This window comes from Aricia agestis, chromosome 2, assembly GCF_905147365.1.
Source record: "Aricia agestis chromosome 2, ilAriAges1.1, whole genome shotgun sequence".
Lineage (NCBI taxonomy): Eukaryota > Metazoa > Arthropoda > Insecta > Lepidoptera > Lycaenidae > Aricia > Aricia agestis.
In genome coordinates this window covers 2,492,871-2,614,766 of record NC_056407.1, presented here as the reverse complement: position 1 = coordinate 2,614,766, position 121,896 = coordinate 2,492,871, and the positions used below count along the sequence as shown (strand labels likewise).

Genomic DNA, 121,896 nt, shown 5'->3' with positions numbered 1-121,896 from the left:
AAACACAGCACAAGCGCTGTTTCACGCCAGTTTTTTCTGAGAACATGGTATTTCTCCGGTCGAGCCGGCCTATTCGTGCTGAAGCATGGCTCTCCCACGTATATATTGCGCCCAGTACGCCTTAGTGACAGCGCTAGTGGATGCAACCTCACTCCAGATTGGTTTTACGTCACCCTGTTTCTTCCATGTGATGATGTGCCGAAGATCGTCATCTCTTTCTTGAGCCTCTCTCATAGCATTATTCTCCCAGAGACCTAAAGGACTTGTTCTCGTTAACTTTAATGTTACTTCGTTAGATTCCTGCTTAACACAATGTTTGCAGTCTTCCGAACACGGCCTTCGTGAAAGTGCGTCGGCATTCCCAGGCGTCTTTCCGCTGCGGTGTTCTGTCTTGACTCTTGAAGTCAAACTCCTGGAGCTGTTCAATCCATCGAGCTACTTGACCTTCTGGGTTCTTGAATTGCAGTAGTCACTTCAAGGCTGCGTGATCAGTTCGCAGTAAAAACTGTCTGCCGATGAGATATTTGTTGAAATGTTGTGCGTCTTTACGATAGCCAAGAGTTCCCTTCTTGTCACGCAGTAGTTTCTCTCTGGCTTAGATAAAGATTTGCTGAAATATGCAATGACAACTTCTCTTTCACCCTGTTTCTGAGATAACACCCCTCCGATGGCCGTGTTGCTTGCATCCGTGTCGACTATAAACTGACCTTCAGTTTGTGGATACCCCAGGATTGGTGTTTCACACAGATGTTTCTTCAGTTTCTAAAAAAACCTTCAGAAGTCTCATCCCAACTAAATTGTCGTTTATCTTCTGTCAGCCGATGTAATGGCTTGGCTATCTCTGAAAATCCCTTAAGAAAACGCCTGTAGTAGGAGCATAGGCCGAGAAATGCCCGCACTTCGGTTTTGTTCTTAGGGGTTGGCCAATTTTGAACTGCTTCCAGTTTCTCCGGGTCTGTCTGGATTCCATCACTGGAAACTTATATGAAAATGATAGTCGCTTTTTTAATGTTTAAATTGTTGGTTATTTTAAGTATACTTACTTAAGGAAGATTTTTTTAGTTATTTGTTTAGTGTAAGGAACAAAACACTTTGTAACTGTTAAACTTTAGTAAACAAGTTAATTTTAATGTTTTTTTTTGTTTGTTCGATTAAATTATAAAGGATTTAGCGCTTTTTTGATGAATAAAGAAAATAAAGAAATACCGCAAAAATACCAAAAAACCGGAAAACCGGTTTTTGAAAAATCAATACCGGTATTATACCGGTATTGCAAAAATTGCCAATACCGCGATGCCCTATTTTAACCATCACAATAATCGCAAAAGATTTAAAAAATGGGGTTTGATTAGGTACCATTATAGCTAAATACAGTGAACTAAGGAAAATACATGAATAAAAATAAATAAATAAAATATCTTTTTTATTCAAAATGGGTATCATGATACACTTTTTGAAAGTCGAACGAAGAAACTACGTTGCCTACCACCGGTTCGGGAACTACCCCGCCGAGAAGAACCGGCGTAAGAAACTCGCACGGGGCCATCTTTTGCAAAAAAAATGGAAAATTACAATGTTATGGCTTACAGCTATGTAACAAAATTAAAAGAAAAGTAACCTGCATGGAGCCACCCTATTCCCAAGGTGTGCTGTCCTCGAAGAAATCATTGACTTTATAATACGCTTTAGCACACAAACGTTCTTTAACTGCTTTTTTAAATTTGTTTAAAGGTAGATTTTGAACATTTTCTGGGATTTTATTGTATAGGCGTATACATTGGCCTTTAAAGGATTTGCTTATTTTGGCTAGTCTGAACATTGGTATTGCTAACTTGTTCTTATTTCTAGTATTTACATTATGATTATCACTTTTCTTTTTGAAAATATTTATGTTCTTTCTAACATATAAGAGATTTTCCAAAATGTATTGAGATGTGACGGTCAGAATTCTTATTTCTTTAAATTTTTCTCTTAGAGATTCCATGGTTGTGCACTTAATTTTGTTATAATTTAATATATTATATTTCCTTAATTTCCTTAATAATTAAATAATAAGTTCTCAAATTACACTCTGGATTTGTGTTGTGTTTGATTTCCACTGTTGGGATGTAGCTCAGTTTGGGAGTTTCTGTTCATCAACCGTTGGATGAACCTTTAACATAATAATATGGCAATTCACCACTGTCGGAAGAAGACGAAGAATACATATCTTTGACACTTGACAGATGACAAGTGTTTTGCTGGCCCCTTTTTGCCGCGGACCGGGCTTGATGGCATACGAGAAAATTTTGTTCTGATAATTTTTCCTTGAAAAGGCTTAATCCAGCTGGAATTTCAAATTTCTTTCCCTTTTGGTTTTTTTCAATATAATCGCTGTGAACTTTTTGTGTGGTCGGCCGACCAAAGTGCATCAAAATTCAAGAGTACTTCAGCTACGCTCCGGAGCGGACCACGTGCTTGAGAAGACAAGTATCCTGCCCCTACAAGATCCAACGGGCTTGCTGCTACTGCAATTGCCTGAGGAGCACCCCTGCTGACTATGGAACGGGTGAGTCGGGCATGATACGGGTTCGGAGTGTTTTCTTTTTTGAGAACCTATACTATCCCGCAGGCAATCTAGCTATTACACGCATTTTGCCTGTCCAATAAATATACAAATAAAATTGTTGCTTATTTAGTCCCCTGTACGAATAGCTAAATATTTTATATAAAAATAAATAACATTTCCATAAGAAAAATAAGAAACGCTCTCAAATTTCTTCATACATTTTCGCCCTATCAAGAACGCGGCGAGCGTCGTAACCATAAACCTATAATGCTAATATTATGTCTATGGTCGTAACATGGTCGTAACCGCCACTGTACAAGGCGCGCTGATATTGAATGTTATTTTAATGCCTTTAACGTCGATATTCGTACTGAACTGCTAATTTATGTAATAATTTTTGTGATAGCGTCCTTAAAATCTCAGAAGTAATGTGTGCGTTACGCTCTGGAGTTAAGGTTGAATTTGTTATGTTCAATTTTGGTGAGTCGCTTCGATGCGCTTCGACTCCGCGCTACTATAAATTCACCCTGAGTTTGAATCATTTATCTTAAAACAACATTTTATTTTCAAAATCGCTATGAAATATGAATATATTTCAAAATCGCTAATAGGAGCATAACGTGATGATGTATGGTGTTGTGGGGATCACATAATATTGTATCCATATACTACCATGTGACATTAGTGACCTTGACGTGGTAGTGATGATGATGATAGTGAATGTTATTTGCATAGTAGCATATGCTTTAAGTTTCTAAAACATCGCCCCAACCACCTTTGTATTTATGAGGAATCCGGAGTTCTCTAATAGTATCTTCGGAACCATACCATACCATGGTGCAAAATCTTACTTTTTGGCCTACCAAAAAGTAAGATTTTGCACCATGGTAAGGTACCTATACCTAGCATATGCTTAGGATAATTCTTATAAAACCAAAATCACCATGTGTTTCCATATAAATTTTGAGAAGTTCTCTCGATAACTCATGGATCCCGTCATCAGGTCACCACTTTTGTGAACATGGTACCAAATTGGAGTGATACCTAATACCTACAACAAAACAAAAAATTGAAAATCTGTTCTTGTGAACCGATTTTCAAAATTTTTACCGCGGCGGAGTAAACGTTGAACATAAAAAAAATATCCACAGCCTAACCTCCTCCTTTTCGGAGGTCGGTTAAAAAAATAGTTATCCAGAGGATACGTTATGTAATGTTTTGTTTTATTCATCAAGCATCTTTACCGACGACTTTGTCGTGTGTCCGTCTGTCTGTCTGTCTCCAGGCTATATCTCAAGAACGGTAATAGATACAGAGTTGAAATTTTCACAGATTATGCATTTCTGTTGCCGCTATAATATAACAACAATGATGATGAAGGAGGCGTGTTCTGTCGCGGGTCACCAATGTGGGAATATGTGTGTGGTGGACAAAGGAAGATCTTCCGACCGAGCGAGGTGGTATGCTCGGTCAGGCCGAAGCCCACGTGATACATCTCAGCTGTCGTATATATACCGACGCGCTCAGAAAACTTCGATAGCGCGATGCAGGAATGTTAGGCGAATTGTGGGTACAGCCACATCATTAAAAACAGACTAAATTAAATATTTTAGGGGGCTCCTATAAAAGAAACGTATTTTTTTTGCTATATAGCAATAATGGCTATACGTGGATAACGTGGACACTTAAAATTTTTTACAATATTATAAATTGTATTTGTACTTTAATAATAAAATTAATATTTAAGAGTCTCACATATAAAAAACAAAATGTTTGCCTATCTTTGCTTTATAATAGTACGGAACCCTTCGTGCACGAGTCCGACTTGCACTTGGCTGTTTTTTTTCTTTGTTTGCTTTAAATTGTTCTGACATATTGACCGACTTACTCGTAACTTGTATATCAGGTCACGTTCACAGTGAAATTATTTCTGTTACGCTCGTATGACATAAAATTTCACCACCATTTGATAAGGAATATATTTAATTGCTATAAAAGACTTTTCGTTGGCTGCCCCGAGCATTGTTCAGTTAAAACACACTCACAATCATGTTCAAGTCCGTCCTCCTCATCTGCTCCCAAGCTCTCTTCATCCAGGTATATTAAAACTACCTGTATTATACCTATTATTTAGTCCATCGGGACACTGAAATATAACTAAAAAGAGTAAAATTATTGGCGCAACTGTTGGGTTTTATCGACGAATATCAAAGCCTCGTCATTGAATGCAGTTGTGAATACTGAATAGTAATTTAACAGTTTCTTTTTTTTATTTATGAAATAAGGGGGCAAACGAGCATACGGTTCACCTGATGGAAAGCAACTTCCGTCGCCCATGGACACTCGCAGCATCAGAAGAGCTGCAAGTGCGTTGCCGGCCTTTTAAGAGGGAATAGGGTAATAGGGGAGGGTAGGGAAGGGAAGGGAAGGAAATAGGGGAGGGTAGGGAAGAGAATAGGGGATTGGGCCTCCGGTAAACTCACTCACTCGGCTGAACACAGCGCAAGCGCTGTTTCACGCCGGTTTTCTGTGAGAACGTGGTATTTCTCCGGTCGAGCCGGCCCATTCGTGCCGAAGCATGGCTCTCCCACGTATAATTATATTTCTAATCATACTTCATTTTCCAGAGCATCTCCGCCCAGTGCCTCGGAGCTTACCCAGCTCTGGCCGCCGCCCCCTGCGCCGCCGCCGCCCCACTAGCCGCCGCTCCCTGCGGTGCTGGCTACGCTGGATTTGGATACGCCGCCCCCGCTCAAGCCCTCGCCGCCTCCAACGGCCCCGGCCTCGCCATCTCCAGCGCCTCCCCCATCTCCCCGGTCGGCGTGTCCGTAGCCTCCGAGAACGCCATCGAGGGCGCCCTCGCCGTCGCCGGAGCTCTGCCGTTCCTGGGCACCGTCGGTCTCGAGGGAGTGCTGCCCACCGCCGGCGCCGGTGACGTGGCCTACAACTGCGGTAGCGGCGCCGTGGCCATCACCGCAGAGGATGTGGCTGCTGCTCCACTAGGCTTTGCCGCTGCCGGTCCTCTGGGTTTGGCAGGTGGTCCGCTCGGTCTGGCCGCCGCCCCCTACACCGGCGCGTATGGCTACGGACCCATCGGCGGTTGTGGATGCGGCGGTGTCTTATAAGGAGATACATCGATACCAATTAATATAACATACTGTTTTCCCTAACATGAGTTTGTAATTATTTGTTTAAATTAATCTTTTTGCCTTGGTAGTTTCGAGACCACGCGTTACCATAAAATGTTTGAGGCTAAAAAACCAAATAATCAAATCTGACCCAAAATTGCATACAAATCCTACAACGGACAAACAAAAAGATTTTTGCACAAACGATACAGAGATAGAGATAGTAGATATAAAATTATAAAATATATTTAGTATCATGTGCTGACGATAGCGGTCTCGTAGTTCAAGGTTCCACACAATGTGGGTCAAACAATAGCGCCTACGTGACGATTACAGATACATTTGTATCAGCAGACGCACTCTAAGCGATAATAGAAATCTATGATACACATATTATTATAATTTACATAAAAACACGTATATTATTATCGAGATCGATTTACGTAATTTTGATTATTATTAATTGTAGAAACATGTACAATATGCACACTTTTTAGGTCGTTTGTCCGAAATTTTGAATGATTTGTTCCCCCCTTATCATGGGCGTACCGAGGGGGGGGGGCAGGGGGGGGCAGCTGCCCCCCCTGGATCATGTTGACATCCATACTAAATATATTATCTAGTACTTTTATCTATAAAAATTAAAAATTAAGAACGAATTTTTGCCATTTGTTTGCAATACAATATTTGCTTATGAAAAATCTAATTTGCCCCCCCCCCTGGCCCAGAACCTGGGTGATTTGCCCCCCCCCTGGCACCAGAACCTGGGTAATTTGCCCCCCCCCCCCCCCTGGCCCAGAACCTGGGTACGCCCATGCCCATTATTCTTATTCATAGGTAGATATTTCAATATGAATCAAACGTAATAAATTAGGAAATAATTTCTCTTATTTCCGTATCCTGCATTCTGCGAGCTGATGATGTGCAGTGTTTTTATTTAAATTACGTCGTATTCACTTACGACATCGACATCTAAAACTTCAACTTAATAGGTGAAGTGAAAATAAACGAGAATTCACGTCAATATTCCATCGGCATGGCGTATATTTTCAGTTCCTGTTAGGAATTTAGTAGATGTAGGGGCCGTTGCAGCCGCAGGCGCAGCTGCCGGTGATGGTGACGGTGCCGGCGGCGGGGACGAGGCCGCCGAACTCCACGGAGCCGAGGATGGGTACTTGGCCGGCCACGGCGGTGATGCCGGACACTCCCAGCTCACCGGCCACGGCCACCTCGCCGACGCCGACGCCACCGTACGCGGGGCCGGCGCCGTAGCCGATACCGTAGCCGGGTGCCGCGAGGCCGAGGGGAGCGGCGATCTCGGCGCCGTAGCCGCAGGGGGCGGCGATCTCGGCACCGTAGCCGTAGGGGCCGGCTAGGCCGTAGCCGATGCCAGCGGGGCCGGCCAGACCGTAGCCGATGCCAGCGGCGCCGGCGCGACCGCAGCCGCAGGCGTAGACGTTCTATAATAAAATAAATTAAGGAATTAAAAAAAAACCCGAAATTCTCTTCAATGAGCGAGCTGATGATGATGAGTTGTGGTTAAGAACGCTTTCGATCATGTCAGCTTGCAAAAACCAAAACTAGATCAAAAGTGGTTACTCGACGTCTAACCTGCGATGCCACAGATGTTTGTTACAATCACACACAGACCTTATTACAGCCCTCTTTCTGTCAAGGGTTGCAAAAATTAAGGTTTTAGCAGAAAATGAGACGTTACTGTTGAGACAAGGTTCGTACCAATTATGTCACTTCATCAAAGTTGCGATGTTCTTACCTGGAGCAGGCAAGCCTGCAGGGCGAGGACGAGGAGGGCGAAGCGAGACATGTCTGTGTCGACTGAGTTCGGTACACAATAAGGATACGAGCCAACCATTAATATTTATATTAGAACTTCACCCGATTAGGAACGGCCTAACAAGTAGCACGTGTAGTGTTATCGCGTGTTTTACGATAGTATTCCCTTCGCCATTCACAAAACGCGTCACGTAAAATTTCAACACCCCTGATAGGGAGTTTGAGAACTTAATCTGTGTTAATTCTTAGGTTTTTCTGTTTCTTTACTTTCTTTTTTTATATTCTTTATTTATACTTAGTTTGTTTGATTTTGTGTTCTAGTTTATCATCCTTTATCTGAAAATTAATTGATAATTTTGTAGTGGTAGTATTTCTTTGCAGATGTTAAAAATCTGATTTAGGTATATTATTAGGTATGATGTAAGTATTAGTTACTTTAATGATAATTTAAAATGTTCAAATATATTCAAAAATTAAGCCTTACCTATTATTTAATAAGAGTATAATTTATGTAAGCGTTGTTATGAAAAAAATTGACATCAGACGATTCACAAAGCAAACCCTCTTACGTGGATGTCACGTACCAGCTGGCAGCTCTTACAACATCGATGATGATAAAGAATTCTCTTCAATTCAATAAAATATAAAGCTTTATGCATTTTGAAGTACATAGAAGTCGAGGTGCAAAAGTGTCAGACATGGTTTCCAAAATAGTCTTGGTTGTCGCTCAAGCGCTTTTCCTCAAGGTATACACAATTAATTTTATTTTATTTGTACAGTAAGATACATTTTACACAGCGATATGCCAATTACAAGTTTCCACTAGTGTATTTTACGTTTAAAAAAATATGAAAAGTATAAATTGTTTAAACTTACAGTAAGATCGAATATTAAAAATTGCATGAATTTCAGAGTATCGCTGCCCAGGCTATCGGATGTGGTGCTGGTCCGTTCGGCTACGCTAGCCCCGCGCTCGGCTACGCTAGCCCCGCGCTCGGCTACGCTAACCCCGCGCTCGGCTACGCTAGCCCCGCGCTCGGCTACGCTAGCCCCGCGCTCGGCTACGCGACACCAGCATGCGGCTGCGAGTCCCCAGCATTCGGCTACGCCGCCCCCGCCGCGGCTCTCGCTGCATCCAATGGCCCCGGACTCGTCGTCACAAGCTCATCTCCTTCGGCGCCGATCGGCATATCTGTGGCCTCCGAGAACATAATCGAGGGAGCCCTCGCCGTCGCCGGAGCTCTGCCGTTCCTGGGCACCGTCGGTCTCGAGGGAGTGCTGCCCACCGCCGGCGCCGGTAACGTGGCCTACAACTGCGGCAACGGAGCCGTCGCCATCACCGCGGAGGACATCGCCGACGCTCCCCTCGAGTACGCCGCCGCGGGCCCTATTGGCTACCCAGCTATCGGCGAGATCGTGACATCTCCGTTGGCTTACGGTCCTGCCGTTACTGAAATTGTCTCCCCGTTGGGTTACACCTCTCCCCTGAGCTGTGCCGCTTCCCCTCTGAGCTACGCTTCTCCAGCTAGCTACATCACGAAGCCCATATTTGCCGCCAGTCCGATCAGCTACACCGCCGGAACTCTAGGCTACGGCCCGGGACCCATCAGCTACAGCGCCGGCGTGCGCGGTTTAGGCGCCGGTCCTTTCGGGGGCTACGGATACATATAAGAAATCGACCCCAGCAAGCTGTTATTGGAAATAAACTGCATTACGAACACCTAGCTGTTCTTCAAACCAATTTTTACAAAGTTTATACCACATTCTTAATGGCCTGCCTACTCGATCGTCATTGTTTTTCTACGGAAGTGACATATGTAAAACGATGGTTGCAAAACATGAGTTACAAAATATTTGTAAACTAAAAATATTTGTTAAGTATAAGTTAGTTACTAATTTCGCATGCCATTCACTAAAATAAGTAGGTACACCTATAATTTTATTTATAACTCTGTAAGTATGATATAAGGAAACTAAATTTAATTCCAAAAGTCGGAGAAACGGCTGTTCTCCAAAGAACCTGAATGCAGCATATCTACACAACACGCACACATAATATGGTATTGACCGAGGCCCAATAATCTAGTAATTCACATGCCAAATATACTACAGCTATAAAGTTTTAACATTAATATCAAAGCGTTATGCTTACTCAGAAATAGATTGCAATGTTTAAGAGTTTAACACATTACACGTCTTATAAAATTGACGACCTCTGTGGCTCAGTGGGTGGGCTGTCGGTAGCTCAAGCCGGGGGTCCGGGTTCGAATCCCGTCAAACTGACGTGGTGTGAAGCGTCCATAGATATTATATTATTATTATTATAAAGTTATGAATTTGTGCAATGTTTTAGAGTTCAACGCGTTACACTTATACAGTAATAATTGATTTGAGCAATGTTGTAGAGTTTAACGCGTTACACTTATGTACAGTAATTGATTATTAATAATTGATTTGAGCAATGGTTAATTAAGAGATCAACGCGTAACACTTATAGTCTTATATAGTTATTTGTGCAATGTTTTAGAGCTCAACGCGTTACACTTATACAGTAATAATTGATTTGAGCAATGTTGTAGAGTTTAACGCGTTACACTTATGTACAGTAATTGATTATTAATAATTGATTTGAGCAATGGTTAATTAAGAGATCAACGCGTTTCACTTATAGTCTTATACAGTGTGTAACAAAAATAAGTGATAATACTTTAGGGTGTGTACGTGTTCCTTGTCGAGAGTTCACTGTGAAAGTAGCAGCGCTAAAAGACGAAATTTTTTTTTCACTTTTGTATGGGCAAGGGTCCGAGCGTCACGAGTTTCCCCATACAAAAGTGAAAAAATTTTTTGGTCTTTCAGCGCTGCTACTTTCACAGTGAACTCTCTACAAGGAACACGTACACACCCTAAAGTATTATCACTTATTTTTGTTACACCCTGTATAGTTATTTGAGCAATGTTGTAGAGTTTAACGCGTTACACTTATGTACAGTAATTGATTATTAATAATTGATTTGAGCAATGGTTAATTAAGAGATCAACGCGTAACACTTATAGTCTTATATAGTTATTTGTGCAATGTTTTAGAGCTCAACGCGTTACACTTATACAGTAATAATTGATTTGAGCAATGTTGTAGAGTTTAACGCGTTACACTTATGTACAGTAATTGATTATTAATAATTGATTTGAGCAATGGTTAATTAAGAGATCAACGCGTAACACTTATAGTCTTATATAGTTATTTGTGCAATGTTTTAGAGCTCAACGCGTTACACTTATACAGTAATAATTGATTTGAGCAATGTTGTAGAGTTTAACGCGTTACACTTATGTACAGTAATTGATTATTAATAATTGATTTGAGCAATGATTAATTAAGAGATCAACGCGTTACACTTATAGTCCTATATAGTTATTTGTGCAATGTTGTAGAGTTTAACGCGTTACACTTATGTACAGTAATTGATTATTAATAATTGATTTGAGCAATGGTTAATTAAGAGATCAACGCGTTACACTTATAGTCTTATATAGTTATTTGTGCAATGTTTTAGAGCTCAACGAGTTACACTTATAGTCTTATATAGTTATTTGTGCAATGTTTTAGAGCTCAACGCGTTACACTTATACAGTAATAATTGATTTGAGCAATGTTGTAGAGTTTAACGCGTTACACTTATGTACAGTAATTGATTATTAATAATTGATTTGAGCAATGGTTAATTAAGAGATCAACGCGTAACACTTATAGTCTTATATAGTTATTTGTGCAATGTTTTAGAGCTCAACGCGTTACACTTATACAGTAATAATTGATTTGAGCAATGTTGTAGAGTTTAACGCGTTACACTTATGTACAGTAATTGATTATTAATAATTGATTTGAGCAATGGTTAATTAAGAGATCAACGCGTTTCACCTATAGTCTTATACAGTGTGTAACAAAAATAAGTGATAATACTTTAGGGTGTGTACGTGTTCCTTGTCGAGAGTTCACTGTGAAAGTAGCAGCGCTAAAAGACGAAATTTTTTTTTCACTTTTGTATGGGCAAGGGTCCGAGCGTCACGAGTTTCCCCATACAAAAGTGAAAAAATTTTTTGGTCTTTCAGCGCTGCTACTTTCACAGTGAACTCTCTACAAGGAACACGTACACACCCTAAAGTATTATCACTTATTTTTGTTACACCCTGTATAGTTATTTGTGCAATGTTGTAGAGTTTAACGCTTTACACTTATGTACTGTAATTGATTTGTGCAATGATTTAGAGTTCAACGCGTTTCACTTATAGACAGTGCAGGACCTATGTTTTTGTATGGGATGAACCCTAAAAAACCCTAATAAAAATAAATCAAAATATCTGCAGTTACCTCAGGTTGCCTCTCGCCTCTGATTAATCTGCTGTTAAAAATTGACAAATCATAGAAAAGTTCGTATAACCAGCGAACTACTCTATTGTGCTGGACAAATTATAGATAATAAATAAAATAATACAGTCTTCCCGTAAGCGGGCGTAGGTTATATACAGTAATTGATTTGTGCAATGTTTTAGAGTCTAACGCGTTATACTTATACAGTAATTTATTTGTGCAATGTTTTAGAGTCTAACGCGTTACACTTACGCTGTAATTGATTTGTGCAATGTTTTAGAGTCTAACGCGTTACAATTATACAGTAATTTATTTGTGCAATGTTTTAGAGTCTAACGCGTTACAATTATACAGTAATTTATTTGTGCAATGTTTTAGAGTCTAACGCGTTACAATTATACAGTAATTTATTTGTGCAATGTTTTAGAGTCTAACGCGTTACACTTACGCTGTAATTGATTTGTGCAATGTTTTAGAGTCTAACGCGTTACAATTATACAGTAATTTATTTGTGCAATGTTTTAGAGTCTAACGCGTTACAATTATACAGTAATTTATTTGTGCAATGTTTTAGAGTCTAACGCGTTACACTTACGCTGTAATTGATTTGTGCAATATTTTAGAGTCTAATGCGTTACAATTATACAGTAATTGATTTGTGCAATATTTTAGAGTTCAACGCGTTACACTTATACATTAATTGATCTGTGCAATGATTTCAGTAGTTTTTGAGTAAAAGAGTAACAAACATCCATACAAACTTTCGCCTCATCATATTAATATAGCTTCATTCATTAATGGATGCGATTTCGCCCCCGAAACGTGCGTAAAAGAGACAAGTAGGTAGTGACGTTCTAGACGTGTTACATTGCTATGATTTATTTCCAGACTGCCAAAAAGAGGTAATATCACTGACCTCCATTATACAAGTACACTAATGGAGGTAGGTCAGTGGGTAATATTTACTGCATGTGTGTACTACATGTTGTATTATATATCATACTAGCGGCCCGCCTCGGCTTCGCACGGGTGGACATTGATTTTTAAATAATTTTTTTTCAATCTTTATTTCTTAGTCAATCTTTATGTTAAGCAGAACATAAAAATGGTTTACACTAAACGAAATGAATTAATGAAGCACTATAATATTATCCCATCAATGAAGCGGCACCCGGCTGTCACATAACTATTATATTATAAATCTATTGTGTCTGCGATTCCCATGATCGAGGTAATAATAATTAATATTTACGTGGACTCTCCGGGCGAGCACACCCGCGCGGCGCGCCTTGACGACGCGACGCCCAATTCGCAACGTGCAGCAGAAATCGTAATATTTTATTTTCGCCATAACATTAAAACCAAACGTCCAATTTTAATCATTCAAAGACCAAATATTATCTACATTAACTGTACTTAGTAATGAAATAATTTATTTTGATAAAAATTAATGCCATGAGTAAAATAAAGGCATTTAAATGTAGGCCAAAAACATTTCAAGATTTTTTAATAAAAAAATGGTTATTGTGCCTCACTCAACATAGATAGGTATAGTGTTTCGCGGATTTTTTTGTAGATATTTAAAAGATCTACAATTACTTAGAACATTTTATGGTTCTATCTTTTATAGTTTAGGCAGCGTACGCGAAAAAAGTAACATTTCTGGTTGATTTTTTACACCTTGCGTCCGAAAATCCCAAATATCTTACGGAACCCTATTTTTTTCCAAAATAAAATTTAGCCTATGTTCAGCAGAATCAATGTAGGATTCCAATGGTAAAAGAATCTTTCAAATCGGTCCAGTAGTTTCGGAGCCTATTCAAGACAAACAAACAATCAAATCTTTCCTCTTTATAATAGTAGTGTAGATTAACCCAGTTTAAAACAGTTTTTTTTTTCTATTTTTTAATAACGTTGCCGCTCATCAGCACCACGTCCATTTGGCCTCGTGCCCAGTAATTTGAAGACTCGTATACTAGCAACTTTGTGAGGGCTCGCGTCGTCACACCTTGACTGACTGATGATAACACATCTACATATAAATAAAAATTAAAGTACAAATCAATAGGCGTGATAGTTTTTATTTATTAATTATTCATGCACAAGGTTACAAAGACACATTTAAAAGTTAGAAATAATGCATCGGCGTACTTCTTAAAAGAGATCTCTTCCAGCAGACCTTATAATTTTGTGGATGTGTTGTAATTTGTAATAGATGGGAGCATGTACACAAAGACACAAAAAATGAAATCAAACAATCATAAACCTATACTAACTTAATACTAACTAGTTCTAAAGTAAAAAAAATAATTTAGATTTAGATTAGTATAATTATATCTATATTTTAATTTAAAATATAGATTTAATTATACTAATAACAATAATTACTTTCATAAACACGCAAAATACATAATATTATACTCATAATATACACATACAAACAATAATTATTAACAACGTATATAATAAATGGATACATAAGATATAAATAAATATAACAAAAACGGCAGATAGTGTGAAGACAGATGCACATTGGTTAATTTTTAATAAAGGAGAGGAAAAAAAAGAAGGATTACACGGTACATATTCATTTAAAGTACCCAATCGTGTGGGATAAGCGTGGCGGTCGAAAAGGGAGATCTTCCGAGCGAGCGAGGTGGTATGCTCGGTCAGGCCGAAGCCCACGTGATACATTTCGGCTGTCGTATATATACCGACGCGCTCAGAAAACTTCTATAGCGCGATGCAGGAATTTTAGGCGAATTGTGGGTACCGCCACAAAGGTAATGCCAAAAAGTAATGCTTTAATCTAGACTTGAAAGTGTTCACAGTTGAGGCTTCATGAACGTGGTCCGGCAGACCATTCCAGAGACGCGCTGCGACAGCCGAAAATGACCTCTCATAGAATATTGTGTTGCAGTTTGGTATTTCTAGAGGCCTCTTCACTGTGCACGTTTTTTCCGTAAAGTGTACAACAAAAGTGCTCAGGTTGTGGGATATAGTAGGGCTCGCTTCGCTCACGGGGACAGATTGCTTATACAGGAAAGACTGCGATAGAAGGAGGGTTATGTTTTTAAAATCTTCTTTTAGAGACCCTGCCTGCTCTACCCTGTACTGTTTATGATACACTCATTCAATTGCCGCCATTTACAATGTAGTTTAAATATTTCAGCTTTTTGCACCAATATCAGTATCCGTACGATGTAATGTAACATCTGTAACACAATATTGATATTATTATTATTAATATTGACAACCTCTGTGGCTCAATTGGTTGAGTGTGTGGCAGCTCAAGCCGAGGGTCGCGACGGAACAAAAAAGTTTTCAATGTTCCCGGGTCTGGATGTATATAAAGCTGTCTACACACCAATGCCGCCGCGGCCTCATTTTGAAACAAGCTTACCGGCGGTACACCAAAGCTTCGGCCCGGCGGCATAACCCGCCGGTCAAGGTCGGGGCAACAATCCAGCGGTGGCGGCCTGCGCCCGTTGCGAATTGCACAATGCACATTCAGAAGCCAGAAGCAGAAGGTTTGCCCGCCGGCTTTGGTGTGTAGACAGCTTAAAATATGTGTATAATATAATAAAAATCTTAAAATATTTGTATAGTATAATAGTATTAAAAAAATATTACGTATTTGTACTAACGACCGCACTCAGAGAAGTATAATGATTGCCTAAAATTATTTTAATGAACAGTTTAACATGAAATGTTCTTTTTTTTTAAAATATTAATTAAGGGGGCAAACGAGCAAACGGGTCACCTGATGGTAAGCAACTACCGTCGCCCATGGACACTCGCAACATCAGAAGAGCTGCCACCTGCAGCTCTTCTGATGTTGCCGGCCTTTTAAGAGGGAATACGCTCTTTTCTTGAAGGTTTGCAGGTCGTATAGGTCCGGAAATACTGCTGGTGACAGTTCGTTCCAGAGTTTTACAGCGCGCGGCAGAAAGTTACGCGAAAAACGCACTGTGGAAGACTGCCACTCATCAAGGTGATGAGGATGGTATGTTTTTCGCGTGGGACGATGGCGAAAAGTTGCAGGTGGTATGATTCCGAACAATTCCTCAGAGCACTCCCCGTGATACAACCGATAGAGGATGCAGAGTGAAGCTACATCTCGGCGTAATTCCAAGGGGTCCAAGCTGTTTGAAACACTATGGCAGTCAACAATTCGAGCGGCCCTTCGTTGGATACGATCCAGAGGGAGCAGTTGGTATTTTGGCGCCCCTGCCCAGAGGTGAGAACAATATTCCATATGAGGCCGAACCTGCGCCTTGTAGAGTTGTAGGCGTTGGTCCGGACTGAAGTACTGTCTCGCTCTGTTAAGAACACCGAGCTTCTTCGAGGCTAATTTGGCCTTACCCTCTAGATGATATCGGAACTGGACTTCGCTCGATATGTTGACGCCAAGTATCTCAATGCTAGGGGAGATGGTTAAAGATGTGCCCTCGAAACGAGGATATACGACCATTGGTGATTTTTTAGTGGTGAACGCGCAGACTTGTGTCTTGGCGGGGTTGAATTGGACCAAGTTACGTCTACCCCATTCAGAGACCTTCTCCAATGAATTCTCCACCTTAGACACAAGTTCGTTTCGACTCTCAGTGACATTTTGCCGAGAAATATTGGGGGAGCCTGTATATACAGCATCACCTGTACTATATTCCGCATAGCAATGAATGCCGTTGGTCTGTAACAAGTCATTAATATGCAGTATGAATAGAGTAGGCGATAGCACACAGCCCTGAGGGACACCAGCATCAACAGACTGAGTTTCCGAGCATTCGCCGTCAACTACGACCTTTATGCTTCTGTCTGCTAAGAAACTAGTGACCCACTTACATAATTTCTCGGGCAGCCCGTATGATGGAAGCTTTGATAGCAGCGCTTTATGCCAAACCCGATCGAAGGCCTTTGCAATGTCCAAACTAACAGCCAATGCCTCTCCCTTCGACTCAATTGCCTGAGCCCAACGATGAGTCAGGTATGCCAAGAGATCACCAGCCGAGCGACCCTTACGGAACCCGTATTGTTTGTCGCTTAGCAATCCCTGGCCGTCCAAGTATCGAAGAAGCTGGCTATTGATAATGGATTCCATTATCTTCGAGAAGAGAGAGGTTATAGCGATTGGTCTGTAGTTGGAAGGATTTGAGCGATCACCTTTTTTGGGGATCGGGTGCACCAAGGCTGTCTTCCAGGAAGCCGGGACGATGCCAGTGGAATAGGAGAGCCGAAAAAGACGCGTCAAGACCGGAGCCAACTCTGGAGCACACTTTTTCAACACAATAGGCGGGATTCCGTCAGGCCCACTCGACTTTTGGATATCAAGGGAACAGAGGGCTTTTCGCACTGAGCGCTGATGAAACCGTATATCCGACATGATGCTCGTGCATCGCGGTATGGTCGGCGGTTTCTGCCCCCCGTCATCCAGGGTCGAGTTTGACGCAAAGAGCTTGCCCAGAAGATCGGCTTTGTCTTTTGCGTCCTGGGCCAACGATCCATTTCCTACGTGTAGGGATGGTAGGGTTGGCTTGCAGAAATTTCCTTCAATAGCTTTGGCCAGAGACCAGAATGCACGGGTTCCCGAGGGGAGGCGCTCAAGTCTCTTGCCAATTCTATTGACGTGCTGTTGCTTTGCCCGAGTAATCTCTTTCTTGAGGGACCTAGAGGCAAGGTTGTACTCCTTTTTATATGTGCTGGTATTTAAATCCCGAGCAGACACTGCGTTGGCCCAGGATTGGTAAGCCTCCTGCTTCCGGCGAGAAGCTTTTTTGGGGGATGAACCAAACCAGGGACGAAATCTGCCGCCAGTTGGCACTACAGAGGTCGGAATGAAAAGTTCCATCCCCTGCATTACCACATCGGCAACAGAGTTGGCAGTGTTGTCGAGATCACCCGGCGAGAAGCACACGTGCCCCCAAGGATAGGATGCAAAAAACGACCGCATCCCATCCCAGTCTGCTGACTTGTAGTGCCACACACGACGGTATATAACAGCGCGCTGTCTTAACACCGTCGTAAGTGGCACAGAACTCCTAACAAGGCAATGATCCGATGAACCAAGTGGTGCGGTTACGGATATTTGGTAGCCGTCAGGATTTGAAGTAAGTAGGAGGTCCAACAAGGAAGGATTCTGACCATCCACATCTGGGATTCGCGTAGGCGTAGTAACCAGTTGTGTCAAGTCGTTCGCAAGGGCAAAGTTGCAGACAGATCTCCCCGCATGATCAGTTTTAATGGAATTGAGCCAGTCGGCGTGGTGGGCATTAAAGTCGCCAAGTATTATGATCTCTGCGGAAGGAATCCGCTGCTGCACAAAATCTGAAGCAGCTTGCAGGTGCTCCAAGAGTCGGTCCGTCTCGGGGTCACCACTATGGGACTTATATAGGCACGCATAGACGCGAGGGTGGTCGTCGCAATCTATGCGGAGCCATAAGGTTGACAGGTCCATGACCTCAAGATTGCTGAGGCGGCGAGAGCTGATATCATCTCTGATATACACACACACTCCAGCTTTGGGTAGAAAGGAGTGCTCGAAATAATACCCTGGGTGGGAAAGGTATAATGTGTCACTCGGAGATGATATCTGCGTCTCGGTTAAAAAGAGCAAAGCCGGCTTTGCCGTCTCAAGGTGGTAATGGACGGCATTAAGGTTGGAGTGTAATCCCCTGATATTACAAAAGTCCACGTTTAATTAGTATTAGTATATCAGTTTTATATTTGTATAGATTTAATTCAGGCATCTTGGCCCATATTATAAATACCTTATAGATTAACATACATACAATTATACTAAAAACTAACGCTAACACTAAAACACTAAACACGTATTGTCTGCGACGTGGGGCGCGACGTGTTCGGAAGTCGTCCTCGGAACCTCCTGTAGACGACTCCAATCGGCCAGAACTCCTCCTTCTCGAAGGTCGGTAGATGGTGCGTCGGGACTCTCACCACAAAGGAGCTAAAATTCACTTTGTGGCGGGACTCCAAGTGCTCGACCCTCAAGACGAAGTTGGTCATGCTCCTGATGTAGTCCACGACCTGCTCGACCTGCTTAATATCAAGGGGGGTGCCTTTGTGTGTTTGCTCTTGCCCCGAGCAGATTGGAGCGCAGTTTTTCCCTCCCCAGAATACGAGGGGCAGCCTGGACGTCCACGCTCAGTTCCAGGGGTTCCTGAGCATGGACGTCCAGAGAGGAATTCTCCAACGCAGTTGGTACCCTCCTGGCGTAACAAATTGTTTTTCAACTGCGGCATTTCTAGGGGGGTAGGGGATTGGGCCTCCGGTAAACTCACTCACACGGCGAAACACAGCGCAAGCGCTGTTTCACGCCGGTTTTCTGTGAGGCCGTGGTATTTCTCCGGTCGAGCCGGCCCATTCGTGCCGAAGCATGGATCTCCCACGGACAAAGAAGTTTATCTTCATTAAATTAAAATTAATCAATAAATCTCTGTGGGTGCAGCCGCGTGACAAGTAATAGCACAGTAATTTGGCAGGGACGCGGCACCCAGAATGTTCGTAGAGCCTCTACGAGACCGTAGCAAGGTGCTACGGCCTACGGGTATTCCTATTCTAACGATTCCTTTGTAATTTATGTTTTAATTACTTATTGTATTTTATAGTTGCCACATTTAAAACATTCATAATAGGTTTATGGCAGTATAGATATTAACAATGTATGCTCCAATAAGAACGAATCATAATTTTAGGGTATTAATAAATATAAATAAAATGTCAGACCAAATTTGTGAACATATTTTATTTGTTACAAATCGTATGTTTCGTGACACCATAGAGGTGACACATATAATATTACCATCCGGTAAGAGTTGAGATATTATTATAAGATTTTTTTATCAGAAAACTGTTGTTTTTAAAGCTTGTTACGTATTGTTGCATACAAAATTAAGAATCTATGGCAAGGCATATAGTTTCTAATTGTATACCTGCTCTTATCCTTATACATTTCGACATCACATAATATTATTATATACATCGTGGGTATCAAACTAGAAGGACGTAGCGATGCCTCTAGTTTTCAGGAAGCAACAAAAACTTAAGAAGTTTTTGTTTAATTCATCTCTACAACTGAAAATTTGCATATGTCTATTAAAGTACTTCCTTAAGTACACACGATGATCTTTTGTATTTTAACTATTCTAAAACTCCCGATATTGCAGTTGCATATCTATTTTCTTCTTAAAAAAACTTTTTTTTTGTAGCATAAGTTATAATTATTATTTCTGTATAATGGTATGCGTTGTGTGATGAGACTGGTGACAAAAAAAACTTTGAATGCATAATATTTGACTAACAACATAAGTAAGACGTGGTAAAGCCATGTTTCGTCACTCGACTCGACTTTCGGGGCTCACAGAAAACCGACGTGAAACAGCGCTTGCGCTGTGTTTCGTCGAGTGAGTGAGTTTACCGGAGGCCCAATCCCCTATCCTATTCCCTTCCCTACCCTTCCCTATTCCCTTCCCTATCCTCCCCTATTCCCTCTTAAAAGGCCGGCAACGCACCTGCAGCTCTTCTGATGTTGCGAGTGTCCATTGGCGACGGACGTTGCTTTCCATCAGGTGACCCGTTTGCTCGTTTGCCCCCTTATTTCATAAAAAAAAATAAGATGGAAATAGGCTATGCATTTTTCGATTCGACAAAGATTTGTCGTCAGATTGCAAAGGTGTTGTCTAATTCATAGTATTAGCATGAAGTTTAAATTAATTTAATGATAAAATGTAAGTTGGAGTCGTTGTAATATACAAAAACACACAAGAATAATAATCTTGCTTATGGCACGATTTTATTATGTCTGTGATTGCACTCGTGTCATGAGTTCTCATTATGTCACGCATTCACTGAGCCAGCAGTAAATTTTGTCGAGTGTGCGATAATAAATTACTTCGGAATAAATAACCTTAATTACTATAATGACTTGACTGAGAAAATAGCCTGCACTTGAATCACCAAATTTTTGGGTGCATTTGAAATCGTTTTTTTTAACATAAATGATTTAAAAAGCTTGGAATTAAATTTAACTATTTAGAGCACTTTAAATAAAATGGCTGTACAGTATTGGCTGATACAATGTTCATAAACTTGCAATACTATGAGCTACGAATAAAAGCAAGGATGTCGCCAAGGGGAGGCAGAGAGAGGGGGCGGTTGCCCCCCCTAGAGATCAATTGATAATATTGATATCAGAATTCAGAACCGTTCTTATTACAACTCTCTCGACTGTACCAGGCGTTCAGATTTTTTATCCTCCCTTATTACCCCTTGGTCGTATGCTGGCGACGCCCTTGAATAAAAAGTACTAGTTATTGAAGAAAAACTGAACCAAAAAAATGGTTTCACGAAATTCACACTTACATTATGTAAGCATGTTTTCGTGGAACATTCGTACTTTTAGTTGGTTGTGAGCTGGATCATGAATTTTAAATTTTTATGTCCAACTGCAGCCATGTTGTCCAGTATATGAGAGTTACCGTTCTATTCTGTATCCTATTTCGACGTTAGTGAGGCTATGTTCCAAGTAAGACAATATAAACTTATTTACACAATACAATCAATATCGTATCGGTCGTCTGAGCACTCGTATGTTGAGGCCGCTGTTCCGCGCGGCGAGGGCCACCGAGCTGGTGTTCTCCACCACCAGAGCCGGCGCCAGCGGTGAAGCGAACACCCCGAATATACACTGAAATTTAATTTAATTTATGCGATTTATTTGAAAGGTACTGTAAATAAATATAAATAAATAATAAATAATTTTAAATTGAAACTGAAGGAGATGTGCAAAATCAAGAAAATAAGCGCTGATAACATTATCCCCTTACATAATATGGGGATACGGAAAAAATTTGGCCAAGATTTAGGAACTTTACAAAATTAACTACTCTGCCATAGTCTAGCTCTATGTCAATGATATAGTAGGATTATTGACTCCCCGGGGCGGACGTAATATCCGCACCCGGGACTACCCACTAAAACCCTAACGGTGCTCCTGCTCCTGAAGGTGGGACTACGGGAAACGCGTGATACACGACCGCAGGATTATTAACCTTACTTAACCGTAACGTAAAGTAACCGAATATGTTTAAGGTTACATTAGGTGACGGCTATAGGATAAAAATTAAAATTGCAAACTTGATGCAAGTAGTCCTCGACTTGTAAGTTTCGAATATTCACTATCGTTATCGGGCGTTGTTACGCGACATCGATAATATAATCGATCGCCTCCGTGGTCCAGTGGTTTAGGCTCTTGACTCGGAGGTCGTGGGTTCGATTCCGGTGTTATAAACGTGTTAGTTCAAGTTTGGTTAGGATAGTCCAGGCTGATCACCTGATTGTCTGATAAGTGATAAGTAAGATGATCCATGCGTCGGATGGGCATGTAAAAAGGCGGTCCTGCGCTTGATCTCTCGCCAGTTGTGTCGGTCGACCGTCCCACTGGGTTATGAGAGTAAAAGGAATAGAGAGTGCTCTTGTGTACTGCGCACACACTTGAGCACTATAGAATTACTTGTGTGTAACTGGTTATTTTTCAACGAAGCTGGCTACCGTCACCGAAGCCGGTGTGGGAGTATTATTTTGAATAATCAATCGATAGCAAGGGAAAATATCAGTTTAGGACGAGATATCACATCGGGTACTAAAAATTGTATTTAGGTTCTTACAGCTTATAATTTCTTTCTTTATATAATCTATATCGCAAATAAACATTTACTAGCTATTTGACCGAGCTTTGCTCGGTATTCGATGAAAATGACATTTTCTAAAAATAATTCCTAGCTAGATCGATTTATCGCCCCCGAAACCCCCTATATACTAAATTTCATGAAAATCGTTGGAGCCGATTCCGAGATTGTAATTATATATATACAAGAATTGCTCGTTTAAAGATAATTAATATTATAAAATAAATTAATATTATCTAATCAGACATGAAGCGATCAGTTTGCTCGTTTTCTAGACAACTTTATAAAAATAGGGTGTTTTATAAGTATACAATACAAATGATGTTAAATTACCTGGATTATAAGCGCAATGAACAGGAATAGCTTGAGTGCCATGGCTCTGGATGTCTTGAGGCTCTGACGTGAGACTAGTGTTATAGGTAATGCTTACAGAACAGAATACAAGTTTTTTTTATACAAACATAAACAAAGAAACGTAATTATCATAAGTTTCGTAAAGTTACAGAATACGGCGATAATACCGTATAATATACTGTAACTCTAATTTGCTACATTCGATAATGTTATTTTGGTACAGGTGTGATGTTATCTTTTCGTTGTGTTAAATTTGGCTGACGAAATTAATAAAAAAATATGTTAGGGTGCGGCTCCATCTCTAAAGAATCGGGGCGAAGAAGGAGCAGAAGCGTGTGGGCCAAGTTATTGCAAAATATACCAAGACTTTATTGAAATGTTATTTTATTTAATTTTAATTTATTGATCTCAACTTATTTATAACTAGATGATGCCCGCAACTCCGTTGCACAAAAAATCGTCAATGGCGCGGGAACCGTACATTTTCCGGGGTAAAAACTATCCTACCCATGTCCTTTCCCGTGACTCAAAGTATTTCCATGCCAACTTTCAGCAAAATCGATTCATCGATTGAGTGCGAAGAAGTAACAGACAGACAGACAGATAGACAGACAGACATACTTTCGCATTTATAATAATTTATATAGGAATAATTATATACTTAGTATATGGATTCACATGCAAAAATGTGTTCATTTATGATACAAGTAGGATGTGAAGTAGGTACGATTTATGAGCAAAGGAATAGCTCCTTGAATCTTGGAAAATTATAAGGTATCAACCGCACTATATAATATTATTTATAACTAGCTGTCCCGGCAAACGTTGTTTTGCCATATTATAAAATATTTTGCCCATAGGTATTAATTTACTGAAGTGACTAAATAAGTACGGCACCATGACAACGTCCATCGCTATCCCGTCGCACAAACAATGGTCGCCGTCAGTTTCGAGTTGTAATTATTTACTATTATTTATTCAACAAATGCATTTATCAATATAAAAAGTACCCAGTAGCCGATTCTCAGACCCACTGAATATGCATATAAAATTTGGTTAAAATCGCTAAAGCCGTTTCGGAGGAGTGCGCTATCTAACATTGTGGTTTGTGACACGAGAACTTTATATTTAAGATTATTATAGTCCACACTTGTATTTTATGGTCCCATTCTCGTGCCATCTTCTATTAACTTAAATTATACTTATTTACGTAAATAACTATACAGTTTGACAAGGCTTTAAATGAACTAGAGCTGTAGCAAGCTGTATGTATTCGGTACTGAGTAACGGGTACGCCATCAGCTAGTACCGACTACCGAGTAACAAAACGTTACTCACAAATGCGTTTTGTTACTCGCATTTTTCGTAGGTAGTTGACTTTTTTTTTATTTAATATGTTTTTTTTTACTAAAATGTCGCGACGAGCATATCGCATACCAGCTGATGATAAGCGTTAAGGTAACGCTTGCAGTATTCTAGGTTTAATTTAATTTTTTAGAAAAAAAGATTTTATAGTCCGAACAATTTAGAACAATTTTTTAAATTATTATCAAGCAAATTTTTCGTGATAAATTTGCTTGAAAAAAACATGAAAAATAGAGAAGATCCGCCAGAGTAACTACAGTCTTATGCTAAGCTAAAATGAATCTTATTGCGATGTGTATACGCTTGGTCTTTGGTTGTGTGCAAGGTTATCGTTATGGATTGAGATTAATCCCCGCCTTAAGAAACAGAAATATTTGGCTTTTGTGTTCAAACATCGGATACACCAAACTGTTCTCCTATGGAATTTAAAAGGTACTTAAATATAAAATTATACATTTAATAAATATTTTTAGTACGTTTGTTTAAATATTAGCAATACTTAATTGTAATTTGGCCCCCTCAAATTGGTCGTAATGTGGTTCCAATGACAGAACTGGAGAGCCATGAGTACAGTATCAAATTTTTGACTAATTGGCTATGTAGCCTGTGGAGGCTCCGAAGGTGACTATTACATATTTTGTGATTTTTGTCGTAAAGTGTCACTTGTGCAATATATTTAATGTGACATCCCCGGGGGTCACATAATAATTATCACTTGATATCGAAATACCAAATGTGATTGATTAAGAATAATTAAAACTTTCGATTATCCTGCACGAGTTTTATTTATTCCCTAATAAGACATGTTTAAACAAATGAATAAGAAGACCGTTAATGTATTTCTTAGGTTTCTAACTACTATATTTTTAAATACCTAATGCTTGATAAACAAAGTGAGGGGCCACATTACCACCTTCTCCTATAATATATAACTCACTACTCAGGATTTTGTGAAAATTTCAAGTGTCTACGATCTACATGTTGCCATTATGGATTACGGGCGAAAAGGCAAAAAAAAACACGTTTGTTGTATGGGGGCCCACACTTTTAATATTAACTTTATTTTGTTTTTAGTATTTGTATAGCGGCACCAGAAACACACAATCTGTGAAAATTTTAGAAATCTAGCTATAGCGGTTCTTGAGATACAGCTTGGAGATAGACAGAAGGACAGACATTTAGACCTTTGGGTACTTACTTTGGGTACCTAAGGGTACGCTTTTTCTCGTTACTTTTACAGCTCTAAAATGAACGTGGCGAGAAAAGGAACTACAGTGCGACAAGGCGTTAAATGAACGTGGCGCTGTCAATAAAAATCGGCCAAGTGCGAGTCGGACTCGCGCACGAAGGGTTCCGTACCATTATAGAGCAAAATTAGGCCAAAATTGTGTTTTTTGTATGGGAGCCCCCCTTAATTTTTTATTTAATATTATTATCAAATAGTAAAGTACACATATAACTAAGGACTTTGAGAAAAATTCAAGTACATACCTGTTGCCATTATTAATATAGTATAGAGCAAAAAAGCCAAAAAAAATCACGTTTGTTGTATGGGAGCCCCTCTTAAATAATAATTTTATTTTGTTTTTAGTATTTGTTGTTATAGCGGCAATAGAAATACATGATCTGTGAAAATGTCAACTCTCTAGCTATTACCGTTCTTGAGTTACAGCCTGGAAACAGACAGACAAACAGACGGACATACAGACGGACAGACATCGAAGTCTCAGTAATAGGGTCCCATTTTTACCCTTTGGGTTATTGGGTACGGAACCCTAAAAATGACGTTTTTGTATGATAGCAGCGTTAGTTCCTTTTTTCGCCACGTTCATTTAAAGCCTTGTCGAGCTGTAACGCTTCTATCATACAAATAACATTTTTGACATGTGTTTGACAGTTCTTCTTTACCAGCAGCGCCCCCGGTGCTTATTCTTCGCAGCGCCCGGTCCACATTCATTTAAAGCCTTGGAGCATGCTTGGAGCACTATACACACACATAATAATTTTTTTTTAGGATTATGGATGTATATGTCACTGTAAGATTGTAAATACCGTTAGATTATAATCTATCTCGCGAGATTATGAACGGTCGAAAGATTGTTAAACGCAACATACTGCTTACAATAATTTAACGTATTATTATTCGGTAGATTGTAATCTATCGAAGTGAAACCGTCAAATTGTGAAACGGATCGCAACTTGGGCGCTGATTGGTTGAACGGCAAAGAGAATGTCATATACTATGTTGAACGGTATAATTTGCCCCGTGTCGCCTTATTCGTACTCTGTTGTTAAATGTAAACAAACAGTGTTTTGATGATTATAAATTGATGTCGAATGTAAACAAACGGGGTTTGGGTGATTGTTAATTGATTTAATGTTGAAAATAACTCACAGATTTAGAATAAGTCATATTCAAAAATTGTTGTGGAAGTAAAATGAATCTGTTATTATTTATTAACCAATGAAGTGCAGTTTGAATGATAACCAATAAACTAGAATGACTCTTTCACATTCCCAGCAAAACTCCAATAGTTTTGCTGGGAATGTGAAAGAGTGATGTTGTGTTTTTGTATTATTTTTCTAAAATTGTGTTATCTGGGTTTTTAATGTGTAATATTGGTAGGATATTAACCATTAGATATTCGTTATTGTGCACAAGTGTAGGAAAGTGATGCAATATCCAGAAACGTTCTATTTTGTGTTCCCTCCAAAACTCCATTGAAAGTTTCAGTAAAGCGGTTACCTCTTTACTGAATCGACCGACTTGACTTCTTGACTAAATTCACTTTTACTTAGACTTTGACTAGACTTTAAACCTAACAATATAGAAAAACGGTGCTGAAAATTATTGTATTTTAGAATATTGTTTTCCCGCCATAATATACTTAACACGTCTAGCCATGGTTAAGTAGCCGAAGTGCCATAATAGGAAGAATGAAGATAGAGTGACATTGACAGATGTCAGATTAACTGCTGTCAGTTTGACAGCGATATGTATCTACTATCTAAAAATAATTTCATACGTGTTCTTTTTCTTAACGTTTTACGTGTGTTGTCGTGTTTAATTTGAATATAAAAGATTTTATTCCCCTGTTTAAAAAACACGTAGCATATCTTTTTATATATATATAAAGAAGAAGTGAGAATCGCAGCCTGAAGATGCGGTTAATAGAAGTTTACCGGCACCAAACATCACGAGCTTAGCGATGTTTTCAAATCGCTCTGCTTCAAAGAATTCATGTGCAACAATTGTTTTGATTGGGCTCAATAAACGGTGTACATAATGCGAATCAACTTACGTAAATTCATCATAATAGGTTGTTGTTTAGGATTATTATGGCTTATTGCATCCTACTCATCGTTTATACAAATGCCAGTGTCCGGCTCCAAACACAGCTTAAAGGATTTAGAAAATAAAATAGATGAACTGCAAGAGAAATTGCAATACCAAATTAGTGATAGTAATAATTTATTAGCTAAGTTAAGACAGCAATTGAAAAAGACTGAAAAACAAAAGTTAGACTACCAAAATTCCAATGAAGATGATGTTGATATTCAGCGACGTAAGTATCTCAATATTTAATTAGGTTACATATTAAGTACATATTTGAGGTTTATATATTTTTTTATATTAAAATATTTTTATGAATTGTCATTTGTCCAGTATATTCATTTTAAAATGAGACTGCCCTACTTAAATGTTATGTTATAAATAGCTTGTGTTCAAAAGAGGTAGGTGCTGCAAACCCCTTGCTCCCCTTTTGTTTGCCTTCAGCGCCCCTTTTAATCCGGCGCCCTGGGCGGTTTGATCTGATATTTTAAAACAGGCTTATTGGGTTTTTACATTACATGCTATGATATCAGATATCACAGTCATAAAATACATAATATTATATTGTGTAGGAAGTGTGTTTTAATATGAAATCTTTAAAATTTTCTGTGTGACAAAATTCAGATACTGAAATAGTTCAAATCACAAAGCCATTTCTGGCTTATTGCATCACATAATGTGTAAATGCTCTCAGCCATGACAAAATTTAATTCACACAAAATAGGCTGACCTATTATTATCGGTAGTAGATAAAATTGTGGGTATATGAAATTGATGTTTATCATATAATCAATTTGAAACACATGGTTTAGTGCTTCAACTCCCTAGCGGCCACATGTGACATGTGGCCGTGATAACAGTAGATAAGTTATTGTGTCTGGTTTTTCCACAATCAAAGGATTAACATAGATTGGGGCTGTGACATATTAGGAAATAAGATTATTCATGACTCATGTTATATTACAACAGCTGTAATTTAATACCTACATTGGGTCAACCAATACATAGAAAATCATTATCACATTATTGATAAAAAAATCTTTATTGGCTTGTAAAAAAATGTTTACATTTTTTTATTGTTTCAGGTATCACCAACCCTATTCTACCAATATTGGTTATAGCCTGTGACAGAGTGACGGTGAAAAGATGTTTGGAAAAGCTGGTAGATTACAGACCAAACAAAGATACCTTTCCAATTATTATAAGCCAAGTGAGTAAATTAATTAAAATTAAATATGTTTGTAATTCTTAATCTTAAAAGTTACAGCTGTTGGAAGATCATAAATATCCAAGCCTGCCTCTATAGATCTATTTAGATAGATGTAAAGACCTAAATATAGATTTATTTATTTTATTGGTAACAGAATCAAGTCATCATAAAAATTGCTTTTTTAAATTTTATATTCAAACAGCTTATTACATAAGTTTTTTAAGAACTGCATGTTTAAAAAACCACCAGGTAGTGATTTTGGCAGTCAATTAAAATGTTTGTTCCATCAAGTAACATGGTGCCTAAACCACTGGTATGCTGTTAATTAAGGATCAATAAATTCATATTAATGTTGCATTACATGGCAATTTAATAATAGACGTATGGACTACAGTTTTAAATTGCATTTTTTTCAGGACTGTGGTCACAATGCAACATACCAAGTCATCAAATCCTTTACTGAGAATGACCCATCAGTGACGGTTGTGCAGCAACCAGACCTATCAGAGATTGCTCTGCCCAAAGAAGCTATTAAGTTCAAGGGTTACTACAAAATCTCCAGGCACTATCGTTTTGCCTTAAACCATGTTTTTAAAACATTAAAGCATGATGCTGTTATAATTGTTGAAGGTATGTGTATCTCTGTATGTTAATGTACGGATAGTTAATAAAATTTTATTACATTTCAATTATCAACTATCAGTTAAACTAAGTGTTAATGTATGTAACCAATGTAAGTACTATAAAGAATAAAATACATTAGTAACTTTGAATGAACTTAGAGGTGACAAAATCAACTTGTTACAGATGATCTGGACATCGCTCCTGACTTCTATGATTACTTCCTCGGAACTTACCCTCTTTTGTACAAAGATCGGAGCATTTGGTAATTAATCTATACTAATATTATAAATGCGAAAGTATCTCTGTCTGTCTGTCTGTCTGTCTGTCTGTCTGTCTCGCTTTCACGCCAAAACTACTGAACCGATTGTAATGAAATTTTGTACACAGATAGTCTAAAGCCTGAGAAAGGACATAGGCTACTTTTTAACTGGAAAAGGGGGTTGTAAGGGAGTGAAAATGCGTAAATTTGGTCAAATTAACTTAGTTCCAAAAACTCAAAATAGATGGCGCCAAGAGTCCCCTAGATCGCGCTATTGCTTGCTCATGCGTATTTCTATAAGATGTGGTACCATGTTAAGCCAGTTTTTTTCGATTCTTTCGATTGTTATACACGTTCTATACTAATATTATAAATGCGAAAGTATCTCTGTCTGTCTGTCTGTCTCGCTTTCACGCCAAAACTACTGAAACGATTGTAATAAAATTTTGTACACAGATAGTCTAAAGCCTGAGAAAGGACATAGGCTACTTTTTAACTGGAAAAGGGTAAGGGGGTGAAAATGCGTAAATTTGGTCAAATTAAGTTAGTTCCAAAAACTCAAAATAGATGGCACCAAGAGTCCCCTAGATCGCGCTATTGCTTGCTCATGCGTATTTCTATAAGAGGTGGTACCATGTTAAGCTAAGTTTTCGATTCTTTTGATTGTTATACACGCTATTAACTAAGAACTCACCTACCAACTTAGATTAGATATCAAATTCAAAAATAACAGCGCCAAAACTGCTGAACCGATTGTAATGAAATTTTGTACACAGATAGTCTAAAGCCTGAGAAAGGACATAGGCTACTTCTTACTGGAAAAAGGGGTTGTAAGGGGGTGTTTATGCGTAAATTTATTTCAAATTAAGTTAGTTCCAAAAACTGGAACAGATGGCGCCAAGAGTCGCCTAGATCGCGCTATCGCTTGCTCATATGTATTTCTATAAAAGGTGGTACCATGTTGAGTTAATAATTCGATTCTTTCGATTGTTATACATGTTATTAAATAACTCACGTACCAACATAGAAATCAGAAACAACAGTCTACCAATAATAAATACTAAATAGTTTATGGCCTATGGGTATTGGCTATTGGGCAAAGCTAAAGTTGTGTAATGCATTATGCAGCTAAGTTGTGTACCGCTAAATAAGCTTTAAAAGGTATAAAAAAGTTTAATTTAAAAAAAATCATATTATGTGCACACTACACGGCTGTTTTGGGTATTTTGATTTAAGGGGTACCAGGGTTTTAAAAAGCTTTTGACACCAATTTTATTGACACCGCGCGCTATAAACTGAAGTCCACGCGGACGAAGTCGCGGGCAACAGCTAGTGTTTAATTTATTAATTTTTATACTCAAAGTTTAGGTGTTAGGCATGATAAGAAATGGAGGTACTCAAAACTAGACCCAAGAAAAGATGATCTTATAATATCTAAAAAATATGTACATACTTTTTTAGGGTTCCGTACCCAAAGGGTAAAAACGGGACCCTATTACTGAGACTTCGATGTCTGTCCATCTGTCCATCTGTCCATCCGTCCATCCGTCCGTCTGTCTGTCTGTCTCCAGGCTGTATCTCAGGAACCGCTATAGCTAGACTTCTGAAATTTTCACAGATTGTGTATATCTGTTGCCGCTATAACAACAAATACTAAATACAAAATAAAATTAATATTTAAGGGAGCTCCCATACAACAAACATGACTTTTTTGCCCTTTTTGCTCGACATTAATAATAGCAACAGGTAGGCACTTGATATTTTCAGAAAGGCCTTAATTATATGTCTACTTCAATAATAATTAATAATAATTTTTTAAATAAAATAAAAAAGGGAATATCCCACACAAAATCACAATTTTGGTCTATTTTTGCTCTATAATGGTACGAAACCCTTCATGCGCTCGCACTTGGCCGATTTTTATCGAGACGACTCCCGCGGCCGCATGATAAACTAATATTACAATATGAAATATGTTGCAGGCAACATAATCCCTACTTAGTATACTTCTTGACTTAACTTCTTCTAGGTGCATATCAGCGTGGAACGACAACGGCAAGAGGCAGCTGATAGACTCAAGCCGGCCGGAACTTCTGCACCGCACAGACTTCTTCCCCGGCCTGGGCTGGGTGCTGCGGAGAGAGACCTGGCTGCAGCTAGAGCCTAAATGGCCTCAAGCGTAAATATAGTTTTATCCAAATAACTTATATTATAATAGAAATAATGCTATCTAGTCAAACTTTACACAAACACAATTATTAAACTAATTAGTATAGAGCATTATTATTTACGTCAACTCAAAGTTTGTGTTATGTAATAGGGATGATGACAAGGTCAAAGATTAGCGAATTTTGTTAATAAAATAAAGAAATCACGGTGAAAAATAAGTGTTCCCAAAATTTCAGCTTGATAGCATTTGTATTTTTTTTGTTATGCGCCTTTAAAGTTGGATATTCAAGTCGAATTTTTTTTCAATTAAATTTCTTAATATTTGTATACAATTCGATAACTTATGCAATTAAAAGCAACTTTTGTTATGAAACCACTTTCATAAACGCAATATTTAATATACCTGTCGAACAAAGTTGTCTCCCGATGCGTACAAACTACGAAAAACTGACGTCAGTCTTTCGTAGCACTTTGTATGGAGCGTTTCGGGCAGGTCTTTTTTATGGGATATTTGAATTGTCATATCTTGGTGAATTTTTAAGCTATCAGAGTCATTCTTTCAACGATGTTTCTATTTTTTAAGTGTCCTTCAATTACCGATAAGAAAAAAAAATAGTCATCATGCCTAATTATAGTAAGCCGTTTCTTCAATTAGTACCTAGACGCGTCAATAGGTCAGTAGGTTAACATTAATGATATTATTGTAATTTGAATTATACCTAATCTTATTATTTCTCCATTAAGTGTTACTATTGTATGAAATAGGTATAAATTATAATTAATTAATGAGTTCACTAAAAATGAAGAGGTCAATAGGTTTACTGCTGCCCCACCCTGAGTCCAAAGCTGGCTACGCCCATGTATGGGTCCATAGGCGACCAGATTCCTAAAGAGTAGTCTCCGCTGGGAAACTTACTCTCCATGCCATAAGCCACACAACATATCTGCTCATAGTTTGAGGACTGATTGCAAGATCAAGCAAATAACAAAAAAAATTAATAATTTAAAATTTTATTAGGTTCTTTGAATTTGTAGATATTTCGACGACTGGCTGCGCGACCCGGAAAACACTCAAGGTCGCTCCTGCATCCGACCTGAAATATCCCGGACATACAACTTTGGGAAGGTAAAATATTTTTTGTTAACGCCGGCTTTCCGTGAGGCTTTCTGTGAGGTCGCACAAACAATGGTCGCCGTCAGTCTCGAGTTGTAATAATTTACTATTATTTATTCAACAAATGCACTTATCAATATAAAAAGTTTTAGACGTGGGAGAGCCATGCTTCGGCACGAATGGGCCGGCTCGACCGGAGAAATACCACGTCCTCACAGAAAACCGGCGCGAAACAGCGCTTGCGCTGTGTTTCGCCGAGTGAGTGAGTTTACCGGAGGCCCAATCCCCTACCCTCCCTTATTCCGTTCCCTTTCCATCTCTACCTTCCCCTATTACCCTATTCCCTCTTAAAAGGCCGGCAACGCACCTGCAGCTCTTCTGATGCTGCGAGTGTCCATGGGCGACGGGAGTTGCTTTCCATCAGGTGACCCGTTTGCTCGTTTGCCCCCTTATTTCATAAAAAAAAAAGTACCCAGTAGCCGATTCTCGGACCTACTGAGTATGCATATAAAATTTGGTAAAAATCAGTAAATAAAAGCCGTTTCGGAGCTGTACGGTAACTAACATTGTGACACGAGAATTTATATACAGTGTGTAACAAAAATAAGTGATAATACTTTAGGGTGTGTACGTGTTCCTTGTAGAGAGTTCACTGTGAAAGTAGCAGCGCTGAAAGACCAAAAATTTTTTTCACTTTTGTATGGGGAAACAACACGTGACGCTCGGGCCCTTGCCCATACAAAAGTGAAAAAAATTTTTGGTCTTTCAGCGCTGCTACTTTCACAGTGAACTCTCTACAAGGAACACGTACACACCCTAAAGCATTATCACTTATTTTTGTTACACCCTGTATAAGATTATTATTCTCAGGTTGGCGTCAGCAAGGGCCTGTTCTTTGACCGGCACCTAAAGTCCATGAAACTGAACATGGATCCTGTGGATTTCACCAAACTGAACCTTACCTACTTGATTAAAGTAAGTACCTACTTCAGACTTCTCATATTCACATTTGAGTTATGATACTGTTAAAAATTCCATATTTTTGGTAAAAGATGGGATCGGACTTGGTGACCCTTGTGGGCTTAATTCCCGAGCTAATGGTTGTCTAAACATTAAATAATTTTATACTCGAAGTTAATGCCTGAGGTGCCTCAAATAAATGGTATTTATTAAAACGAAAACAAGTAACCTAAACTTTATTGAAATTGCCTATAAAAATTAACTGACTTTTAACTTGATATCATGATCAAAACAATAATATAATTCAGGACATATACGACGATCAGCTGACGTCGCTGGTATACTCGCTGCCGGAGGCCCTGCCAGAGGACGTGATCACCGGCTCGCTGACACACAACACGGTCCGCGTGACCTACACCTCCGCCAAGACGTACCAGCGGGCTGCCAAGAAGATGGGGCTCATGGATGATTTTAGAGTGAGTTAAGAACAAGGAGTTGTATCAGAGAAGTTGATTGATAGGCAGTTGGCAGACCAACGTAATTTGTTTACGTTATGACAAACCCTATGAATCAATTTCTTCAATGGTACTATCATGCCTGTTTTCACCAACGGCCTCCTAACGCTAAGTGGTCCCCTACCGGCCATTAAAAGTATATATTATCCTTCAAGATTTCACGAATTTTTGTGTCACGTTCGTCCTTAGGGCGTAAGAACTTTTGCAAAACTTTTTTTTTAAATGTGTTTGTTTTAAGAGATATTTAACCCGCAAAGATCGCTACGGAACACTTAGCGTTAGGAGACTGTTGCGTTGGTGAAAACAGGCATCAGAGAAGTTTGTTCATAGGCTGATGGCAGACCTAAAAATTTTGGTCGCATTTTGTCAAACCCAGAAGCACTGACCTCCATTAAACAAGTGCACTGGACTTATGATACCCTTTGAAATAACAGCTATTTTTGCCTATTTGTGCCTATTTGAAGCGGAATCAGCGCCCCCAATGCGGGGGAAGAGAACTAAATCTGACGTAAAAATGACGTTTGAAAGTCGCCATATGCATAGGCGCTGATTCCGCTGCAAATAGGCAACAAAAGCAGGTGGGTATCATAAGTCCAGCGTACTTGTATAATGGAGGTCAGTGCCCAAAAGACAGGTGACGACTTACATTAAAGGTGAACGCACACTTATAGAAGCCAAAAGAACGGAACGAGCCGAAAGAAACGAATTTTAGAATTCTTTATATGAAATCCTATGAAACCTCGCACATTTGCCCGCGTCGAATCGGTCGATCTAATCGGACCCCAGTAAGGCCTTCTGGGAATTCGATTCGTTCGGTTCGGCTAAGTGCCTATGAATCAATTTCTTCGGTGGTATTTTATAGCATAGAAAGTATTAAAAGAATACTGGAAATATGGACTTGAACTCGAATTTAGCAACATCGGATTCATCACGAATTTCTTATTTGAAATAGGGTGAACATTGAACAGTACTAGTCATTGGACAGAGCACAAAAACACTATATTTAGGATGCTTTAAAAACTACCTGTTTTTCTTTAAAATCAGGCGTTCTTTTACTTTAAAAACAGGCAGTTTTTAAAGCAACATTAATAAATATGGTGTTTTTGTGCTTTGTCCAATGACTGGTACTGGTCATTTACCCTAGAGCAAAAGTGGTTTTGGACTCCAAAACTGAGACAAAGAATAAACAATTAGTTTATTCTTTGTATGTTACTTCCATTTCCTATATTTTTCTGTGTATTCTATCTATACAGGGTGTAACAAAATACTTCACGGTGTATACAGCCTGACTGGTGAGACACGATCAATACTTAAGGAGAGTACTCGGTACTCGATTCTCATTATAATTATGTAATAAAATTAGACCTAAATATTTTTTGACCAAAGTCCAAACCCATTAAAATTTAAATAAACGAATCATAGACACTAAGTAAATTACGCGGCTAGGCAAGAAGGCATACTATGCGCCCGGCGCGGTGGCGGCGCGGAAACAATGTAAAATGTAGGTAAGTAAGGGAGCGTACGCGCGGTGTCCATGCGTTGGGTAAATAATTATGCTACATTTACTCAGTGATCAATTGATATTATTTTTTTATATATAATATATATTTTTTCATCTAATATAATAGCCAAATATCACGTCCTCGAGTATTGTTCGTGAATCGTGTCTCACCAGTCACCCGGTGTAATGACTGCGAAATTAGCAGCGTTGAAATAGTGTCATAACGATAAGTGTTTAATTTTATTGAAACATTAATAAATATTGTTTTTTTTTTCAGAGTGGCATCCCCAGGACTGCGTATCGTGGCATTGTGACGTGCTTCATCCGCGGCCGGCGCGTGTACCTCGCGCCCAGCGAGCCCTGGACGCACTATGACCCGCACTGGGGCAGATAAGACCATAGACTATAATGCCTAGTATCTATATTGTCTATACTTCTATGTATATATTTATACTTCTGTAATATTATAAAAGAGGAATTCTTTGTTTGTATTGAATAGACTCCGAATTTTTTAAGATATTTGCTTGAGAAAGTTCTGGGCAACATCTAGTAATGTACCACAGTTTATTATTCAAATATTTACTTCACGCTCATGATATAATGTTGCTCTATGTTGGTGTCTTTGTCTGTTACAAAGCAGAAGTTTTTGACTTAAAGTGACAGCCACAATGATCAGCGTAGGCTATAATAAAAACTAAGGAAGAGTTAATGTGTCAAAAAAATTGTTTCACGAGTCTATAAAATGAGTACCGAATACATGCATACTTTATGCATGTTGCGTCAGCGTTGCGTCGTAGATGCATTTCTAAATTTGTAAGGATTTGACAGAAGACGTCTCACGCAATTGAAATCTGTCAATTCAGTACTTTAACGACGCAACGCGCCGTATAAACAGGCCCTTAGTGTTTCGTTGCTATTGCCATATTTTAGTGTGCGAAAAGGAACCAAATTCAAAACGGTTGGAGTATGGGAGTTAGGTTTTCTTGGTTTTTATTATTCGTAGGCCTGAAGTAAATATTTTGAATGAGGGATAAATTATAGACTAATGCCTATGATTATATTTTTATAGTCCGTTCAGTTATTTTACCGACTCTATACGAGTAATTATTATATCGTCCTTTAATGCTGAACGAACTGTAACTCTTCTGGAGAAGATAAGACCATAGACTTATGAGTTATAACTATGGACTTTAGCCATAGATAACTGTGACTATAGAGTAACCACCCACCATAGATTATTATTATTATTGAAGTAAAACTTCTTTACGCACTTACTTAAATGTGATGAGCCAGAACAGTGTACGGAGGACTGAGGACCCTAAAAAATGAAATTTACTGTTTTAGAATGGGCATTAATATTATGAATGTAGAACTCCCTTTTGGCACTTTGCTATTGTTATTTGTTTATAACACAGTTTGTGATATTATTGTGGCTTTATACATTGAGCATCTCACTTATAAAGATATGTACGCAGCGAATAACCATTGAAGTCCTGCTTTATTTGTCTGTCATGTGACTTATCCAATGTGCCAGGGCAACACAAACATACCTTGTAAAGTTATGCGTTGTGTGAATATTACGTATTTTTATTGGTAAGAGGGATAGCAGGACCTTACCAAATTCTGTTATTTTCGATGATGGGCTACATGTGACGCAGGAAAGGGTCCACCCTCGTCAGGAATGTTCTGAAACCCTGCGTCCATACATGCAGCTCGGAGAAACGGGGGTGAGGCATCATGGAGCCGCTCCAGACCCATGATGCTGCCTGCGAAGCCGTGGATAGCGCCACGGCCGGTACTCCTCGCTCTCCGGGAGTGTCCGCAAATGTGTCAGGAGAGTTTGAAGCCGTGGATAGCGCCACGGCCGGTACTCCTCTCTCTCCGGGAGTGACCGCAAGTGTGTCAGGAGAGTTTAAAGCCGTGGATAGCGCCACGGCCGGTGCTCCTCTCTCTCCGGGAGTGACCGCAAGTGTGTCAGGAGAGTTTGTAGCCGTGTATAGCGCCACGGCCGGTGCTCCTCTCTCTCCGGGAGTGACCGCAAGTGTGTCAGGAGAGTTTGAAGCCGTGGATAGCGCCACGGCCGGTGCTCCTCTCTCTTCGGGAGTGTCCGCAAATGTGTCAAAAGAATGCAAAGCCGTGATTACAACGAACCCAGAAGAAATTACTCGTCTTGATTTTTACCACGCCCTAGTGTCAGCAGCGCGATCGTATTACAATAAAGGCAGACCCAGAGACTTAAATACTGAAGAAAGGTTGGATATGTTAAAGAAAATATTTGGCAACCGCTTTAATTTTGAAGAATCGTATTCTCATAGAGTAAGAATTGAAAGGGCAGTAAATAATTTTATAATCAGGACCGAAAAAATGTATGTGGGTTGTAGAAGGTTCTATAAATTATTCGTTCAAAAGCATAAGAATTGGCTTGACAAACCCTTCCTGGACGATTTACCCGAAAATACGGAAAATGGTGGTGATATCAAGAGCAGCCCTACATCTGCCTCTCACTCGAAACCTAGCACACGCCAGCAAGCTAATAAAAGAAAATGTTTACGACCACTTTTAAACAAAGAGCCACCAAAAAATACAAAAAAACTAAATTCAAAAACTGTACTAGCAGATTCTGTAGAGGCAGGAAGTTGTCACTCCGCTACTAGTACCCAGACATTGGAAAATGTCATAAGCGTTTGGATTCCTACACCGAAGAAAATAAATGAGATAAAGAGTGAAGTAGACGATCCGAGTATCAGATCTTACAGTCCTGAAGAGGCTTTGTCTTTTAAGATTGACGTTAAATTGTCGATCACCGCGTATCAAATTATTCGGGAACATGCCATTCTACTGTGGCCACCTTGCGACCAAGTTAGAATGGCCAAAAAACTGTGCCATCCGGCTGGTGACGTACAAGTTAGCGATGACTGTCTTGAAGCTTCGATTCCTCTCTTTAATTTATTAGAGCACACTTTTCAAAGAATCGTGCAGACAGCAGACGGTGCTATAAATGAATTTTGTCATCAAAACAGATTATCCCAACTTGATTGCGTATTCGAAGGCTCTTGGGGGTTCGATAGCACTAGCCATCAATGTCGTCAAAGACGGCATCGGACTGAAATTAATAAAAGTAACATACTCGCAACGACGTTTGTCCCCCTGCAGATTTCGAGTGGTAACCACGGTATATGGTTGAATCCGCGTCCCCAATCGTACCGCTACTGTCGACCAATTCGTTTGCAGTATCGAAAGGAAACGCTCAAGAGGATACTGAACGAGAAGTCGTATGTGGAGAAAGAAATCGACCGTCTAGTACCAGTAAAGGCGACCACGTCACGAGGTATCGAGCTTTCGGCGTCGGTGTCCCTCACACTTTGTTTGGTTGATGAAAAAGTTGTTAATATATTGACCGGTACCAATTCACAATCGAAATGCTCAATATGTAGAATAACTAGGAGAGATTTTAATAATTTAGGCATCGATTACTCAAAATTAGCCGATCCGGACGCTCTCAGACACGGGATAATACCCATCCACGCCTGGGTGAGGGTGTTAGAGTTTTTGCTTGACCTCGGTTACAAAAAAGATCCTGCGGGCAGCGAGCAAACTAGTGGAAAGTATGTCGACGCGACTACCGTTGAAGCCCGAAAGAAACATATTCAAGAAGAGATAACAAGTGTGCTGCAACTATACGTCGACGAAGTAAAAGCTAATGGCGTCCTGACCAACAACTGGTACACCGCACGGACGGCATTATCTGACAAATGTCGCCACAAATTTGCTGATATCCTAGGCATAGAGCATTGGTTGGTGGACGGGCTGCACTTCATTTTAGTAGCGATCAGTAGTGGGCTGCCTATCGATGCGGACAAGTTTGGGGACGTTTGCCGAGACCTCGCTCACAGATATGTGAGCCAATACGCTTGGCATCCCATGACAGTAACCATACACAAGATTCTCGTGCACGGAAAGGATATTATAAAGTCAACTAAATTGGGAATGCTATCGCAGCAGTCAGCGCAACCCCGCAACAGATTTTGGCGGAGCGGCTGCGATAGAAACCACAAGACAATAACGACGCAAAGTCAACATATCACAGACTTGTTTTACAGAGCATTGGAATCATCGGATCCTGTAATTACCGACATGGGACGTTCTCGTATAGGAAAATATCAGAAGCTAAACATAACTGATGAAATGAAATCAATCTTGTTGCCCATCCAGAATAGAAATAATATCAACCTAGATTGTGGAGATGACGTTCACGTCAGTGACAAAGAAAGTGATGATGATGGTGATGAGGATGATGATGATGACGATGATGATGACTTGAACGGATTTTGCCTTGACCGAGAAGACTTAGATTAAGCAAAAGAGGAATCTAGTGACCCCAGTTGCCTCTACATCGTTATAAACCTAAAATTCATAATCATTTATTCTGATTAAGAAAACAAGTCAGTCCTACCAAACCTGTTTAACCCCTGTCGAAGTCCATGTACTTTAACAGGGGTTAAACAGGTTTTTTAAAAGCTGATGGTCGATTTTATAAAAAAAAATCTTTGATCTTCCGTACACTGTTTCGAGCGATAGTAACCTCCTCCTTTTTGGAAGTCGGTTAAAAGGTTGAGCGAGTCTAAACAATTGGAGATGTTGAAAGGGAGTATATTTTATTATGTTAGTGAAATGAGAGTAATGATTCTTGTTAATAGCCGCGTACTGATTGAGCGGGCAGCCTTGCGAGTCTATCTCGTGAGGCAAATCCTCGGTCGGTTAAGACGTGCCTCGCCAGAGGAAGACGTACACGCTGCCTCGCCTGAGCGTGCCGCGGCCCGAGCCTCGCGAGGCTGACAAAAAACAACATATTGCGTAGATGACTTTTCTTTAAAAAAATATAATTATTAGGAAAGGTTAATAATCATAAGGCCGTTTGTTCAAAGCTGCCGTCACTAGGACGTCACCGACAAACCTACCTTGACCTAGGTCATAGTAAAAGGAGGGGAAGTAAGTTATCTTCATACAAAGGCACCGCGCGCGGCTTGTATGTGTGCGCCATAGTATCAATGCGTCGCCACGTACGGCACACAACAAAATCTCGGCGGTACCAGCCTAGTAAAACTGGCCGATATTTTGTTGTGTGCCGTACGTGGCGACGCATTGAATACTATGGCGCACACATACAAGCCGCGCGCGGTGCCTTTGTATAAAGATAACGTACTTCCCCTCCTTTTACTATGCCTAGGTTGTAGGTTTCATTTTGCTCTACGCCAATACAAACCGGCGCCGGCATGGGTCGCTAGACAAAATATGCCGATAGAAAATGAAAGCTATAGCCTAGGCCCTAGGTCATAAAGTGGCTTTTTTTTTAAGTTTTGTCGTCGCGGTGACGCCGGCAGTGGACCAACGGCTTTAGTTAATTTTTGTTGAATAGTATAATTTTAAGTTATTTTCAAATATGAAAAATGTTTTTTGTTGAATAGTTAAAATAAAATTGTACAAATTGACAAAATGCATATCTATGCAATAATTGTAAGTTTTGTTACTTTCATTAGTAGGGCAGATGACCCGGTTTTGGCCATTTTAAGAGATTCGTCGACTTTGATCCCTTCATAATCTATAGTTTTAGTTGTAAAGAGCATGATTGTTTAAAAAAAGTATTTAAAAATATGTTGTTCTTGCTTTGCAAAACATGTTTTTTAAGAAATTCAAATACGTAAAGAAAAATTTGAAAAAGAAAAAAAAATGTCACTTTGTGCCACTTGTGGCCAGATTTACTCCATTTATGGCCACATTCCGTGCCAGTTTTGGCCACCAAAAAATAAAACACAAATATATGCATATTAATCTAGATTTATTTATTATTCATCTTAAAAATTAAAGAGATCAACATTGAGGTAAGTGCCTATCAATCTTTGATATTGGTTTTATATAATTGCAAACTTATTATATATTTCAGTTGGTATATATTTTTAATTAAGAGGAACTTTGGTTGTAGTAATTATAGTACCTACTCAGTCTTGATTAAAATTCTAAATAAAAAGATTTTAAGTGTAAATGTTTGGCAAAAACCATTCCATTTCAATAACTTTGAAGAAACCTCTGTTATTATGCTTGATAGGTGGATTTATAGTTTCAACAATATCGTTAATTGTATACCAAATTTTATCTGGTTTCTCGGGCCAACGGAATGTATTATTTGTAGATAAAACCATTGTGCTAATTTCATAAAAACCTCCATCTTTGTTTTCAATTCTGCCAGGAAAGTATTCACCTTCATATTTAATGATAACAAAGGATCCTGTTTTCATGTTCTGTTTACACTCTTTATTGGACGAGTTTGTCAATTGATTTAAAGGTAATTCTGACTCAGAACTTGAGTCATCAATCTGAGATCTTTTTCTTTTATTGTGCATTTTATTTTCTTTTTCTTTCATGTTTTCATCATTTGAATCACTAAACTCATTCCATTCGCTTTCACCGCTTTCAATATAATTGACCTCACCATCTTCTTCAGAAGACGAAATTACTCTAGCTCTAGATACTTTTTTATTTTGTTGTTTGAGTTGTTTACCTTTCTTCTTCTTGTCAGTTTCTTTCTCTTTCTTCTTTTTGACAGTTTTTTTCTCTAACTTTTCTTTTTCAGCTGCCTTCATGATATCTCGCCATTGATTGGATGTAATGACGGACGGGACATATGTTGCCTTTCTTGTATTTTTAGGAACTACTTTCCCTGGATATAGTAAACAATCTTTTACTAAATATCTCACTGTTCGCGTGACAACAGGCAAATTTGAACATTTGTTCTCGTCGGTGTGAACGTCTTCATTACTGATGTTTGAAGAGCTATTTTCATGCAGTATATCCTTTTGATGATCATGTGGAGTAACTTCAGCACTGGTACGATAGGTGGACGGTACACTTTCTTGTTCTTCTTCGTGTAATGTACTACTTTAAAAAAAAGTGGCTTTGCGGGAGTCGTTTTCAATTTGAGCGTTAGATACACTATCGATAGCAGATTGGTCAAGAAGCGATGGTGAATGAGTTTCTCTGACAGCGTTGTTAGTATCACGAGATGTAATGTGAGCCCGCGATATGGTAGCAGTATTATCATTTTTAAAAGCAAGCCAAGTGTCATATAACATTGACGCCTCCTTATTGCCGTCCCAGTCTTTGCCTGATTCAAACGTAGTGTAAAAGTCTTTGAGTAAGTGTGGATCTATTTTACTCTCCAAATATGAAATGTAGCTGGATTCAGAAATAGTTAGTCTTGAGTAGTTATCGTTGCTTGCTTTTATGTTGGTATTTTTCACTATTCTTTTAAAATTAACAAAATCAGCTCCAAATGGATATAAACCACATGTCTGAAACCCTGCCCTCACATTTCTTTCAAAACTCTCTTTATTGCCAAGCAGTAAACTTTCCAAAGCTGATGGTAAATTAAACTTTGTAATTTCTTGGCCGTCGTTTTCAATACGCCACTTTTTAACGAGCTGACGCCAGTTCTGTTTTAAGGGATAAAATACAGCAACGTCCAAAGGTTGTAACATATGAGTTGTGTTTGGGACAAGAGCGACTACGATAATACCGTTTTCCCGACACAATTCGCTGAGCTGCATAGTCAAATGCGACTTGTGGCCATCAAGGAATAATATGATTGGTAATTGAATTCCTTTTTCTTTTAGGTATGGAATGAATACATTTGCTATATACTCATAAAATGATTCCCCAGTCATCCAACCTTTGTCGGTTTTTCCGACTCCCCATCCATCTGGTGCATTATCAATAACATCAGAACTCATTCTCTTGTATTTGTACACAGTTAACGGAGGGGCATATTGACCAGCAGCATTAACTGTGAAAAGGGTCGTTATATTATCTTTGTCGCTATTTTTTGACGTGTCATAAACATGTTGTCCTTTTTCAGCTAAGACAAGACTTCCTTTTGGTGCCAGAAAGAAAGCAGTTTCGTCACAGTTCCATACTCGCAAAGGATCTTCTAGAATTTTGAGGTTTTCTTCACCCAATAACGATGAAACTTCTTTAAACCAGTTCCGAATTTTTTCCTCAGTTATCAAGGCACGAGCTTTATTGATATATTCAGCATGTTTTTGGCTAAGGTCAGGATGCCTTGTCATAAACCCGTCGAACCAAGATCTGGAAGGTCTATTATTAATAAAAGGTGTCTTAAGTTGTCCTTTTATGACTACTTTTTTGACCGAATCTAATAGACCTTCCTTATTGATTGGAAATCCAGCACGAGCACAATCTTTAATCCATAAGACAATTTCTCTTTCTATGTCACTTCCAAGAACGGCCTGGGGTCCCACATGTCCAGATGTTTCTGGGGCTTTTCCAGAAAGTTTATGCCGCAAAGTAGTTCGAGGTACATTAAAGTCTCTACTAGCAGTGGCAACCGGCATCCCCTTTCTGATTGCATTCAATGCTTGTGTCACTTTGTGCGGAAAATATAGAAATAATTTTCTTTTCACATCATCTACTTTATTTTTCTTCGGAAGCCTCGACATTTTGTTTTTCTGAAAATAGCGAAAACTATCAGAACACATATTAAAAAGTCAATAACAAAAACATGTGGCCAGAATTGGGGTTCCTATGGGCACCATCTTTGGCCAGCTGTGTGGCCAAAGATGGTGAATCTTATAATTTAGGTACCATTAGTGGCCACCTACGAATAACCTCACTTCTTAAAAGTGTGGCGGTAAAATAACTTTATTTCTACTGAGATAGTATGTTTCTTATGTAATATTAACATATACGTCCAAAAAATAAACAAAGATTCCGAAAATTACAACTGATTACTCACCCGCTCGCCTTATTGTTTTTGCTAAGAATAACCACATTTCACGACCGTCTACAAAAAATGGTGTATTACGTCAAAGTGAAATTTGACATATCACCACTGTCATCGGTAAAAGTGTTGCCATATTTCAATATTTTAAAAACCGTACATCATAAAGTAACGTTATTGTCTATGCCTTAATAACACCGCTCGGAAGTCCAAAATGGCCAAAAAGGGGTCAGTAGCCAAAACCGGAGCATCTGCCCTACGCGGCTATTGATTTGTTTTTTTTTTATTTTAGTTTGGGACATGTTTGTATGAACATTGTGAAGAACTTTTTCTTTAAATATATGTTTATTTTTCTATCATCTAAATTTTTAAGATTGTTTGAGTACTTACTTTAAACTTTCAATATATAATTTTATTTAAACGATAATAGTATATTGTTCATACTGTATATCTTATATTTTTTGAGGCTTTGTCAAAACATATACTTACTTAATATATTGCTCATATATTTTTATGGGTAAGTACATTTATATATTTCTATACTCTTCATGGCATGTTGTGTTCGGTGTGAAATACACCTTTTTTCATAGTGATGTAAAGAAATGTATGCAAAAACATGCAGCTATTCCAATGTAATGTGATTTGAAGCATTTTTTATACAAATTTACTAATCTTATTAATTTACTAAGAGATTATTAGCGATTTATAAATATTATATTTTTCAAACTGCTAAAGAAGCAAATACTTTCTTTTCAAAATAGAAATTAATATTTTTTGCATACCTATATAATTTGACAATACAGTGTGTAACAAAAATTAGTGATAATACTTTAGGGTGTGTACGTGTTCCTTGTAGAGAGTTCACTGTGAAAGTAACAGCGCTGAAAGACCAACATTTTTTTTCACTTTTGTATGGGCAAGAGCCCCAGCGCCACGAGTTTCCCCATACAAAAGTGAAAAAAAAAATTCAGCGCTGCTACTTTCACAGTGAACTCTCTACAAGGAACACGTACACACCCTAAAGTATTATAACTCATTTTTGTTACAGCCTGTATATATAATTCCTTTCTTATTACGTTCATTCACAAAAACTGTGTCACAATGTAAATATACATCTAGTAATAATATTAGTGAGTAATTGTATGATTAGTAGTTATATTGTTATGATAAACAATTGTATCTATAAAATGTGGCTGTAATAATGTAAGTTAGTGTCAGGATTTGCTCTTTTGACTGTTTATTTTAATAAACGTATTTTCATTCTACTATGTTATCTTTTATTACTTTTTATTATTATTTTAAGCTAAAGGAAACCTTTATAGTTGGGGAGAGGAAGAGGAGATTTCGGGACAAGCTCGAGCGTGTCAGATTAAGCTTGTATAGGCTTCCGACATGTGTCTAGTTATCATGGTATAGAAATCAGATTTCTCACGTGGTAGATGTAAAAAACCTACTAGGTCATCATGACGCTCGAGTGACTACACAAATAGCACCCTCCCCTCCACTACTATTAATAGGTGCAGTGTGACTATGATAAACGATGTGATTGCACCACTAGTAAATTTTAATGACACTTTGTATGAACTATGACGTCGAATTGCAACCATCCATAAAGTACGTCACACGATTTTTATGATTTTAGACCCCCTCCCTTCCCCCGCCTACTTGTCACATAATATGGTCACATTGGTGAGACCTCCCCTCGCTTGACATCACAAATTTACAATTTTACATCTAAAAATTAAAACCACCTCAATATTCGTCGACCCCCTACCCCCTTTAGGTGTGAAATATTTTATGGATGGCATTACATGTCAATTCTAGTGAACATCAGGGGAAGTCCCCCAACGATGTTGTCTATGAGCACGGAGTTGCGGTCGACGCGGGGTTCCCGCACCGAGCGGGCGGAGGGCGCCACGGTGCAGTGACGCAGCACTGTCGCGACACCCGCCAGCGTCTGCATCAGACCCATGCGCTCACCTGAAATGTTGACAGTTTAGCTAAAGTTAAACCATAAAGTTAATATATTTAGCGGAATAGAGCAACAATCTCGAGCTGTCAAACGAAACTGAAATTGGTTTCATCTGTGTGTAAAAATATGTATACAGTATACACTTACACAAGCATGATTGAACATGATTTCTATGAGATTAAATTGTCAACGTGCGGCACGTGCCGACTGGATGTCAAAAAAAGAGTGCTGTTGTCGTGTATCACATGTCTCTTTTTACCACGCAGTGTTACTGATAGTGACATCTCTCTTGCTTAGGCCTTTGTTTCTCTATTCCGTTAGGTAATATTAACTTTATGAGTTAAACCCAATAATGATTTGATTTTTAGTGTCCAGTTTTTAAGCTTTTACTACGGAAGTTTATCGTTTTAACAGCGTTGTTGATTAATGTTGTGTCGTTAGCCAATTTGAAAATTGATAAACCCCTGTCAAAACATTTTTAATTACCCGTACAAACGCATATCTTAGCAGCCAGGCCGCATTATCCGGCAGCGACGCTGTTCGATACGTCTCATAGTAGGTATCTGTCAGTTGGCACAATAAATAATACGCTGGTTGCGTGCTTACGTCTCAAACAAATAATATTTGAACCTCACGTACCTCATCGCTCCACTGCTGCGTAGTTAGGTCGAAATATAGCACTTATCTTCATTGTGTGTTTGATCTATCTGATTGTTTACGAGACCACTCAATAATCGAAAATTTAAATATTTTCCACTCACCAATGCAAGCTCTGGGGCCGTCTCCGAAAGGTAAATAGGTGCACTTGTTGATAGTCCCCACATTGTCGGGATGGAATCGCTCCGGTCTGAACTCCGTGGCGTTCGGGAAGTGCTCCTCGTCGCGATGCAGGCCCAAGTTGGAAATTATCAGATCCGTGCCCTTGTCTATAGTTATATCGGTCCCGGGGAACCGGTAGCTCCTCACACACTTTCGTAAAAGAAAAGCCGGCGACGGATGTAGGCGTAGAGTTTCCCTGTGTTAAAAGATGAGGTGAAAAACTTTTTGAGAAAAGAACAAACACTGATGTTTTCAAATATAACAACAAGTTAGCGCTCTGTAAGACGTTAATATTTTTACTTTAAATATGAATTTTGTTTCTCGAGAATTTCTGAATAATATCAAGCGTACCGAATTCACTCACTTCAACGTCATTTCCAAGTACTTCATCTCCCTGACGGCGTCGTAGCACAATTCACCGTCGTACTTGTCGAGCACGTCGCACACCTCGCGCCGACAGCGGTCCTGCGCGCGGCGGTCGTACGCCAGCTCGTGCAGCATGAAGCTGGCCGCGGACGACGAGGTCTCGAACCCCGCCGTGAAGAATATGAACACCTGCGCGGCCATCAGCTCATCGTCCAGCCCGATTTCAACTCTAGCCGGCGCTCCGTTCGGATCGCACGTCTCGATGGACTCGCCGACCAGCGCGCCCCGCCGCCGCAGCTCGAGCAGCAGGTCCACGAAGTCGTGCCGGCCCGAGGGGGCGTGGCCCCGCTGCGCCGCCACCTGCCGCGTTAGCGACACTATCTTCCCGGTCACTTCCGCCGAGAGGAAGTGCAGGTTCATGAACAACTCGGGCGCCAGCTCCTTCGCCACGCCGATGACGGCGTCGCGCGGCTTTATCTTGAATATACGAGCTCCGAGCGCGGCGAAGTCCGGCGACTCGTCCGCCAGCGTGTTCGTGTCGAGGCCGAAGCCGCACATGCCGACGATGTCCGTCACGTACTTGGTCATGAGGGCGCGCGCGTCCAACTCCGCGCTACCGGCGACGCGGCGGCCGATCACGTCGGCCAGGCGCCCGGACACCTTCTGTACCAGCGGGAACATCGCCCGCAGCTTGGCGTTCGAGAACGCCGGCGTCAGGTTCTGCCTCACCAGCTTCCACACGTCCCCGTCGGCGGTGAACAGGTTCCTCAGCAGCGGCTCGCGGGTCACCGCGCACAGGCCCTTGTCGTGGAAGTGCCGGAAGTCCGCTATTAGGACGCGCTTTATCAGCTCGGGGTCCCGCAGCAGCAGCCCCGGCCGGTTCCCTTTGAAGAATCCGACGCATCTCTCGTTCGGGTAGCGCCTGTGGAGACTCTCGTAGCGGCCGGCCAGGCTGACCCCCTCCGCGTACTGGGCGAGGCTGTTCCCGGCGAAGGGGAGCGGCCGGTCGCCCGCGACGTGCTTCCTCGACCAGTGGTCGTGGTTCCTGGTGCCGTAGTAGTACAGAGCGACCAGGAGCAGAAGAACGCAAAGAAGGAAAATCATTTTAACTTTTTCTTTTATTATACTTACATTGTTTTATAGGAAATACTTATCAGCTCGCGCATTTTCTGCATGTAATTACTGTCGTAAACCATAAAAACTGCATAAACTATAAATTAAGTATAGTCGGGGAGCCGGTTTTGGCCGGGACTACAAGTTATTATTAATATAACTATGTGAAAACCTAACTCCACTCAAATCTAAGAGAGAGACTATGCAAGATTTTATTTTCACTCTACTCTTATTTTGTCTGGCAGAAACTGCTGCTAGCAGTAAGACCGCCTATTTGTACATAGTTTTCCTTTATTGTGTTTTTTAAGTTTAAGTTTAGTTTCAAGTTGTACAAATAAAGTATTTTCTATGCTATTTTCTAGCAGGTTTTAATTTCCCAACACGGAAAACGGGTCCTGTTAGCCATAGCTATGGGCCATAGCTTTAAGTCTTAAGATATTATATCGGCTCCACTCCGTTGCAGTCACGACATGAATCGTGTTAATCGCTCTAGTTAATCTTCTAGTTTAATCGGGTTGGGGATAACTGGTCCTAATCTTAAATAATTATATAAAATTCTCGTGTCACAGTGTTTGTTCACGAATTCCTCCAAAACGGCTCAACGCATTTGAACGTACTTCGTCATATAGTACCTACACTCTACAGGTTCCCGAGAACATTTTTTTATAACTATCAAGCTAATACAATAGTAATAAAAAATATTCTAGGGAACCCGGACTAAAAGGTCTACTTTTTATATTGTCAATACTAGAAATAATGTATACTTACTTGTTATGGCAAAACAACGTTTGCCGGGTCAGCTAGTATAGACATAATATATTATCATATTATGACAACTTTCATAATATTTTTACTGTTGGCTTTTGGCCTATCATTATCACTTTTACAAGTCTTAATCGTGGTAACGTTATCATTCGAAAAGAAAAGGTACATGTCATCGAGTTTTTTAAGAATGGAATAAAAAAATTAAAGTTATATTTATTTACTGCTTATAAATAAAAATTAACAGTCTAATTTTGTTCGGCGTCGGCAGTCTTGGGCAGTAGTCCTCTTATACTGAGATCGTACACTACTTCTTCTATCTTCTTCACGTCGTACTTTAGCGCGTCGAACCGTTTACGAAGATGGTCGTTCTTGAGATTTAGTAGTCTGAAACAGAAAGTGTCTAATTAACAAAAAATTTAAACCGACTTCCAAGGTAAAAACAATATTAACATCCTTATTATATGAACTAAAAAGTATTAAATAATTTTTCCGAATTCGGCTAAACCTCAACTATCTCTGTACTCAATCTCAATCTCATCATTTTGAAGTCGGTACCAGACAGCTGAATCTTCAGTTCTCTGACAGAATAGGTATTTGAAACTTTTGTAACTGGCACCGACTTCAAAATTATGAATTATGAGTACAGAAATAGTTGAGGTTTAGCCGAATTCGGAAAAAGTCAATAGTAGATAGGAAAAATTATTTAATACTTTTTAGTTCATATTATAAGGATGTTGTGGCGGTACCCACAATTCGCCTAACATTCCTGCATCGCGCTATCGAAGTTTCGGAGAACGGCAAGATATATACAACGTTAAAATGTTATTATTGATTTTACTTTGGAAGTCGGTTTTATTTTTTGTGAAAAATAATAATTTCAGTTACTCTTTTTAGTTCCTTAGTAAACCATCGCGTATATTTAATATTCTACGGATCTTAATTCTTATTACAATTTGTTAAGAGTCACACGTGCTCACAAATATCAGGTAGATAATTTTAAACAATACATTTAAAAAAAAATCGAAGCACAGTAAACCTGTGCTAGGTAATTTAACAATTTTAATCTATCAAATAATTAAATATAATTCAATCTGTATATTATGTATGGTAATAAGGAGCAAAATCGTGTAAATAAATAAAAATACATTAAAGAACGAAGTATTTTACTCATAAATGCGATTGTGTTTCATATTCCTATTACGATATAGATTAGCTATGTCCACACTGTGCACTTTCATCTTCAATTTTCATCATCTTCTTTCATTCAACTTTCGTATTGGCGCATTTAATAATTGAATGCGTCAACGAATGCAACGCCAACATTGTAATTTTTGTTCAGTTGCAGTGTCTGTCAGCTTATTAACATGTGCGACGAGAACATTTTACTGGGTGGAATATGTGCGCCTTATTTGGTCATAAGAAATTCCAGAAAAAAAAGGAAAAAAGCGAAAGTTTTGGATACGGTAAGTCGCGGGCATGCCTCACGTGCACTGTTGACTGCGCTATGAATTATGATGCATGCCTTAATGAACAAAAAAGGCACAGTGTGGTCCGGAGTTTTATTAGTATCTTCGGAACCATAGTATACAGGGTGTCAAAAGACCGCTTCCGATAACTTCGTGGGGTTATTATAGGGCATGAGATATATCCATTGGTGCAAGAAATTTTCATGTAATCGCCAGTTTTTAAAATAGTCAAAATTTTCAACACGCAATGTATAATGCGTGCAGTTAATGCGCGATAATATCGCCCGCCGCCGATGAATGAAACCCCGGGCCGAGCCGGCCCCCCCGCGCCGCCCGCGCCGAATACCGCGCGCGCGGCTCTGCGCTAGTCATGAGTTAAGACAAAACAGCTGATCGTGGTGTGCCCTATACCCTAGCCCGTAGGTACCTAGTGAATAAACCACCAATATTGTAATGATAAATTACAATAGTTTACACGATTTAACAAAATGTTACAATTTATTAATTACCGTTTCTCAGGTTTTTACTCAAAAATACTCAGTTTTTACTTCCGGCCAAAAAGGAAAAGAAATCATAATTCACATCCGATCATCATCCGATTTACACATCTGTAAAAATACATACACAGTTACCTACTGCACCTATCAATACCTATCAATGGAAAACATACGTGATAACATGTTCACTGACCTGTGATCAGCTGTCTGCTTTTATGAAATGCAGTTCGAACTGTGCTCCATGATCCATCTAACTCGATGTAGATTGCAGAGTTATTCAACACTTAACAAAAGTAATTACAGGAGACATTCCAATTCTTTAAACACTTTTTATTCCACTGTTTAAACCGCACTATCGTCTATCGACGACGATGTTCACCTGTTCCTTAAAGCATCGCACATTCATCGGACGTATCTTGTCACGGCCCGTTATTAATTACAAACATAAAAAAAAATAGTTAACAATACACAAAACAAGCAATAATATGACAACATCTAAACGTAAAATTACAAAACTTAAACAAAAACGTCACAGTACCTACACCAGCACGGCGCGTGTTAGACAGCCGACTGAACAAAATTGAAGAAAAAACTTTGTAAAATAATAGGGATGTATCCCTGTGCAATGTGAATATTTTGAGTAATCGATAATTTTTTTATCGATAAATCGTATTAATTGTTTTACATACGAGTACGTATTGATTACTGTCAAACTAAAAATAAACAAATACCTACTCAATATTAAGAAAAGCGACAATAATTAAAAGTTATTTAATTAATTAGGTATTAAAGTATTTTAGACGCGCATAACGCGTACCACGGTATAACAATCACTTTATCACGGTAATGTAGGTATCGAATTTAAAAAAATGAGATGAGATCTACTAAATAATAGTTATAATTTTTATTATTTAATGGTAATTTAAATATCGACTAAATAGTATTGAATTTATAGGGTACAACACTTAGATTGTCCTTGAAATGGATTAGCGACACGTGCGTCAGGCACCTTCACAGCGGCGCGCTTTGTCGGCGCCGCGATCAAAGCAAGCCGCCGGTCGGTGTCCTTTGACTACTTCCGAAAGTCGATACACGACGAACATTATTTCAAAAATTAAAATAGATTTTTTAATTTAGTAGCCATTTGAGCATTGAGGTAATAGGTTGTTAGAGTTGTTAGGAGATAAGTTTGATTTTTTAACAATTACTTCAAGTATCAAAACGTGGTAGTATTGTGTAAAGTGTTAATAATTGATTATTATTTCAGTTGTAATAAAATACTTTGTGGTGTGATACATTTCGTTAACGAGAAGTTTTTTTGACGTTCTTGGTAGTGACTGGTCTTATTGCTTGGTGTTAAGGACTATTTTCAAAATGCATAAAGAAGTAAGAACACTTGAACTCAACATTTTTCACGTAAGTTAATTGCCAGTTTTATGTATGAGGTTTTTTCGTGTATCATCTGTTATTTCGATTGATAAGTAACGATTGCGGATAAACAGTTCATCCGCATAGGTTTCGTTACTTACGATGAACTTTTTAACTAGTCTAATAATCTTAGAAGTTTGCCATACTGTCGTAAGTTGTTACACATGCACAGACAGTTACTTACAGTTTTCTACATGAGCTACCATTAAACTCTTAACACTGCAAGTAGCTTAGATGAGAGGTCAGAGGTCAGAGTTCTAAGTTCCACGTCATGGTGACCTTCATGGGTTTGAAATTGAAAAGACATACATTAGGGTTTCTGTGTGTTCTGTCGTAAGTCGTAACTCGTAGTGTATCGTCATTCGTCGCATACGACCTTTCGACTTAGCGTGCGTAGGGCGGAGCTAACAGCTGATTAACGCGGTCAACGTTCTCGGGTATGTACTCGGAACACGAGAACGTTGACCGCGCGCTTGCAAATGCTTATTGGGGTAAAAATAATAAAATTTAAAAAAATATTTTAAAATATTTTTCTATGTGGTTTATTATCATGTTTAAAGGGTTTTAATTATAAAAAAATAAAGAATAAAAAATTAAAAAAATAAAAAAAAAAATTAAAAAAAAATACATATTCGTAATCAGAAAATGTAGTATAATCATACCCCAAAGTTATCGGAAGTGGTCTTATTACACCCTGTATATTATACCTTGGTGCAAAATCTTGCGTTTTGGTAGCATATGCTTAGGATGCTTCTCATAAAACCAAAATCACCATATGTTTCCATATAAATTTTGAGGAGTTCCCTCGATTACTCATGGATCCCAACATCAGATCATACTTTTGTGAACATGGTACCAAATTGGAGTGAAACTTAATATTATATAACAAAATTGAAAATCAGTTCGCAAACAGCGGAGTAATCGTTGAACATACAAAAAAAATTCACAGCCGAACATAATATAACCTCCTCCTTTTTGGAAGTCGGTTAAAAAGGGATCTTAGAAAGAAAAGATTTTATATTTTTAACACGCTTTTATATGCTCGGGCTGCATGTATGTAACGGAATCTTTGAGTACAATTTTCACCTATCTCCAGTAGTCTAATTAATTCGAAACTTTGCAGCAATGCAATAATTTGTCAAAATTTTTTGAAAAAAAATTTAAAAAAAAAGCGTATTTTTTTAGTTTTTTTAAAACTATTATTACTATGGTCATAACTCATGACTAGTAATGTCTGATCAGATATAAGCTGAATAAAACTGTTAATAATTTGCTTGCGTACAAACTTTAGGTCATTGCATGCACTCTATTTCAGTAGCTCTACCATGAGTAAGTAGTAAGTACGTACCTAAATATTTATTATGGTGATTTTAGTTCCACAAGTAACCGCTAGAGGCGCTGTAAAATTTGCCATACTAAAAATTTACGGTAGTCTGTATCGAGTATCGAAAAATACTATAGCTACTCTTGGTAGAGCTACAGAATACAGATATATGCTAAAGTAACCTGAAGCCAGCATTGAGTTCCATGACGAATTTGGATATCTGCACCGGCCGGTTGTAATCCCCGCGCGTCACTGAGTTCACAGCTAGCCTCGACTGTAACATAACAATACATATTATTTAAATTATTTAATATTTATCCATACTAATATACCAATATACCAATAATATTATAAATGCAAAAGTGTGTCTGTCTGTCTGTATGTCCGTCTGTGTGTCTGTTACCTCTTCACGCCCTAACGGCTGAACCGATTTTGCTGAAATTTGGCATGGAGATACTTTGAGTCCTAGAAAAGGACATAGTATACTTTTTGTCCCGGAAAAATTTACGATTACCGCGCGATAAATGAGTTTTGGCGCAACGCATTAGCGAGCGTCATCTAGTTATTTAAAAGAAACATTAACATTAGTTTTGCAATTGATGAATAGTGATGGATATCAGTCATCACATGGTTATCACCACTGAACAGATATTGATATAATATGATACAAAAATAGTGCATATTACATTGGGAAATAAGCTAGGTAAGTTTTCTGCGCGATTAAGGAAATGCAAGTGAACTAAGTTGCATGCAACCCTTAGTAACATGAATGCTGCAGAAGCTCATAGCCAGGGCCCCCGTAAGGGCTACTGGCGCCCGTGTGCAAAAAAGATTTTGGCGCCCCTTAAGGCAAGTTTTTTAAATTTATTTTTTATGGTATGTAGGTGAAATAAAGCATACAAAAATCGGCCAAGGGCGAGTCCTTGGGGCTTTGGTTTTGGCGCCCCTAAAAGATGGCGATTTGGCGCCCCTAGACGATGGCGCCCGTGTGCATTGCACACATTGCACATATGGTAGCATGCTGCTCATAGGTCTGAAATTTTCTCCCAATTCCTCGAAGTGTAGTATTGTGTAAAATAATATTTTGATACTAGTAGGTAGTTATAAAAATTTGACTCACCAATTCAGTGCACATAAGGAGCAAACCAACAAGATAGTCTTCCACATCCAAATGAAATCCACATTTCTCTTCAACATCACTCACTGGAAATAAATATTACACATACATAATTATCGATCGATGTTTCGGAGATAGGCAAGATATAAGGAGTGAGCACACTGAGATGGGCCGTGCCAGGGCTCATCGCAAAAATCTGCCTCCATACAATTTGTACGGAAGAGGATGCGCGTATCGCACACTGTGTCGGGGCGCATCGGATTTCCGCTTCCATACAAATTGTATGGAGGCGGATTTTTGCGATGAGCCCCGGCACGGCCCGTCTCAGTGTGCTCACTCCTATATACAACGTCTGAAATGACGTCAGTGGGCTCCGGCCTGAAAGAGCATGCTATCTCGCTCGGTCGGAAGATCTTTTCGGCCGCCACTCACATCATTAAAATATCAATTAGTTGTTACATGTATAGCATACATAATCCTTGAATAATAGGTATTGCAAACACATACTTTTCTAGCACACAATTTGTGTGTTTAAAAAAAGTAGTTTTCATGCATCATGAGTCATGACGTGTAAGTTCTAGGGAAAAGGTCTGTTACCTTGGCCTTGGCTTATTTCCCAAATAAGAATAGGTATCCTTATCTTCCATGGAAGACTAGACAATATGAAATAATGATACATGCTTTTACACTTGGAATTTATAATCATCAGTGTATTGTTGTTGAATACAAACCTCCCAAGACCTCTGCAACAGTTTCATGACTGGCCAGTATACCTTTCTCTAACCAGATCACAAGAGATATCAAGAAACAATATCTCTGTGTCATAAAGCGCCAGTGATCTTGGTACCTGCAAATATTTAAATCAAAATATGAACTAGGTACATAGTTTCAATATTAAAGTAAATGAGGTGAATATTATCAAAAAAGCACTATTAAAGTTACCAGCTAGTGTTTAGTAATTAATTCATCAAGCCCCAAACGCTCACGGGTGAACGAGACACAATAGAATATCTATTGTGTCTCGTTTTCCCACTATCGATGGGTTATTTATACGGAAATCTGTTTTAAACTTACTTATAATAATCAGTTGAAGGCACAGTGTCTTTTAATTTTTTGTATCCATCCCTAGCTTTTTCAAACAACTCACGAGCTTTCATACAAGCTTGCATTACTGAAACAAAAAATACACACTTTTATTTCAAAATTCTATCTTACAAAATATGTTAAACGTTTTTTAATTACATTATTTTCATTGTATCCCTATACTAGTCACGATGAAGTTATAACTTGTACATAGTTTACAAAAATTAGAAAATAATAACAAGATGTGTCAGTAATAACTAGCATGGTTTCAGCTGTATTAATAAGTACAAGATTTCAATGATGACACAAAGTCCCACCTACTTTACCTGGAGTGAGTGTAGCGCAGTAGCGGCGCCAGCTTTCAAGCTTTTTTTGTTCAAAAAATTTTTTTACCAAAGCATCAAACTTTTTGTAGTTCAAAAAGTTTTCTTCTGTCATACGGTGATTGTATATTTGTTCAACAATTTTTCTGGCGAGTTTGGCGAATTGACACTGATTGTCCCACCAAGGGGGGAGTAAAGATTTATATGATCTGGGAATCTTATGAGGTATTAAGGATGGTGAAACTATAATTTAGCAATGACCTAGATGATAGTGATAAGCATTCAAACATGAAAAGATATGCAGTTCAATGCCCTCTGCTGGTATAAAAAAAATCTAAGCACATAATTATTTAGGTAGAAGTTCCATAGCGTATTCAACAAACACAAAAGCCGAAAGAACAGCTAAAATAACAGCGAGACATTTAAGATGAACAACGTAGTATGTAGGTACAAACATTTTAACTAGGGTAGAAACTTTTATGCAACTTACTTGATTCTTCGTTGTGATGAATAACTTGCAACACAGTGGTTATCTCGCGGGATAATTGATCGACATCTTTGCAGATAGTTCTTATAGCCTGAATAAACAGCACAAGTATGTTATAACATGAGTATGAACAAATCAGGAATTAGAATTATTCACGAGGAGAAACAAAAACAATATACGAACCTCGCGTGTTTCTTGTTCCTCATCAAGTGTTTTTTGGAATTCACTGAAAATGGCATTAATATGGGGATTTGTGGACATTTTTGTTTATTATATTGTATTTAAGTGAATCAGTTTTTCTTTAAAGTTATTCTAAAAACATTTACAAATGCAAAGATTGAAAACAAAACAAACACCGTGCCGGAAACATTGAACAAAAGAGGCCGGAAAGTTTGACATTCACTTTTCTTTAAAGGTGGCCATACACGGGCACAGAATATATATTAGTAGTACCAAACACGGGACAATTATCGTAACGATTTATCTCCTCGATGATAAAATCGAACGACAAATTGTACGTGTGTAGCAATATCGCAAACGATTTTACGTTCAAAAGATCGATTGGACGATTTTCTTGACGATCGATCGAAACGACAAATTGTCCCGTGTATGGGCACCTTAACAGCTACTGCCTACTTCGCCTTCTTTAAAAATTATTTAAAACCTTAAAGGCCGTATACACGATCGGTTCCAACCACCAACAGAGGTCACCTTGGTTGGGTCAACAAAGTTGAATCTCTATCTACACGTAAATCTGTTGAGGTAAACCTCTTTAGTGTAAGATGGTGTTGGCCGTTCAGATTTTAGAAGATGTTTATTTCCTATGTTTTTGATATTTGACACCTTGTCAGTTTTGAGTGTTCGGTTGATCGTCTAAAGAAAACCAATATATGATTTACTTTATGTACATTGCTTTTTATTAATTTCACAAAGTACTTCATTCCACCAGAGCCGAATTAGGATAGAAAACGACTCCCTGTAAAAGGTTATGTGCCCAGAACGTAAGAAGTACTAAAAATATTCATTATGGAATTAAGTAAAATGCAAATCTCAAAGTTGGATGGTACTAACTGGGTGCAGTGGCGATACAGGATGACTGCACTACTGAGAGGTATGGATGGGCTTATCGATATTGTGAATCGTAAAGTTAGTAAGCCAGAGAAGCCAGCAATCAACAGTGGCGATGCTACTGCTGCAGCGGCAATGGCCGAATACAAGAAGAATTTAGGAGAGTACTTGAAACTAGAAAGTACGGCTCTTTTATTGATTACGAACAATATTTCCGATGAAGCATTAGATAAGGTGATCAGGTTTTCAAGTCCAAGTGATGTCTGGGATGAACTACATCGGCTATATGACGGCGTGAACGATGACCGTCTGTATCACGCCTGTACGAGCCTATTTCAGTTAAAGATGGACATCTCAGACGACATTGCGACTCATATATCCAAAGCGAAGAATTTGTGGCATAATCTAAATCAAGAGCTAGTTAAGGCTGATGATGGGAAGGAGCTGCCACAAATACTACTTATATGCAAGATTTTGGATACATTGCCGGAAGGATATTTTTCCTTCAAGTCGAGTTGGTTAATGATGTCAAAGAAGGACAGAACTATAGACAATCTGACCAGTCAGCTTTGTGCCCATGAAAGGGCATTGACGACAACCTCCAAGGAAGATACTGGATGCGTGTCAAGATCCACTGGTGAAGCTTTGATTGTTGACCGTACGCGAAGGTCTATAAAGAAAAAACCCAAAGCGTTTAAGTGTCATGGTTGTGGTGAAGTTGGGCACTTCAAGAAGGACTGCCCTAAAAAGGAACGGCGCGGAAAAGCAGGAATGACCAACATGATGGCTGTGCTGGTCAACGTCATTGATTGTAACACGGATCGGGATGAGTGGTACGTTGACAATGGCGCCACACATCACGTTACAATGAGAAGTGACTGGTTCCAGGATTTCGAGCGTTTCCAAGAACCACACATGGTAACCACTGCTGATGGGAAAGTGGTAGATGCGCTAGGAAAGGGTTCGATTCTTATGCAGACAAAGAAAAGAACATTCTTAATGAATGACGTGTGGCTAGTTCCGAAAGTCACGAAGAATCTCTTTTCGGTGCTCTCAGCACATGATATAAATACGGAAAGTTTGTTTACGTCACAAGGCACTACTTGCTCATTTAGGATTAAAGGAGAATTGTGCGTGACTGGAAGTAGACAAAAACATGGCGGTTTGTACAAACTGAACTGTAAACCGATTCAACCCAAGAAAATGGTGATGTTGAATGCAATTGACACGTTACAGCTTTACCACGAACGTATGGGTCATCAGGACAAACGCCATGTGAAGCGAGTAATAGAACGAGAACTTGATGTAAAGGCAAAGGACAGTGGGAGTCTATGCGAAGGATGCATTTTTGGAAAGACACATAGGAAGAAGTTTGGTGTCCGAGAAAAAGCTGTCAGTCCAGGAGAACGCATTCACTCTGATGTATGTGGTCCATTCCCACCAAGTTGTTCGAAGTCTCGGTATTTCGTTTTATTCAAAGACGAATTCTCCAAGTACCGTTACGTGTACATCATGAAAAATAAATCGGAAGTACCTGAGTTACTAAGTCTGATGTTAGCAGATGCGAAGGCAGCAGGTCACCGAATTAAGGAATTTCTGAGTGATAACGGAGGCGAATTCGATAATGAAAAAGTACGTAAAGAATTGGACAAGTATGGAATACACCAACGGTTGGTTATGCCTTACACGCCTGAACAGAATGGCATTAGTGAAAGGGAAAACCGCACAATCGTGGAAATGGTTAGAGCAATGATGTATGCACATGAAGAACTTCCTCAAGTTTTATGGGCTGAGTTGGTGAAGACTGCGGTTTACATTTTGAACAGAACAGGCCCAACTTCTGTGGAAGATAAATCCCCATTCGAGCTGTGGTTTGGTAAGAAACCACAAATTAAACATTTGAGGATCGTCGGTTCTACGTGCTACGTGCATATTCCCAAACAAAAAAGGAAGAAAATGCAGAAGAAGGCACAAAAGTGCATCTTTATTGGCTATGACAACGACGATGGGTACAGACTTTGGAACAAGGAATCAAACTCTCTGGTACGATCTCGAGATGTCACATTCGATGAAAGACCCATAGAATCAAAAATTGACTCCGATGGTTCACAAGTGGAGAAAGATTTGACTGACCTGGAAGTTCCTTTATATGTTAGAAGGAAATCTACCTTTAATACTGATGTCAATGAGGACGTACTGGTTGAGAGGCACAGAGACATAGCCCAGGAAGAAAGCCAAGACGCTGTTGAAGCCCCTGTTGCCAGTGATGAGGTAGAATTAGAAAATGTACTTCCAGAGATGCCAGATGAAGATGAATCTATTGAATTAGGGGGGGAGAATGAGGAAAGAGATGAACGAGTCAATGATGAAAATGAAGGGGAGATCATTGAGCAGTTAGCAAGACATGAGATGCTCTTAAGAGACCGCTCTCTCCTCAGACGCCCTGGTAAATTCAATGATTTCGTATCATATGTCGGTACAGATTCCTATGTAGAGCCTAACACGTACAAGGAAGCAATAGCCTGCCCTGATAAGGAGTTGTGGATTAAAGCTATGGAAAGCGAGATTGAATCCCTGAAAGAGAATAAGACATGGATTCTAGACAGGTTACCCAAGAACCGGAAAGCTATTCCATGCAAATGGGTTTATAAGGTAAAGCAAAACCCTGATGGTACAGTCAACAAGTACAAAGCTCGACTAGTAGTAAAAGGCTTTCGACAAAGAAAGGGAGAAGACTACGACCAGACTTTTAGCCCTGTAGCCAAGATGGCAACAGTCCGAGCGGTATTGAGTATTGCAGCTAGTGAAGGCATGAAACTAAGTCAGTTCGATGTTTCAACAGCTTTTCTTTACGGATCTCTATCAGACGAAGAAATATATATGAAGCAGCCAGAAGGGTATGATGACGGGACGGGTCGAGTCTGCCTGCTAAAGAAAAGTTTATACGGTCTGAAGCAAGCTCCTCGTTGTTGGAACAGGACTATTCTGGATTTCTTCAAGGAAATTGGCTTTGAAGTCAGTGAGGCAGATCCATGCCTCTTCAAAAGAGACATTGGATACGAAAAGCTGATAGTGGCTCTCTATGTCGATGACGGGCTGGTCGCTGGTACAAGTGAAGGTGTAATTGAGAAGTTCCTTGAAAAACTAAAAGAGAGGTTCAAAATTACAACGAAGGCAATCTCGTATTTCCTGGGAATAGAGATAGAAACCAGAGAAGGTGGTGATATAAGAATCCACCAGACAGCTTATGTTAAGAAAATTTTGAAACGGTTTGGAATGCAAGAATGCAGGCCGGTATCCACTCCGATTGTTAAAGAAGAAGTAGTTCAGAAACCAGAGAAGGACGACGACTTTTTTATCAGGAACTACAGGCAAGTGGTTGGTGCACTCGCATATCTGATGGTTGGCACTAGACCCGATATCGCATACGCTGTGAGTGTGGTCTCCAGAAAACTAGAAAATCCCACTCCAACAGACTGCGTAAAGTTGAAGCGCATTCTACGCTATCTGCAGTATGCACCCGATTTGGGAATACTTTATAAAAGGAATTTTAAAAGAGGTAACATAGAATGTTATAGTGACGCCGACCACGGCGGAGATATTGCGACAGGAAGATCTACTTCTGGAGTTCTATGCCTATATGCTGGTGGAGCAGTATCGTGGCTCAGCCAGAGGCAACAAAGCGTTGCAATATCTACCACAGAAGCCGAGATAGTCGCTGCCAGTGAAGCTGCAAGAGAAAGCATTTGGCTAACTCGTCTTATTGGTAGTTTGGTGAAGACGGAAGGCCTACCTGTACTGTATGTAGACAACGAGGCAGCTGTACGTCTTGCTGAGAACCCTGAGTTTCACAGAAGGACAAAGCACATACGCATTCGGCACTTTTTTGTACGAGAGCTAGTGGCGAATGGAACTATAACTGTGAAGAGGATCAGCACTGAGCTGCAGCTGGCAGATATTTTTACAAAGCCTCTTGCTAGGACTCGGTTTAAACATCTGGCGAACTGTCTTGGCCAGCACATCTAGAGAAGGTGTTGAGGTAAACCTCTTTAGTGTAAGATGGTGTTGGCCGTTCAGATTTTAGAAGATGTTTATTTCCTATGTTTTTGATATTTGACACCTTGTCAGTTTTGAGTGTTCGGTTGATCGTCTAAAGAAAACCAATATATGATTTACTTTATGTACATTGCTTTTTATTAATTTCACAAAGTACTTCATTCCACCAGAGCCGAATTAGGATAGAAAACGACTCCCTGTAAAAAAATCAACTTGTCTGTCTTGGCTAGGCTTGGGAAAAGTGAACAATAGGACCACTATCTAAACCTCAAAAGACCTCAATAGCGCTGGCTTGTATAGCTATATTATGTGATAAAAAAAACGTTAAAAAAGATGGTTGTAGATGAAACGGTGGTTAAATAAAAGAAAAAACCCTATAAACATTTTAAAAATATTGGACTGATTATTTTCTAAATTATAATAGCGCTGGCTTGTATAGCTATATGTGATGAAAAAGAACGTAAAAAAGACGGTTGTTGACTCACTTAATCATTTTAAAAATATTGGACTCTGATGATTTTCTCAATTATTTCAGAACGGACGAAAATTCTTTCAACGAATCCTCACCTAAAATTACTTGCCGACCCCTGCTCTAGAGTATATATATGAAAGCAATGAGTTTCTAAAATACTAGAGTAGCAATGTCTTACAAAAGATTCTCAGAAATGCGTAACCACTTTTTTGTTCAAAAGACAATGTCAAGTCATATATTCGTTATGTCATTAACTCATTATGTATGTGAGATATGCCTGCAGGCATCTTCGAAGTGGCAACGCGTTGCTACCGTAAATTTCCAATCTAGTTACGTTAGTAACATAGAATATCATTGTATGAAAGTATTCGTGCAAGCATGTGCATTGTGCAAGCCATGTGCAAGCTATACCGCGATGTAGTCTGTAGACCACAGATTACTAGTATATATAGACGACCAACAGTGACATCTATTATTATCAATAGGAAAAAATTAAAAAATAAGTAGCAAAAAATCACGTTTTTTGTATGCAGTATGAAAGCCCCCAAAATATTAAATTTATTTTGTTTTTAGTATTTGTTGCTACAGAAATACATAATCGATAAATAATAAATAATGGTCAGGCCACTCATTTTGATTAATGTAATAGAGTTTTTAGATTCTTCTCGTACGGCTGACACATTACATTAATATCAAGTATTTTGCCGCGCTTTAGTGTTTAAATTAAGGTTTTTAGATTTAGAGTATGTAAGGTTAGAAACTTGGCTCTTGTACATGATATCTCACTACACTCTTTTTGACACCACAAAGTACAAACTATAATATGTTCTCATCTTGGCAACATTTTTACATGAAAATGTTTTTGCTGAGATATATCACAGATATATATTCATTGTTACTAGGCTTTAAATAATTAAAAACACACTTCAGTAGTGTAGAAATTTGTTTATTGAGATTATGGATATTGTATTAGCCAGGTGGCCATTGCATTTGGCGTCCACCTAGGATATGAATGTGAAGATGATAGACACTTTGAGCACCATTCTTGCCGTCATTCACCACTAAACGGAATCCACTTTTGTCCAAGCCTTCTTGAGCAGCAATTTTTCGTGCAGCAACTAGAAGATGACCTATTGAACAAATAGAATAAATAATAATAATAATAGCTCCCACACCGGTTTCGGTGACGGTGGCCGGTTTCATTGAAACCAGGCCAGCTACGCAGGAGTAATTTATAGTGTCCAAGTGTGTGCGCAGTACACAAGAGCACTCTCTATTCCTTTACTCTCATAACCCAGTGGGACGGACGACCGACACGACTGGCGAGAGATCAGGCGCAGGACCGACTTTTTACATGCCCATCCGACGCATGGATCATCTTACTTGTCAGACAATCAGGTGATCAGCCTGCATTGTCCTAACCAAACTTGGAAAAAACATGTTTCCAACGCGGGAATCGAACCCACGACCTCCGAGTCAAGAGCCGCGCTCTATACCACTAGACCACGGAGGCGTTAATAATATTAAACACATGAATCAATTATTGGAGTCTACTACTAGAATTATTTGGAATGGATCAATAATTACAAAATACTTATACCAATTTTTTTAGAAGGTAAAGAATATTATATTGGTAAGTAAATATTTTTGATGATACTAGCAATAAGAAAAACCACTGGGAAGTTATTACCAAGAAGTTGTTCATCTGCATCTTCAGACTTAGAAAGTTGCGGTATAGGCTTCTTTGGGATTACCAGTATATGGGTTGGAGCTTGTGGGTTCACATCATGAAATGCCATGCACTGAAACATTTAACTTATATTAATATATAGAAGCTTTAATTGTATTATAAATAACAAAGAAGTTTTATTTGAGATACAGTGCAGATCAATGCTTAAGCCTTTCTTTGATAATTTAGTTGTTTTCATGTTAGATTTAAATAAAAATATCCGCAATAAATCCATCAAATTAGTACTTAAGCGTATGCCACGAAAAAGGTACCTACTTAGTGCAAAATTTTGATTTTCTAATGAGGTTATAATACTTTGAAAGACACACGTTATTATGTAGACCGTAAGGAAGTAATTATTATTAAATCTAAGAATCAAGTCTAAATTTTTATATACAATTCAGAATGCTGTAAACACAATAGGTAATGCTTTGCTTAGGTTTATTGCCGGCAGCCGGCGATGCCGGAAATATTTGCTCAGGACAGCTGTTTTGCGTTTGTAAAATATAGGTACGTACTTGGTCATCTTCAAACACTATTTTAGCCGGAATTTCTTTCCTGATGATTTTCCCAAAAATTGTATCTCCTCCAGGAGCAGCAGATTGAGCTAGTTCAACTTCTCCAGCCATTTTTATTATTGGAAAAATCAAGAAAATTGCTCAAAGCCCAAAGGATATCTGACAAGTGACAACGGCATTCTTCTTCTTCTTATAATGGCACTTCGGCTATAGCCATGGCCAGTGTCAAAATTTTCTATATTATCGTCAGGTCAGTCCGGTCTAAAGTCTAGTCAAAGTCTAAGTATAAAGTCAATACAGCCAAGAAGTCAAGTCAGTCGATTCAGTAAAGTGGTAGACGCTTTACTGAAACTTTCGATGGAGTTTTGGAGGGAACACAAAAGAGCACGTTTCTGGTTATTACATTACTTTCCCACACTTTTGCACGATAAAGAATGTCTAATGGTTAATATCCTACCAATATTACACATTAAAAACCCAGATAACACAATTTTAGGAAAATAATATAAAAACACAACATCACTCTTTCACATTCTCCGCAAAACTCCCTTCTTCTTTTTATTATGGCGGCCTCAGTGAGTTGCCAGTTGCCACTTGCCAATGTCAGAGTGCTTTTGGAGCATTTGATGAATTCTGAATTTGACAATTGACACGTCAGTGTCAACGTCAGTTGACTGACAAGACATTTTTTTCAGTTAGATATATAACCTTAGGATTAGAGACAATAAATACAAATAATTATTCATATTTTCTTATTATGTCAGTGATTTATTTTCGTTCTATTGCTGAGACAATATCTAAAGACGACTGCCTGGGCCAATAGGCCACAACATGTGTTGAAGCGTTCTTCCAAATATGTGTATTGATTTCAGTTTATCCTGTCTTAAATCTTGATCTACGGTAACATGATAGCCAGAGCCTTGTAATCCTTTTTCTACTGCTAAGTTGTTTGCAACTAATAGCAAGTGACCTGGAATAAAACACCATTTTTAAAAGTGATTTGTTGATACAACATTCATTTGAAAGTACCCTCAAACGATAACTTTAGATAGTCAAGCTTAGACCATTTAGACCACTTTAATATTATAATAATATTATAAAGTAAGTACTTACTCAATATTTTTTCTTCGTCGTTTGAATTTTCGCATATACGGGATATCTTGATTTTCGGCACCACCTGGAAATGTATCAAGGCCACAGGATTTTCGTTGTCATTGTAAGCTATGCACTGCAAAAGAAAAAGGTTTTTTTTCGCATATTATGTTCAAGTTTTTCAACCTAAGTACGGTACAGCATATTCGCAGTAGGTAGGCATACAATACAAATTACAATACAGTAGACTGAGTAGACTTTCAAGGTAGAAGCGAAACGGCGTTAGTTCAAAGGTAGTAGGTAGGTACCACAGAAATGGATATAGTTAGAATTGCCATGTGTATGTACTTCGCGTGCCATCGCGTTCTCAAACTTTGTACAATGTCAAAACTTCGAAAGTCTGTTCTTTAGTCTGCGCTCCACCGTTACCGGAATCGGACGTCAATCGGAATTCTAAAAATGTCTAATTGTGCCGTATTGGGCTGTGGAAATTCGACTAGAAACGTTGGTCTAAATAGTGGATACGTTTCTTTTCATCGGTAAGTAATTTTATTATTATATCATGTGTCCTTTATTTTAAAATCAATTATATAATGTTAATCGTGGGTGGTTCTAGTTTTTACCATGAAATCTACGCAACTGCGTGTGTACCGCATGATTCATAATACATTGCCGCTTTAGTTAGAAAATTATAGAGCCCGTTCTGTTTGTCCGCTATTGAGCGCGCAATGGAAAAAAAACAATCGATACTTTCACTCATCGCTTAGTTAGGGTGTAAACTTCTTGGTTTCGAGCAAGAAGTTTACACCTTGGTTTCGAGGTACAGTCAATATTCTCATTTTTCTGTCAAATGAAGCAAATAGTGTTGTACATATTCTCGATTCTAATTAATCGATTTTCGAAACAGACATGAAACAGAGGAATGATAATGTTCGCTTTGGGATATTTTGTGACTCGATAATTATATTTTATGTAACACTAGCTGTTGCCCGTGACTTCGTCCGCGTCAGCAAAATGCGATAAAAAAGAAAATGAAATATCTACCTTAAAATTGAGTTCCAAAATTCCACCGTAACATACATACTTACATACATACAGAGCAAGTTAAATAAAAGCTTTAAAAAGAAACAAATTTTCCCCTTCCTTACCGAAATAGTAAAAACCGGCCAAGTGCGAGTTGGACTCGCCCATGAAGGGTTTCGCAGCAGCTATAAGGTTTATTTCTATGAAATTAAAAGTTTTTTGATTTATTTTTATATTTCAGTTGATTTAATGAAAGAAAAGTTAAGGTTTACCATTTACCATTTATATTGACGTATAAAAAACTACCTACTAGCTCAAGTTCAAACCAATTTTTCAGGTTAGAAAAAAATGATATTAAAAACCTCAATATTATGATTTTTTAAGACCTATCCATAGACACCCCACACGCATAGATTAGATGAAAAAAAAGTTTTTTTTTCAGTTGTACCAATGGGGACCCCTAAAATTTGTAATATTTTTTGCATTTTTGTATCAAAATCTTAATGCGGTTCACACATTACATCTACTTACCAAGTTTCAATAGTACTTATAGCTCTTATAGTTTCGGAGAAAAGTGGCTGTGACATACGGACGGACAGACAGACAGACAGACATGACGAATCTATAAGGGTTACGTTTTTTGCCATTTGGCTACGGAACCCTAAAAATCAGTCAACAAACGGTGGAACAATAATATAATCAAAGGCAAGATTTTTGATAATAATGTGATGATTCATGGCATAATTATAGTGATGATGATGATTAGTATTATTGACACATTGACATAATAATATGCTTTTAGTTGCTGAAACAACGCCAAAATTGCCGAACATTTATCTATAAGGATTCAAGAGTTCTGTACAGCATCTTCGGAACCAGGGTGTACTTCAGCGCAAATTCTTATTTTTTGGTAGTTTAAGCTTAGAATCCTTCAGAAAAACGTAAAATCACTATATGTTTCCATATAAATTTTAAGGAGTCCTGTCGATTTCCTATGGATTGCATCATCAGATTATCACTTTTGTGATCATGTTTCTAAATTCGGGCTACATCTCATACAACAACAAAATAATTTTGGAAATCGGTCTACATCGGAAGTCGGTTAAAAAGTAGCCTAAGTTATGCCTTACTACATCAGCTATGTGCCAAAAAAAGTCCCGTCAAAATCGCTCCAGCCATTTCAGAGATTAGTCGGAACAAAGTGACAGACAGACAGACAGACAGACATACTGACAAAAATTGTAAAAAATGTTGTTTTGGTGTATGTACCCTATATACATCTGGTAAAAACGGTTCTTTCAATATTACAAACAGACACTCCAATTTTATTTATATATTGTATACATAGATGTATAGATGTATTTATGTTCCTGTTTAGTGATTTAGTTTAGAATAATATAATATATTACTAGCTGTCCTGGCAAGCACGTATCTTTAGATTTATCATTCCTCTGTACTTATATTAACTCGAATAATAATCGATTAAAAAATCGATATACCAATTAAAGTGGCCAAAGAGACGGGGCGCGGCGATGCCTGTACGGGTATTCCCATCACTAAAGCGCTCTTGTGACGTCACAGTAGGTATGAAAAAAGTGACACGCTCGTGTTCATACAAATTGGAGCGACATGGCGGTTCTAACCACGGACGGTTCTAACTAGATCCATGTTCTGTGTTAGGTACCATCCAAGTTCAAGTAGACACAAAACTAATCAAATCCGTAATAAAGTCCGCTGTCTATAAGTCATAAGAAGTTTCTAATATGCCGGACAAAATGTTTCCCCTTTCAGTAATAACAAAAATATGTACACGTTACAGCTGCAAATAACTACAGGTTACAAATTACAATACAAGGTACAATTAATAACTGGATGTAACAAAACAAAGTAAAAATACTTTAGGGCGTGTATGTGTCCTATCAATAGATTTCACTGTGAAAGTAGCATCGCTGAAAGCTTTACTTTTTTAAACTTTTGTATGGCAAATTCATGATGCCCTGTCGATCGCTCATACAAATCACAAAAAATATTGCTCTTTGCTGTAACTTTCACAGTGAACTCTTATAATTATAAGGGACACCTACACCGTACACGGCCTAAAGTATTATATCACTTTGTTTTGTTACATTCTGTAGTTATTTGCTGTGTAAACATTTTTGTTAGTAAGTAATAGGGGTTTGTGCAACAGCTACGGCTGTAGTATGTTGCCTAATAGCCATCTTTACCCAGTTGTTTATTTTATCTACTTAGTACATGTACCTACTATCAGAGAAGTTGATTTCTAGGCAGATGGCATTAATTTGGATGCGTTACGTCACTTACGTCAAACCCATCCGTAGGGCCCCCGCTACCATATGTGCAATGTACGCAATGCACACGGGCGCCATCCTCTAGGGGCGCCAAATTGCCATCTTAAGGGGCGCCAAAACCAAGGTCCCAAAAAATTTGCCTAAAGGGGCGCCAAAATCTTTTTTTTGCACACAGGCGCCAGTAGCCCTTACGGGAGCCCTGCCCATCCGACCGACCGATTACATTGCATTGATAGCCGACCACATGACGTAGGTCCGTCAACTAAAACTAGGAATCAATTTCTTCGATGATATTTGTAACCAGTGCCGTAAATAGCCTTTTTTGCGCCCTGTGCGAGCTTCATAACTGCGCCCTAGTTTTTTTTTTTAAATTAGGTATTATAGGTACCCAGAGCAATGCTAGTATAGGCCTACTTTGTTTCATTCAGGGTGATAAAATAGAACTTGGTGTTAGTAGACCAATTACAATAATAATAAAATGATATTATACTAATAATATTTGGGAAATTATTAAAATTTTTTTTAGTGTCCGACCGAAACTGATTTTTCAGCCGAAACCGAAACCGAAACTTGGTAAAACATTCAAAATTACGATTATTTACTGAAATTTATTGATAGATTTTTAAGATAAATTACAATTTTTTAAACTAAACAAAAAGTACCACATTGAATTTTTTACTTTTTGCGACATTTCTTACCATAAATATTATTATTCTTAGACTCGAATAACTTTTTGTACTATATTCCGTTTTTTTATACGATTCCAAGTAGATGCGTTTCGTCTCATTCACAGCAAATCCGATTTTTATCTTCTGAACGCCCAATATTCGAGTTTTAACTTCATAAAACACATTGTCCTGTCGGTGTAGTGTATGACAGATCGAAAAACATAGGCGAAAAAATTGTTAAGTTGACAGTTTTCACAGATATGCGTTTGGTTAGCTTAATATATCGTTTCTTGCTATTTGTTACTAAAACAACGTGACAAGGCTCAAAGATGATAAAAACGTATAAAAATCATCAATCAAACGTATAACGTAAACTTAGATTCATTAATCGCGATTAAATGAAGAATGTAAAATCTATTTGAAACAAAACGAGATTCACGTCGCCATATAAACGCATTCATTGTTCAATGAGAACTTAGTTCTAAAACGTTTAAATGTGATTGGTGAAATTCCCCTTAATGTATTATAACGAAGGATTACCTTAAGAAACAAGAGCAGAAGTTATTTGAAGTCATTTTATTTAGGTGCGATTCACCTAAGAAATAGAACGCGCTTAGTGTACACTAAATTGGTTCCACTCGTATAAACGCGTTTATAGCACCAGATTGCATTTCACTAACATAAAGTTCACAACAAATCCGAGTTTTATCTTCAGAACGTCCAATGTTGCACGGTTAAACTTCATTAAAGCCGTTAAAGTCCTGCCAGTGTAGTGTCATGGCGAATAGAAAATCATAGACGAAAAAAATTATGCGTTTGGGTAGTTTATACAGGGTGTAACAAAAACAAGTGATAATAATTTAGGGTGTGTATGTGTTCCCTGTAGAGAGTTCTCTGTGAAAGTAGCAGCGCTGAAAAACCAAAAAATTTTTTCACTTTTGTATGGGGAAACTCGTGACGCTCGGGCCCTTGCCCATTCAAAAGTGAAAAAAAATGTTGGTCTTTCAGCGCTGCTACTTTCACAGTGGAATCTCTACAAGGAACACGTACACACCCTAAAGTATTATCACTTGTTTTTGTTACACCCTGTATATCGTTTCTTGCTTTTTTATTGATCCCCGTAGGAACGCGTTTAATGAGAACTAAGTTTTATGAAACGAAGTTGTGCGATTGGTGAAATCCTCCCTTAGACATACTACTGAACGACGTACTACTGAAAACAAAATCAATAATTGCAGTATATTATTTTTATGGGAGACATGGACACGACCGATGTCGAAGTTCAAAACGAAATGACTAAGCAAACTTGCAGTTGACGTCACATTTTTTTTCTCCAGAAGGCGTTTTGCCACTAAACCTGAAAAATATACTGAGGGCCGCAAGAGTGAAGCATACGGGAAAGTGGGCTAGATAAGATTCTAGCAGGGTAGGAACGGTCTAAGTCCTAAGAGATTGCGTGTCCAAAAAAAAAGAGTGAGGCGAGATGATTTACTAGATAAATCTCACAAGATATATCCTTAGATATCTTATAATCTCACAGTCAAACAAAATTCTTAAGTAAATAAAGTTCACACACAATATAATCAATTTATCATAGCATTTACTAAATCGTTTGTTTGGGAAACATTGTTAAAATAGCACGTAATTTGCCAACAGTTATATATATTAAATAAGCTTGCTTTTATCGTAGAAATAAAATTCAATAATATAATTTCGATAAAAATAAGTTAAGACAATTTAATGAAAATAAAACGAATTGCTAATTTTTGATTTGGGACTAATCTGGAATACATAATCTCAAAACATGATTAAATAGATGGTGGCGAACTGAGCCAGGGCCTCGCTGGCAAGCAAGCTCGAGTTAACTGCGAAGTTTACCGAACGATGCATGAGTTTCGGTTTCGGTTTCGGCTATATTTTGGCCGAAACCGAAACTAAGGCCGAAACTAGATTTTTTGGCCGAAACTGGCATAAACCGAAACCGAAACCGAAAGTTCGGTCGGTCACTAATTTTTTTTAATATTTTGTCTCATTTAAAAAGCATTTAAAAGACTTTTTGATGTTACTGGCATGTAAGTATAACGTATTGTTGGGATCGAGCACTAGGGGCGCGGCGGGAACTTATCAGGAGCAAACCGAAAAAATAATAGTACTGGCTGGTCTGGCCATTTTTGCGCCCCTCAGAGTCTACGCCCTGTGCCTGGGCACCGGTGGCACCGCCCTATTTACGGCACTGTTTGTAACTACTTTAAGTAAACAACTGTGTATTTATTTAGTAACGTACTTTACACAGTACCTATATCTTAGTATTGACAGTTAGGAATTAGGAAACTTATGTTTATTGTTAAATACCTTTTCATCTTCGTAAATAACCTCGAGATTTCGTAGCCCACACCTGATAGACACACTGGACGTCATTTTCAATAACTAACATACTTGCCTATTAAATTTATCAGTTTAATACGCAGCGACTGTTATTGATAGATATTAATAAAGATAAGAATATAATGAGTAATTGATTGTATTTTAAATCAAGCATGACTACGGAAGAAAGAAATATATAATATTATTATTTGTGTCATCACGATGATTCTACGACATTATTTATCATCCTCTTCACCTTGATACAGATACCATTTCCAACTGTCGTTTTACCCTAGAGTTTTCTGGAAACTTGAGATTTGAAATAGCAGTTAATCAGGCGTTACTTTGCGGAAATCCAATGTTTTTTTTATTTTTATTTTATTAAATAAGGGGGCAAACGAGCAAACGAGTCACCTGATGGAAAGCAACTTCCGTCGCCCACGGACACTCGCAGCATAAGAAGAGCTGCATGTGCGTTGCCGGCCTTTTAAGAGGGAATAGGGTAATAGGGGAGGGTAGGGATGGGAAGGGAATAGGGGAGGGTAGTGAAGGGAATAGGGTAGGGGATTGGGCCTCCGGTAAATTCACTTACTCGGCGAAACACAGCGCAAGCGCTGTTTCACGCCGGTTTTCTGTGAGAACGTGGTATTTCTCCGGTCGAACCGGCCCATTCGTGCCGAAGCATGGTTCTCCCACGTCCCACGTGTCCAATGTATAAAATTTTGGTTTATTTCGCGGAATATTGCTAAAAATATTAACAAACTATCTTATATATAAAAATGGATTTTCAAATGTGTTAGTCGCGCTAAAACCCGAAAACGGCTGAACGGATTGGGCTGATTTTAGTCTTAAAATATTCGTAGAAGTCCAGGGAAGGTTTTAAAGTGACACGAAGTTCACCGGGACAGCTAGTTTCAAATAGTTTTTATTAGTGTCCGACCGAAACTGATTTTTCAGCCGAAACCGAAACCGAACATTCGGCCTTACTCTTAGTTTCGGCCGAAACCGAAACCGAAACTTGGTAAAACATTCAAAATTACGATTATTTACTGAAATTTACTGATTTTTAACAAAAATTACAATTTTTTAAACTAAACAAAAAGTACCGTAAAGTTTTATACGTGGGAGAGCCATGCTTCGGCACGAATGGGCCGGCTCGACCGGATAAATACCACGTTCTCACAGAAAACCGGCGTGAAACAGCGCTTGCGCTGTGTTTCGCCGAGTGAGTGAGTTTACCGGAGGCCCAATCCCCTAACCCCTACCCTATTCCCTTCCCTACCCTCAACTATTCCCTTCCCTTCCCTTCCCTACCCTCCCCTATTACCCTATTCCCTCTTAAAAGGTCGGCAACGCACTTGCAGCTCTTCTGATGCTGCGAGTGTCCATGGGCGATGGAAGTTGCTTTCAGAGGCGGATTTCAAAATGGCGACAACTTCAAAAGTGCTTGACAATTCCATCTGGATTGAGATTGTGTACATTGAAATTAGTTTTACTCGCAACAACAGATGTCGCTGCACTGCCACCATAATCTCAAACAGTTTTTCGAAAAATTAAAGCAGTCACACTTGCCCCCCAGCTACATTTCCCCGCACTGACCTAATATATTTTAAATATTTTTTGTTGTTTATACTTATTCCTAAAAAAAAGATAATATTAAATAAGTTGAAAAAATATTATTATAATTTACTTAGATTTGAAAATTAACATTTTTGTATCTATGTGAGCATACCTACCTCAAAATAAACTTGTTGTATGCCTCGGCAGTAAGGACATAAACACAATAAATGTGCATAAATGGTGCTTCTTCTTTTTTTGGTTTTAGATAGGAAGTTTAAAAAATTATTTCTTAGGCTTGGCAAAGCCTTCTTTTTGTTAATGCGTATAACTTTTTAGTTCTTATCCTACTAATATTATAAAGGCGAAAGTTTGTTTGGATGTATAGATGTATGGATGTGTGGATGTATGGATGTTTGTTACTCTTTCACGCAAAAACTACTGAACGGATTTTAATGAAACTTTACAATAATATAGCTTATACATCAGAATAACACATAGGCTACAATTTTAACCGACTTTCAAAATGGGGGAGGTGTTATGTTCGTTTTCTTATGTTCAACGATTACTCCGCCGTTTGTTAACCGATTTTCAAAATTTTTCTTTTGGTATATCATCCCAATTTGGTATCATATTCACAAAAGTGGTGATCTGATGAAGAATCCATAAGTAATCGAGGGAACTCCTCAAAATTTATTGGGAAACATGTGAAGACTTCGTTTTCGTGAAAAGTATTCTAAGCATATGCTACCAACAAGTAAGATTTTGCACCGAGGTATACCTGGTATACCGTGGTTCGGAAGGTGCTGAGAGAACTCCTGATTTTTTATAGTTTTTTTTTTTTTTTATGAAATTAGGGGGCAAACGAGCAGACGGGTCACCTGATGGTAAGCAACTTCCGTCGCCCATGGACACTTGCAGCATCAGAAGAGCTGCAGGTGTGTTGCCGGCCTTTTCAGAGGGAATAGGGTAATAGGGAATCCAATAGGGGAGGGTAGGGAAGGAAATAGGGTAGGGCATTGGGCCTCTGGTAAACTCACTCACTCGGCGAAACACAGCGCAAGCGCTGTTTCACGCCGGTTTTCTGTGAGAACGTGGTATTTCTCCGGTCGAGCCTGCCCATTCGTGCCGAAGCATGGCTCTCCCACGTATAAAGATACACAAGTTTGGGAGTTTCGGCGTTGTTTTAAGAACGGAAAGCATATGCTACTATGCAAATTACATTCATCATCATCATCATCATCATCACCACCATATAATACCATGCATCGTCCCATGGTTTTGACTTATGAGCCTATAATGACCCTGTTATTGGTACTTTTCATAGTCTTTTAGATCGAGACTCGAGTTTGTCAAGCGATAATTTAAAAAAAATCTATACCTACTAATATATTATTCTAATATATTATAAAAATGAAGAGTATGTTTGCTTGAACGCGTTAATCTCAGGAACTACAGGTCCGATTTAAAAACTTATTTCAGTGTTAGATAGCTCATTTATCGAGTAAGACTATAGACTAAATATTATCACGCTAAGACTAATCGACCGAAGAAACTCAGGAAAATGTGGAAAAAACGGAGGAAATATAAGAAATTACCAACTAGTGGAGCAATTTTTATGGCAATATTAAGCACAGATATAGAGCTAGACCAAGTGAAGGGAGTAGGGACATAAGCTATTTTTATGGGAAAATGTACGGTTTCTGTAAAATTCCTTATTTACGCGGGCGAAGCCGCGCGGGACATCTAGTACTTTATAAAATTTTCCGAAAATGAAGCACAAACTTTTCACGAATATTTCGAAGAAAATCTGTATTTTATTTCTTTTAATTTTTTTTTCATTAATTACATTCGCTTAAACATACTTAAAGGAAAAAATACAAATTATGTATACACATACATAATTTGTATTTTTATACACATTATGTATACACATACATAATTTGTATTTTTTCCTTTAAGTATGTTTAAGCGAATGTAATTAATGAAAAAAAAAATTAAAAGAAATAAAATACAGATTTTCTTCGAAATATTCGTGATTATTTTTCCGACCCAAATATCGACCAATAGAATTGCACCATTCGACGTCACGTGGTACTCGTACAACCTACATGGTATTATACTGATAATTTTTTGAAAATTTTCTCTGGTAGTTGCTATATATAAAAAACAAATTCTAATTCTATTGGCCGACATTTGGGACGGAAAAATAATCCCCCGAATACCACACGAGCTTCAAAATTATCTGGCATTTCCCTCAAGGTTCCCTGCAAACAAATAAAGTCGTCAAGTTTTTCAGGAAAAATCACTCGCGCTTCGCGCTCGTGATTTTTTAACCTGAAAAACTTGAATCCCTCATTTGTTTGCAACGAACCTATCGGGAAATACCCGATAATTTTGAAGCTCTTGTGGTATTATAAGTGAAAAGTTTGTGCTTCATTTTCGGAAAATTTTATAAAGTACTAGAATACTGATGTTTTTTATTTATTTATTTCACGGCTGTGCGGTGCACAGTGTGATAAAAACCTCAAATTTGTTTCATCTCGTTTTTCTTTCAAAATACTATAGTTAATAGCTATACAAACATTAGAGTAGAACTCCGAGATCGATATTATTTGTAGTTTTTTTGTTAAAGAGTGTCAAAGTTGGCCTTTATCCGGGTCATAAATTTGCATAAAAATTGAATAAAAAAAAAAACTAATCAAGTAACATTAATTTTGTTTATACCGATTGAATAAGCACTTAATAATATACTTTTTCTCTAAAATTGGTTAACCTACTGTGATCAAGTAGGGAGATATTAATTTGTTTATTAATTTTAGTTTTTCATTTTTAATTTCCCCATTAGATCGAATTAGAAAAAGTTTTAAGCATGACACGATAGAGTGAGTAATCCTTTATCAATATTAATAAAAATCATATTCTAATGACGTCTGAATCAAAAGTTACAGAGTAATTAAAATTTTTGTTCAGGGTTGCCACTTCTTATATCCGGATGTAAACCTTTTTTCATGCGCGTGTGAGATATTATCTGTTTTGGTAAAATAATAAAAGTCATTTATATTGATGAATATAAATTACTATTATTTCAATAATAGTCGTAAATAAAATGATGATTTATGGTAACAATTATGGTCTTGTTTTGTTATTCAACATTGTACATTTTAATTTTTTATGAGAAGTACATATTTCAATAATTTATGTGAGTTGAACTTATTAATAATTAATTCATGATATTTTGACAGAAAATATAATATTATAACAATTTATCTTTAAATAGACAATAATATTACGGTTATTGATACTTTTGTTACAAAAAGTATAGATATTAATTTCAAATCGAATGTAAATGTACTTCTTCGAATAAATATCGTTATAAGTTAAGTTTGACTCGAAATAAGAAATGTCGTAAGTGCCCGTTTTTTCTCTCTCTCTATTTTAAGTATTGAAGGTGTGTTTTTGTTTTCAGTATTTAGGGCTTATTTTTTTAAGGCTTATTTGGGTTCAGAAGTACCTACGCGTCCAATCAAAGCATTCGTTTGTTAATTCGTAGTATGTTAGTTCTACTGTTTTTAGTGTTCTGTGGTGAAAATTAACATTATGACGTCACACGCGTTCGGGTTAGTGCGGGAGCTGTCAGCCTGTCTTCGGTATTTTAATTTAGAAATAACTTTTGAATTATTGCGAAAAAAAAAATAAAAGAAAAATGGATTTCCATTTATCACAAAAATGTTTTTGTTCAAATACCCAATTGTGACGTCATAATATTAACGCTAACAATCCTAATTATTCTAAACATAGTGTACGAAAGTAGCCTATATGCAAATTATCAAGATCACGTTTAGGCAGGTCTAATAAAAAAATAATCTAAAAAGTGAAAAAAATATAACGTACTTACATCAATTAATTTATACGCTCAAACAGTATCTAATCACCTTCTGAAGTAGTCGGGGAAAATAAATTATCAACCGGATAAATCAAACAAGAGACTTTTAGTGACAAACCTAGGTCACTAAAAATCCGGATATAAATTGAATTTGATATAACTTCTGACACAGACGTTATTAGAATGTGATTTTTAATAACATTGATAAAGGATTACTCACACTAACGTGTCATGCTTAAAACTTTTTCTAATTCGATCTAATGGGGAAATTAAAAATTAAAAACTGAAATTAATAAACAAATTAATACCTCCTTACTTGATCACAGTAGGTTAACCAAATTTGGAGAAAAAGTATATTATTAGGTGCTTATTCAATTGGTATAAACAAAATTAATGTTACTTGATTAGTTTTTTTTTAATTCAATTTTTATGCAAATTTATGACCCGGAAAAAGGCCAACTTTGACACTCTTTAACAAAAAAACTACAAATAATATCGATCTCGGTGTTCTACTCTAATGTTTGTATAGCTATTAACTATAGTATTTTGAAAGAAAAACGAGATGAAACAAAATTGTGGTTTTTATCACACTGTGCGGTGCCATCGTGACTTTGTGAGCAATGTCTCGGGCTGTTCGAGCGAGGCAACCTTGCTGTGTACGCCCGTCGTCCGCCTCGCCCTCAGCGAGCATGCCTCGCCCTCAGCGAGCATGCCTCGCCCTCAGCGAGCATGCCTCGCCCTCAGCGAGCATGCCTCGCCCTCAGCGAGCATGCCTCGCCCGCGGCTGCTCGATTAGGCTTGTCCACACCAAGTGAGCCGCCGCGGCCGAGGCCCGCCTCGCGCGGCATGCGCCGTACGCTCGCTTGGTGTGGACGTTGCTCGCCCGAGGCGGGCGCATGCTTACGCTCGGGCGAACGCGCACGCGGCCGAGCCGAGCGATGTCGGTTTTTTGAAATGCTCAAAGGTGCCTCGGTCGTTTGCCTCGCGCAGTGTGGACGTCACATGTTTTGGTTTGTGCCGCGGTGAAAAATGAACGATCAGAGTCGACAACTAATAAGTTTATACGCCGCAAATGTATGGCTTTGGGATGCCAGGGATCCCAATTACACTAGCAGAGGGATGAGGGAAGATTATTGGAGAAAAATCAGCCGCAAAATGAATATTCCTGTTAAGGATCTAAAAAAATGGAGTCTTTGTTAGAATCATACAGACAAGTTTCTTTTATTTTTTATAGTTGTGTATAGCAAAATAAAAGCATAAGCTGCCACGGCTGTGCGTACGTTTGGTGCCATCGTATCTTTGTGAGCAATGGCTTGGGCTGTTCGAGCGAGGCAACCTTGCTGTGTACGCACGTCCGCCTCGCCCTCGGCGAGCATGATCGCCCGCGGCTGCTCACTTGCCACGCGCGGCGGGCCTCGCCCGAGGCGGCTCGCTTGGTGTGGACCCGCCTATTGCCGCGCGCGGCGGGCCTCGCCTGAGGCGACTCGCTTGGTGTGTCATTGCGCGTTATAAGTAGGTATGTCAGCAAATTAATATGAAAACTACACAGCCCTTGCGAATTTATTTAAAGGAAAAATATTTTGTTGTTACATAATAGTTTAACATTAACGAAGAATTTAATTAGTACTTACTTAATATAACACTAAAAATATTTTTTGGCGTAAACGAGTATATAAAGATAGGTGAGATTTTCCGCCTCGCAGATCGCCGCAGAGGACTCGCTCAATGATGTATTTTTTAATAGTGATTTTTATAATCCTACTGTACTCGTACGGCTCCAAGAATCTCGACTACTGGAAGAGGAAGGGGGTCATACACGAGCAGCCGGTCATACTGTTCGGGAACAGACTGAAGCAGTTCAGGGAGGGGGTCAGCCTGTCGGAGCACTATGCTAATATTTACAATCGCTACCCCAACGAGAGGTACGTCGGGTACTACAGCATGCGGAAGGCGAGCCTGCTGCTGCGAGACCCCGAGCTGATCAGACACGTGCTGTCCGCCGACTTTAAGTACTTCCATCACCGGGGTCTGATCGAGCCGACCAACACTCCCGACGTGCTCCTGAGAAATTTAGTTCACGGCGACGGGGACATCTGGAAGCTTCTGCGGCAGAAGCTGACGCCGACGTTCTCCAACACCAAGCTGAAGGCCATGTTCCCGCTGATAGTGGAGCACACGGTGAGGCTGATCCAGCTGGCCGGCGAGAGCGCGGAGAGCCAGGCCGAGGTCGACGTCCGCGAGCTGATGGCCAAGTACACCACCGACTTCATCGGCGCCTGCGGCTTCGGCCTCGACTTCGACTCCTACAAGAGCGAGGATTCCGAGTTCCGCAAGATCGGGAAACGCATCTTCACGATAACCCTCCCCAATCTCCTGGCTCTGGCGTTCAAGGACGCCTTTCCCGAGCTTACGAAATCCATAAGGATACTGGATCTCGACATAGAGCAGAAAATGATCGCGCTGGTGAAAAAGATAATGACCGAGAGGGGCTACGAGCCGTCCGGGAGGAACGATTTCATCGATTTCCTGCTGGAAGTGAGACAAAAGGGGAAGATAAGGGGCGAATCGATCGAGATAATGAAGCCGGACGGTACTCCCGAGATAGTCGAGCTAGACGCGAGCGACGAGCTGCTGACTGCCCAGGTGCTCACGTTCTTCGCGGCGGGCTACGAGCCCTCCTCCCACGCGAGCGGCTACCTCCTCCACCAGCTGGCCTACCACCCAGAGGAACAGGCTCGGTGCCGCCGGGAAGTGGATGAGGTGTTGAGCAGATACGACGGAAAACTGTCCTACGAGGCTGTCAAAGAAATGATGTACTTGGAAATGGCTCTCAAGTAAATATTTGAAGTATTTTCTAAAAAGAGATTTGTGATCAATTTAACAAAAACGAAATATTTTAAGATATGTCGAATTTAGACTGGCCATAGATGGACCGCAAGTTACAGGCGGGTTCGACTGCTGCAGCTCTAGTCGCTCTAGAGCGGTCACGTTGATGATATTGATCTCGAGCCTTATTAATTGTGTTCAACTGTTTTCAGGGAGGCATTGCGTATGATACCGTCGCCTGGATTCTTCTTGAGGTCGTGCGTTCACAAGTACACGTTACCCGGCACGGACCTCACGATCGACCCCAAAACTCAGATCATTGTGTCGCTTCAAGCGCTGCACAACGACCCGCAGTATTTTGACAACCCGGAGAAATTCAACCCGTCGAGATTCGAGGCCCTGGATAAGAGCCTAAAATACGTTTATATGCCCTTCGGCGAAGGACCGAGGAGTTGCATAGGTTTGTGATCTTAAATTCTATATCATTCTAAAAAGGTTTGTCACTAATTTTAGTTATTTAGTTTCAGGACTGCACGGCAGTCCTGCCGTGAATGGGCCCTTTAACATTTGCTTATTTTTTTTTCTTTTAATGGCACTTCGGCCATAATCATGGCTAGTGCCGAGTATAATATTATGGCGGGAAAACAATATTCTTTAATACATTTTTTTCTATATTATCGACAGGTCAGTCAGATCTAAAGTCTAGTCAAAGTCTAAGTATAAAGTCAATACAGTCAAGAAGTCGGTCGATTCAGTAAAGTGGTAGACGCTTTACTGAAACTTTCGATGGAGTTTTTGATTGAACACAAAAAAGCACGTTTCTGGTTATTACATCACTTTCCCACACTTGTGCACGATAACGAATATCTAATGGTTAATATCCTACCAATATTACACATTAAAAACCCAGATAACACAATTTTAGGAAAAAAATATAAAAACACAACATCACCATTTCACATTCCCGGCAAAACTCCTTTGGATAATTTTATTATAATAAGGCATTATTTAGTGACCTATACCATAGACACAATAATTATAAGATAAACCCAACTACAAAACCAGCATTAATAGGAAGATCATCTGAATGTTATGTTTAAGTGTAGAAAATAAAAAAAGTACATTAAGTCCCTTTACAACATAAACAACTAATGTTTTATTTTTCAGGAGAACGTCTCGCCATAATGCAGTCTATGGCGGGGGTGGCGGCCATTCTCAGTAGATTTACATTGACCCCCTCCAAAAATTCAACCCCTGTACCCCGAGTTGACCCCAAGTCACTCATAGTGCAAAATATTGCTGGTGGACTTCCTTTGATATTAAGTAAACGATATTAACAAGAATTTTTAATTTTGTATAACTTTTTTATAATTTTTAGGGTTCCGTACCCAAGGGGTAAAAACGGGACCCTATTACTAAGACTTCGATCTCTGTCTGTCTCCAGGCTGTATCTCAAGAACGCGATAGCTATAGACAATTGAAATTTTCACAGATTATGTATTGCTGTTTCCGCTATTAACAGCAAAATATACTAAAAATATAAATTAATATATTATTATTATTTAAGGGTGGCTCCCATGCAACAATGCCTTTTTTGCTCGCTATCAATATTTAATAATGTCAAGAGGTAGGCACTTGAAATTTTCACTTATAATACCACAAGAGCTTCAAAATTATCGGGTATTTCCCGATAGGTTCGTTGCAAACAAATGAAGGAGTCAAGTTTTTCAGGTTAAAAAATCACGAGCGCGAAGCGCGAGTGATTTTTCCTGAAAAACTTGACGACTTTATTTGTTTGCAGGGAACCTTGAGGGAAATGCCAGATAATTTTGAAGCTCGTGTGGTATTCGGGGGATTATTTTTCCGTCCCAAATGTCGGCCAATAGAATTAGAATTTGTTTTTTATATATAGCAACTACCAGAGAAAATTTTCAAAAAATTATCAGTATAATACCATGTAGGTTGTACGAGTACCACGTGACGTCGAATGGTGCAATTCTATTGGTCGATATTTGGGTCGGAAAAATAATCACATAAGTAATCCTAAATTAAGTATATTATATTGTGTACTTTAATAATTAATATTATGTAATAAAATTTTGATATAAAATATTTGAGGGGGTTCCCATACAAAAAAAAAACAATTTTTGGCATGTTTTTGCTCTATAACGGTACGGAACCCTTCGTGCGCGAGTCCGACTCGCACTTGGTCGTTTTTTATAAGTTCATCTTAATTTTTAAGGTTCATTTATCCTATGTCGATGTAAAGTCGAGTCGCCACTCTATTCTCCGTGTGCATATTTGTTTTGCACAGTGAAATTTGAGCGATGTACTAATTACCTGTAGTTTATTATTATATTTCATTTTTATTCATGTTATTTAATTTTCTTAGTACGTATCCCTTAGGCTAATTATACTTACTAAAATTAATTACAATGTAAAAGCGTCATTAGAGAATATTTATTATCTTTAAGATTAATGCAGATTTTTACCTCATGAACGCATATTTTTAGGAACTAGCTAATTATATTTTTAAATATAAACCTATATAAACATAATAAGTACTTACTTAATAGAATATAATATTAAAATAACATTATCGTAACGCGTAAATACTAAAAATAAATTACCTATGACGTGATTATCACTTAAATAAGTAATAATATTTTTTTTACTTTGTATAACTTTTACAGATTTTTCGAAACCAGTTGTTTAATGTTTGGTAAATTACACATCTTTGGACGATGTAAAAAATATGCATCCAGTTTCCAATCAATCCAGAAGTTTGGTGACTTTCTTATCCTTAGTGAACAAATCATTATTATGATTTAAAAACATCTTTCATCTTATAAGTTTAAACATCCTCACTATTATAATTATTATCGGCGTAAGCTAGAGCTGTTCAATATTGATTATTTCTAAAAAGTTATGTTAGTAAGATATTATGATTGACTGTAAAGCTTACCAATAAGTAAATTATTATATCAAATGATTTTTAAGATTTTTTTTATTTGTCTACTACCTTTGCCCCGCGGTATAACATAACACCTCCTCAATTTTGAAAGTAGGTTAAAATGTAGCATGTGTTAATCCAGGATGTCAGCAAAATCGGTCCAGCCGTTTAAGCGTGAAGAAGTAACAAACATACAAACTCACAAACTCATAAATTTACAAAGTCACAAACTTTCGCCTTTATAATTATATTAGTTGGATTTGTTACGTAGTTTAAATCCTTATTTGTGGGATTAGTAGGATAGAAGTATATTATAGGATTAGTACAAGGTATGAACTATGGTCGATGATCCCCAATCTAAAATTTGAATGTATATCTAAGTTAATAATTTTATTGTCTATGAAAAATGGAAAAGACAATAGAAAACCAGTTTTACTAGGTACACTAAGTAAACTTACACTAAGTAGCTTGGGAAAATTTAGGAATTCAGACCGAATAATTCGTGTAGTTTTGAAAGTTGGTACAGTTGTTCCTAAAGGTGTCCTGTAGCCCTAGCACGGCCGTCGGCCACCAGTAGAAATGCGAAAGTATAAACAAACTGTGGACATAAACTAAAGGCGCCGTTCCGATGTTTACCGCGGCCAATCGCGACCGACAAAAATTCAATTAAAATGCCACTTTATGACAGACTATAGTATATGTCATACAGTAGGATATTATTTGAATTTTTAGGACTATAGTCTGTCATAAAGTGCCATTTTAATTGAATTTTTGTGAACCAAAAAAGATCGGGACGCTACCTTAACTTTATCTCCACAGTTTGTCCATACTTTCGCATTTCTACTGGTGGCCGTGCTAGGCTTCATAATATTGTATAAAATCATTTGTCTGAACGCATTGTCCAGGGAGTAAATTGGGGAATATAATGTTTGTATGGAAAAACCATTGCGAGCGTACCCTTTTATAATACTCTGTATTTCCTAAAGTAATGATCGTACAGTAAAAATGTTTGTACGTAATTTATAGGAAATTTAATGTTGATAATTAATGTAGAAGTCACTTAAGAGATATTAAGTATAAGTACTTGTACTATTATCTATTCTGTGGTATAAGTAAATAATTTTCATGTCACAAGCAAAAACCTTGAAAAAGAGACCTTTCCCCCCCTCCGCCGGCTCTTGTCCCACCCTCGGGGACTTATAGTATAATGTATATGCATCTGGACACCTTTAGGAATAACTGTACCAACTTTCAAAACTACACGAATTATTCGGTCTGATCGTCGATTTTGAAACTAACTTTCTTAGACAAAAGGGCCGATTCACACCGGACCCCCCCTTACAACCCCATTTTCCAGTAAGAAGTAGCCTATGTCCTTTCTCAGGCTTTAGACTATCTGTGTACAAAATTTCATTACAATCGGTTCAGTAGTTCTGGCGCTGTTGTTTTTGAATTTGATATCTAATCTAAGTTGGTAGGTGAGTTCTTAATTAATAACGTGTATAACAATCGAAAAAATCGAAAAACGTAGTCAAACATGGTACCACCTCTTATAGAAATACGCATGAGCAAGCAATAGCGCGATCTAGGGGACTCTTGGCGCCATCTATTTTGAGTTTTTGGAACTAACTTAATTTGACCAAATTTACGCATTTTCACCCCCTTACAACCCCCTTTTCCAGTTAAAAAGTAGCCTATGTCCTTTCTCAGGCTTTAGACTATTTGTGTACAAAATTTCATTACAATCGGTTCAGTAGTTTTGGCGTGAAAGCGAGACAGACAGACAGACAGAGATACTTTCGCATTTATAATATTAGTATAGATTTAAATCAACATTTAGTAAATGTATCAATAGATTTCTTTATTTTATAATTATTATAGTGGCTTGGCAATAAGCACTACTCCTCAAATACTGTAGTGCCTGGGACAAGATTTTTAAATGTCCTTATGGTTGCCCAGGCACATGCGGCATTCTCGCACCATAGTCGGCCTAGTCCAGAGGAAAGAACTAGTCAATTAGACTAGCACGAGTCGGCGCATGAGTACCGAAAACTATTCCACCTCAATTTTTTTATGCGATCCTCTTCAAATTGCCCTCCTGATGATATAAATGCATGTTGCCATGGCGCAACCTGGTGCCATATTGTTTAAACAAACATTGTTTAAACAATTGCAAGGAATTGTTATTTTTCAACCGGACAATTTTTTTTATATTTTTTATTGAAATACCAATAAAAAAGGTCCTATGACTTTTCACGATAAAGATAAGAATTTTTAAAGGTTTGAAAGTTCTCAAATTTGGGTACTTTCGACCCAAGAAAAATATTATTTTTCTTGGGTCGAAAGTAATTTAAAAATATATATAACTTAGACATTTTTTTTTATATATTATATAAAAAAATGTCTAAGTTATATATATTTTTAAATTCTCTATACAATATTTAATAATATTAATATTAATAGAGATTTAAAAAAATTTCATTGTTTATATCTTTTTATTATCTTGGCAAAAGTAGACAAAAATTGTGTTTTTTGTATGGGAGCCCCCCTTAAACATTTACTTTATTTTATATTTAATTATTAATTATTAAAGTACAAATATAATTAAGGATTTTGTTTAAATTTGAAGTGCCTAACTGTTAAAAAAAAAGTGTATTGAAAATGAAAATAAAATAAAGTGTATTATTTAAGCTCCCATACAAGAAACGTGATTTTTTTGGCATTTTTTGCTCGTCATCAATAATAGTAATAGTTAGGCACTTGAAATTTAAACAAAATCCTTAATTACATTTGTACTTTAATATTAATAATAAAATTAAAATAAAGTAAGTACTTAAATGTTTAAGTGGGGCTCCCATACAAAAAACACAATTTTTGTCTACTTTTGCTAAGATAGCCGTCCGAGTCCGATCCCTCTAAGAGTGCGAACCAAAAGTCTACCCATTAGGCCATGGCGCCCATCTGCAATATTTTGCTTGGCTCATTTTACATTTCATGTTTTTGGTGGGACTTCATTTCTTTTTTGAAGGTTTTTTTCTTTTCTTTTCTGGTCACGTTATAACTTTTCTGTACTTAGCTTAGCAGCCATTCTCTATCTCCTCTATATAGGTACTAGAAACAACTTCTTAACCACTATGTGTGTTTTAATAAATTTTAAGGATTTACCTCGACTGCTCATAGATCCCATCATCAGATCACCACTTTCGTAATTATTATACAAAATTTAGATTATATCCTATACAACAACACAAGAGATTTAAAAATCGGTCCACAAACAGCGAAACAATCATCAAAAACATCAGCTTCGATGCAAAATATCACGAAAAGTACCACTAATTAGGTCATAATGTGATGACCCATGATATAATTATAATTGCGATGATGATGATTATTCAAATTGATATATTGGCTTATGCTTTCAGTGGTTTAAACAACGCCAAAATCCCCGAACCTGTATCTATAAGGATTCAAAAGTTCTGTTGGGTACCACACCTTCACACCAGGGTTTATCTTGGTGTGAAGTCTTACTTTTTGGTAGCATGTGCCTCGAAGACTTCAGAAAAATTTAAAATCACTTTATGTTTCCATACAAATTTTGAAGAGTCCCCTCGATTCCTCAATGATCCCATCATCAGATCACCATTTTTGTGAACATGGTACCAAATTCAAGTTAAACTCTATACAACACAAAAAGAATTTTGAAAATCAGATCACAAACGGCGGAGTAATCATTCAAGTTCAAGGCGTTGAACATACAAAAAAAAAAGATACATACAGCCGAACGTATTACCTCCTCCTTTTTGGAAGTCGGTCAATTATTAGTAAGTCTTTGCTGTCTGTCCGTCGTCCATCCGTATGTCACCAGGCTGGATCTCGAGAACCGCAATAGCTAGATAGTTGCAATTTTCACAAATTATGTATTTCTGGTGTCGTTATAAAAGCTAATAATCCAATTAAAATAAAATAAATTATTAATGAGGGTCTCATACAACAAACACGTTTTTTTACCATAATTTTAAATCCCTAGCTTTGTTAACATCGAAGATAAAGGGGGTGTGAAATAGCCGCGAATCGCTTCGAGAAAAGTATGGTACAGCCGTGCCTTTGCTAAAAAGCTTGGCTGGGGCACTGCCGTGCCCCTAGATATTGTTATTTGTTATGTACCTAGATACCGAAAAATTTCGGCTAAGTATTTTTATGTTGCCTATTTGTTTTAATTTTATGCATTCTTACAATCTTTTAGTGGTGAAGTCAACAAGACAGAATTTATTCAGACGTAGATTGTGGAAAATTTTAAATGTTAGGTACAGGAAAAAGGTCAAGCAACTCCGAAGCGGTCAAATTCGACCGCGATAACAATAGAATAACAATCGATTTCCAAGAATCCGCGATCGAGATTTGAGGGATTAATTTTATAGATATAGCTATCTCGGCAAACGTAGTTTTGCCATATAAAGCATTTCGCCCATATTATTTTATTGAAGTGACTAAGTAACTATGTTACCATGGCAAAGTCCATCGCTATCCCGTTGCATTGCACAAACAATGGTCGCCGTCAGTCTCGAGTTATAGAGCGTGTAACAAAAATAAGTGATAATACTTTAGGGTGTGTACGTGTTCCTTGTAGAGAGTTCACTGTGAAAGTAGCAGCGCTGAAAGACCAATTTTTTTTTTACTTTTGTATGGGGAAAATCGTGACGCTCGGGCTCTTGCCCATACAAGAGTGAAAAAATTTTTTCGTCTTTCAACGCTGCTACTTTCAGAGTGCACTCTCTAAAAGAAACACGTACACTCCCTAAAGTATTATCACTTATTTTTGTTACACCTGGTAATAATTTACTATTACTTATTCAACAAATGCACTTATCAATATTAAAAGTACTTATATATAAGTATTTTGTCCGATTCTCCACCCTAGCCGATATGCTCGCTAAGATTCACGAAAATCGGTCGAGACTCGAGCCGTTTCAGAGGTGTTCAACCACGCACACCGTGACATGAGAATTTTATATATTACTAGCTGTCCCAGCGAACTTCGTGTCATTAGACTAGCTGTCCCGGCAACGTTGTTTTGCCATATATTATAAAGTATTTTTAACCGACTTCCAAAAAACGAGGAGGTTATATATTCGGCTGTGGATATTTTTTTTTTATGCCCATATTATTTTATCGAAGTGACTAAATACTAAATAGGCATGGCACCATGGCAACGTCCATCGCTATCCCGTTGCACAAACAATTGTCGCCTTCAGTCTTAAGTTGTAATAATTTACTATTATTTATTCAACAAATGCACTTATTAATATGATAAGTAGCCAGTAGCCGATTCTCAGACCTACTGAATACGCATATAAAATTTGGTAAAAATCATTACCGTAAATAGGGTTGCCAGATGTCCGGTATTTAAGCGTACAGTCCGGTATTTTCGAGGCCTGTCCGGTAAAAAATAAACAGAACAATGTCCGGTATTTTGAGAAAAGTCGGTGTTACTGGTACCTATTTTTATTTTATTAGAAGCTTTTGCATTTATTTCGTTATGTAAGTTATAGTATAGGGCGGCCACAATTTTATGAACACTTCGTGCGCCCGTCCGACTCGCACTTGGCCGATTAATTCCAATGGCACTTATTATTGGAACGAAGTTCGTTATCGCGCGTTGCGAAAGGGGTCTAGGCAAAGTATCGGTATGTCAGTTGTATATTATTACAACTAGAGCAAAAATGCTATAGTTGTAACTTGTAAGCCGTGCATAGCGCGTATTTTTCTCTCTGTCTCTCTCTCTTTTTTAGGGTTCCGTAGTCAACTAGGAAGTTAGTTAGGAGTTTCGGTCTGTCCGTCTGTCTGTCTGTCTGTCCGTCTGTCCGTCTGTCCGTCTGTCCGTCTGTCCGTCTGTCCGTCTGTCCGTCTGTCCGTCTGTCTGTCTGTCTGTCTGTCTGTCTCCAGGCTGTAACTCAAGAACGGTAATAGCTAGAGAGTTGAAATTTTCACAGATTGTGTATATCTGTTGCCGCTATAACAACAAATACTAAAAACAAAATAAAATTAATATTTGAGGGGGGCTCCCATACAAAATAGGGTTCCGTACCCAAAGGGTAAAAAGGGGACCCTATTACTAAGACTTCGTTGTCTGTCCGTCTGTCTGTCTGTATGTCTCCAGGCTGTAACTCAAGAACGGTAATAGCTAGAGAGTTGAAATTTTCACAGATTGTGTATATCCGTTGCCGTTATAACAACAAATACTAAAAACAAAATAAAATTGATATTTGAGGGGGGCTCCCATACAACAAACGTGATTTTTTGGGCCTTTTTGCTCCATATCAATAATAGCAAAAGGTAGGTACCGTACTTGAATTTTTCACACAATCCTTAGTTTTATGTGTGCTTTAATATTCAATAATAATATTAATATTATTACAAAAAATACAAATTTTGGCCTAATTATTATGCTCTATAATGGTACGGAACCTTTCGTGCGCGAGTCCGACTCGCACTTGGCCGATTATTTGCAATTTAAGTCACATCGCCATATTTTCGTCTATCTAATAAATTGTTTTGTAGTTTTTAACAGTGGTTATTGCTAACCGAATAGGTTTTTAGACTTTAAGGAAACTTAATTTCAGCTTTTAGTGAGAAACATAAAATAAAATATTTATAAAATATGTTTTAATAATAATTATTATTATAATACAGTTTATAAAACCACCGAAAATTAGAAGCGCATTAAAAGTTCACTTATAATTCACAGATACAATAATAGTAAAACTTAATTTGCATATAAAATATTGAAAATGCTGAAGTCATTCAACATCTCCTTTCATTGAACCTGTTTTCGTTATAAACTGTGAATTGTAATAAAACGATCCTGTACAAGGACAACAGTAGCTCGACCATGAGCTTAAATATAGCGTTACTATTATAGTATTTAGATGGTAAGTATAATAGTAACATAGGGACTCGTCACTCGACTCGAAGGACTCACTAAACACACAAAATAATTTACCTGCGCGGATCCAGCAGCTCTACCATCAGTGGTATAGTATTTTTCGATACTCGTTACCGACTACCGTAAATTTTTAGTATGGCAAATTTTACAGCGCAGCGTTAACCGCTAGGGTTACTTGCGGAACTAAAATCGCCATAATAAATAATAATAATAAAAAGGGGTTCTCAAACTTTTTCAGCCTGCGGTGCAGTTACACGTCGCATTATTTTGTCGCGGCGCCCTACTGTACCTAGCTATTACAAAAAGATACATAAACCTTTAATGATTAAAGTTAGGTTAAACAGGTAAGTAGGTATTAATAATAAACAAATGTTTAATCATATATATATGTCTGCTTTGTATAATTAATATTTTAATTTTATTTTATAATATTTGTGGTTTCGGATAATGATGGAGGATCGGTTCACGAGTCACGGCGCGGCGCCTCTCTTTCCGTTCCACCCCTGTAGTAATGTATTATAATTCTCACTACGTAATAATATCCCGAATTGAGATGTCCAACAAAATGTCCGTTTCTCGTGACTTTTTGCGAACAACATCAAAGTACTTTTTAGGGTTCCGTACCCAATGGGTAAAAACGGGACCCTATTACTAAGACTTCGTTGTCTGTCCGTCTGTCCGTCGTCTTGTAACTCAAGAACGGTAATAGCTAGAGAGTTGAAATTTACACAGATTATGTGTATCTATTGCCGCTATAACAACAACTACTAAAAATAAAATAAAATAAATATTTAAGGAGGCTCCCATACAACAAACGTGATTTTTTTGTCCTTTTTTGCTCTATATCAATAATGGCAACATGTAGGTACTTGATTTTATCTCTAAGTCCTTAGTTATATGTGGACATTAATATTTAATACTCAATTATATTTAAATAAAATGAAAAACAATTATTGGCCTAATTTTGTTCCATAATGGTACGGAACCCTTCGTGCGTGAGTTTTTTACCTGTACGCCTTTAAGCCTAAAAACCGCAACTCGCACTTGCCGGATTTCTCTCTTATCTCCCTAATTTGGGCTTATCAGGGTCCAATATATTTTCAGTATTTAACGTGAAGTATTTCAACAGACAGGTGTGTTTCGGACAGGCGTTTGTGACGATAACCTATCCAAAATGTTTTGGCTACTGATCGGCGTCATACTAATATTCCTGTACTTCTACGGCACCAAAAACCACAACTACTGGAAGAAAAAGGGAGTCAAATACGAGAAGCCCTACATATTTTTCGGCAATGCTCTGCAGCAGCACTTCGAAAGAGTCAGTTTGTCGGAGAGATTCGCCCGGAGCTACTGGCGGTACCCGGCGGAGAAGTTCGTAGGGAACTACAACATGAGAACGCCCGGCCTCCTGATCAGAGACCCCGAGCTGATCAAGCAGGTCTTGGCTACGGACTTCAAGTACTTCCACTACAGAGGCATGGTCAATCACGACCATACCTCGGAATTCTTGTTTCAAAACTTGTTCCACGCTGACGGCGATAACTGGAAAATTTTAAGACAAAAGCTGACTCCGACGTTCACCAGCGCAGCGGGAAGCTAAAAGCGATGTTCCCTCTTATCAGATTTTCGGAAGCTTGGCAGGCGCATCTTCACCGCCACTACACGAGACATTATCGTCTCAACACTGAAGGAATGCTTTCCCGCAATAATGAAAGGTTTCAATCACATAGCCCCCGAAATCGAAAGGAAGACTCTATCGCTGGTGCAGCAAATAATGTCGGAGAGAAATTACAAGCCGTCGGGAAGAAACGACTTTATCGATATGATGCTCGTGTTAAAGGAAAAGAGGAAGATAGTCTTAAATAATTAAGTATTATGGAAAAAGTAAAGTTCCATACCGCATCTTATTAAATATGTATGTGGCCCTAGCAGAGTCAGTCATCTCCTACGGGTTAACAAGTTATGGGAGAACATTTAACACCTACTTAAACAAAGTATATAAGTTACAATTAAGACTCTTAAAAACAATAATACCATCAAAATTAAGACACAAGTACGATGATACCTACTTATTTAAGTTATGTAAGGTATTACCTATTTTTGAAAAATTTAAACTATTATTACTATGTGAACAGTATTTAAATAAAAATCTACTGATGCCTACACATCACAGATGTACGACTAGAAAAGTATCTGATGGCATATTTGAAATACCGAAATTTAAAAATTACTATGGCATAAGAACTGTGGAATATTTGCTACCATCTCTAATAAATAGCATCCCACAAAGTGTAAAAAGTAAATTTAAAGAAAATAATTATAGAAAATTATTAAAAAACTATTACTATGATATTATGGTGAGGCTGTGAAGGACCAAAATTAACATAATAATATTATGTTAATTGTGGTCTTTTTTGGCTTCACTATCTATATTATATACTGATAGTACATACTATATACAATACGCATGCACCCTAGTGGTATGAGACATCGACCGATCCCAAGATATTATTTTATGTCGCAGGGCTAGGGTGCAATAGGGTATAAATACCTTTTTATTTAAAAGTGGCAACAATACATAAAAATAACTTGTAACACATGATCATAAAAATTAAAAAGGGCGGATTGATTAGTTCATTAATACTCGGTGAATTTATAGAATATTATGATGGTATACATCCATGCATGCACCCTAGTGGTATGAGCAATCTACCGACCCCAAGATATAATATTATATCGTAGGGCTAGGGTACATAGCATAATAACTGCTCGTGTACCTAACAACAGTTAACCATATCTTAAAATGATAGATGTATTAATATTCTGTTAATACAATTATTACATTTAAAATAAAACCAATAAATCAGTGTGTACACAAAGTAATGATAACATCCTGTATGTGAAGGGTCGATGCTTACGACAAAAACCGGTCCAGTCGCAGTCCGCAGTTCACAGCTGACACTATATTGTTATACTTACTGATAAGTGATGTAGTTTAGCAAATTAAATTGTAATAATGTTTTTATTTGCAACTGCAAAATACATCATATTTAGTTTATACTACACTATCTTTGTTATTAGCTGTACTTCCCCGTGAAGGATGAATAACTTTAGTCAATAGATTATTGTATAAGTTTATTTGTTTATTAGTTTCTTACTAGATTATAGTGATAAAATGTTGCGCGTGGTGGGTGAACTTTCTAAGCTGTACCAGACAAACCTTGCAGGTTTATGGTACACTCTCAATTAGACATAAGTTATAATTTGTATTACTTAAATAAATAAATAAAAATAAATAAAGTCGGCGAATCGGCCGAGAAGAAAAACCCCGACGGAACCCCCGTGATGATCGAATTGGACGCCACTGACGAGCTGCTGGCGGCGCAAGTGTTCGTGTTCTTCGCAGCGGGCTTCGAGACATCCTCGCACTCTAGTAGCTTCCTCCTCCACCTCCTGGCGTACAACCCGCACATTCAGGCGAAATGTCAGCAGGAAATCGACGAAGTTCTCAAGAATTACGATGGAAAACTATGTTTTGATGCAGTGAAGGACATGAAATATTTAAAAAACGCATTGAGGTAAGAACATTAGTGATTAGGTAGTGTAATTATACCTAATTATACTATTTAGACACAGCTTCGGGTTCGAGTACTCCTAAATATACAAGTTATTGCTTACTAAAACCAGTAACATTTTTATATACAATGTTTTGGGTTCACAAAATAAATATCGGCTTATTCGTTTCAGGGAAGCGATTCGGATTTTGCCGTCCCCAGGTTTCCTTCTGAGGAAATGCGTGAAGAAATACACATTCCCCGGAACAGATCTGACGATAGATCCGGGCACACAAATCGTGACATCTCTAAAAGGGTTGCATCATGATTCATGATCCCAAATATTTCGATCATCCCGAGCGATTTGACCCATCAAGATTTGAGTCTAGCGATAATCTGCAGAAGTATGTTTTCATGTCATTTGGAGAGGGGCCTAGAAGTTGTATTGGTAAGTAACTTCCATGATTTCAATCTGAAAGTTTAGACCAATAAGTAACGATGTTTGTTTTAATAACAAAAAAAAAATAACATAAAAAAAAAACAATTATACTTAGTCTATTTATTTTCGAAATTGTCTTAACTGACTACAGGGCTAATTACAATTGCGTAAAAAGATAAACATAGATAAAGGGATTAATCTCCTTTTATTGACGTTACGTTTAAACTATTATCATCTATTATTCAAAAAAATGTCAGATTGTTATATCTGGAAAATCAATCTTAATATACAACTTATCATAATAATCAGGGCGAACGTAGCTCGCCGTAGTATATCCCACAATTTGTACATATTGTGGTAAGTACACTTTACGGGAAAACTATACCGTCTATTTATTTTTGCTTTAACATAGTAAGTTTTATTTATAATATGTAGATGTGTTATCAAATTTGGCATGAAAACACATATTAATGATGCCGACTTAATGGATGATTTTTTTTCGCGCCCACCCCATCGTGTGGAGTGCTGTTGGATAGGTTTTTTAAAAATATTATGAGTATTCATAGATCATATTCTGATTTAGGGATCCATTTGTGAAATATTAAGTTTTAAAGTGGAAAAAATTGTTAGAGTCCAGTGTCCCCCCTTCTACCAGCTAAACGGATGTTAGATACTCTATGTCTATTCACATAACTTTATAAGACACTAGATGACGCCCGCAACTCCGTTGCGCCAAAACTCGTTTGTCATTTTTCGTGCATTTTTCTGGGATCAAAAGTATCCTATGTCCTTTCCCGTGACTCAAATTATCTCCATACCTTTCAGCCAAATCGGTTCAGCGGTTTGGGCGTGAAGAGGTAACAGACAGACGACAGATAGACAGACGGATAGACATACACACTTTCGCATTTATAATATTAGTATGCATATGGATATGGATGTGGATTAATCCAAGTAGTTGTTAAGTATATCGCTGTTCCAACAATGAGAGGAATCTATCTTACCTGATAATACTTTTTTTTTTTACATGAAAATAAGGGGGCAAACGAGCAAACGGGTCACCTGATGGAAAGCAACTTCCGTCGCCCATGGACACTCGCAGCATCAGAAGAGCTGCAGGTGCGTTGCCGGCCTTTTAAGAGGGAATAGGATAATAGGGGAGGGTAGGGATAGGAAGGAAAGGGAATAGGGGAGGGTAAGGAAGGGAATAGGGTAGGGGATTGGGCCTCCGTCCGTAGTAAATACTATCATTTACTACGTGGATAAAATCAGAATACTATCAAAGTCATAAGTCATAACGGTTCATATTATTTCTCAACAGGGATTCAAACATCAACCGATTTTTTTGTGTTTTCGTTACATTTGCCTGCTTTCGCTAATTTAAAAAAACTTTTTATTTTTTCAGGGGAGCGTCTTGGTTTGATGCAGTCTGTGGCTGGAGCCGCGGCCATCTTGCGCCATTTCACGTTAGCACCATCAAAGAGTTCCATTCCTGTTCCATTTATTCACCCTAATTCTCACATAGTTGAGAATGTCATCGGAGGCCTACCCGTAGATCTCAAAAAGAGGTTCTGATTAATGTCAGTCATGCAAGTTTATTCTTGTCTGACCATATTCTATGATATTATGTTGGTAGGTATAACAATTTTACTCGAAAACCAGACCATTCATATTTTAAAAATAATAGCTAATTTGGTCAAAGTGGGCGAATTAGGTTGGCTTCTCACGCGCACGGTGCGTAATATGACGAGCTGCGCCGCGCCAGCCTGAGCCACGCGCTGTGTAAAAGGAGTGGCTCGAGGTGGCGCGGGCTGGCTCGAGCAGGCGCAACCGATCCGATTAAAGTAGACCGTAACTTTAAAGGCGCGGCTCGAGCAGCTCGTGATATTACGCGTCGTGAGAACGGGTAGCGTGGGCTCGCCTGACTCGTGCTCGCTCGTACAAATCGGCACGGCAACTCGTGAAAAGCCAGCATTAGTTATGGACTTGTGGTTTGAGCAGATACGGTAAAAACGGGACCCTAGTACTGAGACTTCGATGTCTGTCCGTCTGTCTGTCCGTCCGTTTGTCGGTCTCCAGGCTGTATCTTAAGATACAAAAACCGCTGTAACTAGATTTCTGAAATTTCACAGTCTTTGTTGCCGCTTTAACAGCAAATACTAAAAACAAGATGAAATAAATATTAAAAGGGGGTTCCCATACTGAAAACGTGATTTTTTCAAATTTTTTGTAGTAATCAATAATGGCAACAGGTAGGCACTTGAAATATTTACAAAATACTTATTTATATTTGTTGTTTATTAATTAATAATAAAATTAAAATAAAATAAATATTTGAGGGGGGGCTCCCATACAAAAAGCACAACTTTTTGCCTACTTTAACGCTACGGAACCCTTCGTGTGTAGCCTGACTCCCACTTGGCCGATTTTTATGTAAATAAGTGCACTGTACTAAAAATAACATCTTTGTTTTCATTATAATATTTTGCACTAGATTAGATACAGCTTGAAATAATTACTTATTTATTTTAATTTTGAGTACACCTACAAAATACAAATTTATTAGTTTTACTAATAATAATATCTAAGTGACCTACAGATTTAGTTTTAGTTAGGTTTGGTTTAATTACAATTATTAGTTTTTAAGTACACCAATATGAATTTATTAGTACTAAGTACTTAATGATAAAGAATAACAGTCACTTTATTTAAAATATTTTAAATAAAGTGACTGTTATTCTTTATCATTAAGTACTTAGTAAAAAATTAATAAACATACACATTTTTATTTTTTATTTTAATCCATACTAATATTATAAATGCGAAAGTATCTCTGTCTGTCTGTCTCGCTTTCACGCCAAAACTACTGAACCGATTGCAATGAAATTTTGTACACAGTTATTCTAGAGTCTGAGAAAGGACATAGGCTACATTTTGATGTGGGAAAATATCTTATTTCCATGAAAATATCGATGAAAATTAATTCGCATTGCGCGTGGCCAGCGCTCATCCCGGGGGTCCTGGGTTCGAGTCCCGCAGGCGGAACAAAAAGTTTTCAATGTTCCTGGGTCTTGGATGTGTATTAAAATAATATTTCAAAAATCTTAAATGTATTAATTTATGTATAATATTATAAAAAATCCAGAAATATATCGATGCAATGAACATTTTAGTTCTAATACGATTCAACAGATGGCGTTTTATTTTTTACTTTATTGTAACATAGAACTAATCATACTTATTAGTTAGTATGTTTTTGTTTATAGTTTTTAATACGTTAGAATATTATGTTTAATAATATAATCACTTGGTATAATAATAATCAATCTATCTTATCTTATAGAACTCCTACTGCATTTCTAATCCATACTAATCCATACTAATATTATAAATGCGAAAGTATCTCTGTCTGTCTGTCTGTCTGTCTGTCTGTCTGTCTGTCTGTCTCGCTTTCACGCCAAAACTACTGAACCGATTGCAATGAAATTTTGTACACAGTTATTCTAGAGTCTGAGAAAGGACATAGGCTACATTTTGATGTGGGAAAATATCTTATTTCCATGAAAATATCGATGAAAATTAATTCGCATTGCGCGTGGCCAGCGCTCATCCCGGGGGTCCTGGGTTCGAGTCCCGCAGGCGGAACAAAAAGTTTTCAATGTTCCTGGGTCTTGGATGTGTATTAAAATAATATTTCAAAAATCTTAAATGTATTAATTTATGTATAATATTATAAAAAATCCAGAAATATATCGATGCAATGAACATTTTAGTTCTAATACGATTCAACAGATGGCGTTTTATTTTTTACTTTATTGTAACATAGAACTAATCATACTTATTAGTTAGTATGTTTTTGTTTATAGTTTTTAATACGTTAGAATATTATGTTTAATAATATAATCACTTGGTATAATAATAATCAATCTATCTTATCTTATAGAACTCCTACTGCATTTCTAATCCATACTAATATTATAAATGCGAAAGTATCTCTGTCTGTCTGTCTGTCTCGCTTTCACGCCAAAACTACTGAACCGATTGCAATGAAATTTTGTACACAGTTATTCTAGAGTCTGAGAAAGGACATAGGCATTTTGATGTGGGAAAATATCTTATTTCCATGAAAATATCGATGAAAATTAATTCGCATTGCGCGTGGCCAGCGCTCATCCCGGGGGTCCTGGGTTCGAGTCCCGCAGGCGGAACAAAAAGTTTTCAATGTTCCTGGGTCTTGGATGTGCATTAAAATAATATTTCAAAAATCTTAAATGTATTAATTTATGTATAATACTAGCTGTTGCCCGCGACTTCGTCCGCGTGGACTTCAGTTTATAGCGCGCGATGTCAACAAAATTGGTGTCAAAAGCTTTTATAAAAAGAACCCTGGTCAATCATTAAATAATTAAATCAATACAGCTGTGCAGTGTGCACACAATAAGTATTTCATTTTTTTATATTAAACTTTATATTTTATGCCAAATTTTAAAGCTTATTTAGCCCCCCAATTACACAACTTTACCCATAAAATATTTATCATTGATAGGTTTAAGGTTACGTCACTTCACAGATAAAGTACTGAGTTATTTAATACCGTAGAATAGATATAACAATCGAAAAAAATCGAAACTTAAATGTAAGATGATACCACCTCTTATAGAAAGACTTTTGAGCAAGCGTCAGCGCGATGTAGAAGACGCACGGCGCCATCTATTATAAATTTTTGGAACTAACTTAATTTGAACAAATTTACGCATTTTCACCCCCTGACAACCCTTTTTTCCAGTAAAAAAAGTAGCCTATGTCCTTTCTCAGGCTTTAGACTATCTGTATACAAAATTTCATTACAATCGGTTCGGTAGTTTTGGCGTTTGGCGTGAAAGCGAGACTGACAAACAGACAGACAGACAGAGATACTTTCGCATTTATAATATTAGTATAGATTATGTGCACACTGCACAGCTGTTTTTGGGTATTTTGATTAATTAAGGGCCGCGCTACACCGGAATGGCAGCAGCGAGGCGAGCCTTTTCAGCGCTGCCATTCCGGTGTAGCGCGGCCCTAAGACGGGTACCACTTACCAGGGTTTTAAAAAGTTTTTAAATTTGACACAAATTTTGTTGACACCGCGCGCTATAAACTAAAGTCCACGCGGACGAAGTCGCGGGCAACAGCTAGTTATAATATAATATGAACATACATTACACCTCTAATTACTTTTAGATAACTCTTTTAGGTATATAGGTAAATATTATGTTACCACAAATCTGTATAATTCAGGCATTATTCAATATATTATGTTACCGTTAGAATGCAGAATACGTTAACGTGCACAATGCACACTATCCAGGTAGTCTGCAGATTTCCTAATACCATCCGTTAAAGTGTGAAATTTTTAAATAAAAAAACTTATATTTGCACTTTTTACCTTGTTAGTTCGCATTCTCTACCTTCCTAAAAGTATAAAAACTTTGACTTAATCTTGTAAACCTAAGACTGTTGTTGTATTGATTGTTTTTTTTTTCTAGTTGATACAATATTCTGTTAAATTTTATTAGTGAAGTAACATTTTACCTAAAACTAAATAATTTATTCCTTTGTTTATATCCAAAAATTTATATTAAATAATTCTCTTTAATAAATATCATGTTTTATTAAAACAATAACCTATTTTATGTAATTAAATGAGAATAGTATAAACTTTTTGCACTTTAACTAACTCACCCAGATAATCTGCAGAATATCTTGTTAATCTGCAGTCTAGCTGGCTTACCTAAATGTATACAATGCCTAGGGCGTAATATTATGAAATTTTTTATCCATTACATACTTTGCCTAGGCAATCTATAAAATTCCTAGGCGTCCGCCTGCAGCACCGCCCGCGTCTCCTGTGTCTTTGACGAGTAGAGCTGGCACTTATCATCGGCGTACATGTATAATAATTATCTAAGTGTCTAAACACACTAGACCGAAGTTACGCGGCGGAAATTCCGCATGATTACGCCTGCAATGTATTTTAAATTACCGATGACACGCTATTCCGTCGCGTTCCGTCCGTATAATGTATATGCGTTTGAAGTGCCTCATAGACGTACGAACTTAAAGTACGCGTGTTTTAAGTTCGCGAACTTACTCGGCTCGTGTCGGTGATACACGAGAATCGCTCACACTGGATTACCAAGCCTCCAGGCTCGCGGCTAGCGGCCCACGGCTCGTGGCTCGCGGCTCTTTGCTGACACACAGGCGATTAAGGTCGTCGAGCCATAAGTCCGCGTACTTACTCGCACGTATGTCACCCCCTTAACATTGCGGGCGTAATCATGCGGAATTTCCGCTGCGTAACTTCGGCCTAGTGTGTTTAGACACTAAGACCTGGCAGCTCCTCGCCACGTGGCTTACACTGTTCACGTGCATGATGTAGCCTACCGGCTACAATACATAGAGCCTGTCGGGACACCGAAGTCCACCGCCAACTCCCTGGCCTCTTCTGCCACAGTGGTCTGCAAGGTCCTCCCGTAGGTACTTACGGAACCATAGGTTGGTGATTAGTGGGTCCCCGGATCCCACACTCATCCATGGCCTGCAGCATCGTCTCGTAATCCACGCTCCCTAAAATAGTCCCTAAAGATTTGCATACGTAGTACACGTATGCAAATCTTTAAGGCCGCTACAACGGTGTCAAACGCAACCGAAAAAGCAACCGAAAGTTATCCTATAAAACACTACAATTAATGGATACGATGCGTCGGCCGCGCGTGACGTGCCCCGCGCGCGCGCCTGCCCCCGTGTCACCCCCGATCATTCCCCCGCGCCGCTAGTGACCGTTCTGCAACGATTTTAAATGGGATAAAATATTATGTCATAAAAAAAATTACACCCAATTTTTAATGGTTAAATGGACTCTCCTAATGATACTTGAGCCCTGGAAAAAATTTGGCAGGAAGGTTTAATTACACCCTGTATATATTATACTAATTTATGCTAATATAAATATTATAAAGCGGAAGAGTTTGTTTGTTTGTTTTATCGAGGAAAGCTATAGGCTATAAATAATTATCACTCAAAGACCAAATTGGAGCTAAGAAATAGAAGAAAATGTGGAAAAACGGGAAAAATTATATAAAATCGCTTATTAGCTTAAAAACTACTTGAGCAAATTTTATGTTGTAAGCTATTATTTGCGGAAAAATGTACGGTTTCCGTGAAATTTCTAAATTATGCGTATCTATAAGTCATCTATGTTTGCTTTCTTTCTCCGTATCCAACTATTTATTATTTCCCAATTTTTTCTTGGATGCCCATTACATTTTTTATTTGTTCCTGTCTGTACTTTTTTTTCTTTAAGTAAGTGTTGACTTATTTAATATAATATTATTTTTGAACCTTGTATAATCTAATATTTTTGTGTTATTATAAGGAGAACTTTTTCAGTCCTGTATCAATTGATCCCTATGTTATACGTAATAAATAATAACATATTATTCATATTTCCTAAGTCTTTCTCCTACCCACTGCCCGGCTGTGAGTTGTGACATGCTCTTTTTACATTCGTCATAAATGTCCCTAAAAACTGAATACATCTTTCCATTGTTATAAAATATTTGCAGTTTATCGACAATAGTTGAGACCGTTTTACAACCATAACTATCATTGCTGCTGACTGTCGAGTGGTGACTCTATCTCTATCTATACACTATGCAGGGTGTAACAAAACTATAGGTCTACCAGAATCTGATGGCAAAAAGTGAGAAATTACATTGACTCTAGCAATGCCAGGGTAATTGGAATAAAACATTTTGATCCTTTTTTGTCCTTATAGCGGCTTATTCTGTGTATGAAACATGCAAATATAAAAATTTATCCAATGATCAAGGATATTTTTTGAAAATCTGCTATCAAAATCTGCCATCAGATTCTGGTAGACCTATAAGTGATAATACTTTAGGGTGTGTACACTGTACGTGTTCCTTGTAGAGAGTTACTGTGAAAGTAGCAGCACTGAAAGAGCAAAAAAATTTTTCACTTTTGAGTCACGAGTTCCCCCATACAAAAGTGAAAAAAAATATTGGTCTTTCAGTGCTGCTACTTTTACAGTGAACTCTCTACAAGGAACACATACACACCCTTAAGTATTATCACTTAGTTTTGTTACACCTTGTATATTTAGATATCTTAAAGAGATTTTTGGCTGATGTTTAAATAATAGTGCGTACATTTTGCCTGTACAAAGTATCTGGTGATATTTGGACTTTGTCACGTATATATTGAACTCACTGAGGAATGAGGCGACATGATCGTGACCTCGAAACGTACACGAGCTAAAATTACGGCAATAAATAAACGATTTTAATAAATCAATTGCTGCTACAAAGTGGGACGGCTAAAAATTATATGATCGGCGTTTTGCCTACTGTTACATATGTTTCAAATTAGGCTAGATAGCAGCAAAAAATAAATGCACACATAGTTTTTATGTGTAGTGTATACAGTATAATCAAAGGTTTTTATTATTCGTAGTCGTAACACCGTTATCCTTGAAACCATCAAATGAGCCCGTCAAAATGAACAACTTTTTCTATGAGAATAATGCTGGCATTCTTCTTATTCTTCTCATAGAAAAAGTTGTTCATTTTGACGGGCTCATTTGATGGTTTCAAGGATAACGGTGTTTACACTAACACACTGTATTATAATTTATAATATATTTTTAATTCCCCGATAGACATCCTGATGTTTATGTTTTTTTTTTTAAGTAATTGTTTTAAATGGCGACTTGCCGCAACTCGTAAGTTGCCTCCAGTGATCATTCGCAAATTACATCACGTGCGCGAAGCGTGTCCTGGCCCCTGGGGCCCCGAGCTCGAGAACCGGTACGTCGACTGCAAACAGACGCGAGCGAGAAAGTGAACAACTTTAAAAAGTAATGAAATAATATTTACTGCCTTTAAGTTCAAATAATTCCTAACTTGTGTAAAGTAATATTTTAGTCCATAATTGTTGTCAAGGTGTGTCGGGGGACCGCTAATGTAGATGTTTAATTTCACTTAACAAGTTTAAGGATCAATTCACAGCGATCTGAATCGAGATAGGTAATCAGCGACTTGGCGGTTATAGGTTGTAGTTTACTTGGCGGTCCCCCGACACACTGTGACAACAATTATGGACTAAAATATTACTTTACACAAGTTAGGAATTATTTGAACTTAAAGGCAGTAAATATTATTTCATTACTTTTTAAAGTTGTTTTGGCGGGGGTTTTTTTCTTAATTTAATTTAAATAGTTTTCTGTTGTTTACATAATAATTTACAGTTGAAACCTTATCGTCTCCAGTGTTAAAAATAAAGTTCTTTCGAACTGTGAGATCACGCTCTCATAATGCTGTATCTCCTGCTGATTGGTGTTATTTTGATATTCCTGTACTTCTACGGCACCAAGAACCACGACTACTGGAAGAAGAAAGGTATAAAACATGAGAAACCCTACATATTCGTCGACAATTCTCTTCAGCAGTACTTTGAGAACGTGAGTATGTCGGAAAGATTTGCCAGACTCTACTGGCGATTCCCGACCGAGAAGTGTGTGGGAACCTACAACGTGAGAGCACCGGTGCTTCTGCTGAGAGATCCTGAAATGATAAAAGCACGTTCTGGCAACAGATTTCAAACATTTCCATTACAGAGGTTCCGTTAACCACGAGTGCTCATCCGAGTTTTTGCTAAAAAATTTATTCGATGCCGACGGTGACACATGGAAGGTAATGAGGCAAAAACTGACCCCGACGTTCACGAGTGGGAAGCTGAAGGCGATGTTTCCGCTTATAGTGCTGCGTCTCGACAAGCTGTTGTTGTTAGCCGATGAGACTATCGAAACCCGGGACGAAGTAGACATTCGCGAGTTGATGGCAAAATACACGACGGACTTTATTGGAGCCTGCGGTTTCGGTCTGAACTTTGAGGCACTGAACAGCGAAGATTCTGATTTTCGTAAGCTCGGTAGGCGTATATTTACACCTAATGCGCGTGATATTATTGTTGGAACGCTGAAAGAATTGTTCCCGACGCTGATGAGATCTTTCCATTACGCATCTCCCGAAATTGAAAAATCAACCTTATCAATAGTGCAGCAGATAATGGCCGAGAGAGATTACAAACCTTCGGGAAGGAATGATTTTATAGAATATATGATGCTGGAGCTAAAGCAAAAGAATAAAATAGTCGGTGAATCTATAGAGAAAAAGAATCCTGATGGATCACCAGTTATGGTAGAGCTAGATCCTACTGACGAGCTGTTGACCGCACAGGTTTTCGCATTCTTCGCAGCAGGATTCGAAACCTCCTCGCATTCGAGCAGTTTTCTACTTCATCTCCTAGCGTACAATCCAGAAGAACAGGTGAAGTGCCAGCAAGAAATCGACGAAGTTCTCAAAAAGTATGATGGGAAAATTTGTTATGATGCCATAAAAGACATGAAGTATTTGAACATGGCACTGAGGTAACAAAGACAGTACCTAAAGACAAACATAAAAATTATACTCATTCTTAAAACTTTTTATTGTTTCTGTTATGACTTATGAAACATGGAAATAAATCCAACAAAAAGCAAAGTTATAATAATGATCATAAACTTTTATCTACTAAAATTACATAAAATGTTTAATATTATATTATTTTTCTTTCAGAGAAGCAATTCGCATTTTGCCTTCACCAGGTTTTCTCATGAGGAGATGTGTAAAAACGTATACATTCCCTGAAACAGAGCTGACGATTGAAATTATTGTATCGTTAAAAGGATTACATCATGATCCTAAATACTTCGAACACCCAGAACAGTTTAGACCATATAGGTTTGAGAATGAGAACGTCCAGAAATACGTCTACATGCCTTTTGGAGAGGGACCTAGAACGTGTATTGGTAGGTTCAAGTTATACTTTGTTATAAGTACCTATCCTATTAATCGTTATTATTAGACAAATTAATATCAAGCATAAAATATATTATCTAAGTTTTAGTCCGTTGTTTGTAATGTTGATAGCCGTTAAAAGCTATATCAAGTTTTTGACTCGTATCAGTATTCACAAACAACCGATATCAAAATTTTGCTTATTTTATTTTGCTTATATTCATCATAACACAATACTAATCAGAGGAGAGACAAAATTATTACCATTCAAATAAACCCTGAGTCTCGATTTAGCAAACCACATCGTTAAAGGTTATTAAAGAATAATAAAAACGGGTGAGCTTGGGTCAGACTTCAATGACATCCTATAACGTTAGTGTCTTAACACACTAGGCCGAAAATACGCGGGCGAAGTTCGGCATGAATACGCCGCGCCTGCAATGAATGTATTTTAAATTACTGATGACACACCATGCCGAAATGATACATCGGGTTAGGGTTGATTCAGACCGCAACGCGACGCGTAGATGCGTTTTAAATCAGTATGGATTTGACAGATTCGCAAGACGTCTCACGCAATTGAAATCTCTCAAATCCATACAAATTTATTCCGCACCGCGCCTCGCCTCGCCTCGTCGCGTTGCGGTCTGAACTTACCCTTAGGGTTGATTCAGACCGCAACGCGACGCGTAGATGCATTTCAAAATTAGTATGGATTTGATAGATACGCAAGACGCCTCACGCTGACGACATGACATGACATGACTTAAGTTTAAGTCATGTCATGTCATGTTAAGTTAAGAAAAAAGTAAAATGATTGATTTCTAGTACTTAATAAAAAAAAATTGAAATAAAATTTGGTTTTATTAGAGTAATAAATGACAAAATACCACTGAAAAAAAAACATTTTTGATGCAACAATGACACAATTGTTATCCATATTATTATTTTTTGTATTTTTTAAATATAAATATTATTATAAATGATCAAACGAACTTACCAAGTGAAGTTCGATCATTATTATATGAGTCGCTTCATTCGAAGATATATAATTAACCAAAAGTAGTGCTTTGCATCCCGCTAGGCAATACGCGTTTTTTTTTTCTTTAGAGTATGTGTGTACTCGACAAAAATATCTCGTCTGGTCACTCGCTCGTCAGCGCCCTCGTTATGTTTAGAGAGAGATAATGCAAAAAATCTTTCTTTCTTTCTTTGGGTACTGCAGCAAACATAGTTTCGTGCAGACTGGGTGGGAGGGAGATTATATCTTCGAATGAAGCGACTCATATAATAATGATCGAACTTCACTTGGTAAGTTCGTTTGATCATTTATTATATTTCTTCGCTTCATTCTTCGATATATAATTAACCAAAAGTAGATTTTCAGAGTAACGAAAGAAAGATTATTTTTTTTTACAAAATAAAATATATTATATTATGTACTGGTACATTATGAATTGAATAGTAATCATTATATTCTAGAAAGAATTTAACATTATGGCCATAAATAAAAATAATAGTCAGTAGAAACAAAACTTAACAGACCTCTATGGTTTGTGATTCAAATGATAACATACTGGGATCATGGTGATTATATTATAACTGATTCATCGAAACTTTGTTCGTCGATAAAATTATGGCTAAGGAAAATAGCGGAAGTATTGGAATCGCTAGTCCTGCCTGTCGACTGTCGTCTTACTAATCGTGTCGAGTCTCAGTCCCCGTGTCGACGCTCGTACCGACGCCGCGCCGCTCTCGCACAGCACGGTCTGCTTTATCCAGCGGCTAACCAACTGGGAAGTGGCTGTTCTGTGCAGAGCGTTAAACGTTAGCAATAATATCCCGTACTGTAGCATTATCCTATTTAATATAATCTTGAATAACCATCGCACGGCGTAGTACCTAATTTAAGTATAACTTCTTTTTTAATAAAAAAGAATTACATAATTTAATAACATCACCGATCCGATCACGCCCGGGAGTTGGTGTCCTTGTAATATAAATTTTGATATCGCTATTTAAAACCGTAATTCTTATTTTGCCGAGATTTATTAGGCAGAAAGTTTTAAGTAAATGACCAGTATTCAGTAGGTACAGAGTGCAAGAAAAAGCAAATAATTTATAAGCGGATCCCGGGTACTATACTACTCAGGTATGGGCTAGGATTTTTATTACCGGAAAGCTTCTTTCGAAAGATGCTTCACACATTCATCTGTGACCAACTAATAATGTCAACATTGTTCATAAACAATGACAGTGCACAGTGATGGCTGTAGAAGATATTGTATTACGGCCATTGTCAAATTCTTTGGCTAAGGTTCCGATGGAGCGGACGAAGATCTCTGTAATAAGTCTATTAACTAATAAGATTGAAGAGAGTATTTATCTAAAATCTAAGTCGAAGTAAAGTATTTTAGAATAAATTTTAAGGAGTCTACTGCTTTAACTGGGTCCGGCTCTGTGGTCGTCGATAATGTGATTATTGCATATTAATATTATTATGATTGAAAGTTGAGAATATTGTTTTCTAGGTCCACCTGCAGGCTGAATATTTTAACAATTATTATTCAAAAATAAGTGTGATTCTGTTATCGTATTTATCATTGCATATTTTATTTAGTATTAAAAATTTTAATCGCTGAAAAACCAGTTGCATTCCGCGGCGGGAGTCAGGAATCAGGATATGAAGGTGTCAAAACACCTATCAGTTGAGCTAGCTCACGAATAGTACACTGATTTAACTGTTCTATATTATTCCGTTTTAATAGGCATATATTATTATGTAATATATCTAATATATAAAATTCTCCTGTCACGGTGTGCGTGGTTGAACCCTTCTGAAACGGCTCGACCGATTTTCGTGAATCTTAGCGAGCATATCGGCTAGGGTTGAGAATCGGACAACATTCACTCTTTATATTATTGGTAAGTGTATTAATTTGTTGAATAAATAATAGTAAATTGTTACAACTCGAGACTGACGGCGACCATTGTTTGTGTGACGGGATAGCAATCATGGACTTTCCCATGATGGCATAGGTACTTATTTAGTCACTTCAATAAAATAATAATATGGGCGAAATACTTTATATGGCAAAACAACATTTGCCGGGACAGCTAGTTATATTATAATAATATATATTATAGACGTTAAGACTTAAATATTTACATATTTGTTGTGGATTTAATACACCCATTGCACTATTAACAATCAAACGTAAACAAAAAAGGGGCGCCTAACGCTGAAGAATTGTCGCCTAGAACACTAATATTGTTAAAGCGTGGTAAGTCTAGTAGTGATTAGCATACGCTTGGTTTTTATATTTTTTGTCAAAAAAAAATATATATTAGCGCATCTGATAGTCTGTACGTCAAGATTTACGGCTCTTAAAATTTTGTAAATTCGAAAAATCTTTCGATGGATTAGTGAGTTAATAGGAACCAAGAAGTAGGCTTTTAAATCAATTTTTGCTAGATATCCACTTTTGGGTATTGGCTTTAAAGTTGTCCAGTAATTTTCCAAATTAATATGTAATTTCGAAATAAACTTACGAAGTGGTTTCAAATTTAAAATAATTCAAAAATAGTATTTAAAATATAATACAATATTTTCTGCCGCTTTGTTTGGGGAAAAGAAAATCTTTGAAATAAGGTAACCTTCGGTGGGGGTACACGAAGATATAGTTTTAAATTCTAATAATTTATTGATGTCATGATGTATAATATATTAAGCTAGTGGTCCCCAATCTGTTTTTTTGTTTTTGGAACGAAGTTCCCTAATTTATTTAATTTTTCTCATGCGGGCCGCAAACATTTTTGGTCTTGGTGTCGCGGGCCGCAACAAATATTTTTAGGTTTAAAAATAACGTTTTTCAAAATTAACGATTTACAAGTGAAAGACTTTCACGTTGACTTTGATTTTTCCGGTGGGCGTGAATTTCAAAATGGTTTAACATCACGCGGGCTACAAATAAAGTCCCGGCGCGGCGGCCCGCATGCAGCCCGCGGGCTGCGGGTTGGGGATAGCTATATTAAGCTCACAATAATCATAATAGTAACATCTGTATAACATATACGTATATATGTATATATATATATAAAAATAACTGTCAGCACTACTGCTGCGGTGTTGAGCGTTTAGTCGACTCAACGCTCTTCGAACTCGAAGGTTTTGTAGCGGTACAGTACTAGCGGCGCCAGCCGACGGTTACCAGCTCTCCCCCCCCCCCCCCCCCTTGACGGGTAGCGGGAAGGGTTTGCCAGAGCCCAAAAGATATTGATGGGATGTTCTAGTATGTCTCTGAGAACAAATACTGGAATTATCCAGCGAAACCATAATAATCTCGGTCTGATATTGAGACAAGACTTATCGAGTCTGAGTGTTATAGGTTTCCTTTACGAAGTTGTCTTGTTTGATAATATTTTATCTGATAAGTCTGATAATAATTAATATCGAGATAAGTCAGATACTGTTGATAAGTCTGATAATATCGAGACTTTGTCAGGTGAAATCTATTTAATGATATTATTAATAATCGATCGAAATGGAATCGATCTGCAACACTTATTATCAGGAATATTTTATAAGCAGTAGCTTATCTCAATTGTTTTTGGGGTCATTTAAAACCATAATCTGGCGAATCCAACGAGGGTTCACCTAATGTCAGTAGGAGCCCTGGATCTATCCGGATCTGGTCCGGTTCTATCGGTGTCGGTACTCCGAATCCACCTGGTTTAGGAGTGGGAAAGCTTAGGGTTCATTCATAACCTGATCGACCCGTATATCAGTCACTTCTAGTTATATTTTCCCGATTGTCTGGTCTTAGTGACCTCAAAAAAATAAATATTGGGGTATCTTAATTGCTTGTTATAATCGACTTATTTGTCGATAAAATATGTTACAAAAAATATTGAGGGTAGTAACTATCACGTTACGTAGATATTAAGTAGGTTTCGTTATACACTCGCGGTGTATCCCGAGTCCCAACATTGGTGCAAAACTTATTTAATAATAATTATTATATACCGGCAGACATAATAAATTATAATTGTAGTTCTATATTTAGAATAAAAGAATCGCGCGGGACGCGCATTGTTTGTTAACTGATGAGACTCGCAGTCAGTCTAGTTATTAGCTCAAAATAGCTGTTCTCTATAAAACGGCAAAGATATGTAGCTCTATTTATAAAACTAAGAGCGCGGGAAAACGTACCGCACGTTTGTTGCTAATTTTTATTTTTAAACATTGTCGGAGACTCGTAGTCAATCCATACATTATGTTGATTTAAAAAATATCAATATATTTTAAATTTAAATAGTAATTAACTCTCAGTTAACCCTCGTAAACCAGCCAACATATTATACTTCTATTTTTAGATAAAACATCGTCAGAGACCCGCAGTCAATTCCGATGCATAAGGAATGTGTTTAGAGACTCGCGGTCAATTCACACATTATGGCGGTTTATAAAATAACTCGCTGTTAACCCTCAAACCAGCCAACGCATAGTTCTATTTATAGAACAGATAAAACATCGTCAGAGACTCGCAGTCAATTCCGATGCATATAAATTGTGTTTAGAGACCCGCAGTCAATCCACACATTATGGCAGTTTATAAAATAACTTAATATAATTAAACACTTGCAGTAATTTACTTGCAGTTATTTACCCCAATCGGTACATATAGTTCTATTTATAGAATAGGTAAAACATCGTCAGAGATCCGCAATCAATTCCGATGCATATAGAATATAGATTGTGTAAAAGGTCTCGCGGTCCAAACACACTGTACTTATTGACTCACAGTCGCAGTACGTGCCGGTTAATAAAATGATTGCAGTAATCACCTGCAGTTGTTTCCCCCAATCCGGAAAACATATAGTTCTATAATTCTATTTATAGAACAGATAAAGCATGCACATAATATTATAGATTGTGGTAAAGACTCGCAGTCCAAACACATTGTACGTTTAATTGACTCGCGGTCGTAGTACATGCCGGTTAGTATTGAATATAATTGGCTCGTCTAGGCCTTGGTAGTGCCTGCCGTTTATTTAAGTATTTAATAGTACTTACGTGTACTTTCTTGTTACATGATAAAATAACACTGACTTTAGTTACTTATAACACTGACTCAATCATCTTAATAATAATAACCAATTTTCTTCTGAGCGCTGTCCTTTAGCATGGTTACTTAGTAAACGTGTTCGCGTTGCCTCGCGTTAACAAAGAATGAGGGCGCTGACGAGCTAGTGACCAGACGAGATATTTTTGTCGAGTACCCACATACTCTAAAGAAAAAAAACGCGTATTGCCTAGCGGGATGCAAAGCACTACTTTTGGTTAATTATATATCGAAGAATGAAGCGAAGAAATATAATTATTATTTCTTTTGTTTATCTATAGTATAAGTAATTAAATAAAGTTTCATTTTCTTTAAAATTTAACACCAAACATACTTGCAATTATGTTTTAAACAATTTTAAAATCTTAAAATCACTCTCCTGTAAAATTAACAAATTCACAGTTGCGTCATTGTAGTTCTAGAGGTGCGATGTGTCAAATCCATACAAATTTAGGTCGCGTCGCGTCGCGCCTCGCCTCGTCACGTTGCGGACAGTGCGGTCTGAATTGCCCCTTAGGGTTGATTCAGACCGAAATGCGACGCGTAGATGCATTTCTAAATTTGTATGGATTTGACAGATTTCAATTGCGTCAGACGTCTTGCGAATCTGTCAAATCCATACTAATTTAGAAATGCATCTGCGCGTCGCGTTGCGGTCTGAATTAACCCTTATAGCGTATGCGTAGCGCATTGCAGTCGTAATCATGCCGAACTTCGGCTGCATACTTTCGGCCTAGTGTTACATGTTTCATTGCCATCCTCAGAACTGCCTGTCCTCATGACTGCTGTTATGATGATTCCATTCTTTTTTCAGCGGAGCGTCTGGGTCTGCTGTTATGATGATTCGATTCTTTTTTCAGGGGAGCGTCTCGGTCTGATGCAGGCGATGTCGGGGGCTGCGGCCATCCTGCACAAGTACACCGTGACCCCATCTAAGAGTTCCATCCCCAATCCCCGCATTGACCCTACCTCTTACATTGTAGAAAATGTCATTGGCGGACTACCCTTGGCCTTGAAACGAAGAGTCTGATTGATCAGCCGTCCCTGAAGATTACTCCATACCACAGATGACAGAATACATAGTACCCATACATCCGTTGCGGCTTATTTACTATTTTATCATTAATTTATCAAGCCCCATACGGTCACCGGTGACCGGGACACAATATAAATTGAAGGGTTAAGTGGCGTAGCGTCGCTGCCGCGTAGCGCGGTCTAACCTTTAAGCTGGTTTCAGACTACGTTGTAATATAATAGCCTTATACAGGGTGCAATTAAACCTACCTGCCAAATTTTTTTTGGGGCTTATGTATCATTAGGTGAGTTCATTAAACCAAAAAAAGTAGGGTGTTAATTTTTTTACACTAACATAATATTTTATCCCAAAAAAACGGTCGCCGGCCTCCGGCGACCGTTTAGTACCACGCGCATAGTTGTATAGCTAACAGTTAACACTATAGAATTAAAACGTTAGAAAAGGCATACCATACAATCGTCAGCGCGAAAATGTGTCACCCTCGAAACTTAATTTATATTCATTTTGTAGTTTGTAACACCAAATTTATTTTTATTATTATTATTTTATTCCCCAAGTTAGGGTTATTCCCCAAGGGGCAAGGCATTAGATTGGCCTTTCAATAAACAAGCAAATTTAGGCTGTAATTCATACTCACTAAAGTTGAATATTATTGTAGGGGAATATATTTTTTAAATACGTCGATATCAATGCGACAGGTTTCAAATTTTCATTTTTCAATTTTTCATTTTCTAATCATTCGTCCGATACGCAACTTCCCATATTGTATTAACGCAAATCAAATGTCTAGTTCAGACCCAGACAGTGATTTTCCAACCACTAGTAGTGGTACGTTTTTTTTTTTTAATTATTTCGTCCCCCTAACATTATCAGGGCTATTTATTTTCTATTTGTCTATACATACAATTTGTCTAATCAGCCTTTGATGTTACAATTATGTTCAATACTTATTATATTTTGTACAAAATTTATGATATCCAATATAAATATACGATGTAATTAACACTAGATTAAAATACCAATTACAATAAAATACAATTAAAATGTCAAATAATAAAACAACGGCACAAATATAAAACCAAAAGTATAGAGACTATCCTAATATCACAGCATAAATTTGAACCTAATTATTGTTATCACACAAAATACTACCGTTACGCTTATTTACTACACCCACGATTGTCCTGCAAAAAGCCAGGAAGATATCCCGCTTTTTACCCCCCAGGATGGATGGCAGATTCTCACCCGTTATCGATGTGCCCAATTTCTGCTCAATATCGTATCTATTGCTAGCAAAAATTGGGCACTCGAGTAGCAGGTGAGGAACCGTCTCTTCAACTCCTGGCTGACACAGGCAGGACGGATCCTCCTTCAGCTTGAATCTGTTCAAGTAGAAGGCGAATCCGCCATGACCAGTCAGAATCTGTGTGGTGTGGTGTGTGATGTCTATTTTCTGTACTATTTTGTATGCAGCAGCAGCGTTTGGGAAAAAGAGCTTCGTGACTCCGGCCGTCCCTCCCACTTCGTATCTCCTGTTCCATTCCTCAATCGAATCCTCTCTCAAGATACGCTTGACGAATGAAACAGGACACAGATCGTAGTCAGGTTTCCTTCTCAATTTCAGCGCGGCCTCCTTGGCTAATTCGTCAACCCTCTCATTCCCTCTCAACCCTGCGTGCGCCTTAATCCAAAACAAGGAGACCTCCCGCCTCTGCGATGCAGCTTTTCGGAGGGCCGCCCTTGTTTGCACTGCCAGGGGATGAGGGGAACTAAGGGTGACAGCCTGGAGAGCCGATCTGGAATCACTAAGGATACCGACCTTTGCCATTCCACTCTTGCAGGCTATACTTACTGCTCTTTGGAGCGCTAGAAGTTCGGCTTGGTAGACGGTGCAATACGGCGACAAGGCAAGCTTGACGGCCTTTGTCTCGGCCTCGCCCTTCCATACGGAGAGTGCGGCTCCGACTCGACCCTCAATCTTGCTGCCGTCCGTATAGATCCTATGGAAGTGGCTATCAACCACATCGGCATACGAGTCCTCATCTACCATCCCGAACCTCAGCTCTACCTGCTCTGCCGGATGTGGGTCCTCAATCGCGGAAGCCATTCGTTCCACCTCCCTGTCCCCCAATGCCGGGTATGACACTCCCTTCTTGATCTCATAAAGTCTCGATGCTTCGAGTATTCTGAGATCAAGAGGGAGTATTCCAGCCAACGCCAAGTAGTAGTGGTACGTTCGAAACAAAAAGAAAAAGATATACTACAAAAATATAAAAAAGAGTGGGAAACACGCCCGGAGTTTGCTGGGTGGTTACAGGCAAGCAGTAATATTAAAGATGCAAACTACGCCTATTGTCTAAGCTGCAAGAAGGAGGCTAATGATTAATAACTTTAACACGTGTTTTAATTTGATTTATTTAGGCAGCAATCTCCCTATTTCTCCCGATTTTTTGTTGGTAACAATCTCCCTATTTCTCACGATTTTTAGTTGGTAGCAACACCGATTTCATAAATGTCATTTCTGCAACACTGGCAGTGTGCCTTAGGATCTCTATATATATATCTGTATTATCTATGCCTTAGGACGCGGTAACAGCCGGACGTGTTTAATTCATTAATTACCGCGTTGTTTTTCGCTACATTTCGCTCTAGAATGCCGTCATGTGCCTTCCGACAGTGCAGTAACAAAACGAGGAATACAAATAAAGCCAAAGGCGTAATATTTCACACGTAATTACTAAGATTTTATTAATATTTAAATTATTGTCTTCCATTTTAAGAGAAAAATCATAGCGAAGCGTAAAATGAGCGAAAGAGAAAGTAGTATATGATATTACTGTAAGACAAAAAAGGACGACAATATTTTCTCGTTACACATTTTGCATGCAAAAACATTGCTACAGTTTTGACGGCATACGTCGTATCTAAGTATTTTGATATCGTTGGCTAACACGTATTTATTTTGTTTGTCACGGCCCCCCGGCTCCCGCGCTTTAATTAGTGTCTGTTACAATGTACCCTAACCACGATCGAGTGTTATGAAATGTGGAGGCATAGGTGGAGGTGCTACATTTTGAATGGCGAAAGTTTACGTCCACGTAAACTTTCGCCATTCAAAATGTAGCACGAGACGAGGAAGACTTTCTTGCTCGTACAGTCTCTGGGTTCCAACCCAGAGACTGTACGAGCAAGAAAGTCTTCCTCGTCTTCGTAACAGCTGATTGACGATTCTCGAAAGCAGCAGCTGTACCCTGAATCTGAATCGCGAAACAATCAAAGACTAGCCTAGCCAGCCTCGAAGACATGCCTGTGACGAGGTTAAAAGTGACAAAGTTGTGCTTAACAATCTTTTAAAGTCTTAAAGACAATGTGCAAAACGCGCTAGACTCTGCTTAGAGCAAAACGGATTGCAGTTTGAACTTTGAACTATGTTAAGTGTAGACAAGATGGAAGTAAATAAGATTTAGAGGTGGGTTGTTTTGATTTTTAATTAGTTGTACTGTGTACATACATAAGTTGATTGAATTTTTTAAATACGCCTAAATGCAAAGGATGTGGTTTAGATTTTTTATAAATTTCTAAAGTGCTTATTTTTCGTAATTAAAAAGTTGTAATTTTCCATTCTTTTGATGTGTATCAATTAATTTTATTCTAAACATACATGTAGAGCTACGTCCTTTACATTTGACGGTCCTAAGCCTGTCAAAGTATGAAGGGAAAATTCGCAACTTATGATAATAACAAGAACGCAGTGACGGATTAGCCCTTAATCAAATTAAGCAATTGCCTAGGGCATCATGTCTGAGGTCTGAGTCGTCTTTACCAGAAGAGTAAAGTTCAAAGACCGATTCTAGTTCAGATACGGATGTGGGCCCCCCACAGGCATGGATTGCTTAGGGCATCAAGTAGTCTTAATCCGTCACTGCAAGAATGTCAATAGAAGGGCGGGCCGCGGGGCGGTGCCGGGCCGCGTATGTGTCCATATTTTGTGGTGTGTGGTAGGATAACTTTCGAAGGCTATTTCTCAAAATTTTAGTACTGAGTGATTATAAAAGAAGAAATACGTGTATTTTTATTTTTAACGCGGACCAATATATCCAAATTTGGCAGGAAGGTTAAATTGCACCCTGTATAGTACCTATATAACTCATAGCACAAGAATATCGCGGAACATACATTATTATGGACACGTTCACTATTCGTAGTTCGTAGACTGCAGTTATTACAAGTGGATGGCTCGTGAGTCGTGTATGACCAGCACTAATATATCGCATAGCATACGATCTAAAATTAAATTTTTTTAAGTTGCTTAGATCAAGTCTAGATGTATCTTAATTCTTGACCGTTACTTCAGATTCCGCTGCAGTCACATGGACCTATTATAAGGATTGGTTCATAACTTCATGTTACTGCATCAATCAAGTTCAAGCCAAGGCGGTTCTTCGTACTCTTCCAAAATGTGTAGTTATTGGAAATTCACGAATGAAAGTGAAGTTAGCCCATTAGCTGACCAATTCAACGACATGGCTTGAAGATTTTTCTACTACGGCATAATAATAATATTATCATGTTTACTTTGTGTTTTTTTTTACATAAGTGTAGGAGAAGGTGGTAATGTGGCCCCCCGCTTTGTTTATCAAGCATTATTTTAAAAATATAGGATTCAGATGTCTCAAAAATACAATATTATGGGACTTCTTATTCATTTGTTTAAACATAATATCTTATTAGGGAATAAATAAAACTTGTGCAGGATAATCGAAAGTTTTAATTATTCTTAATCAATCACATTTAGTATTTTGAGATCAAGTGATGGTAATGTCACATTAAATATATTGCACAAGTGAAACTTAACTGCAAAAATGCAAATGTAAAATTTGTCACCTTTGGAGCCTCCACAGTCTACATAGCCCATTAGTCAAAAATTTGATAAGTACTGTACAACTATCTATATGTCGCAGGGAAAAGAGGATGTCAGGGATTTCACGATATCCCTAGTAAATAATATCTTATTATATAAAACATAATATCTTATTAGGGAATAAATAAAACTTGTGCAGGATAATCGAAAGTTTTAATTATTCTTAATCAATCACATTTAGTATTTTGAGATCAAGTGATGGTAATGTCACATTAAATATATTGCACAAGTGAAACTTAACTGCAAAAATGCAAATGTAAAATTTGTCACCTTTGGAGCCTCCACAGTCTACATAGCCCATTAGTCAAAAATTTGATAAGTACTGTACAACTATCTATATGTCGCAGGGAAAAGAGGATATCAGGGATTTCACGATATCCCTAGGGATATCACGACATCCCGGCAGATGCCGAATATTCTTGTTTATTACGTCTTCTTACTAAAAATATCTAGTGATATGTCATTTCATTAAACTAAATCTAGTGAAATGTCAAGGAAAGCGGATACCGCCAAATAAAAATCGAGCCACACATTTCTCTCGCTCGCTTTAGTACCCACACGGGTACTTTGATAGGATCATCTAACATCTTACTCTAACAAGTATGATATGTTAGATGATCCATGCGTCGGATGGGCATGTAAAAAGTCGGTCCTGCGCCTGATCTCTCGCCAGTCGTGTCGGTCTTCCATCCCACTGGGTTATGCAAGTAAAGGAATAGAGAGTCTCTTGTATACTGCGCACACACTTGGGCACTATAAAATTTCTCCTGCGTAACTGGCGTGGTTTCAACGAAACCAGCCACCGTCGCCGAAACCGGTGTGGGAGTTATTATTATTATTATCACACGTGTAATGATCTGAGGGGACATCACCATATCTCTGAATCATACAGTTGAAACCAGCTGAGGGTTCTTCATCAGATACTTCAGACCATTGATTTTTGACGTCGACTGAAGCGGCCCACTAAGTTGAATATTTTTTGTAAAGGTGGCATGTCGATCTCTAATAGTTTGGTTAGGCTCTTGTGTTTTCTAATCAGGTTGACCCTGATTAGAAAACACAGGTATCTACTCCAGGTACTCCAGATCTTCGATTAGATTTTACGGTTCCGTACCCAAAGTGTAAAACTTTCGCTCCATCTGTCTGTCTGGCTCCAGGCTGTATCTCAAGAACCGCTATAGCTAGACGAGCCGCGCCAGCTCGACGCGCATTTGTTTCACTCCCACTAGTGCCCGTGTGGGTACTAGAGCGAGTGAGAAAAATGCGTGGCTCGATTTTTATTCGGCGGTATCCGCTTTTCTGACATTTCACTAGATTTAGTTTAGTGAAATGACATATCACTAGATATTTTTAGTAAGAAGACGTAATAAACAAGAATATTCGGCATCTGCCGGGATGTCGTGATATCCCTAGGGATATCGTGAAATCCCTGATATCCTCTTTTCCCTGCGACATATATATTAATACGTGAGAGAAAAACTTTGTAACCCTTTTTACGAAAAATGGGGAAACGTAGGTGCATGAAATTTCGCACAGTTATAGTTTATATGGTGAATGAGTGCATCGAGCTAATATTATTTTAAAATTATGCTTTTATCATATATATTTTTAACAAATAAAACGTTACACACACTACGACACTACTACTAGGAAAAATGACAGATTTTTGAGTGACAAGCCTATACATACGAATTATACTCTTTTATTTATGGTTGAAGTCTGTTGACAACAAGTTGACAAATTGAAAATGGATTATTGTTTTTTTAATTTAATTTTAGATACTATTAGACAATGCTTAAACGGCCAGTCTGAGATCAGCTGAGTTCCAGAGACAAGAATTGGAAAAAACTATGATGAAGTCAATATTTTTTACAAAATATAGGTAGCAGTCCTAATGTCGTTGCAAGTAAGGTCGAATTTCGACCATTGGGCGATCTCTAGTCGAAATAAAATCACACACACGAAAGTTTCACCGGTCGCAAGTTTAAACTCGATCAAATGACAATCGAACTTGACAGCCTCTGTTGGATTTGTATGGTGCTAAATTAGTACCGTAGCATGCCGCGGCATCCCGTTCCACCAAAATTATACTGGATAGCGTTGTTAAGACATATTGAAGGGGGCCAATATATATGCAGGGGCCACATTACCACCTTTTCCCTGTACGTGCCTTTTAATTTACATAGCTCATAATATAATATGATGATATCTTATCCGTCATAGAGATAACTTGGATAATGTTATGATATCAGTTATTCACATAAAGCGAGTGTAAACGAAAACAATTGTTTGTTTCTTTGTGGCATTATGTCAACGAACACACATTTAATTTCTCGTCCTCTACCTACCATTCGTTTTTAGGGTTCCGTACCCAAAGGGTAAAAACGGGACCCTATTACTGAGACTTCGATGTCTGTCCGTCTGTCTCCAGGCTGTAACTCAAGAACGGTAATAGCTAGAGAGTTGAAATTTTTACAGATTATGTATTTCTGTTGCCGCTATAACAACAAATACTAAACACAAAATAAATATTTAAGGGGCTCCCATACAACAAACGTGATTTTTTCAATAATTTTTTGCTCGGTATCAATGATGACAGCAGGTAGGCACTTGAAATGTGCAAAAAACAGCTGTATTTATACTATAATAATTAAGTAATAATAAAATTTAAATAAAATAAATAATTAACAATTTTTGCTCTACAATGGTACGGAACCCTTCGTGCGCGAGCCCAATGCGCACTTGGCCGATTATTTTAATACCTATTTATTATTGTCGTAAATTATAGCTGGATCTGCTAAATTACTTTTAGCGTTTTTTTGCATTTCTCATTTAGTCAAGACTCAAGGTTGTTCAAATTTTTGATGACTGCGCAAATTCCAGATCATATTAAATATTCGACTATAGATATTTTGCGTTCAGCATAATAATAAGTATATTATCTAATAAGGTAAATAATAGTAATCAATAATCATCTATTTACCATCTTGGCGATGTTTTGACCTAGAAACTCTACTAGAAACTACAATGTCAACGTAAGTAACACCAAAGCAAAATGAGTAGGACAATATTCAACGTTTATGATTATAATCATCATGGCAGCAGCTTAAATAATCTTTCAGGCAATTTGTTTTTACAGATTATCCGCATTCATCAATTATAACACAAAAGGGATCTCTAATTTCACTGAAATATTTAAAATAATCTAGATAATATAATAAGCAATCCCGTTCTGTACTACTGTATTAATTTAAGATGTTTGTTTAAATTTAGAATAAGTAAGTACATATTTTTCTTTCGTTTAACATTTTTGAGATGCTTAGATTTTTACGAAGTTAATAGGTCAAGCCACTAGTACTTGTACTATTATCTATTCTGTGCTACTACAACAAAGGCATGAAAGTTATACATTCTTATATTAATTTCCACTTATCCTAGCATCTAGGTTTTATGACTAGCGGTAAACCACCTGACACCACTTGTACAATAAACGACGTCGGTTTTATAGCTGGGAAAAGAACAGAATTTGCTGATGGAGCTACGGAAAATTTACTCAAGATTGCTGCCACACCAGCGAGGGACTGCATGATGCCCAGACGTTCTCCTGAAAAAGGAAAATAATCTATACTAATATTATAAAGCGGAAGAGTTTGTTTGTTTGTTTGTTTGAACGCGCTAATCTCAGGAACTACCGGTCCAATTTGAAAAATTATTTCAGTGTTAGATAGCCCATTTATCGAGGAAGGCTATAGGCTATATTTTATCACGCTCAGACTAATAGGAGCGAAGAAATAGAGGAAAGTGTGGAAGAAACGGGGGGAAATTATTTGATAGGGCTTATTTGAACGCGCTAATCTCAGGAACTACTGGTCCGATTTAAAAAATTCTTTCAATGTTAGATAGCCCATTTATCGAGAAAGGTTATAGGCTATATTTTATCACGCTAAGTCTAATAGGA

The 121,896-nt window shown here is 38.0% G+C and overlaps 10 protein-coding genes, 1 long non-coding RNA gene and 2 pseudogenes across 14 annotated transcripts; 7 read left to right on the top strand and 6 right to left on the bottom strand.

Moving 5' to 3' along the window:
• The first annotated feature begins 4,560 nt into the window (after nt 1-4,560).
• On the top strand, nt 4,561-5,718 carry LOC121735641 (chorion class B protein PC10-like). The gene is made up of 2 exons (XM_042126540.1): nt 4,561-4,645; nt 5,176-5,718. The coding sequence occupies exons 1-2, from the start codon at nt 4,598-4,600 to the stop codon at nt 5,671-5,673; spliced, it is 546 nt and encodes a 181-aa protein (XP_041982474.1). The 5' UTR covers nt 4,561-4,597; the 3' UTR covers nt 5,674-5,718.
• Nucleotides 5,719-6,690: 972 nt separating this feature from the next.
• Nucleotides 6,691-7,599, bottom strand: LOC121735667 (chorion class A protein Ld5-like). Its single transcript, XM_042126572.1, has 2 exons — nt 7,451-7,599; nt 6,691-7,136 (listed from the first exon to the last, which is right to left on the bottom strand). Exons 1-2 carry the CDS (start codon nt 7,547-7,549, stop codon nt 6,744-6,746), a joined length of 492 nt encoding a protein of 163 aa, XP_041982506.1. The 5' UTR covers nt 7,550-7,599; the 3' UTR covers nt 6,691-6,743.
• Nucleotides 7,600-8,090: 491 nt separating this feature from the next.
• LOC121735562 (chorion protein ERB.1-like) lies at nt 8,091-9,194 on the top strand. Its single transcript, XM_042126415.1, has 2 exons — nt 8,091-8,216; nt 8,383-9,194. The coding sequence occupies exons 1-2, from the start codon at nt 8,124-8,126 to the stop codon at nt 9,139-9,141; spliced, it is 852 nt and encodes a 283-aa protein (XP_041982349.1). The 5' UTR covers nt 8,091-8,123; the 3' UTR covers nt 9,142-9,194.
• Nucleotides 9,195-20,554: 11,360 nt separating this feature from the next.
• Nucleotides 20,555-23,007, bottom strand: LOC121735750. Its single transcript, XR_006036901.1, has 2 exons — nt 22,876-23,007; nt 20,555-21,542 (listed from the first exon to the last, which is right to left on the bottom strand). It is a non-coding gene; the product is annotated as an uncharacterized LOC121735750 (long non-coding RNA).
• A 4,291-nt stretch (nt 23,008-27,298) lies between these two features.
• Nucleotides 27,299-36,822, top strand: LOC121739827 (alpha-1,3-mannosyl-glycoprotein 2-beta-N-acetylglucosaminyltransferase). 2 transcript variants are annotated; one of them, XM_042132411.1, is made up of 10 exons: nt 27,299-27,827; nt 28,681-28,805; nt 29,222-29,435; nt 29,613-29,691; nt 31,718-31,867; nt 32,893-32,983; nt 33,842-33,946; nt 34,240-34,407; nt 36,225-36,362; nt 36,811-36,822. In XM_042132411.1, exons 1-9 carry the CDS (start codon nt 27,548-27,550, stop codon nt 36,339-36,341), a joined length of 1,329 nt encoding a protein of 442 aa, XP_041988345.1. In that variant the 5' UTR covers nt 27,299-27,547; the 3' UTR covers nt 36,342-36,362; nt 36,811-36,822. The 2 variants fall into 2 exon arrangements, with proteins under 2 accessions (XP_041988345.1, XP_041988344.1); XM_042132410.1 differs by lacking the exon at nt 36,811-36,822 and having other exon boundaries at nt 36,225-36,419.
• A 38-nt stretch (nt 36,823-36,860) lies between these two features.
• LOC121739758 lies at nt 36,861-40,479 on the top strand. 2 transcript variants are annotated; one of them, XM_042132312.1, is made up of 2 exons: nt 36,861-37,733; nt 39,557-40,479. In XM_042132312.1, the coding sequence occupies exons 1-2, from the start codon at nt 37,704-37,706 to the stop codon at nt 40,301-40,303; spliced, it is 777 nt and encodes a 258-aa protein (XP_041988246.1). In that variant the 5' UTR covers nt 36,861-37,703; the 3' UTR covers nt 40,304-40,479. The 2 variants fall into 2 exon arrangements, with proteins under 2 accessions (XP_041988246.1, XP_041988245.1); XM_042132311.1 differs by having other exon boundaries at nt 36,861-37,795; nt 38,073-40,479.
• A 2,065-nt stretch (nt 40,480-42,544) lies between these two features.
• On the bottom strand, nt 42,545-65,520 carry LOC121737804 (histidine triad nucleotide-binding protein 1-like). Of its 2 annotated transcripts, XM_042129512.1 has the most exons (5): nt 65,342-65,520; nt 64,785-64,896; nt 64,046-64,224; nt 56,821-56,830; nt 42,545-42,555 (listed from the first exon to the last, which is right to left on the bottom strand). In XM_042129512.1, exons 1-3 carry the CDS (start codon nt 65,450-65,452, stop codon nt 64,064-64,066), a joined length of 384 nt encoding a protein of 127 aa, XP_041985446.1. In that variant the 5' UTR covers nt 65,453-65,520; the 3' UTR covers nt 42,545-42,555; nt 56,821-56,830; nt 64,046-64,063. The 2 variants fall into 2 exon arrangements, with proteins under 2 accessions (XP_041985446.1, XP_041985453.1); XM_042129519.1 differs by lacking the exons at nt 42,545-42,555; nt 56,821-56,830 and adding an exon at nt 58,510-58,527 and having other exon boundaries at nt 64,064-64,224; nt 65,342-65,519.
• LOC121737786 (cytochrome P450 6B6-like) lies at nt 46,234-49,063 on the bottom strand. Its single transcript, XM_042129488.1, has 3 exons — nt 47,894-49,063; nt 47,472-47,725; nt 46,234-46,718 (listed from the first exon to the last, which is right to left on the bottom strand). The coding sequence occupies exons 1-3, from the start codon at nt 48,997-48,999 to the stop codon at nt 46,546-46,548; spliced, it is 1,533 nt and encodes a 510-aa protein (XP_041985422.1). The 5' UTR covers nt 49,000-49,063; the 3' UTR covers nt 46,234-46,545.
• LOC121737798 (translin) lies at nt 49,972-57,843 on the bottom strand. Its single transcript, XM_042129498.1, has 7 exons — nt 57,682-57,843; nt 57,502-57,589; nt 56,680-56,776; nt 56,337-56,452; nt 55,609-55,691; nt 54,671-54,762; nt 49,972-50,157 (listed from the first exon to the last, which is right to left on the bottom strand). The coding sequence occupies exons 1-7, from the start codon at nt 57,757-57,759 to the stop codon at nt 50,019-50,021; spliced, it is 693 nt and encodes a 230-aa protein (XP_041985432.1). The 5' UTR covers nt 57,760-57,843; the 3' UTR covers nt 49,972-50,018.
• A 396-nt stretch (nt 65,521-65,916) lies between the features above and the next one.
• On the bottom strand, nt 65,917-72,873 carry LOC121737818 (histidine triad nucleotide-binding protein 2, mitochondrial-like). The gene is made up of 3 exons (XM_042129532.1): nt 72,786-72,873; nt 66,455-66,569; nt 65,917-66,311 (listed from the first exon to the last, which is right to left on the bottom strand). Exons 1-3 carry the CDS (start codon nt 72,849-72,851, stop codon nt 66,139-66,141), a joined length of 354 nt encoding a protein of 117 aa, XP_041985466.1. The 5' UTR covers nt 72,852-72,873; the 3' UTR covers nt 65,917-66,138.
• Nucleotides 72,874-79,968: 7,095 nt separating this feature from the next.
• On the top strand, nt 79,969-82,403 carry LOC121736138 (cytochrome P450 6B2-like). Its single transcript, XM_042127215.1, has 3 exons — nt 79,969-81,074; nt 81,279-81,526; nt 82,234-82,403. Exons 1-3 carry the CDS (start codon nt 79,969-79,971, stop codon nt 82,401-82,403), a joined length of 1,524 nt encoding a protein of 507 aa, XP_041983149.1.
• Nucleotides 82,404-92,136: 9,733 nt separating this feature from the next.
• Nucleotides 92,137-96,530, top strand: LOC121736136 (annotated as a pseudogene).
• A 7,715-nt stretch (nt 96,531-104,245) lies between these two features.
• Nucleotides 104,246-113,101, top strand: LOC121735459 (annotated as a pseudogene).
• The last annotated feature ends 8,795 nt before the right edge of the window (nt 113,102-121,896 follow it).

Bases quoted from the DNA above. Each gene is read 5' to 3' on its own strand.
- LOC121735562 (XM_042126415.1), top strand. From the start codon at position 8,124: ATGCATTTTGAAGTACATAGAAGTCGAGGTGCAAAAGTGTCAGACATG. The intron at 8,217-8,382 runs GTATACACAATT...CATGAATTTCAG, and splicing joins CTCAAGCGCTTTTCCTCAAG to AGTATCGCTGCCCAGGCTAT.
- LOC121737818 (XM_042129532.1), bottom strand. From the start codon at position 72,851: ATGACGTCCAGTGTGTCTATCAGGTGTGGGCTACGAAATCTCGAGGTT. The intron at 66,570-72,785 runs GTATTTAACAAT...TTTCTTTTGCAG, and splicing joins TTATTTACGAAGATGAAAAG to TGCATAGCTTACAATGACAA. The intron at 66,312-66,454 runs GTAAGTACTTAC...GTTTTATTCCAG, and splicing joins CGACGAAGAAAAAATATTGA to GTCACTTGCTATTAGTTGCA.
- LOC121739827 (XM_042132411.1), top strand. From the start codon at position 27,548: ATGCGAATCAACTTACGTAAATTCATCATAATAGGTTGTTGTTTAGGA. The intron at 32,984-33,841 runs GTAAAATATTTT...TATTATTCTCAG, and splicing joins GGACATACAACTTTGGGAAG to GTTGGCGTCAGCAAGGGCCT. The intron at 34,408-36,224 runs GTGAGTTAAGAA...TTTTTTTTTCAG, and splicing joins GGCTCATGGATGATTTTAGA to AGTGGCATCCCCAGGACTGC.
- LOC121735641 (XM_042126540.1), top strand. From the start codon at position 4,598: ATGTTCAAGTCCGTCCTCCTCATCTGCTCCCAAGCTCTCTTCATCCAG. The intron at 4,646-5,175 runs GTATATTAAAAC...TTCATTTTCCAG, and splicing joins CCCAAGCTCTCTTCATCCAG to AGCATCTCCGCCCAGTGCCT.
- LOC121737798 (XM_042129498.1), bottom strand. From the start codon at position 57,759: ATGTCCACAAATCCCCATATTAATGCCATTTTCAGTGAATTCCAAAAA. The intron at 56,777-57,501 runs GTAAGTTGCATA...TTTTTGTTTCAG, and splicing joins TCATCACAACGAAGAATCAA to TAATGCAAGCTTGTATGAAA. The intron at 50,158-54,670 runs GTTACTTTAGCA...TTTCTGTTTCAG, and splicing joins GAACTCAATGCTGGCTTCAG to ACTACTAAATCTCAAGAACG.
- LOC121736138 (XM_042127215.1), top strand. From the start codon at position 79,969: ATGTATTTTTTAATAGTGATTTTTATAATCCTACTGTACTCGTACGGC. The intron at 81,075-81,278 runs GTAAATATTTGA...AACTGTTTTCAG, and splicing joins TACTTGGAAATGGCTCTCAA to GGAGGCATTGCGTATGATAC. The intron at 81,527-82,233 runs GTTTGTGATCTT...TTTATTTTTCAG, and splicing joins AGGACCGAGGAGTTGCATAG to GAGAACGTCTCGCCATAATG.
- LOC121737786 (XM_042129488.1), bottom strand. From the start codon at position 48,999: ATGATTTTCCTTCTTTGCGTTCTTCTGCTCCTGGTCGCTCTGTACTAC. The intron at 47,726-47,893 runs GTGAGTGAATTC...CTTTTAACACAG, and splicing joins TACTTGGAAATGACGTTGAA to GGAAACTCTACGCCTACATC. The intron at 46,719-47,471 runs GTGAGTGGAAAA...TCAACATTTCAG, and splicing joins CGGCCCCAGAGCTTGCATTG to GTGAGCGCATGGGTCTGATG.
- LOC121735667 (XM_042126572.1), bottom strand. From the start codon at position 7,549: ATGGTTGGCTCGTATCCTTATTGTGTACCGAACTCAGTCGACACAGAC. The intron at 7,137-7,450 runs GTAAGAACATCG...ATTTTATTATAG, and splicing joins TGCAGGCTTGCCTGCTCCAG to AACGTCTACGCCTGCGGCTG.
- LOC121739758 (XM_042132311.1), top strand. From the start codon at position 38,207: ATGTTAAAGAAAATATTTGGCAACCGCTTTAATTTTGAAGAATCGTAT.
- LOC121737804 (XM_042129512.1), bottom strand. From the start codon at position 65,452: ATGGCTGGAGAAGTTGAACTAGCTCAATCTGCTGCTCCTGGAGGAGAT. The intron at 64,897-65,341 runs GTACGTACCTAT...TAAATGTTTCAG, and splicing joins TAGTGTTTGAAGATGACCAA to TGCATGGCATTTCATGATGT. The intron at 64,225-64,784 runs GTAATAACTTCC...TTTGTTCAATAG, and splicing joins TGCAGATGAACAACTTCTTG to GTCATCTTCTAGTTGCTGCA.